General features: G+C 39.6%; 1 protein-coding gene across 3 annotated transcripts; it reads right to left on the bottom strand.

Annotated features, from left to right (window-relative positions):
• Positions 1–40,492: 40,492 nt before the first annotated feature.
• On the bottom strand, positions 40,493–128,426 carry LOC126267327 (uncharacterized). Of its 3 annotated transcripts, none has more exons than XM_049972433.1 (3): positions 128,282–128,426; positions 103,707–103,859; positions 40,493–41,629 (listed from the first exon to the last, which is right to left on the bottom strand). In XM_049972433.1, exons 2-3 carry the CDS (start codon positions 103,729–103,731, stop codon positions 41,202–41,204), a joined length of 453 nt encoding a protein of 150 aa, XP_049828390.1. In that variant the 5' UTR covers positions 103,732–103,859; positions 128,282–128,426; the 3' UTR covers positions 40,493–41,201. The 3 variants fall into 3 exon arrangements, with proteins under 3 accessions (XP_049828390.1, XP_049828388.1, XP_049828387.1); XM_049972431.1 differs by lacking the exon at positions 128,282–128,426 and adding an exon at positions 125,745–125,869; XM_049972430.1 differs by lacking the exon at positions 128,282–128,426 and adding an exon at positions 121,593–121,780.
• Between the last annotated feature and the right edge of the window lie 15,753 nt (positions 128,427–144,179).

Genomic DNA, 144,179 nt, shown 5'->3' with positions numbered 1-144,179 from the left:
TGATACAAACTCTTTGCATCAAAATCTTCAAATGTCTGTGCCAAGCAGTTTAATGTCACTACCCTGATTTGAGCTATTTCTCAGGACTGGTTCTTACTTCATGAAATTTTCAAGACCCCATAGTGATCTATCTGTTACTAAGACATTCTATTATTGCCATTCCACATATGCCATATTTGCATGACCTCTCAGGTGCAATTTGTTCTTGTCCCCATTAATGAAAACGTGACTGAAAAGAAAGCTTCATAAAGATATTGCAGACATCCAATGGACTGTGACAAATGAGCTTATAAGCTCTGCAGTTGAAAATTTCCCCACTTGCTTTCAACACCTCCAGAAATGTTGGCAACTATGACAGATAGGCAACGGCATTTTGAATTACTTCGATAGGAGTTAAGATCATTACCTGATAGGTGCAATTTTCCCTTTTTTTAACCTGTTCTGGAATTTTTCTGACAAAGAGAATATTTGTTTTATATTTATCGCATATGGAAAAGAGAGAAATAAGAAAAAAAATTGAATATGTTCTGGGAATGATACTATAGAAAGTGAAGACTTCCACACTACTGTGTTTCATGACCACTCTATCCATGATACTGGAACAAGCAGCTGACTTAAATTTACCAAGAAAATATAAATGAAGCACTCAAGAGAAACTTTAGTAATAGGAAATCGAACTGTACGATAAAATGCCCAATGAGATTAACAATAAACCTTAAAACAATATATTACAAAAGTGTGATAAATTATTCCTCTTAAAACATAAATTATTGAGATAATAGGAAGTATGACTACTGTTACTAGAAATTTTTTTGTCCAAGATGTGTAATGGGTATTGATAATATCATTTTTATTGTCCTGATAGATGTAAGAATGTGTGTGTGTGTGTGTGTGTGTGTGTGTGTGTGTGTGTGTGTGTGTCATAGATAGAATGACAGAAGTAACATCTAGGTTGTTCTGTTATCATTATTAAAATCAAGATTAGAATTGCACTCATCATACATTTATGCATCAATTTGAGCATTATTACATACATTTTATTAAACATATACAGGCAGAAATTTTCACATTTGGCTCCAATGGGAAACTGCCATATATAACCATGATATTTTGCATAAGAAAGATTTAAATGTCCCCTAACAGCAGCAGGATACCTATTCACACAATAAAAAGTACATCAGCTCATGGTTTAGTTTGCAATGTCATATCAACCACTACTGTTACCTGTGGCAGAAGTATAAACTTCCCCCTTCATCTTCATGTCCTCTTGTCCTATCAAAAAGAGGGTAACTGTAATCCTGGAGTTTGCCTCCAAGAGCTAAAGCTAGGATAGTGTTGTATTATTTTGGCAGTAGAAATTCTGTCTCATTGCTTCATAGTATTTTTAGTTGAAACTTATTTTAAAATAATTTATATTGATCTTATTTAATTCCCATTAATGAGTGTTTTGAATTCTGTTTCTTCATTTTGTTGCTCATTTAAATTTTCTGTGTCTGAGATTAAAATTTCATTCAAGTGCCTTGACTCTCTGTGTATCATCAATTACATGAAAACTGTCATGTTATGTACATGATGCAGATACAATCCACTGACAGTTTGATGTGCTGATGTAAAAATAAAGTCTTATAATTGAGTAGAAGAAATAAAATTTCTCAGTGCTTTTAAATTTAGCAGCTCACCATTTTCCTCCTTTTGGCTACCAGTCTCCTTTGTTTTTGATAATGTTCTAATGTAAGCCAGATAAAGGTCTTCATGTTCTTGCCGAATTAAAAATTCTTTATTTGTAAATGTATACTGCACATCAGTTGGAGGAGAGTAGCGAGGAACACCAGTAAATATTGCCCTGTCAACATACAAGCCCTAAATATGGTTGAACCATTGACAAATGTAATGCACAAAACAAAATTTGGTTTAACAAAGCATGGCACAAAGGAGAAAAGTGGACAGAAAATAAAGTTTTATCTGATGCAGACAGTTTCATATTCTAATAGTATTTTAACATGTCTTCTCTCACTTCATTTGAGGTGCTGAATATCACTTTTTTTCCAATAATTAATTTGTAATGTTTCTTGGATTCTACACTCCTGGAAATTGAAATAAGAACACCGTGAATTCATTGTCCCAGGAAGGGGAAACTTTATTGACACATTCCTTGGGTCAGATACATCACATGATCACACTGACAGAACCACAGGCACATAGACACAGGCAACAGAGCATGCACAATGTCGGCACTACTACAGTGTATATCCACGTTTCGCAGCAATGCAGGCTGCTATTCTCCCATGGAGACGATCGTAGAGATGCTGGATGTAGTCCTGTGGAAAGGCTTGCCATGCCATTTCCACCTGGTGCCTCAGTTGGACCAGCGTTCGTGCTGGACGTCCAGACCGCGTGAGACGACGCTTCATCCAGTCCCAAACATGCTCAATGGGGGACAGATCCGGAGATCTTGCTGGCCAGGGTAGTTGACTTACACCTTCTAGAGCACGTTGGGTGGCACGGGACACATGTGGATGTGCATTGTCCTGTTGGAACAGCAAGTTCCCTTGCCGGTCTAGGAATGGTAGAACGATGGCTTCGATGACGGTTTGGATGTACTGTGCACTATTCAGTGTCCCCTCGACGATCACCAGAGGTGTACGGCCAGTGTAGGAGATCGCTCCCCACACCATGATGCCGGGTGTTGGCCCTGTGTGCCTCGGTCGTATGCAGTCCTGATTGTGGCGCTCACCTGCACGGCACCAAACACGCATACGACCATCATTGGCACCAAGGCAGAAGCGACTCTCATCGCTGAAGACGACACGTCTCCATTCGTCCCTCCATTCACGCCTGTTGCGACACCACTGGAGGCGGGCTGCACGATGTTGGGGCGTGAGCGGAAGACGGCCTAACGGTGTGGGGGACAGTAGCCCAGCTTCATGGAGACGGTTGCGAATTGTCCTCGCCGATACCCCAGGAGCAACAGTGTCCCTAATTTGCTGGGAAGTGGCGGTGCGGTCCCATACGGCACTGCGTAGGATCCTACGGTCGTGGCGTGCATCCGTGTGTCGCTGCGGTCCGGTCCTAGATCGACGGGCACGTGCACCTTCCATGCTGTCGCGGCATGCTACCAGTGTTAAAGACTGCGATGGAGCTCCGTATGCCACGGCAAACTGGCTGACACTGACGGCGGTGGTGCACAAATGCTGCACAGCTAGCGCCATTCGACGGCCAACACCGCGGCTCCTGGTGTGTCCGCTGTGCCGTGCATGTGATCATTGCTTGTACAGCCCTCTCGCAGTGTCCGGAGCAAGTATGGTGGGTCTGATACACCGGTGTCAATGTGTTCTTTTTTCCATTTCCAGGAGTGTATTATCAAGAATAATATTCAGAGATTTAGAAAAGGGCAAGAATACAATTACAAAGGGAATCAACTGTTCTTACTTGTGTTTGCTGTATTAATAATAATACATCACTAAACTATTTTAAACTATTTCTGTTTACACAAGTTAAATGAATGTGATGAAATTATTGAGAAGTTGTTTAAAAAACATTGGTACCTCCTCATTATACTAAATAAATACGTTTGCCAACTCTTTTATTCTTAATAATGTCATTAGACCCTGAATAATTGTCTCATACATCGTTTATTCTCAAATGCAGTTAATCAGCTAATATGTGGAAAGAGTGGCAAATAGGACAGATTCTTAACTTTTCATTGGAATATACAAAGATTTTTGGAGTAGAATATACTGCCTATTAACAGCCTTTGAATTTGATTCAGAATGGCATTTTGAAATGCATACAATGAAAATTAGTGCACATGGAAACTTGTCTTTTGTGGTTTAGTTAGTTTTTTTTATATGAATCTTATCTTTGTTATTGGACAATAATATCACTCTACAGTAAAAGAATTACTAAATGAGTTTAAAACTTCCAAAAAATTTGAAAGGACAAAATTAGCAGCTATCTACTTTATGCAATATTCTTAATGAAGTCATACCTCATTGAATCTGCATAATGTAAGAATTTCCTATACTACTTTTAGCTTTCATTCATGTTGTGCCTTTTACTTTTACAGTATACTGTAATGATACATGTATTAAAATCAATATAAATTAATCATAATCCTTTTTCATTTTACGTGCTTGCAACACATATCAGTGGCACAGACACTCAGTCGTAATTAGGACACCTGTTGTGTGTTACACTACTACATCTAGTGGCAGTCATGAAAATTAAAGAAATGAGAAATGAAGTGCTAATATTGTACTGCAGAATGCTGCTATCTAGTGCCAAACATTTGAATGAATCAACTGCATTCTTTAGGTGTTTAGATAATAGATGTTAATGATTTAAGGTGTTTGATATTTAAATTAGATCATAAATAGAAAGAAACTTCCACATGGGAAAAATATATTAAAAACAAAGATTCCAAGACTTACCAAGCGGGAAAGTGCCGGCAGACAGGCACAATGAACAAAACACACAAACACACAGAATTTGTGTGTTTTGTTCATTGTGCCTGTCTGCCGGCGCTTTCCCGCTTGGTAAGTCTTGGAATCTTTGTTTTTAATATATTTTTCCCATGTGGAAGTTTCTTTCTATTTTACTTACATCATCATTAATTTGAACCCAACAATTACGTTTGTTATTGATTCTGTTGCATTTCGAAATCTTCTCTATCGTCTTACTTTCTCTTTTTGTTTGTACAAGTAGTTTCACTTTGTATTCAAGCTAGTAATTCTGTGTGTGTGTTTGTGTGTTTTGTTCATTGTGCCTGTCTGCTGGTGCTTTCCCACTTGGTAAGTCTTGGAATCTTTGTTTTTAATCTATTAAATGTTATTGTCAAAATGTTTATGCAGTTAACAAGAGAGTAATGACTGTAAAGAATTATCAACTACATCAGTCAAGAGAATTACCATTGGACAAAAGATGCAGTACAGTCCTGTCTTATCATGAATCTTTCTTTGTGAGCCATTCTGAAACTATCATGGTGAAGAGTTGCCTACATGAATATTTGTGGGCATATGAAGTAAGCCTTGGTAAACTGTGTAATTATAACAGCTGTGCATCAATGTGATGGCATACTTCATATAAGTTTCTACAGGTAATTAGAAAAAGTTAGTACTGCAGTGATAGATTGCAGGGCAATAAAATGGCTGGGGTGGATGAAATTAAGTCGGACCTCATCAAATACAGTGGAACGTCAGCTCTTAAATAGCTACACAGGATAACTGAAATGGCCTGGGAGTCTGGACAGATTCCATGAGACTGGATGAAACCAGTAATCACACCAATCTTTAAACATGGAAACAGAAAAGATTGTAACAACTACAGAGGTATCTCTTTAATCAGCATTGTGGGTAAAATCTTCTCAGGTATTGTTGAAAGGAAAGTGCGAGTATTAGTTGAGGACCAATTGGATGAAAATCAGTGTCAGTTTAGGCCTCTTAGAGGTTGTCAGGACCAGATCTTTAGCTTACGGCAAATAATGTAGAAGTGTTATGAGTGGAACAGGGAATTGTACCAATGCTTTATAGATCTAGAAAAGGCATATGACTGGTTTCCTAAGAGGAAGTTATTGTCTGTTCTACGAGATTATGGAATAAGAGGCAAACGTTTGCAAGCTGTTAAAGGTCTTTACATATATAGTCAGGCAGCAGTTATAGTTGATGGTAAATTGAGTTCATGGTTGAGAGTAGTTTCAGGGGTAAGACAAGGCTGCAACCTGTCTCCACTGTGGTTCATATTATTTATGGATCATATGTTGAAAACAATAGACTGGCTGGGTGAGATTAAGATATGTGAACACAAAATAAGCAGTCTTGCATATGCGAATGATTTATTTGTGATGGCAGATTCAATTGAAACTTTGCAAAGTAATATTTCAGAGTTGGGTCAGAAATGTAAGGTCTATGGTATGAAGATTAGCATCTCCAAAACGAAAGTAATGTCAGTGGGAAAGAGATATAAATGGATTCAGTGCCAAATAGGAGGAACAAAGTTAGCACAGGTGGACGGCTTCAAGTACTTAGGATGCATATTCTCACAGGATGCAACATAGTGAAAGAACTGGAAGCGAGGTGTAGCAAAGCTAATGCAGTGAGTGATCAGCTATGATCTACTCCCTTCTGCAAGAAGGAAGTCAGTACCAAGTCTAAGTTATCTGTGCACCATTCAATCTTTTGACCAACTCTGTTGTATGGAAGCGAAAGCTGGTGGATTCAGGTTACCTTATCAATAAGGTTGAGGTTATGGATATGAAAGAAGTTAGGATGATTGCAAGTACTAGTAGATGTAAACAATGGCACGAGGGTGCCCACAATGAGGAAATCAAAGAAAAATTGGGAATGAACTCTATAGATGCAGCAGTCTGGGCTAACAGGCTTAAATGGTGGGATCATGGAGGAATTTTATAAGGGGGCTATGCTCCAGACTATAATCAGTCTTAAATGATGATGATGATGATGATAATGGTTGCAGTGATGAAGTGGACATTGTTACCTATCTTGTGGATGGTGGTTGGCTGTATGTGCAAAATTTAGCACCTTATGTTGATGGGAAGCTTCTGTATGGAGCCAAATATTTAAAAGATACAGCTGTCTGAAATTACACACCACTCACTACAGAGGTAAATTAGCTGCTCACTGAAGAAACTACTGGTTTGAGTATTTTTTATTGTACATGTTATGGTATCAATGAGCATGTTTTCAGAAAGCCATTATACAAAGTTTCACCTTTTGTGAATCAAATTTCTTTCATGTGTGGTGCTTTATTTTGAATAATTGTTGTTTTGTTCACTGGAAATGGTCTTACATGTTTCACTACATAAGTAGTGAGTGCAGCACAGTCCTACATTCCACGTACTGGATGACTAATTAAAGTGTAGCAACTCATGGAGGACCAGTGTGGACAGCAATTATCATATGGCAACAAAACTTGGTAGATGTGGTAATGCATTAATGCAAAACTGATTTATGTTGAAAAACATTTCAGTTCCATCTGTGGCCACCAGGTACAAATCCAGTGCTGTACACTAATTGTATGATGGCATAAACACCCATGCTGTCATTTGACAAGGTATAATGTGAGTGGACAGATGAATGTAAAGAAGAGAGACTGTGTACAGTTAGTGGAACTACACTCCTGGAAATTGAAATAAGAACACCGTGAATTCATTGTCCCAGGAAGGGGAAACTTTATTGACACATTCCTGGGGTCAGATACATCACATGATCACACTGACAGAACCACAGGCACATAGACACAGGCAACAGAACATGCACAATGTCGGCACTAGTACAGTGTATATCCACCTATCGCTGCAATGCAGGCTGCTATTCTCCCATGGAGACGATCGTAGAGATGCTGGATGTAGTCCTGTCGAACGGCTTGCCATGCCATTTCCACCTGGCGCCTTAGTTGGACCAGCGTTCATGCTGGACGTGCAGACCGCGTGAGACGACGCTTCATCCAGTCCCAAACATGCTCAATGGGGGACAGATCCGGAGATATTGCTGGCCAGGGTAGTTGACTTACACCTTCTAGAGCACGTTGGGTGGCACGGGATACATGCGGACGTGCATTGTCCTGTTGGAACAGCAAGTTCCCTTGCCGGTCTAACAATGGTAGAACGATGGGTTCGATGACGGTTTGGATGTACCGTGCACTATTCAGTGTCCCCTCGACGATCACCAGAGGTGTACGGCCAGTGTAGGAGATCGCTCCCCACACCATGATGCCGGGTGTTGGCCCTGTGTGCCTCGGTCGTATGCAGTCCTGATTGTGGCGCTCACCTGCACGGCGCCAAACACGCATACGACCATCATTGGCACCAAGGCAGAAGCGACTCTCATCGCTGAAGACAACACGTCTCCATTCGTCCCTCCATTCACGCTTGTCGCGACTCCACTGGAGGCGGGCTGCACGATGTTGGGGCGTGAGCGTAAGACGGCCTAACGGTGTGGGGGACCGTAGCCCAGCTTCATGGAGATGGTTGCGAATGGTCCTCGCCGATTCCCCAGGAGCAACAGTGTCCCTAATTTGCTGGGAAGTGGCGGTGCGGTCCCCTACGACACTGCGTAGGATCCTACGGTCTTGGCGTGCATCCGTGCGTCGCTGCGGTCCGGTCCCAGGTCGACGGGCACGTGCACCTTCCGCCAACCACTGGCGACAACATCGATGTACTGTGGAGACCTCACGCCCCACGTGTTGAGCAATTCGGCGGTACATCCACCCGGCCTCCCGCATGCCCACTATACGCCCTCGCTCAAAGTCCGTCAACTGCACATACGGTTCACGTCCATGCTGTCGCGGCATGCTACCAGTGTTAAAGACTACGATGGAGCTCCGTATGCCACGGCAAACTGGCTGACGCTGACGGCGGCGGTGCACAAATGCTGCGCAGCTAGCGCCATTCGACGGCCAACACCACGGTTCCTGGTGTGTCCGCTGTGCCGTGCGTGTGATCATTGCTTGTACAGCCCTCTCGCAGTGTCCGGAGCAAGTATGGTGGGTCTGACACACCGGTGTCAATATGTTCTTTTTTCCATTTCCAGGAGTGTATTTTATGTGAATGGCAACAATTACAATGTGCACTGAGAAAGTATAGCCAACTGAAAGGTCTAAAGAGATGCCTGATTTTGTTAAATTAATTAAACAAGATGATAACAAAAACATAATTCAAAAATGCGAGTGAGCTTTGAGTGGCTTCTAAAAGAGGAAGGCATCCTATCCCATTGGAAATTACTGATGACATTGCTGTTGCTGTAACTCTTGATGCAACATATGTCCCATGCAATATTAGTTCTTGTGTAGCGTCATGAGAATTGTCTATGCTATGGTCAACAGTAGGGAAAGATTTGTGGTCTATACCACACTGGTACCTATGCTAGACACACATGATGCAATGACTGAAACCTCATGATCCATAGCAATAATTTGAATGTGCTCTTCAGTTTCTAGCATAAATTGAAGGTGAGGACATGTGGCCATGCAATATTTTGTCGTATGATGAGACATGTTTTCCACAACAGCCCTACTGAATTAGGGGCATGGGTAAACCACATGTTGGGCACAAAGACCCACTGCACTTGCACATGTGACTGTGTGGTGTGGATTCACAGTCATCTTTACTCTTGGTCAATTCTTCTTTGAAGAGAGTACACCCAGAGAGCCCGTCAGGTGTACCACGATGTCTGCACATTATCGAGACCTCCTCCTGCAGCTCGTGATCCCTGTCTCGAAAGAGCGCAACTTTGTGGAAACCACTGTTTTAATTCAAAATGGGGCAACACATCATGTCACTCACCCAGTGAAAGATATGTTTTATGCAACCTTCCATGAATGTGATATCTCCAGAGGTTTTCCAGATACATTGCATGCAAGATCACCTGATCTGAATCCGTGTGATTTTTGGCTCTCGGGATTCTGAAAAGAATGTGTTTACAAGGAACATATTTGTACTCCACATGATCTGAAGACCAGTATACAGGAACACATTGCTCAGATTCCACTGGAACGGCTGTGAGCAACTGTCAGTCGTGTTGTTTTATAGCTACAGCATCTTCTCAATTTCTCCAGTGCTCATACTGAACAAATTTTGTGAGCAGCAGTTAATAATAAAATCAGTATTATGCCTTTCTGACTTGTCTGATATTTTCTCCCAATGTCCTGTTCCTAACCCATAACATATGGAAACATTTCTGTACATCTTTCTTCCATTCACAGTGCCAGATTTGTACCTGATGGCCAAAGCTGGAATTAAAAAAATTAATCCTTTTTTAAACATTTAAATCAGTTCTGCATTATTCCATTAGAATATTTGCCAATTTTCACTGTCATATGATAATTACAGCCCACACCTGACCTCTATGAGTAACTGCAATTTAATTATAACCACCCAGTATCTAAAATCTGTTTACATACTCGACACTTATGAGAAAAAGCTCATATAATTTCAAATGAATATGTTCTAAAATCAACTAATGCAACAGAATCAGCTAAACAGTAACCCAGCTTCCCATAGTAAGTGTACCAACTGGCTATGGAACAGACAAGAAAGCAAACATCAAAAAGCAGAGTGCCAGACCTCTTCTGAAGCAGTATAAGCACTGTAATTACTAAAGTTCAGTGAAAACATTAATTTTCTGATGTGTGAGGAAATTAAAATGATATTCACTACCGTCAATACAGTATTTACATTATGTTCAGTTGAATATTTCCTGTCACATATTTATTATACGGTGAACTTCTGCACACCTTCATGTATAAAAAAGTAATATTTGTTACACTTGTAACTTAAACTCCATGCATCACAAAGCTCACTTTGCAAAGAGTACAATGCATGCCAAGCATACAATCAGTTATCAAATAACTGTTATGTACATATTGTTGAGTCTGAAGTGATTTATAAGTTTATATTTTCATTGACTGTAAGTGCATAATCAAGTATTTCCACTAATGTGTTGCATTTGTTGTGTTTGTGCCCCCCCTCCCCCCCCCCCCCCCCCCCCCATGAATCACCTTAAAGTTTGGAAGTAATTTTCAGCTCAATTATTAACTCTCCTTCTCTTCATCTTAAATTCCTAATTAATTATGTCATGTGTGGTAGCTTGCTTGCATTATAATTTTGTGAAGTGCATTGTGTACAAACTATTATTGAGCAACTACTGAGTGCGGATGGTCCCATTCCATAGTCCAGTATCTCATGGCCAGATAAAGATTACTCCTAATTAGGAAGTGACTAATTAACTGAAACAAGTGGGAGCCATTTCAGTATGATGTAAAAGTATGCAAAATGAAAAATAGTATACTTATTACATGGAAAAGTATACTTTTTTTAGTTTTACAGTTTGTACTGTTTACGTAGATGATAAAATAAAATCTATCCCTACTTATTAATCTAGATAAGCATCCATTGCCTACTTCTGTCTACTTTTATTATTGGTTTATTCATCAAATAACACTGTTTAGATTAATTTTGACATATATGTGCTCATACTGATGGTACATGGTATATTATCCCATATGGAAAGCATTTATATCCTTGAATACATTCCATATTATTATATTTTATATTGGTATATTTTAGCTATACGAAAGTAGCCTATGCTGTACTTGGGTATTAGTAACCAAAACCCAGTCCTATAATAAGCAAGTTAGAAGTGAGAGTCTAAGAGCTTGATCAAACTATATGGAATACTTTCATGAAATCACTCATACCTTTCTGCCATTTTAGTCAGTTCATCAATCTTCAATTGTACCACTTGAACTGCTGTGACAGGCATTGGAATCTTCTCAGTTACTGCTTCAAAGAGCAAATGTTTTATTATTGCATCAGGCCTATTGTCTGATAAGGAATCTACAGTCTGGTTTGACCAGTCTCTGCAGCCCATTAGGATTACATTCTGTCAAAACTTCAGTTTAAAATTGCTTTCTTATCTACCTTTTGTAAGTCTGCATCAATAATACTTCATTATAAATTCCCTAATAACTTTTTGTTCTTCTCTTCAGTCTGTCTTCAATCATATTATATCACAAATGTGAACACACTGAGATTTATGATTTTCAAGTCTCCCTAGTAGAATGTATTTTCTTCCAGTTACCATACATTCTGATAACAGCTATCTGCTAGTGATCATAATTAAATTTTATGTATTAATAAATAAATTTCTTCAACATCTCTGCTGAGCATCATGAATTTTGTACTAATGTAATTTAACATATTCATTTAATATACCACTGTAACATGAATACTGTCATAAGAAAATCTCTTCAAACCCTTTATAGTTATAACACTCAGTTTTCAGTACAAGTATAAAGTTATGAAAGTGATCTAAATATTTTATCACAATAACTTTAGAATGCAGTGCTGAACTGTTTTATGAATGCTAAAATATAAATCAATACCTGAATTGCTAAAACTATAGTATACTAACACAACTTGTAGTTGTCTTCCCAAGCAATCTTGATCCTCCACTTTTTTTCCCTTCACTGACAGTTTTATTTTTAACCTAGTGATGCCGTAACCTGCTACTGCCTCATTGTGTACATGTTCACCCCTGGCACTGCTTTCAGTTATCGCTTCCTGTTGTTCCCTTCTCTTCACGTCCCACACTTAATCATAATCTGTAATTATTCATCTTCCCACTAGCCAACTAGCTGAGAATGTTGATCTCTTGCAGGTGACACTTGGCGGATATGTCTGAATAAGCTCTAAGCATGTTTGTACACTTTCTAGTAAAGAACATTGTTAGAACATTTAGCTGACAGTTGCCCTTTTCTACACATTTCTCTGCTGCCCAACACCTCTTTCTGTTCATTGAACAAGGGTTAAGCATCACATAGATACTTATATTTCACCCCAAATGTTCATGATTTATTTCATGAGTAATATTAGGTACAATTGATAATAAAAGCTACTACAGAGGCTCCTTTACAGTTCTTGAAATTTTTACACCTTCACATCAGTTCATTTAAACTTGCACCATTAGTAGCAGATCATAAAAATTTTGTAATGGAAAAAGATTACTATGCAATGAGGTATAGCAAAATATGTATTTGTTGGAGAAAGAAACTGCATTTTGTGTAACAAACACATTAGTCAATCAAGTTGCCAGAAGAAAACATGTTAGAAAATGTTAGAAGGATTCAGACAGTATAATGTCACAATAAACTTACAAAAGCCCTAAGAAACAACAAAAACAATCAGTTATTGATAAAATTATTTAATTGGATGGATAAAAAAATCTAGATAAAAATCTACACATATAAAAGACTTGTGATTGGCAAGCTTTCAGAGCCAGTGGTTTCTTCTTCAGGCAGAAGGGTTGAAGGGGAAAGAAGAAGAATGAAGGAAAAGGACTGGAGAGGTCTAGGGAAAGGGGTAAATTTTGGGGAAGTCACCCAGAACTGCAGGTCAGGGGAGACTTACCATTTGAAATGAGTGGGAAAGACTTCCCTTCTTTCCCTCTCATCCCATATGTGTGTGTTCTGCCACCGCTTGGTGAATAGATTTTTATCCATCCAGTTAAAAAGTCCTAAGAAAGATCAGTGCAAAATTTTCTGGCACCACAAAATAGAAGACAACTCAAAGCATTCTTATGATTAACATCTTCTTTTCAGAAAGTTCATGTCTATTTTATTACTAAACAGTGATTCTCTATCCATTGAGAAAGAACAATACATTGTCATAGACAGTAAAATGCCAGAAAGATTTTGATGCTTTTAAAGCTGCCCTAATCAATACTAACACGTTATCCACCCTGATATGAGCCAAGTCTTTTATCCAGACACAGATGTATCATTACAACGAGTGGGGGCATGCCCATTTCAAATCAGGAAAAGTAATTGAAAATTTACTGTACGTGTAATTAGTGTTGCTAGTAGAACCTTGTTGGAATGTGAAATATCTTATTTGGTAACAGAACTGGAAGCCTTGGCAAATATTTGTGCATATAGGAAATTCCTATACTATTTATGAGACAAGCAAACAAAGCTGTTTTACAATAATCAAGTCCTGTCCTTTCCACTAACCTGTAAATTGTTGCATGTGTGTATTGCCTGCTGGTGTCTTCTGTTTCAAGAATTCAGTTTTGAGATAGTATACATTGTGGGATTTTGATTGGGTTGTAGCCCAAGGAAACACACATTTCTATAACACTCAGTATATTTCATTACAGATGTCCACATTACACAAAGTCACACAGCCAACTCACTCAAGCAAGATGATGTGGGCAGTGTGCTTAACAGAGTCAAGGAACATGCGATGACAAAGATATGTCATTCATACTGGTTGACACCACGCAGCCCTCCCTCCTCCCCACCCACCTACCCTCACAGTGTGGAATACAGTTTGAGTTCAGTGGAAGGTGAGTGTGTCCTCCAGTGGTGGAGGTCGTGAGGCATATGGCAGTGATGTGACGGGGATTTCCATCGCTGGAGAGGTTGTCGCAGCAGGGAGCACACTGGGAAGTTGATGTGGAACTCCTGTAGCTGGGGTGGGGTGGGTGAGACATCAGCCCACACGTGAAAATGGTGTGGTGTTTGGAAAGACTGTGTCTCCTGCATGATCACCTGGAAACATTTGAACTGTACCCTCCCTAGGGGGGTTACTCTAGCTTGGAGGAGCATGTGGTCAACCCTGTGTGAGGAGGGTGTGAGGACAAGTTGGGTCCCCAGTGAAGTGGGGTGAATGATCTTGCAGCAGGATGAAGCTGTGGTTGTTGTCAATGAGGATGGTGACATCCTCCACATGTTCGGGCGAGACTTTGGTTTGCCAGTGGCGAGCTTGAGGCGGGCACAAGCAGTGTGTGTAGAGGCTGTCTATTGTCCATAGTGCATGAAAAATGTGCGCTCAGTGCTGCTGGCACACTTGGAGCTATGGAGTGAGCCATATGAGAAGGTGCAAGAGAGAGGGAATGTTTATCAACACACTGGGCATGCGCGTGTGGTTAGAGCCCGGGTGGCTGGATTGTCATGAGGCATGTGAGTGTCAGTTTTTGAAACAGGTGAGAAAGACACTGAGCAGACCACACTTGATGGGGTAACACTTTGTGGTTGAGACTGGAGTCACACGAGATAGGTGTGGTGTTGCTAACCTGTGTGCTGTTGTCAGCGGAGCTGTCAGGTGCGGCAAATGAAGGCTTAGGTGTCAGCACTGCCAAGCAGTGTGAACTGATGTGGGCAGTGATCATGGCAAGCTTGTCCTTAGTGCATGCAATGTGATACTGCAAAACAGCATTCTCACAGCGGAGGGCACATGTTTGGTATTTGCTGCCAGGACACGATTCACGGTTGCACAAGTCCTGCTCAGAAGAGCCAAACACCATTCACTAAACAGTTAATGATGTTTATACTCAGAGCTGATGGCAAAGCTTGGTCACATGGGATGTGAGAGTTAGAGGTGTGGTGAAACATAGAACCTTGAATGACATATGTAGACAGGTGGTGGTATAATAAGAATTCGATTCCCAGGATAGGTTCTGTGATGTCCATCACATGGAAGTTCCAGGGCAGGGAGAGGCTGTTAGAGGGGTGCTCAATGATAGTCTGTTTTGTGAAATACTACTTCAAAGTTAGCAGTAGTGTCAGAAGTACATCGCAGATCAGGCCTCTGTGCCTGTGCAGTTGAGTCATGAGGCACAGGAATTTTGAATTGTCATCGGTGACACGGTACAGTTTGTACAAGTTCTCCACCAGTGCAAACAAGTTCTCCACCAGTGCAAACCACATTGCTGGGTTGTCCTCTGATAGCGGGGGCAGGGTCGGTAAGTGGCCTGGTGGTTGTGAGAGCTAGGTCTGTGTCTGAGTCCCTCATATCACTCATATGATGTGGATGCTGGACCGTGCAGTTGATGCACATGATAATGCATAGGGTGCAAGGGAGCAGTCTGTTGGAGGGTATGAGGATGGCACCAGAGCACTAGGAAATGATGCTGTAGAACTGCCCAGTACAACATTTGTGGTATGGAAGTCCAATGTAGAAGGCATGGCTGGTGCAATGTGAAAGGCAAAGCCGAGTGGCAGGGCGAGGGGGCCTGAGCAGCAGATGTCTGATACATAGTTTGTGCACAAAATGCAGAAACCACATCAGCATTATGAAATGCAGGAAGTTTGCTCTCCTTGTTATTCTTTTTGAAGTGCATATGTTGATGCACATGCAGTGGAGAGGGAAAGTCTGAGCCTGCAGTCACATGTTGCACCGTCGAATGGCAAATGTTTTGAGGTGATGAAACTGCAGGAAACACGTTGCAGAATCCAAGTGTGGAGAAGCAATGAAATGCCCATGGTAGGTGCAGGAGCTTTGATATCCATGTGCTGTGCAGCAGTGTACAAGGCTAAATGGAACAAATGAAGGTGTAAACGAAATTGGCATGGTAGACGTAAAAATACTTGCACTACGAGGAAACGGCGTGCGAATCCTTATTCAGGGTCACCACTGTGGGTGGTATATAGCACAAGGTAACACACACATTTCTGTATAATACAGTATATATCATTACAGATGTCCACATTATAACAAGCCGTACAGCCAACTCATTCGAGCAAGACAGGGTGAGCTGTTAGGTTAACAGAGACAAAGAACTTGTGATGGTGGAGGTATGTCTTTCATTCTTGTCATCGTCACAACATAAAAGGAGAGCAGGATATTATGGCAGACATGGTTTCACGCATGCCATGATGTTTACATGAATTCAGTAATTTGATGGAACGAACTTCTGATTTTCACATATTTCGTATGGACAAAAGTGTCTAATGACATACTACATAAAGACTCATCAAAATATGCATACATTTCAGGGAGAAGATGAACACTGCTGTGGTTTAAAGCAGAGACTACAGGAAGATAACAGTGGGTAAGTACTACACTCTACACTAAGGAGTGCTGTTTGGTCATTGTACACCAGAGCTGTCCCAGTAGTGCATATGTATACCTGACATATATATCTGTAACTTTATCTAATACACACCATGCTGGGGGACACTATGGGGTGTCAAAATTCACAGCAAGATCATTTTTTACCATTACTTCCCTTGTGTCTGACACATCCAAGATGGCCGCCGAGTGAGATGACAGGTATTTTCTTCGTCCGCTAAAATAACTTATTTAAGAGGAAATAGTGCCAAGTTTAAATATTCTTTGTTTTTATTACTTGCTGTAGTGTCCGTTCTTGTCACACAACTGAATATTAGCGTCCAAGCAGAGCTTGTTCTTGAAAAAACTTTTTCTTTAGCTGAGGTCCCGATAATCGCGACATAACCCGTAATTTTGCGTGACATAAACACAACAAATTCTATTCAAGTTTTCTTGATAGAACAAAAATCGTTTAAAAAAGACAGCTACTAGTTTCATCAGTGTCTATTGTCGCAATAAAAGTGTAATTAAACATTTCTAAATCGTATTTAACTAACACATTTCGTATTGTTTACTAGTTAGATAGACGCGATCTAGGTCTAAATTTTCCGAGTTATAAACGTTTAAAAACCTGACCAAACACGCCTGATAACTTAAATTCTCTAAAAGCAAAGTAATTACAAATTCATTCTTCTGTTTTTGCATCTCTAAATCAGTAGAAAAACAACAACCACCGCACATAAGATCTTTGTGTCGTTTTTTTTGCTTGCAGACATACAATCTCGCGACCTTGACAAATTTAAAACATTCTTTAAACTTAACTATTCTTTCGAAACTGACCATGAGTGAGAAATGTGGGAGCTGTTATAGGGTAGTGAGTAGAGGGATTTGTTGCCAATCTTGTAGGAAATATTTTCACTGGGGGGGATGCAGTGGGGAGAATGTTGGGAGAACAGAAGAGGCTCTCTCCTGGAACTGCAGAGTATGCAGTAGGAACATTTTGATTGGGGAGCAGGAAAGGAAAATCTGTGCCCTTCAGGCACAGTTGGAGGAAGCAAGGAAGGAACTGATAAGGATCAAGGGAAATAGGGGGGAGGAGGGTGGTTGGGAACTGGCAGCTGGTAGGAGGATAGGAAGAAAGAGAACGCGATCTGATAGTTTTATCATCAACACCAAAAACAGGTATCTGCCACTGCCAGAGTTAAGTGGAGAAGAGCCTCAGGTAGAACGAGGAGCAGGAAATGTGCAGCACACTTCAACCGAGGCCAAGAAGCCTAGGAATGTACAAAGTGTTAGGAAGAAGAAAGTGCTGCTGCTAGGTAGTAGCCATTGGCGAGGTGTAGGCCCTCAGTTACAGGAAAGTTTAGGGGCAGCGTACCAGGCCACCAGTATCTTCAAACCAAATGCAGGGCTAAGTCATGTGATAGAGGACCTAGGGTCTTTATGTAAGGATTTTACAAAAGAGGACCATGTAGTGATAGTGGGTGGGGCGGGAAACAGTTTGGACAGGGATGGGGCATATGAAATAGGTGGTGACCTGGACAAGATAGCTTCCCTGACTCATGGCACCAATGTACACTTTGTTGAGCTGTTCCGGCGTCATGATCAGCCACGCCTTGATGGAGCTGTGAGGCGAATCAATGTGGGGCTGGGGATGGCTCTGAGGATGGCCAACTTTGCTCATGTTTATCTGGTGCCCGTCGGGACTATCAACAGATGGGGTTTCACTAGGCATGGCCTACACCTAAACAGGACTGGGAAGGGAAGATTGGTACAGCTGATTCATGAAAGTATAGGGGGTGGATCTCGGGCCACACATGGTCAAATACCTGTTGTCGTAGGTAGGAAAAGTAGGTCTTTTTTAGGATAAATCCAGACAACAGGTTCCCCTGCCTAAAGAGTATCTCTAGCAGTTCAAAAAATACTGAAACAATCACTCACAATACAGATTATAACACTTCAAAAATCACACATACCAGATGTCACAAAGAAAAACAAACCATCGGAAAGAGTAACATGGGGCATTTCACAGACTTAACAATCCTCCATCAAAACATGCAATCAATAAAAAATAAAATACAAGCATTAGAAGTTGAGCTCCAATCTTTGAACTGCACAGTAGTTTCTATTACTCAGCACTGGTGTAGAGACACAGAAATCCAACATGTAGTATTATCATTGTATGAAAGGGCAAACTCTTACTGCAGAACTACTTCAAGGGGTGGAGGATCATGCATTTATATCAGAAAAGGAACACAGTTCAAATCTAGACATGACCTCAGTACAGTAAGTGAAGACAAACACATTGAAATATCAGCTATTGAATTATCAGGGCTCGATATCACCAAGAAATTAATCATTTTGTGTGTGTATAGATCTCCCAGTGGTAGTGTGGACACTTTTTTCAATTAATTAACAGAAGTTCTAGATAAAGTCTCAAGTACAAAGGTCAACATAATTCTGTGTGGGGACATAAACATCAACACTAATATCATAAATGAATCCAGCAGCACCTTCATAAATATCCTTCAAAGGTTTGGCATGTCCCTATTGGTCAATAGTGCAACAAGGGTTACTACAATGACTGCATCAGTAATTGACCATGTGGCCACAAATATAGACAGGGAAAAATGTGATGTAGCTGTAAAAGATCTCGGACTATCAGACCATCTCTGTCAAATAACAACAGTAAATTCAGGCATCGAATCATTCCCTAAACTACAAGCCTATAAACGACATCTATCAGAAATCAAAATAAAAGATTTTTCAAAAGAACTAGAAAAACAAAGCTGGGATGAAGTGTATAAGGAAACCAATGTGAATATGAAATTCTCCAAATTCTCCACATTGTTTAAATTGAACTTTGAAACAGCATTTCCAAAAGTATGCATGACTGTATCAACATCTCACAAAAACAGATGGATAACAGCAGGTATTAAGAAGTCCTCCCAAACACTTAAACACCTCAGTTCCATGAAAAAGATTCACAATGATCCAGAATTCTTAAATTTCTATCATAGATACAAAAAGATTTATAGGAAGGTGCTGATTGCTGCAAAAAAGTCATTTAATGACAAAATAATATATAATGCAGAGAATAAAAGCAAAGCAGTCTGGGATGTTATAAAAAAGGAAACGGGTAGAGGCAAACAAACGCAGAATAACATACTGCTAAGGGAGGGGGATAAGGTAATAAATGATCCACAACACTTAGCAAACTATGTAAACGAGCATTTTTCAAGTATTGCAGAGAAGTTACAGCAAAAATTCCCCAAAACAAATATAACACCTGCAAAAATTGTTGCACTAGATACAATGATGTTACTTCCAACCACAGAGAATGAAGTCAATAAAACTGTTCAAAAGCTAAAAAATAAAAAGTCAGAAGGCTTAGATGATGTACCAATGTGTGTACTGAAACAATGCATAGGGATTATACAAGGCCCATTAACAAATATAATAAATGAATCCTTCACATCAGGGACATTTCCAGAGCAGCTAAAACAGGCAAGAGTTGTGCCTTTGCTTAATAAAGGTAATGCAGAAGACATAGAAAATTATCGGCCCATTTCCCTGCTGTCAGAATTCTCAAAAATAATAGAAGCAATTATGAAAGACAGATTAATGAATTATCTGAATAAATACAATCTTTTAAGCAAATCACAGTTTGGTTTTCGAAGTGGCAAAAATACGGAGTCAGCCATAGTAGAATTCACAAAAGTTGTACTTAATGCTCTTGATAAAGATGAGTGTGTCACAGGCATATTTTTGGATCTTTCTAAGGCTTTTGATACAGTCGACCACAAGATTCTATTAAATAAATTAGAAGCATTAGGAATAAGAGTGGTAGCTAATGACTGGTTTCGATCATACCTAACAGATAGGGTACATTGTAAATAAAACAGAAAGAAACTTCCACATGGGAAAAATATATTAAAAATAAAGATTCCAAGACTTACCAAGCGGGAAAGCGCCGGCAGACAGGCACATGAACAAAACACACAAACACACACACAGAATTACGAGCTTTCGCAACTGGCAGTTGCTTCGTCAGGAAGGAAGGAAGGAAGGAGAGGGAAGATTGGTACAGCTGATTCATAAAAGTATAGGGGGTGGAAAATGAAAGGGTGTGGGTTTTAAGGGAGAGGGTAAGGAGTCATTCCAATCCCGGGAGCGGAAAGACTTCCCTTAGGGGAAAAAAAGGACAGGTGTACACTCGCGCGCACACACACACACACACACATATCCATCCGCACATACACAGCGGATGGATATGTGTGTGTGTGTGTGTGTGTGTGTGTGTGTGTGCGCGCGAGTGTACACCTGTCCTTTTTTTCCCCTAAGGGAAGTCTTTCCGCTCCCGGGATTGGAATGACTCCTTACCCTCTCCCTTAAAACCCACACCCTTTCATTTTTCCCTCTCCTTCCTTCCTTCCTTCCTGACGAAGCAACTGCCAGTTGCGAAAGCTCGTAATTCTGTGTGTGTGTCTGTGTGTTTTGTTCATGTGCCTGTCTGCCGGCGCTTTCCCGCTTGGTAAGTCTTGGAATCTTTATTTTTAATAGATAGGGTACATTGAGTAGAGATAACACATACTTCAAATAGATCTAAACATTTAGTAAAATACTTATCAGAACCAAAACATATTAATATAGGGGTTCCACAAGGTAGCATATTAGGACCAATACTATTCCTGATATACATCAATGACTTTCCCAGTAGTGTTACTCATGGTGAGAAAATTCTCTTCGCTGATGACAGCAATATTATAGTCACTGAGAGAACAAGAGAACTCCTTACCGAGAAAGCAAATGAAACTCTCAAGGAAGTTTACGATTGGTCAATAAGCAACAAATTGACATTAAACATAAAGAAAACTAATCCCATGAACTTCAGTTTGAAGAGGAAAAATGACAATGTTAAATTAAATGTAGATGGCACCTCTATAGACTGTGTAACAAATGCAAAATTTCTAGGAATGAATATTGACTCTCAGCTGAAGTGGTGCGAACACACAAAGGTACTTGCAAACAGAATGTCATCAGCATGTTATGCCCTTAGAATTCTATCATCTGTGTGTAACATGCAGTGTCTTTTAGTTACATATTATTCATATGTACACTCAATTCTTAGCTATGGCATTCTTTTTTGGGGAACAAATCCACAAAATATGAACACAATTTTCAAACTCCAGAAAAGAGCCATAAGAATAATAACCAGAAATAGTAGTCGAACTCATTGTAAAGATCTGTTCAAAACACTGGGAATTTTAACTGCTCCATGTGAACACATTTACCAGTCAGTTGTACACATCAAAAGTAACATTGGCAATTACTGCACAAACAGCTCTGTCCATGACCATGCAACAAGAGATAGACTCAACTTACATTTACCAAGAAAAAATAAACATAAAACTCAAAACAGCATTTTCTACCAAGGAATAAAACTGTACAATAAATTACCAAAAGAGATTAAAGAAATTTCAAAAATACACTTATTTAAGAAGGCAGCTAAAAAGTACCTGTTATGCAATACATTTTATACATTGAAGGATTACTTAGATAAAGCAGAGTAGGGGTTTGATAAAAAAATGTTATACAAACAAATAATAATAATAATGATGATTATAAAACATCCAATATTCCACATAACACCTTCACTTTATTATTTTTCTTCTTTTTTCCTTTCTAGAGACACTCTCCCCTCAAGCTATGCATAGCACAATACTAACACCTCTTCCTCTTTCTGAGCTCAACATCTCACTCATTATGAAGGGATGCTGACTCAGTTTTTCAGGATAGCAAATGGGAACTTGCAGTACAGAAAATCGCCCAAGGATCACCTGTGTGTGTGTGTGTGTGTGTGTGTGTGTGTGTGTGTGTGTGTAGTGAGTGAAGTGTTATGAAACAATGTGTGTATAGTGTGTGCAGTGACTGATAGTGAAATATGAGTGATTAGTGTGGCATTACATTATTTAATGAGTTATTTGTAAATAAATTATTGTATACCAGGAGTAAAATCTAATGATTGTCTCTAACTAGAAGTCTGTAAATATATGAGTATACGAATTAGCTTATTGTAAATTGATCTAAGCTTGTAAATACTTTGACATGTCCTATATCCTTGTAAAAAGAGATCTACGGATGAATAAAACTACTACTACTACTACTACTACTACTACTACTACACTGAGTCATAAGAAAATGTTTCATTTGTCAAAACGTGAAACCCCCAAATGTAATCTAGTTTAACAGAGCTACATCCAATTATTCCTTGTAAACCATTGTATTTGGTGTCTCTAGATGCAGCTGGCCTCATATCACAAGCCATTGCATTATATGATGTTTTGCTAAGTACCTTTGCATGTATGCAGTTAAGTTACTTCTGTACCTGTTATCAGAAGGATTACAAATGATTATTGACTGATAGTTCGTAAGCCAGTAGCAATATTAACTGACAACACTTCTGGCTTAACAAGTACCAAATGGAAAGATTTTTTGAAAGAACAACCGATAAAACACAATCTAGTTTTACGCTTCCACCCAGAAGCAAGCCTGATAGAAAGAACATTTAATGAATTTAACAGTTTCATTAGGACATATGCTCCTCACAAACAAACTAAGTGTGTAGAATATTTGGCCCCATTTCACCAAATAGCAAATAACCTTCCATACACTTCCATGAGATTCACACCAAGTGAGACGATGTCTGGAAAAAGTGAAATTGACAAGTGGTAGAGGGGCTGGCCAGTACTTACCTCAGCTCAGTACAGCCGATAGAAACACAAAAAACAACCGAAAATTTAAGTTCCTAGCTTTCGGAATAAATGTTCCTTCATCGGGGAGGAGAGAGGGGAAAGAAAGGGAAGAAGGGAAAGTGGATTTAGTTACTCACAACCCAGGTTATGAAGCAACAGAGAAAGGAAAACAGGGAAGGTAGCAAGGATGGAGGCATGGTTGTCAGAGAGAAGAATCCTAATGTCATGTGTGGTGAAACAGGCACCAAGGTCACGGCTGTCATGTTGTAGAGCACACTCTGGAAGTTGATATTAAGTGATTCCAGTATACACCCTCTGTCTGAGTCTGGTCATTTTAACTCATAACTTGGTAGTACTCATACTGATGCAAAAGACCAAATAGCACTTACATGACAGCTGGTATGCAACATATGTCATTTCACAGGTGACCCTCCCTTTAATAGTGTATATTCTGTCAGTTTCAGAGCATGTGTATCTGGTGGTAGGAGGCAGCATAGGACAAGTTTTAAAGTGGGGATGGTTACAGGGGTAGAAGCCAAAAGGAAGGAAATGAATGCAGAACAAGCACAGGACCTGACTGAATACTGCTTAGACTCAGGAGGATGGAGGCAATAAAAAGCTATTCTACGTACAGTGGGTGAAATTTCAGATAGAATGGACCTCATTTCAGGCTATGAATTTGGAAAGACATAGCCTTGTTGACGTAGCTGATTAGTACAATCAAGACAAGGATAATACCAAGTGAGGAGAGGTATACTTCTAAGCTGCTTCTTGGAGAGATCAGCAATACCAGAATTCAATATGATGGCCCACAAAATCTGCTTCCGAACTAGGCTGTTGGGGTTACCCTGATTAGTGAAGGCTGGGATGAGAATGATGGTGTACTGATTTACAGAATCTGCATCTGAACTTACATGTTCACCTTGAAATCCAAGGCTGTATGGGAGGGAATGTTTGATGTGGAAAGGAAAGCAACTGTTAAAATGTAAGCACTGTTGTTTGTTAGTAGGCTTGATTTAAACAAATGTGTAGTTGACCTTCAACAGGCCATCAAGAAAAATGCCTTTGGATTTGAATAGGACAAAGTGAAATTTAATTGGGAGACTTCAGCTTCAACACAACTTCATATGGCAAATATGTCATCACTTTATATAAATCAAACCAGCTTCTGAAGACCTATGGATCCCTTGAAAGCCTCATGAAAAGTTTGGGATCCGAAGAAGTCATCCTGGTAACCATGGCTGTTTGCATGTAGTTGCCACTAAGTAAAAAGTTGATTAAGGTGACCAGAATGAACATCATAGATTTGGAATCAGATAGGCATTGATTTTAACATACTGCTCAGCAGTCAACAGATCAAGTACATGATGGTATTGATATGGACAGAGGTGACATCAGTGGTGACAAGCAAGGTGTGTGATGGGAGAGGAATGAGTACAGATTTCAGACAATCAAGGAAATGGTTGGTGTCTTTAATATGGGAGGAAAATCTTTGTACTGTAGGTCACTGATGCTGATCAACTAAGATAGCTACACATTTAGTTGGTTCTTTACATTGAGCAATTATGGGATGGCCAGGGTGATTGGGTTTGTGGATCTTCGGAAGAAGGTTGTGGCGTCAGTAGCTCCTATCGACCATGAAACCCAATATCTGTGAACACCAACAGCTCTGTCGAGCCTTAATGTTAACTTTAGTTTAGTCAGTTCTTTGTTACACTTCATTCTGTACAGATGCAGTGTCAAGTGTAAATACATTCGAGCTACAACATATATGGGAATTAAGATTTCTATATCCTGATTACCGATCCCGTTCCCATAGTGGTGACCTTGCAGTTCATTCATGTTTCGCATCTGCCACACTGGTGCTTATGCAACAGGTTATATACACTACACAATGACCACGTCAAACAATGCCTTGTTTGAAAATGTGGAACCACAACTCTGATCACCGAGTTTTGTCATTTCTTCGCCAATGGCGTATTCGTCATTTACGCATAGTGATTCACATTCTCAACCAAAACCGTGTGCTAACCTCATTAGTTTTCAATGGTTGACAACTATGCCATTAGAGTGAACAATGGACTCAGGATTTGCGTCACTGGATTATGCCCATCCAACAATGAAATGTGAACTGAACAATATTTCGAATTGTGTCTCTTCAAATCGAGTGTTTCAAGACAAAGTGATCTCCATTTGAACACGTGTTTAGCTATCCACAAGCACGCTACATCAGTTACTGTCAGGTTGTGTACAATGCTGTCATTACTACAAATTGCACTGGATCCGGTCCATGCATGTGGTGTTCCACTTGTGTCCAAATTACAAGTACAATTGAGAGTTTCCACGTGGGAAAAATATATATAAAAACAAAGATGATGTGACTTACCAAACAAAAGCGCTGGCAGGTCAATAGACACACAAACAAATTCATTCATCATCAGCATCATCATCATTTAAGACTGATTATGCCTTTCAGCATTCAGTCTGGAGCATAGCCCCCTTATAAAATTCCTCCATGATCCCCTATTCAGTGCTAACATTGGTGCCTCTTTTGATGTTAAACCTATTACTTCAAAATCATTCTTAACCAAATGCAGGTACTTTCTCCTTGGTCTGCCTCAACTCCTCCTACCCTCTACTGCTGAACCCACGAGTCTCGGGTAACCTTGCTTCTCCCATGCGTGTAACATGACCCCACCATCTAAGCCTGTTCATCCTGACCGCTACATCTATAGTGTTCATTCCCAGTTTCTCTTTGATTTCCTCATTGTGGACACCCTCCTGCCATTGTTCCCATCGACTAGTACCTGCAATCATCCTAGCTACTTTCATATCCGTAACCTCAACATTGTCGATAAAGTAACCTGAATCCGCCCAGCTTTCGCTCCCATACAACAAAGTTGGTCAAAAGATTGAACAGTGCACAGATAGCTTAGTTTGCTACTGACTTCCTTCTTGCAGAAGAGAGTATATCGTAGCTGAGCGCTCACTGCATTAGCTTTGCTACACCTCGCTTCCAGTTCTTTCACTATGTTGCCATCATGTGAGAATATGCATCCTAAGTACTTGAAACCATCCACCTGTTCTAACTTTGTTCCTCCTATTTGGCACTCAACCGGTTTATATTTCTTTCCCACTGACATTACTTTCGTTTTGGAGATGCTAATCTTCATACCATAGTCCTTACATTTCTGATGTAGCTCTGAAATATTACTTTGCAAACTTTCAGTCGAATCTGCCATCACAACTAAATCATCCGCTTATGCAAGACTGCTTACAGGTATTTTGTGTTCACATATCTTAATCTCACCCAGCCAGTCTATTGTTTTCAACATATGATCCATAAATAATATGAACCACAGTGGAGACAGGTTCAGCCTTGTCTTACCCCTGAAACTACTCTCAACCATGAACTCAATTTACCATCAACTCTAACTGCTGCTTGACTATCCATGTAAAGACCTTTTATTGCTTGCAAAAATTTGCCTCCTATTCCATAATCTCGTACAGCAGATAATAACTTCCTCCTAGGAACCTGGTCATATGCCTTTTCTAGATCTATAAAGCATAGATATAATTCCCTGTTCCACTCATAACACTTCTCCATTATTTGCCGTAAGCTAAAGATCTGGTCCTGACAACCTCTAAGAGGCCTAAACCCACACTGATTTTCATCCAATTGGTCCTCAACTAATACTCGCACTTTCCTTTCAGCAATACCTGAGAAGATTTTACCCACAACGCTGATTAAAGAGATACCTCTGTAGTTGTTACAATCTTTTCTGTTTCCATGTTTAAAGATTGGTATGATTACTGCTTTTGTCCATTCTCATGGAACCTGTCCCAACTCCCAGGCCATTTCAATTATCCTGTGTAGCCAATTTAAGACCTGCCATTCCACTGTATTTGATGAGTTCTGACTTAATTTCCTCCACCCTAGCTGCTTTATTGCACTGCAATCTATTGACCATTTTCTCCACTTCCTCAAATGTGATCCTATTTCCATCATCATTCCTATCCTATTCAATCTTTAAATCAGAAACATTACCGATTGCATTTTCACTTACATTGAGCAACTCTTCAAAATATTCCCTCCATCTGCCCAAGGTATCCACAGGATTCACCAGCAGTTTTCAAAAAATAGTTCAAATGGCTCTGAGCACTATGGGACTTAACATCTGTGGTCATCAGTCCCGTAGAACTTAGAACTACTTAAACCTAACTAACCTAAGGACATCACAAACATCCATGCCCAAGGCAGGATTCGAACCTGCAACCATAGCTGTCGTGCGGTTCTGGACTGAGCGCCTAGAACCGCGAGACCACCGTGGCCGGCACAGTTTTCCTGACCTGTCCAAAATACTTGTCATTTCCTTCTTGCCTCCCTTTCGAAGACTGCTAATTACACTCCAGAATGGTTTTCCAGTAGCTTGACCCATAGTCTCCAACCTGTTTCCAAAGTCTTCCCAAGATTTCTTCTTGGATGCTGCAATTATCTGTTTGCCTTGTTTCTTTCTTCAACATAACTTTCTCTTTCTACCTGAGTTCTAGTATGTAGCCATTTTTGATATGCCTTCTTTTTCCTTTTACAGGCTGCCTGGACTGTGTCATTCCACCAAGCTGTTTGCTTCATCCTACTTTTACACACTACTGTTCCAAGACATTCTTTAGCCACTTCTAGTATTGTGTCCCTGTACCCTGTCCATTCCTTTTCCAATGACTGTAATTGACTACATTCAACTAACTGGAACCTTTCTGTTATGTACTCGTGCCTGATTTCCTTATCCTGAAGTTTCTCCACTCTTGTCCTCCTACATATGGACTTGACCTCCTGCACATTCGGCCTCACAATCCCAATTTCACTGCAGATTAAATAATGATCAGTGTCATCAAAGAATCCCCTGAATACACATGTGTTCCTCACAGCCTTCCTGAATTCCTGATCTGTTATTATATAGTAAATGACAGATCTGGTTCCCCTGCCTTCCCAAGTATACTGGTGAATGTTCTTATGTTTAAAAAAGGAGTTTGTGATTACTAAGCCCATACTGGCACAGAAATCCAAGAGTTGTTTCCCTTTCCTGTTGGCCTCCATATCCTCTCCAAATTTACCCATAACCTTTTCATACCCTTCTGTTTGATTTCCAATCCTGGCATTAAAATCACCCATGAGCACAACACTGTCCTTGTCCTTTAACAACTACGTCACTGAGTGCCTCATAAAAACTATCCATCTTGTCTTGATCTGCCCCTTCACAATGCGAATACATTGACACAATCCTAATTTTCTTGCTACACACTGTCAAATCTATCCACATCAATTGATTGTTTACATACCTTATGGCAACTATGCTGGGTTCCATTTCTTTCCTGATGTAAAGCCCTACACCCCATTGAGCTATTCCTGCTTTGACTCCTGACAGGTAGACCTTGTATTCTCCTACTTCCTCTTCTTTCTCACCCCTTACCCAAATGCCACTAACAGCTAAAACGTCCAGTCCCATCTTACTTGCAGCCTCTGCCAGCTCTGCCTTCTTTCCAGAGTAGCCCCCATTGATATTAATAGCTCCCCATCTCATTACCATTTTTTTGCCAAGTCGTATCTTAGGAGTCCCTGGTTTGTCAGTTAGAGGTGGCACTCCGTCACCTCCAAAGGTCCGAGGCATTTTGCTCTGATCGTTGCCAGCATCATATTTAAAGTACCAGGTAAGCAGATCGTTAGCCTTATTTGCCCCGAGTCCCATTGACTTTTACCCCTAACAGTTGAGGGACTAACCGGTGGATTTGGTAGTCTTAGCCGTATCACAAAAGTGACCACGACTCAGAATATGTCCGAGATGCCCTGCCTTATTCCAAAATAACTGGTATCCCGACTGTCGGGACCACTTACTTGGCCACTCATACGTTTCCTGTGGTTCATGAAGTAGGACATGACTACAGGAACCCACACATTGAACCACCAAAATTCATTAGTAAACAGAAATTTAAATGCTAATCCAGGAATTATGTATGATTTTAGATGAAATTTCATTCAGGTATTTGTCTTTAACGCTATACGTGCTAAAGTATATGCAAATAAGTTGTCTTGGTGTCACAATTGTAAACCTCAGAGGGATGTACATTTCTTCATAAATTATGTGCTTGGTGGAGTTTTCTGTACTACAGCTCCTTGTGCTGTCTTTGAACCTATCAGGGTTCTCTTCTACTGTCAATGCTACCTTTTCTTTTTGAAAACACCAATTGTGAATCACACTTATATATTTACCTGGTAAAAGTTTTGATAAGTAATGCAGTGTATTGATTAAACACTACATAATTTACCTACTGTGATACAAACTTCTCATCTATGCTTTGAACTGTGGCACATACCATAATCATGAATTATTCTTTTGCAAAATTAAGTGTTGAGCACTTCTGCACTAGGATGACAAAGTAGCTCCTCTCAGATTGAAATGCTGAGAAACTGTTATTAAATTGATGCTCATGAAATGAATATGTTAATGAAAATCATTATGAATTTATATTGGTTTTCACCATTCAATATCACCATATCAGGTCTCAGATATTGTTGCATGAGCAATCTTACTGGCTAGTGCCACCAAACAAAAAGTTTCAGAAGTGCTCTCTGAGCAAATTCTCTTTTTCAATGTTTACTGACTGGTTTTGCTGGTCTGTACCAGAAGAAACCTTTAAGGTCTGAGAATTACTCTCTGAGCACATATTCTACTTTATGTGAATACAAAAGTCTCAGAACTGAGCTTTGAGGAAGTCTTTATCATTTATACATGTGACCACAAGACAGGTCTACTGTACACTACATGCTTGTAAACCATGTACCTGTATATACATCTACCCATTTGAAGGGACTTCCACTATTTAGTATTTCTATCTCATTTGTGAAGACATTTATTTTTAGCTATATATATTTCTTTTCTCAAGTGTACTGGTAAATAATGATGAATGAATATTTTGAATATCTGAGGAATTTTCAGTGCCATTCATTACTACACTTTTGGTGGGCTATTATCGAAAAGCCATTGCTTTAACATTTATCTTACTATATTGTGTTAATATTTTGATTGAAATCTTTTATTTAACTAACGAAAACTTAATTAGTGTGAAACATGTCCCAAAAAACACATTTAATTTTATTCATAAGTAATGAACACTACATTAATTTACTCATTATGTACAACATAACATGCTTTCAATTTAATACTGTTGCAAATGGCACTCATTCATTTAATGTTGTCAGTAAGACATTTATTACATTGGAAAACTGGAAAATCACAGTAAAAACCAGGCATTTAAAAAGAATATTACTACTACAGAAGAAAGCAATGAGACTTATACATGGGATGGGACATAGAGATTCATGTCGTGAAGTGTTTGTGCAGCACAAATATCTGACAATATATTCTCTGTACATCTTTAAAATAGTTGTATTTTTTATCATTCAACCAACAGAAGCTATCAATGGCAGTGGTGTACACAATCACAACACTAGAACAAAGTGTAACAATTTCCGTAACAGAACAACGTTAAAAATGACTGACAGAAGTCCATATATCAGTGGTTTGATTTGGTATAACAAGCTACCAAACTCTCTAAGAACGTACACGGGAAATGTTTTTAAAACAAACTTAAAATCTTTTCTAATAGAAAAATGTTTATATTCTTTCAATGAATTTTAAGATATTGATTGGAACATGAGGCATTAGCATATCAGTTGTAATGTGATAAATGTAAAAAATAGACATAAGAAGCAACAGTTACAGAATTTAGTATATTTTATAAGCATAAATATAACCATAGTATTAAGTCTGACATTTGCAAAAGCCATCATTACGATGGCTCCACGCAGAGGAAATGTAAATAAATAAATATTATTGTGAGGAATAAATATGAGGAACATCTTGTAATATCCCCCCCCCCCCCCCCCCCTCCTCCACCATTCTTTCTTCCATCTACTGTCCACATTAAACTATTTCCAGTCCAAGTAATTAATAAGCAAAGTCTTTTATGAAAATTTGAGAGGAGCAAAGATTACAATAAACTTTCAAGTTTGCTTAGTTTGTCATGTTGAGACAGTTCCAGTTATTCTTGTCTAGGGGTTTGATTCTTGAAGCTGAAAATCTAACATCATGTTCTCACAGTTGGTCTGAACTAAAGAAGTTTGAAGATTGTTGTTGCAGAATATTTTTTACTTACATATATTTTCCACTGTTGTGCACACATTTTAGTACATCATACAGTATTTTGATTTTTCACATTAACAAAGCTGAAATTACAATGATCACACCTATTATACAAAAATAAGTCTGATCACATCAGAGGTGAGCTTACGACTAACACGCTCTGTGGAAATAACAATATTCCAAAGAATTTACAATTTTTCTTAAAACTGAATTCCTACTAGTTTTTGTTACAATATTAATTTCGATTATTATTTCATATATGAATCCAGAAATAAAAACAGTAAACAGTACAGGATTGTGTAATTTATAACAGAAATTTTAAGTGTACAAATAATTTGCAATTTCAAATGTTCCTAAAAAAATAATTTTACCTGTACATTCAGAGCTTGTACTTTCTTATTATAACACCAAAACTAAAATATTTTATAAAATAATTCCTATTAACAAATTTTAGCTTGAAATATAACATACTGTGTCTACAACTATATGATAGTTTTCAGAAAATCAACTGAGATAATACTGACATATCCAAAATTTGAAAAATAATACTGGTGCGAACGACTACTGTAGGGGAAAAGTAGTGCTAGAGGGGGATCTTCTGTTACAACATCCCCCTCATGTAATATGGAAACAATATATTTACAATATTTTGTGTCCTACTATAAGGTTTGCCAAATAGTGTACAAAATGATGCCAAAAGGTAGAACACAGATAGTCAAAGTTAGAGTCCAAAATTACAAGAAAATTGTAGGTAGTATGATCATCACTTCCCTCCGAACATAATTATAGGTTAGCTTACAAAAAACTGCAAAAGGTATAGAAGAAAATACATAGCATCTGCCAAATTACTGATTACAACACTAAACTATAGAAATAAGTGCAGAGGCAATGTAAAGCACTAGAATTACAAATTGCAAGTTTACATCTATAAAGACACACCTTCAAAATCATCAAAAGAGAAGAAAATTCAGAGCCTATGTGTACGAGTGAGCCAACTTGAAAAACTCACAACAACTGGTACTGACCAGAAGAATATACTCACTCACAAGGAGGAGTATAGCAGAAAATCAATCAGCCACATAAACCAGATTATGTAAGGATATATTGACTCATGAAAAGAGAAAATAATGAAAAAAAAAAAATTAGGGCCTATGCTTACGTTGTGGGGACCAATCCATGAATCCAAACCACACCTGGTATGCACCAGTAGAAATGTTTTGACACAACAAAATCAATAAGTTCATGAGCATATATCAATAACTTCAATTATATGTAAAGAATAATTAGAGGAAGCATCTAGCCTCAATCAATAGTTGCATACTTTCCTTGAGTACACACACACAGTGTTGATAACTATTTGTACCCAAAAAGAGTTAGGCATGAGTTTGCATCCAACTCCATTTCCAATGAGATACAATAATGCAGTGCTCAGGATAAATACAGGCAATCAGATAAATTAATAAATCAGAATAATGACATAATTGAGTAGCAGGAGGACCAAAATCAGTGTGTGAAATCATCTTGTTTCACAATCTATTCACAATTTATGGAGATAAAAAAAATTCATCGAAATGTGTGACTACTAATTTTATCAGATTCTGTTAATTATGTAGAACATAGTTCACAGAAAATACGCCTGAACTTTTTAGGTTTTAAAATATATGTGTTGAACATAACATATAATCAGTCATAGAACATCAACATTCCACAGCATTACACCCAAGTCAAACAAGATATAAAGTTATGTAATGTGTTGGGAAGTTAATCCCCCTGCTTGGGAAAAAAAAAAAAAAAAAAAAAAAAAAAAAAAAAAAAAAAAAAAAAAAAAAAAAAAAACTATATTTTTGTGGAATAACACTGTCCGTAGCACTGACTTCTTTTTTAAGCAAATAGTTCCTTGAAATTTATATAAATACAAGAATTTTGGTTATAGGGTAATTTCTTAGCTAACAATATACAAACTTCAGTCACAAGACTGATGCAGCTGACAGATGTTTGAGAACATTACCCAAAATCTATGATCTCTTGAAAGTAGACTGGGCCAACAAGGGTGTGACCATACAGGATTGTGGGAATGGATCCACCCACATCTTTCAGTTTCCTCCCTAGATTTCTCATCTCATTGTAAAGGATGACCCAGCATTAGGGGATTTTACTTTATTATATGAGCTTTCAAACAGTAACTTCATTTTCCCATTGCAGCCAAGCCACGGCCGAGAGTGTTAGCTTTCTGTAAATTCTTTTGTCCCACGATTTAGCAACAGCAAGTCAGCACCGAGAAAGGGCACCTTGGCCACATGCCTCCCTCACGTGCTGATGAGGTATTGCCACCCCAGGCATCACTTAGCAGGTGACGCTCTGGAAAATTCATGCCACCAGCATTGTTTTCTCAATCCCGACCAATCAGGGTGAAGGAAGCCACGTGGTGTGTCGAATATACCAGGCCCCCTGTTGCAGGGCCCGCTCTCGTCTTCTTGCTCTCTTGGATGTGCGACCTGTAGCAGTGAACATCTCCCACTTCTCCCAGTGCTGTGGCACATGGGACTTAGTTTTTCACAGCTGGCATGCCACTCAGACTGGCCTGATGGGCAGACGCCAACTTTCATTAGCTTCGCAAACTATGTTTCGCCAAACTCTATGCTCTGGCTCACCCACATATCCCTAGGCCTATGTGACCCCTTTTCAACATGCTTTCAACAATAAATGTCCTTTATCTAAAAATTATCCTATTCATTCCATAATGCCCACCACCTGCCCATCATTTACAACACCCTCCAGTGGATAGTCAGCTGCCTGTCTAGCTTTCACAAAAAATCCTGAAACATTGTTTTATGTACTAAGTATGCACATCACACGGCATATGTTTTGCATATCTATATTTAAAAAATAAGTATTCAGGGTTTATGTCAGAATGGATTAAAAATGTTCACACATATGGTACATTAATAAACAGAGCTAAATACAATGAAGAAATGAACTAGTAAGGTAATATATATATATCTTAACTTGCAATTATCAGATTTCTAATTATGTACATAAGCAAGACAGGTTGAACTGCACTGACACAGCATCCAACAGATTCCTAGAAAATGAGGTATGGATCATAGTCCACAATGCACTGACATAGGTATTCAGTGTTTAACGTACACATGTGTTTGGCGTGCACATATGAAATTTCAAGACACTATTCCTAGTATTTATGGCAAACATGAATAAAATGAGTCTTCACTGAAATTATCAGAACACCTGTGAATTTACCCAAAAGAGTTCCTGCAGAGTACACAAGAATAACAATAAAATTTAACACTAATAGCATTCTAAACTAAGAAATCTATTACTAGATATTTAATGGCATTGTCACATTTCTAAATTTTAAAAGTATCTACACATTCAATCACATGGCATATATGTATGAAAATCTACTGCACACAACTATTACATAACAGAATTATATAGCTGAATGAATCTGCAAATATAGTGTGGTATAGACTTAAACTCAGTCAATAGACAAGAGAGAACTTTTAAAAATCACATCATCTTACATACTACATTCCTGACAAAGGAGAAAGAAAAAAAAATTAGACACTTATAGATCATGTCTACAGGCTTTCAGTTCAATGATATTGTGTAATCCAAACAACGTCTTAGGTTTAGGACACATAAGTCTACATGCATTAGGATGCAGATTTTCAAGCATTTCAAATGATAATACATAAATACTGAAGAATTTCATTATCTCAGATGTCAACACTTTAGATTTCCCTTTGACTTTCACCAACACAAGATGTCCTACTTCAAGCTTAGAAAATGTGCCTTTACCATCATGTCTCTGCTTTCTCCTATCCCCCTGCTTTTTTCATCTCCCTGACACATTCTTTCCTCTCTTGCAGTGATAGAATGTTCACACAGTATTGAAAACACCACCATACAAAGATGCAGTATATTTTCTAGAATTAATTTCAAGTGGAATCTGGTGAAATCCAAAGGTCAAGTCTAAGTTACTCATGAATTTTACATAATCAAATTTGTGTAACACCTCGTCCGTGTTCTCAGAATGGTCATTTTCTCTGGTGAGAAACTTATTAAGAGGTCTAGAGTCCAAACCAATCCTCATACCATCATTTCTCCTACTTCCCACAACCAAAGGACTATTGAGGACTATTGTAAGTGAGGAGGATTACCAGGTTGGTTGCACCAATAATCACACCCATTTAGCAATAGTTCATTTATTAACCTTAACACATACAAGGATCACAAAGAACTGAACTGAACATGGCAGAACAGCCAAAGATAATGCTTAGAGTCCAAAGATGAATGTATATCAATGTCGGTGTTCATTTCATTGGCGCAACATAAGTATTCCTATTCTCTCAACTACTCCCCACAGTTCCATTTTCTGAATTTCTTTCTCCACATCTTTCCTTCTTGAAAATGGTATACTATACCACTCACTTGGCCTCTTAGCAACAATAATCCTGAGTTAATAATGAGTATCAAAACAGATACAGGGATTAGTGAACACAGGGTTCTTGTAGTGAGATTGAATATTGTAACCCCCAAATCCTCCAAAAATAAATGAAAAATATACCTATTCAAAAAACAGATAAAAATTCAGTTGACACCTTCCTGAGAGACAATCCCCAGTTCTTCCAAATTAATGATATAACTGTAGACCAGATGTAGCCTGAATTCAGAGAAATAGTATCACCAACAATTGAGAGATACCAAATAAATTAACAAATGATGGAGATCATCCTCCTTGGTACACAAAATGGGTCAGAACACTGTTGCAGAAACAACGAAAAAAACATGCCAAATTCAAACAGATGCAAAATCCCCAAGATTGTTGGTCTCTTACAGAAGCTCAAAATTTAGTGTGGACTTCAATTCGAGATGCTTATAACAGTTTCCACAATGAAACTTTGCCTCAAAACCTGGCAGAGAATCCAAAGAGATTTTGGTCTTACGTGAAGTATGGTAGTGGTACAAAACAATCAATGCCTTCTCTGCATGATAGCAATAGAGATACTATCAAAGACAGTGCTGCCAAGCAGAGTTAGTAAACACAGCCTTCCGAAATGCATTCACAAAAGAAAGTGAAGTAAATATCACAGAATTCGAATCAAGAACAGCTGCCAACATGAGTAATGTAGAAGTAAATATCCTCAAAGAAGTGAAGCAACTTAAATCACTTAACAAAAGCAAGTCTTCTGGTCCAGACTGTATACCAATGAGGTTCCTTTCAGAGTATGCACTAGCTCCTTTCTCGACAATCATATACAAACATTCACTCGACAAAAGATCTGTGCCCAAAGACTGGAAAGTTGCACAGGTCACACCAATATTCAAGAAAGGTAGTAGGAGTAATCCACTTAATTACAGGCCCATATCATTAACTTTGGTATGCAGCAGGATTCAGGAACATATATTATTTTCAAACATTATGAATTACCTCAAAGAAAATAGTGTATTGACACGCAGTCAATATGGGTTCAGAAAACATCATTCTTGTGAAACACAACTAGCTCTTTATTCACATGAAGTGTTGAGTGCTATTGACAAGGGATTTCATAACAATTCCATATTTCTGGAGTTCCAGAAGGCTTTTGACATTGTACCACACAAGTGGCTCTTAGTGAAATTGTGTGCTTATGGAATATTATCTCAGATATGTGACTGGACTTGTGATTTCCTGTCAGAAAGATCACTGTTCATAGTAACTGACAGAAGTGATTCCTGGTCTTCCCCAAGGTAGTGTTATAAGCCCTTTGCTGTTCCTTATCTACACTCCTGGAAATGGAAAAAAGAACATATTGACACCGGTGTGTCAGACCCACCATACTTGCTCCAGACACTGCGAGAGGGCTGTACAACCAATGATCACACGCACGCCACACGGGACACACCAGGAACCATGGTGTTGGCTGTCGAATGGCGCTAGCTGCGCAGCATTTGTGCACCGCCGCCGTCAGTGTCAGCCAGTTTGCCGTGGCATACGGAGCTCCATCGCAGTCTTTAACACTGGTAGCATGCCGCGACAGCATGGACGTGAACCGTATGTGCAGTTGACGGACTTTGAGCGAGGGCGTATAGTGGGCATGCGGGAGGCCGGGTGGATGTACCGCCGAATTGCTCAACACGTGGGGCGTGAGGTCTCCACAGTGCATCGATGTTGTCACCAGTGGTCGGCGGAAGGTGCACGTGCCCGTTGACCTGGGACCGGACAGCAGCGACGCACGGATGCACGCCAAGACCGTAGGATCCTACGCAGTGTCGTAGGGGACCGCACCGCCACTTCCCAGCAAATTAGGGACACTGTTGCTCCTGGGGTATCGGTGAGGACCATTCGCAACCGTCTCCATGAAGCTGGGCTATGGTCCCGCACACTGTTAGGCCGTCTTCCGCTCACGCCCCAACATCGTGCAGCCCGCCTCCAGTGGTGTCGCAACAGGTGTGAATGGAGGGACGAATGGAGACGTGTCGTCTTCAGCGATGAGAGTCGCTTCTGCCTTGGTGCCAATGATGGTCGTATGCGTGTTTGGCGCCGTGCAGGTGAGCGCCACAATCAGGACTGCATACGACCGAGGCACAGAGGGCCAACACCCAGCATCATGGTGTGGGGAGCAATCTCCTACACTGGCCGTACACCTCTGGTGATCGTCGAGGGGACACTGAATAGTGCACGGTACATCCAAACCGTCATCGAAGCCATCGTTCTACCATTCCTAGACCGGCAAGGGAACTTGCTGTTCCAACAGGACAATGCAGCTCTGCATGTGTCCCGTGCCACCCAACGTGCTCTAGAAGGTGTAAGTCAACTACCCTGGCCAGAAAGATCTCCGGATCTGTCCCCCATTGAGCATGTTTGGGACTGGATGAAGTGTCGTCTCATGCGGTCTGCACGTCCAGCACGAATGCTGGTCCAACTGAGGCGCCAGTTGGAAATGACATGGCAAGCCGTTCGACAGGACTACATCCAGCATCTCTACGATCATCTCCATGGGAGAATAGCAGCCTGCATTGCTGCGAAACGTGGATATACACTGTACTGGTGCCGAGATTGTGCATGCTCTGTTGCCTGTGTCTATGTGCCTGTGGTTCTGTCAGTGTGATCATGTGATGTATCTGACCCCAGAAATGTGTCAATAAAGTTTCCCCTTCCTGGGACAATGAATTCACGGTGTTTTTATTTCAATTTCCAGGAGTGTATATAAATGATTTGGGAGACATTCTGAACAGCCATCTTAGGATTTTTGTAGATGGCACTGTCATTTATCAACTAATAAAGTCACCAGAAGATCAAAACGAATTGCAAAATGATTTAGAAAAGATGTCTGAATGGTTCAAAAATTGGCTGTTAACCCTAAATAACGAAAAGTGTGAGGTCATGCACATGAGTGCTAAAAGGAATCCGTTAAACTTTGGTTAACGATAAATCAGTCAAATATAAAGGCCATATATTCGACTAAATACTTAGGAATTATAATTATGAACAACTGAATTGGAAGGAGCACTTAGAAAATTTGCAGGGAAGGCTAACCATAGACTGTGTTTTATTGGCAGTACACTTAGAAAATGTAACTGATCTACTAAGGAGACTGCCTACACTATGCTTGCTGTCCTCATTCAGAATACTGCTGTGCAGTGTGAGATCCTTACCAGATAGGCCTGTTGGAGAACATCAAAAAAGTTCAAAGAAGGGCAGCAAGTTTTGTATTATCATGAAATATGGGAGAGAGTGTCACTGAAATGATACAGGATTTGGGCTGGACGTCATTAAAGGGAAGGCATTTTTGTTGTGATGGAATCTTTTCATGAAATTCCAATTGTCAACTTTCTCCTCTGATTGTGAAAATATTTTGCTATCACTGTCCTACATATGCAGAAATGATCATCACGATAAAACAAGGGAAATCAGAGCTTGTACGGAAAGATATAGGTGTTCATTCCTTTGGCATGTTATACAAGATTGGAATAACAGAGAGTTGTGAAGGTGGTGTTATGAACCCTCTGCCAGGCACTTGAATGTGTTTTGCAGAGCATCCATGTAGGTGTAGATGTAGATGTAGATCTAACTAGTAAATAAAAACTAAATTAAGAGCAGCTATCTGATTCATGAAGCTGAAAATCTAAAATCAGGTCATTGTGGTTGGTTTGGACTAAATAAACTTGAAGATTGTTGTTGCAGAATTTTTTTACATAAAAATATTTTCCACTCAAATTTTAGTATATCATACAGTATTTTGATTTTCCATGATGCTGAGTAGCAAATAGGCACAACAAAAACATTGTCACAAATAAAGCTTTTGGCCTGTAAGGCCTTCACCAATGCAGTCTCAGGCAACTGCAGCCACACTGCAAGCAGCAGCACCAGTGCATAAGGATATCAGCAATTTGGTGGGGGTAAGGAGGAGGCTGGGGCGGGGAGGGATAGTAGGGTAGGGGTGAATGTAGGATATATTGCAGGGAAAGTTCCCACCTGCAAAATTCAGAAAAGCTGGGGTTAGTGGGAAGGATCCATATGGCACAAGTTGTCGAGCATTCATTGAAATGAAGGACGTCATGTTTGGCAGCGTGCTCATCAACAGGGTAGTCCACTTGTTTCTTGGCCACAGTTTGTAAGTGGCCTTTCATGCACACAGACTGCTTGTTGGTTGTCGTGCCCACATAGAATGCAGAACAGTGGTTGCAGCTTAGCTTGTAGATCAGATGACTGATTACACAGTTAGCAGCCCTGTCTTTGATTGGACGGGTGATGTTTGTGACTGGACTGGAGTAGGTGATGGTGGGAGGATGTATGGGACAGGTCTTGTATCTAGGTCTGCTACAGGGGAATGATCCATGAGATAAGGGGTTGGGAGCAGGGGATGTGTAAGGATGGACAAGTATATTGTGTAGGTTTCATGGAGGGTGGAATAGCACTGTGGGAGGGGTGTGAAGGATAGTGGACGGGACATTTCTCATTTCAGGGCAAAATGAGAGGTAGTCAAAACCCAGTCAGAGAATGTAGATCAATTCCTCCAGATGTAAGCTTCAGAAATATAAAAAAACAATGAGGTTGGTGAGAAAAAGTTCATAATCTGTGCAAGAAAATGATCCATATTCTGAGCTAGCAGTACAGTCCCACAGTGGGACATTTGTCTATAATTAGAAATCGAATAAGCAGTTGGCTGCGTTTTGATGCTGTTGTGCTGTTTAATGCTTTGAGTGTTACATTACTATGGGGTTACACAAGTGTGTGACATCAGAGTGATTTTATGGAAGTTTATTTTATTATTATTTAATGATACAGTGATTTAGCCTGTTTAATATAAGCTTATTTTATCATTGTGTAATTAAACTATGATTCTACTCATACATGTTTCCATTCTTGACACAAAAATAGCTGTTCCTTACATGTGTACAAAATAAGTCACAAGCCCGGTTGTGTTACAAAAAATGGTGTGGTCACTTAGGGTTCATTGCCAGTTTCACTACGTCATTTTGAAAAAGTTAATTTACTTATTTCTTTCAAAACATAAAAACCATTTACAAAAAATTAATAAGCCACTTGTATAGAAAACGGCTTCCACTCAAAACATCATTTGATTTTTTTGTGAGTTTTGTGGGGGTGGGGTTGTGACAAATTAAAACTTCACACCCAAATCTGTAGAATGATACAGAAGCTACTTATTAACGTGAGCTATAAAAATTATCAATAGAACTGGAACACTAGTAAGTGAAACTTAGCTTGTGAAATGTGTTGCTGTATACTTCCCACAGCTAGAAATTTAATTCCTGTACATCACCAAAAGCAGAAGCTGGTGTTATATTGTGAATTCTTATGTATTGTACCAATAAAATTGTTACACATAATCAGTACAGAAACCAGTAAATTTCTACTGTTTGCAGAACTGCTCAAAATTAGACAGCTGTATACCTTGTAATTTTATGTTTTGGCCATGGTCGAAGTGAGTTGGGGCGATCATTAGGAAAAGCTATAAGAGAGTCTTCAAGTCTACCATTGGTGTATTCAGTAGTTAGTATTACTTTCTGTTTATAGCATCGTTTTGAATGCTTTAAAGGCACCAATAACTCCATGTTAGTATTTCCTTCATCTGAACTGCTTGCGTAGCTGTCATATAATTCTTCACATTCATTTTGAAGTGATTTTTGTAGCAGGGTCTCAACTACAATTTTTGCTTCTTCTTGGGGAAATCTTGATGTTCCTGGTGGAACCTTTTGCCACAGTACAGGTGTTACTAGAGCTGCTCGTGGCTTTTCAGTTCCAGAAGAGAATGTAATCCTTTCATTTACAAATCCTATTTCATTTGTTATAATTGGTGTAATCCCTGAAATAAAAAAAAAATGCAAAAACGTGTTACCAACATACTGAAAACAATACTTATAACTGCAAGTAATTTTGAAAGCATGTCAAAATTATTACATAATTGCTACAGTTTAAAGTAGATATACTGCATAAGGGAATCAACTGTGGGAACTCGGGTACAGATGGCTGTAGAATATCAAATACACAATCTGTACATTGAGTAACACAATTTTTACTGAAGATGATTACATGAGACATATGCACAGTTCTGCTTACTAGAGAGAGAGACAGAGAGAGAGAGAGAGAGAGAGAGAGAGAGAGAGAGAGACAATAACAACAATTATTTCACTATAAACAATAACCATAATTATTTCACAGATGGGAACCAAATATCAGTAGCCAGAGCCTTAAGTTGTTCATTATGTTCACTGGTAATATTTCTCTTGCCTGATGAAGCTACATCTGTAGAAAAACATGCCTCATGCTCTGTCATCAATTGTTTCCTAAACCACGAAAACAAGTTATCAGGCACCTACTGTCAATAAAGAGGAAGAAAGGCAATGTGAGGCAAAGATAGAACTGAAGCTGCATGTGGGATCACTTGAGCAAGATTCAGTATCAAGGATGCTAATAAAATCTGAACTGGATCCGTCACTCAACTGCCTAACTCACACCCAGATATAACTGGAAACATCAGCTCACTAATACATAAAGGGTGTTTCAAAAAGAATATACATATTACAGAATATTATGTCGTGGAAACTATTGATTGCTATGCCACAGCTTGGTTATTTGAGGAACAAATGCATTATCTAGTTTTATTCATTCTATCTAGATGTCAGTTGTCTTCAGTTTGCTTGGTCACTGTCATGTTACAAAATGACTACTCCACAACAGAAATCATTTTGTGTTCTCAAGTTTGTGAGGTGTAGTTCTATGATTATAATGTAGAGACTTTCCATATTGCGCTACCAGTCAGGAGTTAGAACTGCCTGTTTTGAGATATTGGTTGGTTATGAAGCCATACAAGCTATAACTGTTACAGGTTCTGCTACATGAAAACAACATAAATGCGTGGCATTTTATGACAAGCTTCAGAATGCTATCTGACAATGGTAACAACTTCATACCACTCATCATCATGGTCAGTGATGAAGTGACTTTGCACCTTAGTGAGTGTTCAAATTTGGGGCCTACCGAATGCAAAGGTGCAAACTGAACATGTACAAGATTCAGCCAAAATCAGGTTGTTTTGTGGAATATCTCGCTCTTGTTTATAGCCCCTTCTTCTTTGATAGAAACAAGTTTAACCATCAGCAGTATTTTGCTACATAACAAAACTGCTTGCTTCTGAGACTGAGTGAGGACAACTTTGTTTTTCAATGAGCTGGGGCTCTCTCACCAAAGTCACTAAGTGTGTGAATACATGAATGAAACTCTAACAGTCAGCTGGACTGGTCATGAAACAGCCAGCAATTTAGCACTTCTCAGCTGGCCTCCATGTTCACCAGGACTTGAAGCCCTATGATTTCTTCCTGTGGAGTTTCAGTAAGGAGGAGCATTTTACATTAGAGACTCTCCACATTCAGGAAGACCTTTGAGGTTTTATGAAGATCATTTAAAAGCATTAATTCACAATTATCCACATCACTGTACTCGAGGGTGAAAATGTGATTATTCCACCACCATGCAATGGGAAGGTTTAAAAATTGGTGCATGCATATCACATTATCTAAACTAAAATTACAAAAATCATCTGATGGCCACATGTACATCTCCACTTGCTAATCATCAATTGGCTCATGAACAACCCTGATCATTCTATCCTGTATCATTACTGGATACTAGAAATGGTGTCTTTATTCTAACACAAGGAAAAGAATGGAATGGTTGAGCCCAAACAAAGCAGAAACTTCCTGTACAAAGAACTGTGTGCATCTTCAAAAAATAATCTTATGCATTTGGTGGAACAGCAATGGTGTGGTGTGCTTCTGATTGCTTCCCCAAGGTGTAACGATCATCACTGACATTTATTGCCAACAACTGAGACTTCTTGAATATGCAGTCCACAATCAACAATCAGGAAGAATGCATGAAGTGATGTTTCTCCATAATAATGTCCACCCTCATTGAGCTAGACTGACAAACACCATACAGGAGTTGGGTTGGGAAGTCTTTCAGTTCCCACCTTATTCCCTGGATCTTGCACCCTCAAACTGTCACCATTTCTGCTCTTTATTGAACCACCTTCAAGGAACTTTGTTTCTGGATGAAAATGTGCCAGCCAAGCATAGCTTGACAATCTCTTTACCTAAAAACCACATGATTTCTACAGAAGGAGAATTGAAAAATTACCCCAGCACTGGCAGACTGTTCTAAATAGTAAGGAAGAATATATTATTGATGAATAAAGTCTCTGTGAATTGTATCTGTTGCGTTTATTAAACTTATGGGAAAATGCTATGAATCTATTCACCAACAAAATACAAAATTTTTGATCCAGAAACTTTCCAAAACTAAAATTTATTTAAGATGTAATGTGATGTTTGGGAATGTTACCATATAGAGCAGGACATAACACTTCACACAACATGTTCTAGACTTTTCTTTACAGTTCTCAAACTGTCATTCCCAGTGTTTCTCACCCTTCTGGATGACATGTAGTTTCTAGTCATACTGTATGTCTTGTACATTATTCCTGGTAGATCAGATGAGTTTTGTTAGTATTCCCTTAGCTGACCACATTTCAAGACCTTTTTCAGATATGTTCTGGCAGTCTCTATTTTGAATTTTTTCATTGAAAGAGAAAGTCCTTTATTGCAACTCTTGAAAACCAGGTCTGCATTTACAACAGTCACATCTACCACCCTCGTAAAAAAGCACCAGTACTACTGCTTACCACAAACTGCAATTATAAGTTTCTCCAGTAGCCAATTGTGATTGACACCTCCCGTGAAATTCTCATATGTGTTCAATGTGTATTGTTTTGGAACACTTACCTTTCTTTCTGGGATGAATACCAACATAGGACTTTGGTGGTAAGGAGCACAACGTGAAAATCAGTTGTTAGATAAACACACTTGTTATCATTTCATTTTGTGACCAAAATGTCCCTCACACTAGCAAATCTCTAACTCAAAATACACCTTCCTTTATTTATCATTATATTATCTGGTGATACTGGACACTTCCTTGTTCTGTTTTTTCTTACAGTTCAGCTTGCATGGAATCCTAGTTCTTCAGTTGGATGAGCGGGTCATGACTAGTAAAGTTACTGTCAAAAAATACTTTGTAATTGTTTGGCTCATAAATAATTGGCAATACTTTCAAAAATACTTTGGAACCCAGTAGTTGATCCTCACTGTTATCCTTCTGGTCCTTCCCACAATATAGTAAAAATCTGTAACAGTAGCCTTCAGTACAACTTAAGGCCCACAGTTATACTCAAAGGGTATGGGCTCGAGTCTGATAAACTGCTGTATAGGGTGATGTCCATAGTATCTCACAATCATTAAATCAAATGCTAGATTTTTCTGAACAACTTTTGTACCAGAGCCTCTTGTAATTAGCCTCTGATAGTGGTTTTATTTTGAAAGATTTGACACTTTTATCTTGATTGACAATTTTATCGTCATTTAAATGTAATAAAGATTTCAGTTCAAGACACCTTTTATGGCTCTTTGAATCTTTCACTACTTGAACATGAAGATCATCATCTTCAAACTAATAATCTCTTTCATTGTACAATTTATGATAGCCAGTAAAATCAAGAATCCAACAAACTCACAAATTTCATCAGGGTACAACTGAAGCATGTATTTTACTTTTACACTTCCTGGGTCACCTTTCAGTTTCCTATACAATAATGCTTGCAACTTCTTCTGAAAAGAGTTCTTCAAAAATATGGATGGGAGTGGATTCATGCAACTTTTCTTTTGATTATCTGACTGACAAGAAAATTTCTACCCTAAGTCAGGAAATGAAGATTTTGGAACCTGAGCACACCATTTTACTTCCTTTTTTATGAGCTTTTTTGGAGAAAATATTAGGAAAACCTTCACTGACTCTCTCTCATATAAAATTCCTGTAGCACCTGCAATATTGCTTACATAGGCATTACCTAACAAGTCATCTTCAGTATTTTCTTGGACTGTCTGGTCATCTGCACCTGTAGGCAGAGCTACCATATCTGCTTCTATTTATTCAGGTAATAGAAATTCTACTGCCTCTTCAACAGTTTCAAAAATCTGGCAAGCCATGACAAAGAAATGTGAAAAGATGGAAAAACATAACAAAAAGCATGGAAGTGCCCGATAACCTCAAATAGAGACTGCAGGTTTTCAGGCACAGGAACAAAAAATCCAATGAAGTGTTTTGCCTTCCACTTGTGCCAAGCGCTAATGCAGTACAATGTTACAAAGCAGCCAGAAAATGTAAGTAGTCTTAGATACAGACACACTAATAAAAATAGAAATAACCAGCAGGCTCTGCAAAAACACTGTAGTAAAGAGATAACACCAGTACCCATCATTGGAGAAAACATCACTGTACCACAATAGAAGTCCACTGTTTGTTTGAAGCAGCATACATTGTAACAACAACAGAAAAAACTTGACTTTTCTCAATCGAGAGTATTCACTAATGGGTAAAGCTTTTTCAGTTTCTCCCATTTAAATTTGTTGTTGTTGTCTTCAGTCCTGAGACTGGTTTGATGCAGCTCTCCATGCTACTCTATCCTGTGCAAGCTGCTTCATCTCCCAGTACCTACTGCAACCTACATCCTTCTGAATCTGCTTAGTGTACTCATCTCTCGGTCTCCCTCTACGATTTTTACCCTCCACGCTGCCCTCCAACGCTAAATTTGTGATCCCTTGATGCCTCAAAACATGTCCTACCAACCGATCCCTTCTTCTAGTCAAGTTGTGCCACAAACTTCTCTTCTCCCCAATCCTATTCAATACCTCCTCATTAGTTACGTGATCTATCCACCTTATCTTCAGTATTCTTCTGTAGCACCACATTTCGAAAGCTTCTATTCTCTTCTTGTCCAAACTAGTTATCGTCCATGTTTCACTTCCATACATGGCTACACTCCAAACAAATACTTTCAGAAACGACTTCCTGATACATAAATCTATATTAGATGTTAACAAATTTCTCTTCTTCAGAAACGCTTTCCTTGCCATTGCCAGTCTACATTTTATATCCTCTCTACTTCGACCATCATCAGTTATTTTACTTCCTAAATAGCAAAACTCCTTTACTACTTGAAGTGTCTCATTTCCTAATCTAATTCCCTCAGCATCACCCGATTTAATTTGACTACATTCCATTATCCTCATTTTGCTTTTGTTGATGTTCATCTTATATCCTCTTTTCAAGACACTGTCCATTCCGTTCAACTGCTCTTCCAAGTCCTTTGCCGTCTCTGACAGAATTACAATGTCATCGGCGAACCTCAAAGTTTTTACTTCGTCTCCATGAATTTTAATACCTACTCCAAATTTTTCTTTTGTTTCCTTTACTGCTTGCTCAATATACAGATTGAATAACATCGGGGAGAGGCTACAACCCTGTCTCACTCCTTTCCCAATCACTGCTTCCCTTTCATGCCCCTCGACTCTTATTACTGCCATCTGGTTTCTGTACAAATTATAAATAGCCTTTCGCTCCCTGTATTTTACCCCTGCCACCTTTAGAATTTGAAAAAGAGTATTCCAGTCAACATTGTCAAAAGCTTTCTCTAAGTCTACAAATGCTAGAAACGTAGGTTTGCCTTTTCTTAATCTTTCTTCTAAGATAAGTCATAAGGTCAGTATTGCCTCACGTGTTCCAACATTTCAACGGAATCCAAACTGATCTTCCCCGAGGTCTGCATCTAGCAGTTTTTCCATTCGTCTGTAAAGAATTCGCGTTAGTATTTTGCAGCCGTGGCTTATTAAACTGATAGTTCGGTAATTTTCACATCTGTCAGCACCTGCTTTCTTTGGGATTGGAATTATTATATTCTTCTTGAAGTCTGAGGGTATTTCGCCTGTCTCATACATCTTGCTCACCAGCTGGTAGAGTTTTGTCATGACTGGCTCTCCCAAGGCCGTCAGTAGTTCTAATGGAATGTTGTCTACTCCGGGGGCCTTGTTTCGACTCAGGTCTTTCAGTGCTCTGTCAAACTCTTCACGCAGTATCGTATCTCCCATTTCGTCTTCATCTACATCCTCTTCTATTTCCATAATATTGTCCTCAAGTACATCGCCCTTGTATAAACCTTCTATATACTCCTTCCACCTTTCTGCCTTCCCTTCTTTGCTTAGAACTGGGCTGCCATCTGACCTCTTGATATTCATACACGTGGTTCTCTTCTCTCCAAAGGTCTCTTTAATTTTCCTGTAGGCAGTATCTATCTTACCCCTAGTGAGATAAGCTTCTACATCCTTACATTTGTCCTCTAGCCATCCCTGTTTAGCCATTTTGCACTTCCTGTCGATCTCATTTTTGAGACGTTTGTATTCCTTTTTGCCTGCTTCATTTACTGCATTTTTATATTTTCTCCTTTCATCAATTAAATTCAATATTTCTTCTGTTACCCAAGGATTTCTAGCAGCCCTCGTCTTTGTACCTACTTTATCCTCTGCTGCCTTCACTACTACATCCCTCAGAGCTACCCATTCTTCTTCTACTGTATTTCTTTCCCCTATTCCTGTCAATTGTTCCCTTATGCTCTCTCTGAAACTCTGTACAACCCCTGGTTCTTTCAGTTTATCCAGGTCCCATCTCCTTAATTTCCCACATTTGTGCAGTTTCTTCAGTTTTAATCTACAGGTCATAACCAATAGATTGTGGTCAGAGTCCACATCTGCCCCTGGAAATGTCTTACAACTTAAAACCTGGTTCCTAAATCTCTGTCTTACCATTATATAATCTATCTGATACCTTTTAGTATCTCCAGGGTTCTTCCACGTATACAACCTTCTTTCATGATTCTTAAACCAAGTGTTAGCTATGATTAAGTTGTGCTCTGTGCAAAATTCTACTAGGCGGCTTCCTCTTTCATTTATTAGCCCCAATCCATATTCACCTACTATGTTTCCTTCTCTCCCTTTTCCTACACTCGAATTCCAGTCACCCATTACTATTAAATTTTCGTCTCCCTTCACTATCTGAATAATTTCTTTTATTTCATCGTACATTTCTTCAATTTCTTCATCATCTGCAGAGCTAGTTGGCATATAAACTTGTACTACTGTAGTAGGTGTGGGCTTCGTATCTATCTTGGCCACAATAATGCGTTCACTATGCTGTTTGTAGTAGCTTACCCACATTCCTATTTCCCTATTCATTATTAAACCTACTCCTGCATTACCCCTATTTGATTTTGTGTTTATAACCCTGTAGTCACCTGACCAGAAGTCTTGTTCCTCCTGCCACCGAACTTCACTAATTCCCACTATATCTAACTTTAACCTATCCATTTCCCTTTTTAAATTTTCTAACCTACCTGCCCGATTAAGGGATCTGACATTCCACGCTCCGATCCGTAGAACGCCAGTTTTCTTTCTCCTGATAACGACATCCTCCTGAGTAGTCCCCGCCCGGAGATCCGAATGGGGGACTATTTTACCTCCGGAATATTTTACCCAAGAGGATGCCATCATCATTTAATCATACAGTAAAGCTGCATGTCCTCGGGAAAAATTACGGCTGTAGTTTCCCCTTGCTTTCAGCCGTTCGCAGTACCAGCACAGCAAGGCCGTTTTGGTTAATGTTGCAAGGCCAGATCAGTCAATCATCCAGACTGTTGCCCCTGCAACTACTGAAAAGGCTGCTGCCCCTCTTCAGGAACCACACGTTTGTCTGGCCTCTCAACAGATACCCCTCCGTTGTGGTTGCACCTACGGTACGGCCATCTGTATCGCTGAGGCACGCAAGCCTCCCCACCAACGGCAAGGTCCATGGTTAACTAGGCTGATTCCCTAGAGTAACATTATTTTGGCTATGGATCAAGTTAATTAAAATTCACAGTTAATTAAATTTGGCATTATTGTCTGATATATTAGAAACACTGTCATCTAAATAGCCATAATTCCATATGATGACCTACATCAGGCAAAAGTAAGCAGTATGAATTTTCCAGTAACACATTTCAAATTATCTAAAACTAATTATCTTCCAAAATAAATAAACTTGGGGTTCAGAACCAATGCCATTTTCCACTGCAGATTTTGTCATAACTATTGTTAGATTCCAAACTTTCTAGCCAGCAACAGTTTCTACAAACAAATGACTTTGCCACAGTGGTAACACCAGTTCCTGTCAGATCAGTAAAATTAAGTATTGTTGGACTTGGTTAGCACTTGGATAGGTGACTGTCCAGCCTGCCCAGCTGTGTGGCAAGCAGGGCAAACTCAGCCCTTTTGAGGCCAATTGAGGAGTTACTAGATGGGGTAGCAGTGGCTCCAGTTGCAAAACCTGACAACTGCTGGGAGAGCAGTGTGCTGAGCAAATGCCCCTCCACATCTGCATCCAGTGACGCATGAGATGGCAGTCAGTCAGTACTGTCTGACATTCATGGTCTGTTTAGATGGAGTTTAGTTTAGTTTTACCATTTTCCATAATCCAAAATTCTAATGGTTCTTCTAATACATCAAAAACAGTGAAATTGAGCCTAGTCAATTTGCTAAACATGATGTAGTTTATGGAATCACAGTTTCTTCTTACAGCCATCTATAAGTAGTTGGTACCATGCAAGTTTCACAATTATGTCAATAGTTCCAATTGTAACCACTATTTTATGGCATCAGGGATAACAGCCTAAAACTACTAAAGTCCAATCTCCAAAACTGTAGGCAAGTGGTGTGTATTGGCACAGAAAAGTCTACCGAGAAACAAACTAAGGTGGGAATTCTGCAGGGACCTATGATGGGATCATTTTTGTTTCTGATAATGATCAATGATCTACCCTCCTGTACAAGTTCCAATACAGTGCTATTTGCAGATGACACTACCTTCCTAAAGTATAATAGTGATCTACATAAGTTAAAATATTTGTTGACAGTACACTTGCCCAAGCTTCATATTGTTTTAGGTCAAATGGATTTGTCCTGAATGAGAACAAAACACAAAAAATGGCATTTAGTCTAAAGGACAAAAGACCTTTTAATGATTCCTGTTACACAAAGTTCTTGGTATTATATTTAGATGACAAATTGTTCTGGGAACAACACATAAAATACATTATCATTAAATTATCCAGAATAATTTACTTATTAAGACATCTTATGAGATGTGTAAAAGCAGCTTATGTTAAAACATCTTCTTGTGTATTTTTTAGAAGTATTACATCATATGGACATATTGTCTGGGGAAAAAACTGTTCAAATGGCTCTGAGCACTATGGGACTTAATTTCTAAGGTCATCAGTCCCCTAGAACTTAGAACTATTTAAACCTAACTAACCTAAGGACATCACACATATCCATGCCCGAGGCAGGATTCGAACCTGTGACCGTAGCAATCATGCGGTTCCAGAGTGTAGTGCCTAGAACCACTCGGCCACTCCGGCAGGCTGTCTACGGAAACTCAACCCATGTTCAAAACATATTACTTCTGCAGAAGAAAGCAATCAGAGTCATTACATGTACTGTGCATAAAGCACCTTGTAAGCCCTTATTCTCTGAATGTAAAATAATGACTGTCATAAATCTGTATATATGCTAAGTGTTAAGCTTTACAAAAAAGAATATACGCAATGTAAAATGTTGAAATAGTATTCATGGTCACAACACAAAAAAAAATACCTCCAAACATATATCACACTATAGATTATCAAAGTCATTCAATAGGTATGAGATAGGGGGTGATAAACTATTTAATAAGCTTCTACAGATGGAATTGTAAGCTAACAACTCACATGGCCATACAGTTATATTTGCTAATGTAGGAAATCTGCAAGCAGGAAGCCCACAAGTACGATCAATGTCAGGCGCACACTCAGTGCTGCTCATTTGTCAAACATGCACATTTTGTATGTGAAAATAAATGCATTGACAGCCATAATGCTCATTAATATCAACATTAAAGGAATTTTGAGTGATTACAGTATGCCATTTTAAATGGATGGTTTTGTGATTAGAAAAATTGTGGAATGTTGTTGTCATCAAAACTAAACATTGTTGACACAGTGATGCTCATTATGAACTGAATTTAATGACCTATCAAAGTGGGAGTCTTTTTAATAAATTAATACAGGACTGTGCTAAGTGCAAATTGCAAACATTGTTGTGTAAATGTGAACTATGAACTGTGCCACATTTAAATAATTAACTTTGACACTGGACTGCTGATTGGTAATTGTAGGTCCTGCTCCAGTTCAGTGTGCAAATAAATTTTTGTGATCGACAAACTGGTCACCTTGTTAATATTTCAAACTTCACAAGAAACATATGGAAATTTCTTAATGCAGTGTAAATGGTGGTGCTGTGTACATTCTTAGAGGAGAAGACTTTGTGGTGATTGAGAACAGTGCTTCTGAGGAGAGACTATGAAAACCAAGTCACTGATACTGCAGTGGAAAGTGTGGTTGTATTGTGACCCACCTAGCACTCTTCAATATATATTAATGATATATGTTGTAACAATGACGACTATGTATTATTGTACATATAAGTAATTCTTTTCATCGGATTTTATGATAAACTTGGGTAATTGATGTTCTGATTTCATTTCTTATTGATTCATGCCATCATGTTAAGAAAACTGTAAATAAGTTTCAATGTGAATATTAATGTTTATGTCAAATACCAGTAATATTGTAATAGAATTGAAATGTAACAAATTTTGAAACTGTTGTAAGATGTTTAAAATTGTAACTGTGCATCTGGTCCATACATAGGCAATGTGTTAGGATATGTAGAATGCAAAACCTTGGGTGAATACCTGGTCTGTCAGGGAGCGGTAAAATGTGGATGGCAGGCAAGCACAGGAAAATACGTGCGGGCACTGTACGGCACAACGGGCACAGTAGTAGTTGGAATTTGGCACTGGTTTTAGCAACACCTTCTGGAGCGAGGAGGCTCTTCTGGGAGACGTAGCTTCACTGAGCCTCGGGTATGCCGTTCCAGTGCCCACACAGCATGGCAAAATTCCATAGGCACTAAATGGAAAAGTATTGCAACTCTATGAAGAATTAAAGTGTTGATACATCAAGAGCCATAGCTGTGATTATATGTGTGCTCTGTGCCTCGCCATCTTGCTGCCTGCCAACCACCGCATCGATAATAGCAGGTTGAAACCCTTAGTACTGTATTTGTATGGATCAGAGACTGAACTGAGTTTGTTTTGTGCAATAACAACCTAAATTTTACCAGAACTTTTCCATCATTTAAATATCCTCTCAACTAACCTAGGCAGGGTCCTTTCCAAACGTTGTGCAATCCGAGTGTCCCGAAATGAAAATTAAAAATAGTGTTAATAATAATTATTTGCAGAACTAGTTATATTAGAAATGGTGTTCAAAGATATGTTTTGTTGATGAACCAGTAAATGAATAGCGAAAGTCTATGGAAGACGAAAGATAACTTTAGTATTGATATAGTAATGAAGTTTATTATTTTGAGACAGATTTAAAGGCATTTAAATGAGCAGTAAATAAGATGAAAAGAGTAGTGACTTATGTACTGGAAATCTTGAACGAATAATAAATTCAGCAATCTTTTTTTTTAATACAGTGATCATAACAGTTTGAGGGTCCCCACCCCCTCCTTCATTCATTTGAATACTGAAGTGTTCTAAATTGGTTTGACCAGCAAAAGTTAAAGTCAATATAAAAGACAAAATTTATCAGTGTTTTATTTTCATCAAAATTGACATTTTGCGTGTGGCATGGAAGTAGAATTTCTAGGGTAACCTTTACCCAAATTTAATCAGATTAATATATAGTATAAAGTTTTGCAGTAAACATTGTAGTGTAATATTATGTATTCATGATTTTCCATACCAGTACAGAACATGAAATTATCAGTTCAATAGATTTTCTGGTTTTAAAATTCTACTGTATTATGCAGTGTTACAACTTGTTTTGCATGAATATATACCAACTTGTACAGGAAAGAAACTCAGTTAATGCCTAATTAGGCTGGCAACCATGTTATTGTCACATTGGTAACGTCTTCTGGTTTGCTTTTGATCCATCCTGACGTGTGATTGTATTTCAAACTTACTTGACGTATCATTGTTATTACAGAGTGGATGTAAGTCTGATTTGCCACCATTTAGGTACGCGCAATCGATATCTATGCAAAAATCCTTTCTTATAATGTGAATCCTGCTCACTTACCATAGCACAGGCTTTAACGAGTACTGTACCAGGGATTACAATGTGAGCTGAAGTTCTGCAATGTCGAGAAAAGGCATCAATTCAAAAGAATAGCTTCACCAAAAGACTGTCCAAGACTGTACTATTGATCATTAAAGCACAAATAATTGTACTGTACAACAATGATTGAAAATGGACTGTGCCATCAGCCAAACTTGTCATTAATTGTTTAACTAAGACTGACGGATATAATAATTACTGAATGATAGTATATGCTCACCAGCTTATGCATGAGCAAAAGTCATGGAACCGTATAGATTTGTAATTATTCAACAATATTATGAAAAGTAACACACACATACACTCAAACGCAAATGCAACTTGCACAAACATGAGTTCAGTCACAGGCACCTGAGGCCACACTGCAAGCAGCAGCACCAGTGCATGATGGGAGTGGCAGCAGGGTGAGGGTAAGGAGGAAGCTGGGGTCATGAGGGGGCAGGGATAGTAGATAGTAGGGTAAGGGTAGCACACAGTGAAGTGCTACAGGTTAGACGGAGGACAGGTGAGAGGTGGATGGCGTGGGGTGGAAGGGGGCGAGGGGGGGGGGGGTGGCAGAAAAGGAGACATGTAAAAAGACTGGGTACATTTGTGGTATGAGGACTGTGTAGTGCTGGAGTGGCTAACAGGGAAGGGGATGGATAGTTGAGGATATTTACTAATGAAGGTTAAGGCCAGGAGCGTTATTGGAACATAGGATACTCTGAAGGGAGAGTTCCAATCTGCACAGTTCAGAAGAGCTGTCAGGTTTGGGAGTGTGCTCAACAACAGGGTGGTCCACTTGTTTCTTGCTACAGTTCATCGGTGGCCATTCATGTCGGACAGACAGCTGGAAGCTGTCAAAGTGGAGGCACTGCTGGTGGTTAGTAGGTTTGATATGGATGGCGGTACTGAAGGAGCCATCTTTGAGGTGGAGGTCAACACCGAGGAAGGTGGCTTGTTGGGTTGAGTAGGACCAGGTGAAGCAAGTGGGGGAGAACTTGTTCAGATTATAGAGGAATGTGGATAGAGTGTGTCATGAAGCAAGCTGGGATTTTGCTTCCCCTCGCTCTGGCATCTGCATCCTTAAATTCATTTATTTATTTATTTTTCACTTTTAACCAACTACCATTAATGCACATGAGTATAATCTGCACTTTCACAAAAGATAAAGGTTGGCCCGCAGTCTTAAAGAATATGCCACCAGATCTAATTTTGTGCTTAGTTTTATGTACATAATTGATTTTCTAATTTACTTTAACTATTCCTAGTTAGTATCTTTTGTTATAGATTGAAATCAGTAATTGTTTTATATCCTAATTTCTATTGTTGACTTAAAACAAATATGAATTCTGTGTTAATTATAAACATTTGGAAGGCAAAACATTGGCATTCTTTAAGTATTTATCAGGCTCTATTCGAAAACATGTTAGGAAAGCCAGTCCTTAATTAATTCCAAAGCAATTACCAATTTTATCAAAACTATTGTTTGCATTACTATATCTCTTAATTTCATGATTTAAACAAATATTATGGCTTAACCCTTGTAGCGGAAGAAATTGTTAAAAAGACAGAATTTTTCTATATATGCAATTAATTGAAGGAGTTAAGTTTCAATTGTAGTTTCTGTAAATTAAACATTAAACAATGTATAGTTTCATTACTTATTATTGTGGTGATACACAGGGTGCAGCAGAACTGACTAAGTAGTTTTAAAGAGCAATAAAAAGTAAATATGGATTGATAGAGAAAAAATGTTTTTATTTTCTAAATTAGTACAATATACCATATTAAATTCATTTAGATTTGAAAATAATGTCCTCAAGATGGCGTCTGTTAGCAGCAATACATTGTTGTAGATGATCCCTGAAGTATTGAGCAACTCTTGCACACGTATGGCGGGGTATGGCATTTACTTCATCAATAATCCGCTCCTTTACCTCTGGTAGAGTGTGAGTGTGGCTTTTGAAAACCTTTTGCTTTAGATATGCCCAAAGAAAGTAGTCACAAATGCTCAAATCTGGTGACTACACAGGCCACCCGACATCACCCCTCATAGAGACGAGGCGTCCCGGAAACATTTCTCTCAAAACATTAAGTGACATTTATTTATTTATTTATATTTTGTTCTGCAGATCCAGTTAGTGAGTCAATCACAAGGTTATGGAATGTGTCAAATTGTACAGGTTTCAATTTAAACTCAGAATAAATACAAGGGCAATTCAATGCCAAATTGTTCATAGTTTAAGTTAGACACACTATAAATACAGTAATAGATACATTGTCAGCTAGATAACATAACAACCATTTAACAGAAAAAGGAGTTTCAAATAAAGGTTAAAGATAAGAGCACAAAGTTAAATCAGATATTAGGCCTACAAGAGTAAATACAGGTACAGCCAATTTGCTGTTACAAAAAGTGTGCTAATGCCCAAATGCACAATAAAATCAATTGAACTACTTCTAGACACAATAAGTTTAGTGATGGTATACATTTTCTTTCAGATATTCATCCACAGAATAATAAGATTTCTTTGTGAGGTAATCTTTGAGAACTTGTTTAAATTTTGGCAGTTGTGTATGAACACGTTTGATATGTAGTGGTAGAGCATTGAACAGCTTAATGCTGGAGTAGTAAACTCCTTTTTGTTCCAGAGTGAGACGTTTCATTTCAAAATGTGGATTGTTTTTGTTTCTGGTGTTATAACCATGGAATTTACTGTTGTTTTGGTAGATAGAATAATTTTTGCACACAAAGGTCAGCAAAGAAAAAATATACTGTGAGGCAGTTGTTAGGATACCTATCTTCCAAAACAAGTGCCTGCAAGATTGTCTTTGATGGACCCCACACATTATTCTGATTGCTTTTTTTTTTGGATGGTGAAAACTTTTTTTGCAAGTGGTTGGTTCCCCTAGAATATGATAGCATATGACATCAATGAGTGGAAGTAGCCAAAGTAGGCAACCTTAATGGTGTCAACTTCAGCCACTGAAGAAATTACCCATAACACAAATGTTACCGAGCTAAATTTTATTACGTAGATGAAGAATGTGAACTGACCAATTACATTTACTGTCTATGTAAGCACCCAGGAATTTTGTATCTTCAACTTTCTGTATAGGTTGATCTCTACATTTTATGTTAATTTCATCAGGATTACTTTGTGATGCATGGAACCTCATATAATTAGCCTTATCTGCATTGAGTGAGAGACCATTTGAGGAGAACCAATTTAAGATGTCATTAAAAACAGTATTTGTAGTTTGTTCAAGATCATGATCAATCAAATCGTCAATTAGAATTATGGTATCATCAGCAAACACGGTAAATTTGCTGTTTGTCTCAGAGCAAATAGGAACATCATTAATAAAGATGAGGAAAAGCAGTGGCCCAAAATGGAGACTTGAGGCACACCACACATTATCGTGCATCATTCAGATGAGGCAGGCTGTGTGAGCAGTAGCGCCATCCTGTTGGAACCAGAAGTCCCCCAGTCTTCAACAATCTCATCCAGTCCTGGCTGCAGAAAATTTTTCAACAATGAAAGATAACATGTGGAATTCACTGTCACCATCACTCCTTGCTCAAAAATGAAAGGGCCTACCACGCAAAATTGTGATCTGCAACACCATACAATCACTTTAGGAGAATGTTGCAATCTTTTATGAATAATTCAGGGGTTATTTTCAGAAAAGTAGTAAAAGTTTTGCTTACTCAAACTCCCACTAGGATGAAAATGTGCCTCATCACTACTGAAGAAAGCTGCATACAGATGGATTTGAGCAAGCATTTGCACACACAGGTTTTGATGATTGGCATAGTGTGCTGGGCGTAATTCTTGAGCAATCATTATTTTGAAACAGTGGAACTTCAAATCGCATTGCAGAATCCTTCTCAAACTGTGGCCTGAAATCCCCAATGCAATTGCATGTCTTCAATCAGAACATTGCAGCGAATGTTGAACTGCTGTTCTCACCTGTTGCACATTTTCTGGTGTTTTGATGGATCTGCATCAGCCATGAGTATCTATTCTTCATGTGCTACCAGTTTCCTCCAACTGCTGTCCCAGGACTGAATTGTGTTTACATTAGAAATGGCATTGTTGCATCGAATGTTGAACTGTCATCCAAAAGTTTATTGTGTAGCGATCACAGATCTGTTGTTTTCATAATATGTGCAAATGGGAAAACCACGATGTGCACTAATCCAGACCATGTTGGCTACTGAAATGGAGATTAGATTAGATTAGTTTTTCGTTCCATAGATCTGCGTTGAAGAGATCCTCGTGGATGTGGAATATGTCAACCCCTTTTTTCTTTTCTTTTTTCTTTTTTTTTAACCAAAATAACAATACTAATAGTATGAATATATACACAATTTGTTTCTATTAAAAGATTTGTCAATGGAGTAGAAATTGGCCACTAGTAAGTCTTTCAGGCTCCTTTTAAACTGAACTTTATTTGTAACCTTATCTTTTGTTTGCCGGCATATTCTTGAAGATGAGTGTTCCTGAGTGGTGGACCCCTTTTTGAATTAAAGTAAGTGCTTTTAAGTCCTTGTGCAGATTATTTTTTTCCTGGTATTGTATGTATGAACTGAGCTGTTTGTTGGAAAAAGAGATATATTATTTAGGACATTTTCATGAAGGAGTAAATATACTGAGAGGCAGTAGTTAGTATACCCAGTTCTTTGAAGAGGTTTCTACAAGACGTCAGTGAGTTTACTCAACAAATAATACATATTACACGCTTTTGGACTCTGAAAACTTTTGTTTGACTTGAAAAGTTACCCCAAAATATTATACCATATGACATTATGGAATGAAAGTAGGCAAAGTATGCAAGCTTTTTCACTTTCATGTCGCCTATGTCTGCTAACACTCGAATTGTAAATACAGATTTGTTAAGGTGTTTATGCAGTTCTGTGGTGTGCTCCTCCCAACTGAATTTATTATCGAGTTGTAATCCCAGGAATTTAAGACTGTCAACCTCTTCTATCTGCTCTTCTTCATACTTTATGGATATGCTGGGTGGAAACCTTTTACAGGTTCTGAATTGCACATAGTGAGTGTTTTCAAAGTTTAATGTCAGTGAGTTGGCTTTAAACCATTTACTAGTATCCATGAAAAAATATCATTAGCAGATCTTTCTAGAACTACACTCAACATACTATTTATTGCAATACTTGTGTCATCTGCAAACAAAACGAATTCTGCTTGTGGAAGTGTAATTGATGAGAGATCATTAATGTACACAAGAAAAAGCAATGACCCTAAGATGGATCCTTGTGGGACACCACATGTAATTTCTTCCCATTCTGATGATGACTGATGACTCAATCCACTAGTCCCTTGCACTGACACCCTTTGTTTCCTGTTAGCAAGGTATGATATGAACCATTCTGCAGCACTGCCCGTGACACCATAGAATTCTAATTTATTTAAAAGGATGATGTGGTTCACACAATCGAATGCCTTTGACAAATCACAGAAAATTTCTGCTGCTTGTAACTAGTTATTTAATGAATTAAGTACATTTTAACTGTAGGTGTAAATAGCCTTTTCGATATCAGAACCCTTCAGAAATCCAAACTGTGTTCTTGATAATATGTTATTTGTGGCCAGATGGTTGAGAAGCTGCCTGCACATTACTTTTTCTAAAAATTTTGAGAATGCTGGCAAAAGTGAAATCGGTCTGTAGTTTGATGGCATCTCTTTATCCCTTTTCTTGAATAGAGGCTTAATATCTGCATATTTCAGCCAGTCAGAAAATGTCCCAGTCATAATTGACTGGTTACACAAGTAATTTAGAATTGTACTAAGCTCACAAGAACATGCCTTAATTAACTTTGTTGATATTTCATCATAACCACTAGAATGCTTTGTTTTTAAAGATTTTATTATGGAAGTTATTTCTTTTGGTGATGTGAGTGACATATTCATGTTCCTAAAGCTATTTGTAAAGGCTAGTTTCAGATATTCAAGGTCATTATTTACTGATCCTGACAATCCCATTCTATCAGTAATGGATATAAAGTACTTGTTAAATAGATTTGCCACTCTATGCCCATCGGTTACTAATGTGTCATCTACCCTTAGTGCTATTTGTTCCTGTTCCTTTCTGGTTCTACGAGTCTCCTCTTTCACTATATCCCATATTGTTTTTATTTTGTTCCCTGACATTGCTATGTTCTTCTCATAGTGTATTTGTTTAGATGTCTGAATTACTTTTTTTAATATTTTACAGTATTCCTTGTATTTAGCTAAATCATCAGCATTGGATCTATTCTTGGTCAACAGATACATTTTCCTATTTGTCTTACAGCAAATCTTTATTCCTTGTGTGATCCATGGTTTTATTATAGACTTCTGTTTAATTTGAGAAGTTTTAGAGGAAAACAGTTTTCAAACATGGTACTGACATTGTTCATGAATGTGTTATATTTTTCATTAATGTCATGAGCACTATAAACATCTTTGCAGTTCATATCTTTGAGCAGTTTTCTAAAACACTCAATTTTTGGTTGATTGAACACTCTCCTGTACTCAGATTTAGCAGTCTTGATAATCTGCTTAGAATTTACATCTAAAACAAGGAGCTGCATGTCATGATCTGATAGTCCATTTACTACAGGTTTTATGATATGATTTTGTTCCTTTGATTTGTCAACAAAAATGTTATCAATGACTGTCCTTGAGGATTTAGTGATCCTAGTTGGGAAGTTTACAGTGTGAGTTAGATTGAAAGACAACATTACTAACTGCAGTAAATGTTTACTTGAAGATTGAATTAGGAAATCTGTATTACAGTCACCAGCAATCAAAATTTCTTTGTTTCTTACTGTTAAATAACCCAAAAGAGCTTCTAGATGATTTATGAATAGATTATAATTTCCTGCAGGTGCTCGGTAAACAGTTACTATTATATAGGATCTGTTATGGAACTCTACTTCTGTTGCACATGCTTCTAGATGCTGCTCTAAACAGAATTTATTAATGTCAATGTTCTTGAATTTATGGCAGTTTTTAATAAATGTGGAAACTCCTCCTCCATCCATATCCACTCTGCAGAAGTAGGAAGCTAGCTTAAATCCTGAAATGTCCAACATATCTATACCAGTGGTCACTTGATGTTCAGAGAGGCAGATTATGTTAATTTGGTTAGATGAATTCATTTCATCAATGCAAATGAGTAGTTCATCAACTTTATTTCTGAGTCCCGGAATGTTCTGGTGTAATAAAGATTACTGATACTGCATACTAATGGGATTATAACTGCTTTGGTGAAGATGAACTGGCAGTTTCTGATTATTTTCTGTTAAACATTGTTTAAATGGAGGCTGTATGCTAAAATCTGACTCCTGTTCATCTATTTTCTCCTCAAACTGAGTGTGTCTGCCAATCTCTCTTAAAACTTGTTTTCTATCCCCCTTCCCTATCCTAAAAAAGGCATCCCTCTGACACCTGTGACCACTGGTATTTTACCACTTGTGACAGTGTCCCCCCTTCAGGTTTCTGCAATCAAGCCAGACAGTTTTCCCTTCCCTTTCCTATTGAGGTGAAGGCCATGCCTAGTGTAGTCCCACCTATCAATAGCATCCACAGAAATCAAACCAATATGGGGCCCTATATCCGTCCTAAGCAGCCACTCCAACTCCAAGTTCACCCTCCCTACAGAAGAGTTCAAATAAGGCCGATCATGGCGTCTCAACACAAACACAAATCCCACACTCGTATGCTTCATTGCTAATGTTATCTTCACCAGGTCACTGTCTATGGAATATTCAGAGTCTCTGTCAATGCTGTTTTCCCGACCACCCACTATAACCACAGCATCCTCCTTTGTGAAATCCTTGCATAGAGAACCTATATCCTCTGTTACGTGACCCAGATCTGCACTTGGCTTGAAAAAGTTTGTGACCTGGTACTCTGGACCTAGATTTTCCTGCAGTAGTTGGCCAACACCTCTACCATGGGAACTACCTAACAACAGAACTTTCTTTCTCTTTACAAATTTCCCTACCATTTTCTAGTCCTTGAAAGCTTGTTGTGCCCTTTCTACAGCTTCAGCTACATGAGGCTCATCCGATTCTGACTGAGGCAACAGGTCAAATCTATTTTCAAGATTTATCACAAAGCTGTCTGATGCTCTCCTTTGCCTGTTCCCCCTATTACCTGTTGCCACTTCTCACCTCTGTTCACCCTTCTCCCTCTTTAACCTGTCCAGACCCTCCCTTGCTTTGTTTAGGTCAGTTTGAAGAGCTGCAATTTGCCCTTCCTGTTCCAGTATTTTCCTATCTCTACTGCAGATTCTACAGTACCACTGGTGAGCCTCACTTATGTCCCCATTTCCCACACCACTACATTCGCCCCAATGAAAGAAACTACAACACCCATCACACTATACCCCGGAACTAACGATCCTATGGCATGTCACACACTTCTCACTCTTGGCAAAAACAGAAATCGTATAAACTGATTTAAGTACTGGCTAACACGTAAACAAAGGACCCTTGAAGCTATTCAGGCAGATATAAATAAGTTGAAAGAGTAATGAATAAAAAACACTGGTGATTACATATAAGTTTAAGTCACTGTTCACTTACGATTTGCATGCGTGAAATTAGGCCTAGGTGCGAGAAGAAAAATACGCTTCTTACACCATTTAATCTTATTTTATACTTCACTAACACTTCCACTAATTTAACAACACTTATATTATATTTATAAGACCTGTAGACCTCTAAAAATAGCTTAATAACAATGCTTTTTATAATTATTTAGTGCAGCAAATACTCGAAGAGTACGCGTCGGCGCAGTGTTGCCAACCAGACTCTACCAGACTGAACAAAGGCAGACCATGTGCAACAGCCTACCCCCACCACAGCACCAATGGTAATCAACAGAATCTGCTTAGCCTGATTTTTGGTTCTGAGACAATCAGTCCAAGGACAAGTTTCAGAAGAGGAAACCCTAATGGTAAGGTCAACAACAATGCATCAACTTAACTGTAAAATAAGTGTAACACAAATAGGCTGTGTGTTAAAACAATGACAGTGTCTGTTCAATACATGCAACTGTGCACCTGTCAGCTACATAGGGTACAGTAGTCTCAAAATTCCACCCCCCCCCTCCCCCCTCCACCCGTTTTTCAGCCAGTATCACAACACAGTATGTCAACAATGAAATCAAGCAGGTGAACACCACATATGGTGCCCTTGTGGGTGATGACTATTGTAATTGGGCTTAATAAACTAGGATTCGTGAAGTTTGAACTGTGAACTTAAGAGCGGTTGTACAATCAACAAAGGAGGTTGTCTCAGAAAGTTAGAGAATTGCTTGTACTTGCCCCTAGGGGCAATATTAGTGATTTATTGACGTATGTTGATAAAGTGCAGGGGGTGAAGCCACCAGTGGAAGATCGTAGCAGGAATTTTGATGACAATAATCAACTAGGAAGATAATTCCAGGTAAATAGGATGAGCAGGACTAATTACAGTAGAAATTCAAGGAATGGAAATGGTATGAGAAATTCAAGTAACAGAAATGGAATAGATGATTTTAATTATGGATCAAACCATTTAAACTAGATATTGCTCCAGTTTTGGCTCACACAAGAGCAGGTAGTGATGAAGGCCCCTTTTATATAAATATGCTGTAATCACAGGTAAGAGTAGTGTAAATGATAGTACCTAGTAAGTTGAGTGTAATTTCTAATTTTAGTGAGATGTTGAATGATAGTGTGGGTAGCAATGTTTATCCCATAAAAGGAGAGGAGGAAATTACTGTAATGTGCATTGAACCAGAAGTAAGGCCTACTAGCAAGCAGGGGATTCAACATTGTGTGTTGGAGTCATCATGTGGCGATACTGATTACCCTAACTGTCTCATTTTTTGTGTTTCCTGAGACAGTCAAACTCTTCTCCTATAATATCTGCAGTTTATAAGTGAATTAGACGCATTCTATCTTTGACTTTCATTAGATTTTGTACTACAGAACACTTGAGTATAGGAATATTTTAGAAAAGGTTTCTCCAGTGATTCTGTGTGTATGTAAAATATTATGTTATCTTAGTGATAAGTAATGGAGTGATGAGAGGTTGGAAGAAAGTAAATTGGTCCCATGGTTAAAGAATTTCTGTCAATGGGGTAAGGTAAGGTAAGGACACTGTCTGCCTGTGTCCATTCATGCGAATGGACAGTTTGTTGCTGGTCATTCCCACATAGAAAGCGTCACAGCGCAGGCAGGTCAGTTGGTAAATCACGTGGGTGCTTTCACACATGGCTCTCCCTTTGATCGTGTACACCTTCCGGGTTACAGGACTGGAGTAGGAGGTGGTGGGAGGGTGCATAGGACAGGTTTTACACCGGGGGCGGTTGCAAGGGTAGGAGCCAGAGGGTAGGGAAGGTGGTTTGGGGATTTCATAGGGATGAACCAAGAGGTTACGAAGGTTAGGTGGACGGCGGAAAGACACTCTTGGTGGAGTGGGGAGGAGAGCCACGTGTGAAAGCACCCACGTGATTTACCAACTGACCTGCCTGCACTGTGACGCTTTCTATGTGGGAATGACCAGCAACAAACTGTCCATTCGCATGAATGGACACAGGCAGACAGTGTTTGTTGGTAATGAGGATCACCCTGTGGCTAAACATGCCTTGGTGCACGGCCAGCACATCTTGGCACAGTGTTACACCGTTCGAGTTATCTGGATACTTCTCACCAACACCAACCTATCCGAACTCCGGAGATGGGAACTCGCCCTTCAGTATATCCTCTCTTCTCGATATCCGCCAGGCCTCAACCTCCGCTAATTTCAAGTTGCCGCCGCTCATACTTCACCTGTCTTTCAACAACTTCTTTGCCTCTGTACTTCCGCCTCGACTGACATCTCTGCCCTTACTCTTTGCCTAAATATGTCTGCTTGTGTCTGTGTATGTGTGGATGGATGTGTGTGCGTGTGTGTGTGTGCGCGAGTGTACACCTGTCCTTTTTTTCCCCCTAAGGGAAGTCTTTCCGCTCCCGGGATTGGAATGACTCCTTACCCTCTCCCTTAAAACCCACATCCTTTCGTCTTCCCTCTCCTTCCTGAAGAAGCAACCATCGGTTGCAAAAGCTAGTAATTCTGTGTGTGTGTTTGTGTGTTTTGTTCTTGTGCCTGTCTGCCGGCGTTTTCCCGCTTGGTAAGTCTTGGAATCTTTGTTTTTAATACATTTTTCCCATGTGGAAGTTTCTTTCTATTTTATTTACATCATCATATATATGCAGTTAATTGAATGAGTTAAGTTTCAATTGTAATTTCTGTAAATTAAACATCAAACGATGTGTAATTTCAGTGCCTTTTATTGTGATGATACATAAGGCCCAATTTTTGGTCTCGGGACTGTCAGTCTACAGCCAAGTTTCAGATGAGTAGCCCGTATTGGTTAGAACAGCAAAAAGGAATCAGCTTAACTGTGAAATACGTGTAACACAAATAGGCCGTGTGTTAAAACAATAACAGTGTCTGTTCAATATATACTGTATTATTCTGTAAGAACTGTGAACTGTGATTTTTTTTTCCTGCTCACAGATATTCAATGGCAAACTATTGTAGTAGTATGCGGATGTAAGCCTGCAAACTATGAAGCTTATTGAAAGTTAAACAGTAGTGCACTGCCATATTAACTGTGTATATTGGGGGGATAGTGAACAGTGAAAGTAAAGAACTGCAAAATACAACTGTGCACTTGTCAGCAATATTACTTACAGTAGTCAGTATTGAAATTACACTCCCCCATTTTTCAGCCAGTATCACAATGCAGCACAGTGACACCTAGGACCATCAACGAAGAAATAAAGCAGGCAAACATCACAGGTGTCCTCACCCTCAATCCAGATTGAAAAGACATCATCAGTGAATCTGAACCAGGTGAAGGATTTTTAATTCTGGGTGATTAGGAAGGATTCCTCTAGTTGGCATAGGATGGTGCTATGCACATGACCATAGCCATACCCCAGATTTATATGTAGGTAATACCTTCAAAGGTTAAGTAAGGATGAGGACATAGCCAGTCACAGTGAATAGTAAGGAAGTTGTTGGTTTGGAATCCATCAGGTATTGGGAAAGGTAGTGACAGGCAGGGCACCGTGTGGTAAAGGGACAGGAACTGTGGAGAGCCAGTGGAGGAAATGGTTGGTAACTTTTGTATAGGAAGGTAGGTTCCAGGCAATATGTTGAAGGTGTTGGTCTACAAGAGCTGAGCTTCTCTCAGTGTGGGCACAGTAACCAGCCACAATGGGGTGTCCTGGGTGGTTGGATTTGTGGACTTGCATATAAAAGGTAGGAGTACGGGGAATGGTAGGAGTGAGCAGAGAGATGAACTTCGGGGTGAGGACCTATGAAGGGCCTACAGAATTTGAGATCATGCTGGATTTCTGGAAAGGATTCACTGTGGCTGGAAGTATCTGACAGCTGGCAGAGTCCTTCTACCAGGTAACCCTTCCAGTTCAAAACATCTGTGTTGAAGCCTTTGTCCACAGGTGAGACTATGAGGTTGGGATCAGTTTTTAGATGGTGGGCTGTGGTTCTTTCTGCAGATTTAAGGTTGTTTGCATGTTGAGGGACTTGAGGAATGATGAAGAGGCAAGGTTTGAGGTTAAGAAATACTGGAAAGTTAACAGGGGGTGATATGGGGGATTGGGGGTGGATCGCAGTTGTATGGAGGAGCAAACTCAGTTAGGTAGTGTTCAATATTGATCTTCAGTTGAGTCTGATTAGTAGGGTTGGTTTGGATGGAGGAGTGAACTGAGCAAGGTAGGGTTCAACATTCATCCAATTGGTAGCATAGGTGGTGAAAAAGCTACCTCTCATCGTGACGTTAAATGAGAAATGTCCTGCTCACTATCCTTCCCACCTCTCTCACAGTGCTATTCCACCATCCACCAAACCTACACAACATGCTCGTCCATCAGCACACAACACCTGCTCACAGCCTCTTACCTCATGGCTCATACCTCTGTAACAGACTTAGATGCGAGACCTGTCCATTACATCCTCCCACCATCACTTACTCCAGTCCGGTCATAAACATCACCTGTCCAACCAAAGGCAGGGCTGCTAACTGTGTAACCAGTCATCTGATCTACAAGCTAAGCTGCAACCACTGTTCTACATTCTATATGGGAAACTGTGGCCAAGAAACAAGTGGACCCCCCTGATGCTGAGCATGCTGCTAAACATGATGTTCTTCATTTTAATGAATGCTTCACAGCCTTTGACACTTGGGTCTTTACCACCAACCCCAGCTTTTCTGAATTTCACAGGTGGGAACATTCCCTGTAATATATCCTACATTCCCGTAACCCTCCTGACCTCAAACTTTGTTAAGTTATTGTCCTCACCCATTCAGCTCCTTCCCTGTTCCCATTCCAGCACTACACAACCCTCATTCCACCGTCACACCATGTGCTTTTTATTCCCTCCTAACCGCTGTTCCCTACATCTTGCCTGCACTCCACCTAACCTGCAGTAATTCACCATTTCACTGTCCGCCACCCCTGCCCTACTATCCCTCCACCCCTTCCCAGCCTCCTCCTCACCCTCATCCAGTTGCTACTCACAGTGTGGCCTCAGTTGCCTCAGACTGCAGTCATGTGTGTGTGTGTGTGTGTGTGTGTGTGTGTGTGTGTTTTGCTTTTGTGTGAAGGTGTGTGTGTATATGTGTCATCTATTTTTGACAAAGGCCTTACTAGCCAAAAACTTTATTTGTGACGATCTTTTTCTTGTGCCTATCTGCAGTTCAGCATCTCCACTACATGATGATTAGCAACTTTTTTTTTCATAATACTGTTAAAGTAAATCCCGGATTTTCCATTGTTTGTAATTATTCAGACCTTCCAGAAATCTATTTACATCTTGGAGTGTTGGGTATTCTGCCAGATATCAGTGTCATTCTTGCATGATAATTCAACAATGTGACTAATTATCTTCATCATGTACAACCTCAGAAGAGTATGCCTGAATAGTGCTGATATCTGTCAGGATACCCAACACCTCAAGATGTTATATTTTCAGCTGAAAATGATACAATACGAAACCACAGAACATGTCTTTAGGCAGTATCAGTAAGTGCACACGTAGAAGCTACATTCAAAAATGCCAAGCTAATGTCATAAATCACAGTTAACTATTCTTCTACTGTTAAATTTAAAATTATGGTAAACCAGTACTGATTTGTTAGCAGCAACAAATAATGTGATATAGATTCAGCAGTTCCATTCACAATAATGTGACTGTCATCAGGTTTTGGGAACTAATATCTACACTTAATCAAAATTCTACAAAAGATTTTATGATCATTAAACTCTATATGATTTCACAAAACAGCGACAATTAATTTAGACAATGTCAAATTGCAAGAGCTGCAATTACATAACATATTTACTGCACATATAAAATATAATTGCATTTCTTTAATTATAATAAATCACTTCACTTTGCATGTATTTTGGAGTCACTAATGACATTCACAGTTAATACAGTAGAATGAAATAATGACTTCACTTACTTATTAGTGTTTCTCTTTTCGTGAAGTGGCCAAGTTTTAGTTGTAATGTAAATTGCTTTCAAGATTTTTTACATCAAATAATAAATCAATTGAAAAAATTTCGCTTGGTCATAATAATGATAAGACCCAACTGTAGCTTGATGACTTGGAAAAAACCATTAACACAGTTTACCAGAAAGAATTATAATGTTTGAAAACACTGAATCTACGATACTGAAAAGCATATGACAATAATACATTGCTAAATGATACAGTCCTATTTTGTGATGAACTGCAGATGACATGATGCATGCAATTCGTGGCATCAATAACGGGCAACAAGCTATTCCTTTAGCAGTGAGGAATTTCATGTTAACTTTAACCACACAGTGCACTTGTTCCAATAATCAGTTTCACTAATTCTTCCTGATTAGCCTTGCACTGTGACCCATATAAATTCCTGTTCATCAATTTACAATGCCTTGTCACACTTTGAATACACACTGACAATGCAACTTAACTGTGGATGCTAGCACAGCCACTTTATGTCCATTCTTGACAACTGTAAGCTTGCAACTCTTTTTAATCTCACTCTGTGAATGCTCACATCTCAACAATATTAGTGACATGCTCTTAGCAGTGTCTTTGGATTCTGCATAATGAAAGTTTTTGATATAGCCAGCAGACCCACCACACTCCCTTGTAGTTTTGGTTTTAAACAATTTCTCATAAACAAACTTTACACATTATCAATTAATGATTATTGGCAATAAAACACATACATTTATAATCATAAAATAATACTGAGTCTGTGAAATTTAATGAAATTATAATTATGAGGTACTATGTTGCAGTAGTGGCAACGGCCTTGCGCAGTGGATACACCGGTTCCCATCAGATCACCAAAGTTAAGCGCTGTTGGGTGTGGCCAGCATTTGGACAGGTGACCATCTGGACCGCCATGTGCTCTTGCTATTTTTCAGGGTGCACTCAGCCTCATGACGCCAATTGAGGAGCTACTTGACCGAATAGTAATGGCTCTGGTCACAGAAAACGATCATAACGACGAGGAGAGCAGTGTGCTGACTACATGCCCCTCCTATCCGTATCCTCTGCTGAGGATGATACGGTGGTCAGATGGTCCCTATGGGCCACTTGTGGCCTGAAGACAGAGTGAGAGACAGTGATGTTGCAGTAGTACAGTATGAGTGGACTGCAGGAAACACAGCTGTAAAAAGTAATAGCCAGTTGTCTACAAATTAATAAATACAGAAGATTCGATGAAATAATTTTATTATTTGATATTTAACAGAACTGTAACTTGACAAACCTAGAAACGGTATATTTCATTGCATGGACCAAAGTGTGGAAAAAAGACAATGAATGCTAATTTCAAGACAATTAGCTAAATAAAAAGCAATATTTTAGTAAAGTGAACATTCTCATCAATAATACTTCCTTCAGAATAATGATGAGAGTGAGAAAAGTAAGGACACAGAATTTTGTTGGAATGATATGAGAAGACAAAATGTAAAGGGCATATACAGAGTACGGCTTGTGAGATGAGTCTATAGGGGAAGTCATGTGGGCATCAGCGTCGGTGTGACTAGTGTGAGGTGGTAGTTCCACAACTGGAAGCTCTATCTCAGTCAGGGCAGCACGCAGAGGTGCAGTGACGGGCTGCAGTGCAGGCCCACATTGTAACCAGACAGCCGGCGGGGACAGACGATGTGTAAGCCAGCCCGGAAGTAGAGGTGTGCACAAGCGTCCCTGACCCTAATGCAGACCGAAATACCCAAGGGCATTAACGCATGAACTCTTGATGGATCACACTCTCGGGGGGAGGGACAGGCTATGCCCTATCTTGACATCTAGTTCCTCGCCGAGTGTCGAGTCTGCAGTGTCTGTAAGGAGCACGAGCACACAGCCATCAAAAGCAACATTCGACACGTTGTTAACGCAGTTAGGTGGTATGTAGCAGCACAAGTTGAAAGTCAGTCTCCAGTACATGAAACGTCATCAAAATCTGTGCATGTGTTTGATGACGACACGCTTGCAAAACCCGCAAACTGCGGTGATCAATCATTAGAAGGAGAAGACCCTACCATGGGATAAGCTAACTCAATGTCAGGCTCAGCAATGAAAAATTTGTCTGGATGGTCCAACTGAGACAGCAGAGGGTCGTCGGAGTCCATGAAAGCAGGCTTGAGCCTGTGTAGCGAAACGGTCTGTGGGAGATCTTTAACCACAATGTCGAACGTCGTCTCACCCCTCCGGAGATCTTCCAAGGGGCCGACGTATGGGGTTGCAGGGGTTGTCTAACGAAATCATGCCTGAGCATAACGTGAGAGCACGTGTTGAGTGCGGCTGGTACGTAAGTGTCAGGCACGGAATGACTGACAGGCAGGTGTAGCGGTGCATGTCTAAATTGGGTCCGCATTCTACTAATAAAGTCTGGGGAGGTGGGGAAATCTTTGCGTGCTTGTGGCAGGATATGTTCACGAGGTATAACCGGGTTCTCACTGAAAACAAATTCGGAGTTGGTTCCCTGTAAGTCAGGTGTAAAAGTTGAACGGAGACTGAGTAACACCTAAGGAAGTGCCTCAAACCAGAGGCAGTCACGGCAACTGAGGGCTGTTTTAAGGGTGCGGTGCCTGCATTCCACTAACCCGTTGCTTTTGGGTGGTAGGCTGTTGTACAAATTTTTTTAATACCGCTTAGGTTACATAGAACTGTGAGAAGTGCAGACTCCAGCTATAGACCCTGGTCAGTGGAGATGGTGGACAGGCAACCAAACCTTGCGATCCTCGATGAGACGAATCCCTTGGCAATGGTTTCTGCTGTTGTGTTGGGTAAAGGTACAGCTTTCACCCAATGAACCATGTGGTCGATTGTGGAGAGGATATATCTGTGGACCTCTGATGAAACACACCAATTCAACAATCTTAGCTTCTCGATGTTCTGGTGTTTCCAGTCGGTCACTGCTTTGAAGAGTAGTAGATTGACTTAAAACAAACAGCTAACTACGCAGTGATACAGTGTGAAGACTGCTAAAAATCAGCAGAAACAATGTGAAAGTTCAGCACCCTGTCTTGCTGTATGAGTCTTATACAACTAGCTCATTACAATAAATTCATTGTGTATCACTGAAAATTGCATTTCTACTGGAAAGTAACTCATATCCTTTGCATGTACACGAACACTTAAGTTAGGCTCATACAGAACAAAAGTGTTTGTGTGTAATTAATTACTGATAAGCATATGGGAGGCACTCCATAATATTTGAGCAAATAACCTGTTTTGCTTATATTTATCAAAACTGTATTGTGTTGAATTTAGTCATTTAGACCAAATAGCAAAAAGACAAAAGATGCGTAAAAACATACCTTCCTTAGTACAGACCTTTGCTACTTACAATCTAGGTCATTCATACCTTAATAGTTACCGTCCATTTGATTCAATAGCTAATGTTCTCATAGGTCTAATAGCACCTTCACAGTTTTTCCTTGACTACTTGGCTCAAACTGCCAGAATTTTAACAGATTCTACTGTTCAATAGATCATCACTGTACTCATTTTCTCCTTTAAAACAATACAGTTCATTTTACACTGCTCCAATTACTAATTCTAAAAGCTACAATATATTCCACAGTATAGTGCACTTACATTTGACAAAGTGTTGCAAGTCTCTTCTTTTATAATTTTTAAAAGCATAGTACATTTCTATTGCAATTAAATCTGTCTGTTTGGTACATGTGTATGTACACAATCAAAGTAACAAAGAAGACAGATACTCCAGACTTCATCATAACTTTTCATAAATTATTCCTCACATATTTATAGTCTACTATAAATGTGACAGTGTATTTTCTTTTCTGTTTGCTGAACAAATTTAGTCCTATGATCGTATTTGGCATAGGGATGCCTATTTCTTAAGGTGTAGTGAGGACATTTCTTTATTTTCTTGCAGCAACACCTTTCCTTGGAACAGGGCTAGGTGATACAGCTTGTGGTTGCACAGATGGGTCACAGTATGGCTTAAGCTGGTCAAAATGTACTATCACCGTATGATCAGACAACTGAATCTCTATGTTTACAGGGAATGTCACCCTAAAATGAGGGTAAGGGCCTTCACACTGAGAAGAGAACATCTTCATTCTTCCCTTGCTTACTACTGGATTTCAAAACAGCACAAGTTCACTGGTTTTATACTGCAGAAGTGTAGCCCCTTCATTACTTCATTGCAACTGTGTTTGAATATCTTTAACATTATACTGCTTAACCTGTTTCCAAACTGATTAAAGATGCTAGACCAATCCTTTTACTCCAGTCATATTCACTCCAGGTGGGAGTTTTTCAAACAGGGAGTTCATAGGCCTTCCATAGACTGCCTTGTAGGGCATGTACCCAGTTGATTCATGTATATTACTGTTACTCACTGAAGCAAAGTAAGAGGCATATTCATCCAGCCCATGTAAGTCCTCCTCATGTAATAAGACAGCATCTGAATAATTCTCTTATGGAGATTGTTTAAGGCAGCCGTTAGTCTGCAGATGAAAGGGTGTTGTGTACCAGTTCTTGATACTTGACAGTTTACATACTTATGGAAATAGTGTAGACATGAAGTTGGAACCTTGGTCAGTTAATACAGCATAAGGGCTTCAAAATGGAAGAACCAAATGATTGACAAAGGTGCAAGTGACTGTTTCAGTGGTCATATCTGTGAGTAGGACTAGAATTCAGTACTGAGAAAAATGATCAAGAACAGGCATGGTGTACTTATCATTTCATTATGTGCTTTGTGGATAGAGGCCAACAATGTCTAAATGAGGATTTGAAATGGTTTTGTAGCTTCTGTGAGGGTCTGTAAAAGGATTTTGTTTCTTGGAGGTAAACAGTTTCTTTCCCTATGTCCGTTTGTCTGACTTTCCACCAAGAGTGAGATGCTATGATATATTGATGATTGATTTGATCTGATTTATTTCGTGTTGCATAGGCCCAACTGTGTTGGGTTCACAAGGACATGGAACAAGTCAATTTTTTACAAATAAAATACGATAATCTTATAGCATATACAGACATTTGTGTACATAATTATATAAAAATATATTAAAAACAAAGATTCCAAGACTTACCAAGCAGGAAAGTGCCAGTAGACAGGCACAATAAATAAAACACACAAACACACACACAGAATTTATAGCTTTCACAACCGACGGTTGCTTCTTCAGGAAAGAGGGAAGGAGAGGGAAAGACGAAAGGATGTGGGTTTTAAAGGAGAGGGTAAGGAGTCATTCTAACCCCGGGAGCGGAAAGACTTACCTTAGGGGGAAAATAGGACTGGTGTACACTCGCACACACTCACATATCCATCCGCACATACACAGACACAAGCAGACATTTGTAATGGCAAAGAGTTCGGGCAGAGATGTCAGTCGAGTTGGAAGTACAGAGGCAAAGATGTTGTCAAATGACAGGTGAGGTATGAGCGGCGGCAACTTGAAATTAGCGGAGGTTGAGGCCTGGCAGTTTCGAAAGCTATTTCAACATGAGTCTCTTGGGTGCAATCCACATATAATTCTTAAAGCTTGCTTCTAAGCAATGAACACTTTACTTGCTAATGGCCGGTTGCCCCAAAAAATAATGCCGTGTTCAATGAGTGAGTTAGGTTCAACACACATAGTGACAACCTGTAAAGCATATGTAGCAGAGCTAAGCCTCTTAATGAGATCTACATTATGTGAAGACCAGTTAATTTTCTTGTCAATGTCCACTACAAGAAATATTGTTGTTTTCATTCATTCTATTGGTTGATTACCACATGTCACACTTATCTCTCTCTCTTTCTCTGTTTTTGTACAGAACTGAATAAAGCTTGTCTTACTGGAATTTAATGAGAGACCATTCACCTTGAACTAATTAACCACATCTGAGAGTATGTGATTAATGAGTTCCTCAAGATTACTATCTGTTCTACTGCTCATAAACATTGTGGTATCATCAGCAAATAATGTAAATTTACATGGCAGGCTTGTACATGATGGTAGATCATTTATAAAAATCAGGAATAATAGTGGCCCAAGAATTGATCCTGAGGCACTCCACATGTAATGGAATTCCATTCAGAATGTGTGGAAAAGTCACATACTCCACCTGAGCTATTCAAGACAACTTTTTGTTTTCTGTCTTGGAGGTACAACTGTAGCCAATTGCCTTCAACAACACTTATTCCTACTAATTTTGCTTTTTGCAAGAGAATCTGGTGATCATCACTGTCAAACACTTTGGATAAATCACAGAAGACACCAAGTGCTAGCATTTTTTTTCATTAAGGGTTCATTTGCAAGTGCACAGACTGCGTCTACTGTTGAATGACCCTTTTGAAAGCCAAATTGGCTCTTGCTGATAACTCCATTCTACATGAGATGATCAGCAATTCTTACATGTATTAGCTTTTCTAGAATTTTGGAGAAAGCTGTCAGCAAAGAGATAGGTCAATAGTTAGTTCAGTTTTATCGCCATTTTTGTACAGGGGGATCCACAATGGCATACTTAAGCCTACTGGGAACAACACCTGTCTCGAGGGAAGCATTGAAAATATGATAGAGAATGTCCCTTATCCACACAAAAGAATATTTCAATAAATTATTAGATATATTATCAACCCCTGCAGAGTTCTTACTTTTTAGAGATGTGATGATTTTTTGAATTTCTTCTACAGTGACAGGATTAAGGTGCATTTCTGAAATTGTGTTTGAATATTCTACTTGACAAAGAGTTATAGCTTCATCAACATAGGGCTTGCAACCAAACTATTTAGCTACTGATAGGAAGTGTTTATTAATAATCTCAGCCATGCTTTAGGGGTTATCTACTAGGGTACCTTCATATCTGATTTTATTTACATCTTCTTTGCTTGTTGTATCTCTTCCTGTTTCTTTTTCTTACAGTGCTCAAAATTGTTTTTATTTTATTATTAGAATTATCTATTTTCTTCTCATAATAAAGAGCTTTTGATTTCTGTATTAGTTTCTTTAAGATTTTACAGTATAATCTAGAGTGTTCCCATTTTTCTACATCCTTACATAATCTAATTGCAGCATAAGTTTCCCTTTTGGATTTACGTAACTGTTTTATACCTTTTGTAATCCAAGGCTTACTTACAGAATTGGAAGTACTGTTTCTGACCCATTTCTTGGGAAATATTTCTTCAAAATGAGCAATCATTTATAAAACAGTTAAATTTAGTATCAAAATTGTCATGGCTATATACTAAAGACCAATCCATTTGCTGCAACCTATGGTTGAAAGTTTCTTTTGCCTCTTCATTCATTACTCTTATGAATTTCCATTGAGGAAATTGTTTTTTGAACAGATTAACATCATAAAGAGTGAGAATTTTTCCATCGTGATCTGAAACTATCCTAGCATTTGTGACACATTGCTCATTGCAGCAGGTCCGCAAACAGTCATGACATTGCGCGATAGTATCCTGTTGTAATTCCTTAGGAATTACTAGTCTGTTCCCAAGAGGGTCTTGCCATGTAGAATACCATCTTCAGTGACAAACAATGGATGCGATGCATAATGGTTACATTCTGCATCTCTCCCTTGTGCTTTCTTTAGCCCCTCCATTGGAATATAACCTGTCTGAACAATCTGTCTTTGTGACTTAACAAATCTGCATTCTGATGGAAGTGGCCAGGCTTGTGATGTACTGTGTAAGCCTACTCTGGTAGCTTCAATGCCCATCAAGTTAAGCGTTTACTGGGAGCCCGTAAACTTAACATCCATACAAGTGCACCCTGATCAGTCACTACAGAGAACTTACACCAATATAGGTAGCATTTAAAATAATTAACTCCAAACATAAGGCCTAAAAGGTCTTTCTCAGTAGTCCTATAACATGAACTTCATTTAAATACAGTGCTCCAACTATTAAAAGCAAATGGTGTCATAGTGAACAATGCTAAGTAACAACTCCTCCGCACTAGTCTCACTTTTCTGCCGCCGGCATCCATCCCCTACCCAAATGGGTCGAGGCCATTTGTATGGTGCCTTTTGCTAAAGATTTTCAGGGCCTCTGCCGCTTCCTTGGAAAGGTAAATTACTACCACAAACATATCGCTCACATCGCTGACATATAAGCCCCACTGACAGATGCTCTCACAGAAAAAAACACTTCAGGGTCTCTGGCAGTCACATGGACTCCCAGATATGCGTTGCACATTTGATAACCTAAAGTCAACCTTACAGACAGCCGTTACACTTGCTCACCCCATTCCTGATGGTCCCATGTCACTTACTACAGATGCGAGTGATACAGCTGTGGGGGCAGTACTTCATCAATCCATGGGTTCTGTGATACAGCCACTCAGATTTTTCTCCCACAAACTGTCCATTTCCCAACGTAAATGGTCAACTTTTGACCTGGAACTCTTTGCTATTTACGCCTCTATCAAATATTTCCAGGACGATACCGAAGGTTGCCATCTCATGGTATTTACTGACCACGAGCCATTGGTATATGCTTTTCATAACCTCGACAAGGACTCATTGCCGAGATGTTTTTGTCATATGGACCTCATACATCAGTTTATGAATGACATGCGTTATGTCAGAGGGGCAGACAATGTCATCGCCAATTTTCTATCTCTTGTGTCAATTTTATCTTCACAATTGGATCTCAGTGAACTCCCTAAATTGCAGACAGAGGATACTGAACTCGCTGCATTGTGGTCCGATGTTAAAACAGGACTCAAACTAGAGTTAAGGATGCTTCCTGGGTTCTCATCACCCATATGGTGTGACATTTCAACAGGATGCATACGTCCGTTGATCCTGGCTCCTCTCCACCAAGACATTTTTAATAGTATCCATGACTTGGCACACCCTGGCATTAGCGCCACCACATGTCTGGTATGTGAACATTTCATTTGGCCTGGGGTGCTAAAACAATGTCACAGTTGGGCACGAGCATGTGTGCCTGATTTAGGACTACAGCATACCACCCCCAAAGCAACGGTCTTGTCGAACGCTGACACCAAACACTTAAAGCTCCCCTGATGTGCCATAGAGGGGAGTGGGCTGAAACTTTACCATGGGTAATGTTAGGTGTTCGGTCCACATACAAAGAAGACCTTGGCGCTTCACTGGCAGAAGTACTGTACGGAGAACCCCTCACACACCCAGCAGAGCTAGTCGAGCCTTCGCTCCCTCCAGGTCAAATCTGTGACTCGACATTCATCGGGCATGTTAAGTAGTTAATCACTAACGTTCGCGTGCCTCCACCTCAATCACATTTGCCCCCTCGCGTATTTCTGCATAAGAACTTGCGTCATGCACTCATGTCATTGTGTGTGATGACACTGTCCGACCGGCACTCAGACCTCCATACTCGGGCCTGCACAGCGTCATATCACAGTGTACCAATACATTTGAAGTGCTCATTGATGGCACGCCTCAAATGGTATCTGTCTGCCACCTCAAACTGTCATGCTCTCTGGGAGAACTGCCCGATACCCTACCCAGTCAGCCCCGGCCCCCTGCTACACCCACCTCACACGAGGCATCTACCGGCAGTCCGTGGATGAGTGACGCCCATTCCCGCACTTGTGACGTTACCCACTCCCAGTCGTGTGACAGTGCTACAGGTGTGTGTGACATTCCCATACAGAGTGATGCATGTGATGACTCCCCCTCCTACAGGCAGCCCCCCCCCCCCCACCTCTCCCCTGTTTGGATTCAGTGACGTATCAGGGGCCAGCCTCGGAACAGGTGATGTTGCCCTCGACGACTCGTATGGAGATTCTGTCAACCCATATATGGGAGTGGTAGTGAGTGTCAACACAGATTTTATTTGCAGCTATAAAGTGTTTTTTGTTATGCTGCCGGATAATGTGTGTATCTTCTACTAACGAGCCAGCTCCCCCAATGGCAACTTAACCCACATTCACCTTCTCCAGTCTGTCCCCTTGCCTGTTGGTACTGACACATCCATGGTAGAAATATTATGTACTGCAACAGGCATTCAGGTCAGCTACCCAGGCTCCTCACAACTCACAGTCCCCTCTCTGCATCCCTCGACTGCTGTACAAGGATTCACCCAGTCAGGCAGGACCATCCACCCCTCTCGCTGGCTCAAAGACTTCAATTACTAATGTAATGTATGATTTTGGTTTAAACACACTATCCCTCCCCCCTGGGTGTTTCCTTTACATGTATGCCCCAATATTTATGTTTTGTGCTCCACGCTGTGGGGGAGGGGGGTTGGGGGGGCCAATGTGGCGACTATCGACCAAGTCGCATGTAATATCTTTGATTTGCCAAGCTAAAGAGCAGCAGTCTGAGGCCGTGTGCGAAAGTTTACACATGTGGAGAGAGACTAAGAATGTATCTAACTGTATATGTGTGCTTCCGAGTAATAAAATAGTGTTTATTACGTATGGTATAGTGCGCACCATTGGATCCTGCAGTCCTACAACACTAAAACCCATATGTTATATCCCAAATTTTACATTTTCTGTCATTTTACACAATTTTTTTGAAATCCCTTAAAAAGTGTAAAAGTGGAGTTTCACTGTAATTGCTTTTGTTTTGCGATACAAATAGGGATAGCATATGCTGTGTGATGTGAAGAAGGTATTGAAAAACATCTTTAGTACATAAAACAATTTTTCAGGATTTGATGTGAATGCTAGACTGGAAGTTACCTACCCATTGGAGCATGTGACGAGAACTCCAAGGAGGGAACTGAAAGATGTGGGTGGACGTGCTCCCTGCACTGCTGTATGGCTATACTCTGCTGGACCAGTTGATGTACAAAAGAGATCACAGGCGCTGGGTAATGTACTCAAGCATTTGCCAACTACATCAGTATTGTGGCTGAGATTTGTAAATTGTTAGCCAAGACTGCCAACAACAGTGCTATTCTACATAAATGCATGTTTTTTCAAGTAGGAGTACTGACTTATCAATACATTAAATTGTCGCAGAAAAAGCTGACTAGGACAGTCACTGTAGTGTAGTAGTTGTGATACTAGACTTTTGCATGGAGGGTCATGAGTTCAATTTTAATTTCTGTATTCGATACAAGTACATTCTAGAAGTAACCACAAATGTCAAGAATCAATGTACTGGAATGTTCTGTAGCTGTATATATACCATAAGTGTTCTGTCCAGAGGCAGTTCACTCTGTGCTCTTGTATGTGGAAGTGCTGAATAAACCTTTGTTAAGTGAAGTTAGTGTTCGTCATTCACATAATTACACCTTCTTCTACATGACATTATTCTGGTGGAGGCACTGGGTTATTGGAACTTGTGATAGTGCACATTATCGATGACACAGTGGCTCCCATCAGGCCACAACAAAGCCACCGTTTACGTGGTGAGAAACATGAGTTCGAGCCATATTCTATGGATTGCAATCTATTGGAGACAGAAGAAGAAGAGGATGTTAGGATGACAGCAACTGTGTGCCACCAAATGTGACATACTTCTGGGTTCTATGGTGATGATCACCAAGATCCAAACAAGTGGCTAAAGGTATATGAGTGTATAGCCAAATTTAACAAACGGGATGACACCTTGTGTTTGGCTAAAGTATTTTTCTACTTTTAGAGCACAGCCAAACAATGGTATGAGAACAACGAGGAGAAGTTCACAAACTGGGAAGTATTCCAGGCAGAACTGCACAAGTATTTTGGCGACATATAACAACAGAAGTGCAAGGCTGAAGATAAATTAAAGTGCAGGGCATAGCGTCCAGGAGAGACTACAGCAACCTACATTCAAGATGTCTTGGAACTGTGAAAAATAGTGGAAATTAGAATGAAGGAGGAAGATAAGGTTGCACATCTCATGAAGGGTGTTGCTGGGGACATGTATCAAGCCCTACTTCTGAAGGAGGTTTCCACAGCAGACAACTTCATAAAATGGTACCAGTATATCGAGACATGCATAAAAAAAATTACATGCAAGAAGTTTGAATGGGTTCCAAATGTCATATTGATGTCTGCAAAGGAGGAAGAAACTGATTTCACAAGTGTACTTTGTCAAATAGTGAGAGAGGAAGTTCAGAAGGAACTTGGATTGCACGGTGAGCAAAAAACTGAGATGCTTCAAGAGGTCATAAGGGAGGAATTGGAACAGACATTCAACCCAATCTCTTATTCTTCATTCCTCTTTAAAATGGTAAAAAATATGAGACCCAGATCAAGTTATGTTCCTACAATGCCACATGAGGAACCTGTTTGGGCACCAAGGAAGACCGACGTCTGGGGGACCCAGGATAACTAACCAGTATGTTTCCACTGTGAATGACTGGGACATGTGATGCGCTGTTGTCAAGAAAGGTGGTGGATACTTGATGACTCTCATGCCAGAAGACAGCAGACTTATCTCAGCCAACGCCAACTCTGGGATGACAAAGATGAACAATATGTGGGTGCAGGATGACTTAGGTAACAATCGACGCAAACTAGCCGCTGGAGAGGATGCTCCCCAACACTCCAATCAAAGTCTCCATCACTGTTTAGAAGCTCCAGAAGATCACCTAGCTGCAGAAACCTGGAAAACTAAAGGGTGCACCCTTCCTTGGAGGAGAGGCCACTGAAGGGAAAAATCCTCCACCGTTGAGCACTACAAAAATGATAGGAAACTACATTGATATCCTCATGGATGGCTGACCAACTCCAGCTCTTGTGGACTTTGGAGCATCATATTCAGTCATTTTGGAGGAGTACTGTCGCCAGTTGCAGAAAATCATATTTGTTGACAACAAAACATCTCTGCTGAATGTGGCTAATGGGAAATATGTAAAACCTACAGGAAGATGTGTCATTCATGTGGGTATAAGTTGCCGACTCATACCAATTCCACCAGCATGTTGGGATTGACCTCCTCGGATGATTTCCAACATCTGCCAGTGGCAATAGATGGATTGTTGTTTGCACTAATTATCTGGCATGCTATTCTATTACAAAAGCTGTGAAAACAGCCAAAGCATTTGAGGTAGTCAAATTCATCATAGAAGAGATTGTATTAAAACATGGTGCCCCATCAAGGGAAAGCTTTTCAATCGAATCTTGTGACAGAGATAAACTGTTGGCGCAACATTAGTCATCACATGATGACAGCCTACTATCTGTAAACTAACGGGCTTACTGAATGCCTTAATAAGTCCTTGGGCAACATGCTATCAATGTTTGTCAGTGTTGAGCATAGCAACTGGGATGAGGTTCTACCTTTTGTGACGTTTGCCTACAACACTGCCAAACAAGACACCACAGAATTTACACCATTTTTCCTGGTGCCTGGGCATGAGGCAACTACAATGATGGACACTGTTTTTCTGTTACATCCTGATTACATGGATGATGACTCCATTGACGAGGTGTTAACTGGAGCTGAGGAAGCTTGGCAGCTAGCTCAATTCCGCACGCTACAGGTTCAAGAAAATATTCGCCGAAGGTATGGCACGAGCCACTGCCTTTTTTTTCTACCAGCATGCTGACCTTGTCTGAATCTTCATTCCTGTTCAGAAGGTTGGTCTCTCTGAGAACCTCCTCAGGCGCTACTTTGGACCTTATAAGATTGTAATACAATTGTCTCAGGTTACTTATGAAGTTGAAGATCACAACCCGGACACAAGACAATGAAAGATCAGAGATATGGTCCATGTCCTTTGAATGAAGCCCTATAAGGATCCTGCAACCCAGGGTAAATTTGAAGCTTCACTGACAGGCAACAAGTGGAAAGGTGATGAAGAGCATAGCAGCAAGGGAAGCTCTAAGAAGATCACCACCAGGGTGAACATCAGTCACCGGGATTCGGAGTATGCAAGACCGATGACTTGTTCCCGGACTAGGAGGATGTAATACCAAGACCCTATTCTCTTAAGGAGGGAGCAATGTCACAGAAAAAGCTGAGTAGCACAGTCACTGTAATGTAGTGGTAATGATACTAGACTGTTGCATGCAGGGTTGTGAGTTCAAAACTCACTTGACCTGAAAAGTTTTCCTTTTAAACTGCAAAATTTTAATTTCTATATTCAATTCAAATACATTGTAGAAATATCCAAAAATGTCAAGAATCATTGTACTGGAATGTTCTGTAACTGTATATATACCATATGTGTTCTGGCTGGAGGCAGTTCGCTCTGCGCTCTCGTGTGTGCAAGTGCTGAATAAACCTGCGTTAAGTGAAGTTAGTGTTCATCATTCACCTAATACACCTTCTTTTACATAAGAATATAACTTTAAATCATCAGCTATAAATGAATCTTCTAGGCCTTTGTATATGAAGGTTGGTTTGTATGGGCAGTTAACAAATAGGATGGAAGACATTTACTAGTATAGACAATAGAATGAGATGTATTCGTGTCTGGTTTCATACACTGATTTCAGTTCTCAAGCTACTTGATTATGTCCTCATTCAAAGCTATTTATGTCTGTGTTTACCTGTATTTATCCTGAGTATTGCAACTTTGTATCTCATTGGAACTTGAGTTGTAGGCAAACTCATGCTTAACTTTGTTTTGGGTACCCCTGGTCACGGCGATTGTGTGTGTGTACTCGAGGAGAGTGTTCAACTATTCAACTATTCATTGAGGCTAGATGCTTCTTATAATTACTCTTTACACATGACTGATATGGTTATTAAATTTATTCACTTAGTTGCGTCGAAACATTTTTTGCTGATTTGTATCTGGTGTGGTTTGGATTCATGGTTCAGTCCCCACATCGTAAGCTTAGACCCTAATATTTTTTCATTATGTTGTCCTTTCATTACTAAACATATCCTTCAATACTCTGGTTTATGTGGCCGATTGATTTTGTGTTGTATTCCAACTTATGACTGAGTATATTATTCTGGTCTGTATCCGTCCTTGTGAGTTTTTTGAGTCAGCTCACTCCTCGTACTCTTAGGCTCTGAATATTTTTCTTCTCTTTCGAAGATTTTGAAGTTGTGATGTTATGGATGTACACTTATAATTTGTAATTATAGTAATTTACTTTGTTCTGTATTTATTTCTATAGTTTAGTGTTGCAATGTCATATTTCTGACTTGTATAAACTGTTCCACAGATCTGAAAATCTGAATGACATGTCCTTATATATGTACAAATTGTGACTTGTATAGTAGATATTTTTCTAATGTTTTCTGTAATGTGTTATGTATTGATACTTCTATATATCTGTATTCTATCTTTTGGCATCATTTTGTACTCTGGTGGTAAAGCTTATAGTCTGTCACAAAATATTGTAAACACATTGTTTCCAAATTTTATGACGAGCATATTGTAAATGGACACCCTCCTCTAACATTACCTTTCTTCAGCAGATGTTATTGATACCTTTTAAATCGGTTAATATTATCTCAACTGTTTTTCTAAAAGGATTTCATATGATTTGTACATGATGTGGTATATTTCAGGCTATAAGCCACAAAAAGAAATTATTTTCATTCTCACAATCTTTATGTACTAACTCTGTGTGTACAATTTACACTTGTTTTAGAAATACTTAAAATTTCGAAATATCTGCCACACTTAAAATTCCTGTTAATAATTGTACAATCTGGCAATATTTATTATGTTTATTTCTCGAATCATTGATAAAATAATGTTATAAATTGGTGAAAATTCATCTGTCAAGAAAACTTGTAAACTTGTAAACTCTTTGGAATATTGTTAGTATCAATGAATGGATAAGTAGTGGGCATCCCTCTGATGTGATCGGACATGTTTCCATGTTTGGCAATAACAATGTAATTTTTTATTTTGAAGCGGAAATTGCAAAGACAGTGTGACATACAAAAACGTGAAAGAATAAAAACTACACAAACAGAAATTACTTGTGAGGCAATTCTTTCAAGAGTTATCAAGTCAATTGGAACCATTAGAAACTATAAAGTCGAAAATTTCAGCTTCAAAAATCAGCCCCTGGACTGAGGAAATGGAGCCAACTGCAAGAAAAGAAGATAAGTAAAATGTTTATTGTAAATCTCACTCATCTTGAAGCTTATTAAAAGTGTTAATTATGAAGTGAGTGACAATCAACAAATGATGTGAGGGAGGGGTAGACTACAGCATGCATTTCATAAAGTAGACAACACACTCTTTAATCTTTTTTTATGTTCCTCAATTGTGTTTGAAAAAATTACTGTGTCATCAAGATACATGAGACACATAGCAGGCCTCAAAGTAGGCCTGAGTAGATCTCACAGTGCAATAGGAATTTGGTGGTACCCAGAGTGCATGTCAAGTGTGGTAAAATATGTGCAATTTCCTAATCAGTTTAATGTTTTGTCAATACAGGTAAGTGGGTAAGTTTCAGGGGTAGTGACTTTGTTTACAGCTCTCGTAGAAACACAAAGATGATAGGAGTTCTCTCCATCTAATAATTTTTTTTTGGGCCCCAACTACAGGTGATGGTCATGTGCTTGCAGAGGGTTGAGTTATCCCTGCAGCAAGCTGCAGTTGAATAGTTTCTTCAACAAGATTGCAAGTGAAATGGTAACCTATAAGTTTTCTGAGCGATCCATCTAGTGTATCCCATGGTAATTTCATGCTGTAGGAGGTCATTTGCTGGCAAATACTACCATTTCTCAAATAGCCGCACACATGTTTCTTCAGAACTGGGTACAAAAGATTCTGATATGACTTAGAGGCCTAATTGCATGAACCTTTCTCATTGGCAAATTTTTCCTCTTACTTTGCTTAAACTGTTCTTCACATTGAACTTCTTTTTCTACACACTCTTCTCCACCTGCCAATATCGTTTCACAAGGAATCTCAATATCTCCTCAACTGAAACTGTCAACATAAACTGGTACTCCAAATTTCTTTCTTAAAACTTCTGGTTTACTTATGCTTCTCTTAACATGGATTTGCAACCAGTCGATGACATTGTTCTGGCTGAGCAGATCAACCAGAAATTCAAATCTCAGTAGTATTCAAGTTTTCACATCAGTCCAGAGAATGTTTCACACGCCATCACTAACCCTGACAGGGTGTGGTAGTTTTTAATGCCCATATACTTGGTTCTATTAGAGCTTGTGGAAAGGCCTAATATCACAAGTTCCTCATGACTGAAATGCGCACTTACTGCCGAAACAGTGGGTTGTCTCACCGAACTGAACAGTTCGCACTCTGTAATCTATCACCACCTGAAAATGGTGCAGGAATCATTCCCTAAAATGATATAAAAATCTCATCTGTCCCTCCTCACTATTCCCATGTCAAACTCATATTTTTTCCCCATCAGTTTTCACACCAACAAAACAAGTTCTAGCTGGTATTATCATCTTCTCAACTAAGCCACGTATATTATACTGTGTTGGCATGAGCACATGTCTGTCTTGTTGGGACACAAATAGAATACTAATCTCAACTCTGATATCTACTAACTCAGGGACAGTCTTCCCTCTGAGCATACTCTCTAGTACTAAATTCACCACCTCACTAATCCTTCCCTTCTTGACTGGATTCATACTTCCAGCTGGGGGTAAGAGTGGGTGGCAGGGCCTGCCCCTTTCTCATTTCCCCATTTGTGATGTTCCACTGAGGTTTCCTATTTTTTCTTTTATCATTATGCAGAGGGGCAAAAATTTTGTCTCCAGGGTTGTGGACAAACTTTATAAAGCTGTTTTATAACTCTAATTTCTCAAGTGCCATTTGATTAAGCTGCATTTCTAAGAGTGAGAGTTGATCCACTTCATCATTAGATGCAGCATCTGCTCTGGCAAAGTACACAAAGGCATATCAGACAGGATTACAATAATAGGTCCATGATTTCTGTAGACCAACAATGTTACAAAAGAGGGGTTTCAATAGTAATCTATACTAGACTAAGCAGTGACATGTTCTGTGGCGGATTCTCACTGCACAGTTAGTGAAGAAAAGTAAGGACACATAGCAGTGACTCTTACATTAACATCCCATGTCAAAGGAGGCAGCAGCAAAGGTGGTGGTGTCAATGGACCAGAGGCAGGGTGCCACTGGGGTCAAGATGATGAAGGCAGTGACAGCAGCACCTGCATACAGCAGCATGGCATAGTCCAGAAGAGTGCACACATGCAGCAAAGGGGCTGTCTATGGCCTAGATCATTGACGGTATGTTCCAAACTTGTTGACACACCGTAAGCACACAATATGGACTTCCAAGCACAAAGAAGACATTGAAATTTTTTATCATTGGTGAGGGTACATGGTATCTATCAGTCTAATGGGCTCTGTCAGATTGTACCCATCAAATTAAAGTAGTAACAATCCACAAAGGAAATATGTTGCCAGGACCTAATGGTGAGCTCATCCCATTTCAGCTAACACTACTTTGTACATGCTGCACTTGGTCAGGATGGGAAAATGAGTGGGAGGTTGGGTGTCCAGTGGTGTTAGTAGAATCCCTTCAAAAGAAAAGACTGTTTCCAGTCCAGTGGAGGTTTTATTTATCCAAAAGTCTACATCTAAGAGGTACACTAAATTCAAACTCCCTACAGCAACAGGAGGCTGTTGCAGTTACAATGAAAGGCATTTTGCCTCCAAAAGCAGGAACTAATGGACATGTCTGATCATGAGCTGAGCTGGCAGGCAAGATAACATTCTTAATACCAACATAGTCTTGTCAACACATGTGGCACATCCCACTTGACCATCCCCAGTTCTCCTATTGGTATGCAGAGGGTGTTTCAGTGTGCATTCCTCCATCAGTGGCACTCAACATAGCATCCATATTCAGCGGTACATCCATGGGATGATGTACACATGGTGCTAAGCAAAACATCCACTGCTGTGTCAACCCAGGCACAGCCACTGTCCTACCAAACAGGCAGTACCATATGTCATACGAAAGACAGTTAAAATGTAAAATACAGAATGTTTCTCCTTTGAATAAAACTGCTCGCCACACACAGCACACAGGCATCACTACAGATGGTGAAGGAAAGTTATATATAATGATGAATTTGTGAGGACTACAGGCATATCTTTGCTCATACTACCCCTTATAGATTCCCTGTTCCCAGACTTCAATAGCAGTTTTCACGGTGGTCGTTTCTTCAGCATTATCGATTATGATGAAGCCTTCATGTAGGTTCCAGTGGCCTCTCAGGTGTAACATTAGATAGCTTTGACTATGTCATTCGGCCTTTTTCAACAAAACACAGTGTGTTTTGGCTTTCAAAACACTGCTCAAAAGTGGTAGCAATTCATGGATGAGATCCTGGTATTTCTCACCTGAAAGAGGAACACATCAATCTGCTGCATGCATTACTCAAGACACTGGACAGTTATGGGATGAAGATTAATTGAGACAAAAGTATGTATGTTGTACAAGAGGTTAAATTCCTCAGTTGTATTGCTCAGAGTCTGGCACTTCTATCACTCCTGAGGAAATAGCTAATTTCATGTGTACAGCATTGTCTGTGACTTTTAAATGCCTCTGCTGCTTTCTTGGGATGCTGAATCACTATCACAGGCATTTTCCCAATTTAATTGAGGCAAGGGCCAATGAATGGTTTCCTTAAGGACAAGAACATGTCAGGAAGTAAAAATGTCCAGTGGAATCTTGATGCCACTCAAGCATATGGGGCTCTCAAAATGGCATTTGCAAATGATATCCTGTTAAGCCCTCCTGATCCCAGTGCATTCATTGTCTTAATAGTGTACAAAAGTCAGACAGCAGTGGGTGCAGTGTTGTAGTAAATGATTTTGTCAATGTAGCACACTTTGACATATTTCTTGAAGAGCCTTTCAGAGCAAAAGAGAAACTGCAGTGCCTTTTGATTGGGAGCTACTGTCCATTTTTGTGGTGGTTAAGCATTTTTGGCCATGGTTGGAGGCCAGCTGTTTAAAATTTCTGTGGATCACAAACCACCAGATGCATGACTGAGCTCAGATCTTCCCAGCAAGTGTGCCAAGCTGGTTTTATCACACGGTTTTCTACTGATATAAAGCACACTGCAGGGCAGCTGAATAAAGCAGCCAACTGTTTATGTCACAAATGTGCAGTTATCTCTGCTGTTGATTGGGCAGCAGTGGCTACCAAGCAGGAAGTTGAGTCCCTTCTTTCACACTGCCACATAGAACCTGCTTCAACTGGATTGCATCTGCAATGCATGCCACTATAGGGCTCTGTGCTATAGCTCTGGTGCAGCACAGTAGATAACAGGATCCATCTGTCCATCACAGCGATGTGGTGTCAAGGTGTTTTCAAATGGTTTCCACAGTTTATTGCTCCCAGAGAGCATCTGAAATGTGTCAGAGAAAGTTGTGTGGCAGGGAGTGCAGAGAGATTGTCGTTCGTGGGCTCAGAGCTCCATTCAGTGTCAAAAGTTTAAAGTCTCGCAACACATATCTTCCCTTGTGGAAGCTTTCCCCTGTTAATACTGTCATGGTTCACTACTCCTGTCTGAGAGCTTTCATTTTTATGGTTTCAATGGTGGACAGATTTACTAGATATTGTGAAGCAGTTCCTGTCCCTGACATTTTGGCTATTTCAGTCGTATGTATTATTGTTTCAGTGTCAATTTCCTAATTCGGTAGCCCTCAGGTGATAACATCAGAGACAAATGGGCAGTTTGATTTTGAACATTTGCATTTGTGCAGTCGTAAATATGTCAGGACTACAAGCTAGCACCACACGCTCAAAGCTGCTTTATCCTGCTATGCAGAGTCACGGATGAGCACATTTTGGCTAGTGCTGTCTGGGTTGAGAACTGTTGTTATGAAAGACTTAGGATCTTCCCTTACCTAGCTGATGTATGGTAAAGCTTCAAAAATACTGGACAAGTTCTTCTCAGCTTCCTCCCAGTTTATCGGCTGGGGAGTATAGCATTTTCTTGCAAACATTCCAAATGCAGACACAGTCTCCAACCTGTGCAGTACAATACCTGGCCCTTCTTCTATCACAAATATCTCTTTAAATGATCACAGTTACTCCTCAGTATGCTGGCCCCTTTCAAGTAATTGACAGGAATGACAAAACATTTGTTATCAATGGGACTGGAAGACAGATCATCTTAATCCCACTTATACTGACAATGACCAACCTATCCCACCGCGTGAGCCAAGGTGAGGATCTGTACATGAAAACTGGGGTCATTAGGATTTACGCTTACAGACACCTCCTCCCTTACAGTCACATGTTTTACAGAGGTGATCTGGAGAGTAGTGATGTGCAGGTTTCAATGAGCTTGCAGTGCACCAGCTTGTTTGCAATTGATGAAGATGGTGAACTTCCACGACAATGACCAACGTAAAGGTAACATTTGGCAGGTGTGGCGGAGCTACAGCTCTCCAAAATGGGAGGGGGTTGATATGGTGGACATATTGAGAATAGATAAGATGAAGGAAAGTTGTAAAGGTACAAAAAATCCGTGACTTGAGAATGTGCAAGTGATCTTTTTCTTTTATACTTTTTTTGATGATAATAGTCTATGCCCTCTCTTGTTGTTTTAATCTGTTCTAGGTTTCATGATGCTGTGAGGTGTGGAAATATATAATGAAGTGTTTGTATTAACAAGCTTATGCACTGACGACTGTGATATTGTTATCCCCTAAGAGGTAACTGTCATTCAGTTTTGACAAACAAAATATATTTATATCAACTTAAACTTAAGGGATTTAGTAATAAAATGTAAATAAGAACTTAATACACTGTAAAACATAAAATATATCTAATGCTGTAATCTGGACTATAAATGCAATAAACTGTAGAATACTCTATGTAATTTTCATTTTAGAATCAAAATTTTAATTCCAAATGTAATCATACATCATTATCAATTGAAATATATCAAACACCTGAATAAATAAATAAATTTCCCAGTAGTCTACTTAATTGTGAAAAGCAAAGAAAAAGATACATAACTTTGTGCTACAATCTTACTTAAATGTGTAATGATGATGATGATGACAAGGTCCCATACTCCGAGGAGCGTAGGGAACGATGCTGGAGCCCCGCACCGCTAACTAGGCAATGTCCTAGTGGAGGTGGTTTGCCATTGCCTTCCACCAACTATAATGGGGATGAATGATGATGATGAAGATGACACAAGAACACCCAGTCATCTCGAGGCAGGGAAAATCCCTAACCCCACCGGTAATCGGACCCGGGACCCAATGCATGGGAAGGGAGAACGCTACCGCAAGACTAAGAGCTGTGGACTAAATGTGTAATATGCTTTGTAAATTATCTGAGGCAATGTATAGATTACTGACTTTAAATGCTTACTGTTGGCCATTATGAACAATGTGTCCAACTCTTACATTAACCAAGAGACATGGAAAACCCACAGGAAATACTTTTGTGAGCGCAACATTAAATATATCAAAACCATCAATAAATGAACAATAGCCAAGTAATGGACATTCAATGTGTCTGATGTATCTCTTCTGTGTTCACATTCTCTGCAGTGTTTCTTAAGTTTGGTTCTCTGTCTTTCTATATGAAAGTAAAGTATTTGATATTAAAAGCATGTCCAAGCATACATTGCTGACACCAAAGTGGTGGCCCGCGGGTGTGAGTGAGTTTGTTTATATTCTCAATGGTGTACTTTTATGCTTTTGTGCTGTGGCTAATCTGTTGAACACTGCAAAGACAGAGCAGCAGAGTTTCCCATTATCCAGCTCTACTCCTCAACTTACTGCTGCTGCAGTTCTCAACTGTATTTCTGATGGTGGCAATGGCTAAAGATTGCGTAACATAAATATTCTGACTTTATGGAAAACAAGGCCGTAATTGTGGTTGGCTCAGGTGTAGGCCTCTTTCCAACTTTATAGCATTGTGTCCTCAACACTGACGGATATGCTGTAGTTATATCCCAGCAGGAACTGAATTTCATTGAACAGTTGGACGATATTTTATCACAACATCCTTTTGCTGTTCCTGAAGATACTGTTTTACATCATTTCTTGGTACTACTGGAATTGAACCTGAGTGTAATTATGGGCAGTGGTTTCAGGGCTAGTAGTTCTCTGTAACAAGAGCTGCATTTGCTTCAGGCTTTGGTAGGAGTGACACTTTTATTGGAGGAATCACTGACACTTTTTTGGACTGTGATGATTGCCACAAGGTGAGCATGCAGTACTATCTGGTTTTCCTGAACTTTCATTTATGATTTAGCACAGAAGTGGAAGCTGTAGCAATAACTAGTGCTTATAACAATAATTTATATGCTGCTTTAGACAAGGTTATGGAGGGGCAACTCTACATCACACATCCCAGTGAGAGTGGCCTGGACTCATGTTCTGCATACTTCTGAGCATGACAGAACCACCTACAAAAATAATTTTCAATGAAATGACTAGTCTTAATGCTAAGATAGACAATAGCTGCAGGAAGACAAGTAAGAAAGCAATAGAAACATTCTCCTTGCCAAAATGAATAGTTCTGGTATCAAAGATGTTTTGCATAAAGTGCAAAACATTGTACAATGCCTTGCAATTTCCCAAACACCACCGACTGGTGCATATAGGTGTGCAAGCCCACGTAAACATGCTATGCTTTCAGTGGTGAGTGATTCAGCAAAACTTTTCACCACTGACAAGACATCAGGATTATATTTTGGTTGATTCAGGTTCTGAGATGAGTATGATTATAAAGATTGTTGATGACATGTCTCATTTTTATGGTTTTCCGATATTAATGGCAGTGAGTAATGCCCACATTCAGCATTTGGGAGGAAGACACTGACATCAGATATGCAACAAGATTTTTCTCCAACAAGGTCTTTCTGGGTGACAGACATTTTGAGGCCTATACTAGGTGCCAATTTTTTGTCTTATTTCTCCTTAGCACCAACTTCTTAACAGTCAATTGATAACTATTACACATGCAGCATAACTCATGACTGAGTCAGAACATGTTATGTGCAATATCTCCATCACTGTATAGACAAAGATATCTGTGATTTCTATGCTTTCTATGAAGTGGAATAATGTCACCTTTAGACTTTCTTCACTCTGTGGAATGGACTAGCATGTGTCATAAAGAAGTGTTTGGCATCTGTTTCCCATCAGCTAGTTGCATTAGCTGTGGAATGTGAGGTTTTGGAACAAAAGGTTGAACTAATTGAGATTTTGTACAACCTTGGAGAAATGCAATGGAGTTCTCAGACAATGTATTGTTGCTACAGAAAGGGTGCTTCAAAATGTATGGAGAGAGATGCATTGCCAGTACATAACTGCTATGCCTCAGCCAGCAGACCTCTCTCTTCCTCCTCCTCCCTCTTCCAAGGCCATGCAGTGAAGGGACAATGTGAACACTCTATGACTCATCCCATTTGCATCACACCTGATCAGTCTGTTGCAAGTTAGCCAAGAAGCTTGCCTCAGACAAGTTGAAATGTGCTTAACCCATGTTTGATTGTGTTAATGGATAGGACAATTTCACACCCACACAGTGCGTAGGTTGCACCATTGGAAATGGTTAAGAAAAACAATGGATTCTGGCATTTATGTGAGGATTATAGGGGGCTGAATGCAAACACAATCCCTGAGAGATACCCTGTTCTGAATGTCTTATACTTTACATGTAACCTGAATGGTGCTACTGTTTTCATTGTGTTAGACTGTGCCAAAGCACTTGCAAAAGAACCCATGACTGAGATGGATCAGCACACGACTTCTATTACAGCTCCATTCAGCTTATTTTAGCACAGCATGATGCCTTTTGGATTTTGAAATGCTGCCCAGGTATGGAAGCAGTTCATGGATGAGTGCTGCACTGTGTGGACTGTATTTCACTATGGTGACAAAGTTGTGGTTTTCTCAAGGAATATGGAAGTGTACGTCTCCCATTTTCAAGAGGTAAAACAATGGTTAGGTTACTATGGGCATGTGGTTGAGAAGGACAAATGCATGTTCAGTGAAGGTAAAGTGCATGTCTTAGGGTATGCAGTTTCCCAAAGTTGCACATTTCCTAACCTCAAAAATGTCTAAGATATTTTTAATATGTCTCTGCTTTTTGTGAACAATGACCTTTGTAGATAGGTAGGCATGATAAATTATTATGGCTGACATTTACATCATCTGGCTAAGACTAATGGTCCAATCAATGATGCGTTGAATGGAAAAAACACACTGGAAAGCTGGATGTCTCCTGGAACACTGATGCTAAAGAAGTTTTGAGGCTATTAAGACTGTTTTGGAGTCAGTTACACTTTTAGCACACCCTCTCCCTGGACCTCTAGTGGCATTATTTGTGGACATGAGTCAGTCAGCAATAGGATTTGTATAGCAGCAATGGGTGATGGCAATGTGGCATCCATTAGCATTTTTTTCCAAGAATATCTCTCCACTAAAGATGAGATGGAGTGCTTTTGAAAGGGAATTGCCAGATATTTACCAGTGTCTGGGCAGGAGTTAAAGATTTTTACAGATCATAAACTTTAACTTTGATTTTTCAAAGAACGTCTGAGCTAAATTCACATCGCCAATACAGTATATATTGCTCAGCTTTCCAGTGATCTAAACTACGTTGCTGGCTTGTAAAATGGTGTTGCTGGCTGCTTGTCACATAGCTGCTTGTCCATTGTGACAATTAAACTGGGAGGCAGTGGCCACAGAACAGGAATCAGTTCTACTCTTCTGAAGTGTCACACAGACCCTGCTTCTACTGTGTTTTGACAACATCAGGTGCAGCTTCATGGATCTCCAATTTTTGTCTGGTGTGACATGTCAAATAGTGAGATGAAACTGTTCATCCCAGTCTGTCAATGACAATGATGCTCAATGCCCTCCATGAATTGGTGCATTCTGGAATCAAGCATTCAACAAACTAGTTTCAGGTAAAGTTGTGTAGCTGGAGGAGGGAGTTGGCAACACTGCACCGCCGCGGACTCTTCGAGTATTTTGCTGCACTAAATAATTACAAAAAGCGTTCTTATTAAACTATTTTTGAACATCTACAGGTGTTATAAATATAATATAAGTGTTGTTGAATTAGTGGAAGTGTTAGTGAAGTATAAAATAAGATTAAATGGTGTAAGAAGCATATTTTTCTCCTCGCGCCTGTAGCATGAATCCTAGGTCTAATTTCATGCGCATGAATCATAAGTAAGCAGTGAATAAAACTTATAGGTAAACGTTTCCAGTTGGTATAAATATATTATAAGTGTTGTTACATTAGTGGAAGTGTTGGTGAAGTGTTAAATATGATTAAACGGGGTAAGAAGTTTATTTTCCTTCTCGCGCCTTCAGCACAGACTTTAAGATTAATTTCACGTGCGCCTATCATAAGTAAACAGTGACTTAAACTTATATATAATCACCAGTGTTTTTTATTCATTACGCTTTCAACTTATTTATATCTGCCTGAATAGTTTCTAGGGTTCTTTGTTTACGTATCAGCCAGTACTTAAATCAGTTTATACGATTCCTGTTTTTGCCATGAGTGAGAAGTGTGTGACATGCCACAGGATCGTTAGTTCCGGGGTATGGTGTGATGGGTGTTGTAGTTTCTTTCATTGGGGCGAATGTAGTGGCGTGGGAAATGGGGACATAAATGAGGCACACCAGTGGTATTGTAGAATCTGCAGTAGAGATAGGAAAATACTGGAACAGGAAGGGAAAATTGCAGCTCTTCAAGCTGACCTAGATAAGGCAAGGGAGGATCTGGACAGGTTAAAGAGGGAGAAGGGTGAACAGAGGTGGGAAGTGGCAACAGGTAATAGGGGGAACAGGCAAAGGAGGGCATCAGACAGCTTTGTGATAAATCTTGAAAATAGATTTGACCTGTTGCCTCAGTCAGAATCGGATGAGCCTCATGTAGCTGAAGCTGTAGAAAGGGCACAACAAGCTTTCAAGGACTTGAAAAAGGTAGGGAAATTTGTAAAGAGAAAGAAAGTTCTGTTGTTAGGTAGTTCCCATGGTAGAGGTATTGGCCAACTACTGCAGGAAAATCTAGGTCCAGAGTACCAGGTCACAAACTTTTTCAAGCCTAGTGCAGATCTGGATCAGGTAACAGAGGATATAGGTTCTCTATGCAAGGATTTCACAAAGGAGGATGCTGTGGTTATAGTGGGTGGTCGGGAAAACAGCATTGACAGAGACTCTGAATATTCCATAGACAGTGACCTGGTGAAGACAGCATCAGCAAAGAAGCATACGAGTGTGGGATTTGTGTCTGTGTTGAGATGCCATGATCGGCCTTATTTGAACTCTTCTGTAGGGAGGGTGAACTTGGAGTTGGAGTGGCTGCTTAGGACGGATATAGGGTCCCATATTCGGTTTGATTCCTGTGGATGCTATTGATAGGAGGGACTACACTAGGCATGGCCTTCACCTCAATAGGAAAGGGAAGAGAAAACTGTCTGGCTTGATTGCAGAAACCTTAAGGGGGGACACTGTCACAAGTGGTAAAATACCAGTGGTCACAGGTGTCAGAGGGATGCCTTTTTTAGGATAGGGAAGGGGGATAGAAAACAAGTTTTAAGAGAGATTGGCAGACACACTCAGTTTGAGGAGAAAATAGATGAACAGGAGTCAGATTTTAGCATACAGCAGCCTCAATTTAAACAATGTTTAACAGAAAATAATCAGAAACTGCCAGTTCATCTTCACCAAAGCAGTTATAATCCCATTAGTATGCAGTATCAGATATCTTTATTACACCAGAACATTCCGGGGCTCAGAAATAAAGTTGATGAACTACTCATTTGTATCGATGAAATGAATTCATCTAACGAAATTGACATAATCTGCCTCTCTGAACATCAAGTGACCACTGGTATAGATATGTTAGACATTTCAGGATTTAAGCTAGCTTCCTACTTCTGCAGAGTAGATACGGAGGGAGGAGGAGTTGCCACATTTATTAAAAACTGCCATTAATTCAAGAACATTGACATTAATAAATTCTGTTTAGAGCAGCATCTAGAAGCATGTGTAACAGAAGTAGAGTTCCATAACAGATCCTATATAATAGTAACTATTTACCGAGCACCTGCAGGAAATTATAATCTATTCATAAATCATCTAGAAGCTCTTTTGGGTTATTTAACAGTAAGAAACAAAGAAATTTTGATTGCTGGTGACTTTAATACAGATTTTCTAATTCAATCTTCCAGTAAACATTTACTGCAGTTAGTAATGTTGTCTTTCAATTTAACTCACACTGTAAATTTCCCAACTAGGATCACTAAATCCTCAAGGACAGCCATTGATAACATTTTTATAGACAAATCAAAGGAACAAAATCATATCATAAAACCTGTAATAAATAGACTATCAGAACATGACATGCAGCTCCTTGTTTTAGATGTAAATTCTAAGCAGATTATCAAGACTGCTAAATCTGAGTACAGGATAGTATTCAATCAACCAAAAATTGAGTGTTTTAGTAAACTGCTCAAAGATATGAACTGCAAAGATGTTTATAGTGCTCATGACATGAATGAAAAATATGACACATTCATGAACAATGTCAGTACCATGTTTGAAAACTGTTTTCCTCCAAAAGTTACTCAAATTAAACAGAAGTCTATAATAAAACCATGGATCATACAAGGAATAAAGTTTTACTGTAAGACTAAAAGGAAAATGTATCTGTTGACCAAGAATAGATCCAATGCTGATGATTTAGCTAAATACAAGGAATACTGTAAAATATTAAAAAAAGTAATTCAGACATCTAAACAAATACACTATGAGAAGAACATAGCAATGTCAGGGAACAAAATAAAAACAATATGGGATATAGTGAAATAGGAGACTCGTAGAACCAGAAAGGAACAGGAGCAAATAGCACTAAGAGTAGATGACACATTAGTTACTAATGGGCATAGAGTGGCAAATCTATTTAACAAGTACTTTATATCCATTACTGATAGAATGGGATTGTCAGGATCAGTAAATAATGGCTTTGAATATCTGAAACTAGCCTTTACAAATAACTTTAGGAACATGAATAAGTCACTCACATCACCAAAAGAAATAACTTCCATAATAAAATCTTTAAAAACAAAGCATTCTAGTGGTTGCAATGAAATATCAACAAAGTTAATTAAGGCATGTACTTGTGAGCTTAGTACAATTCTAAGTTACTTGTGTAACCAGTCATTTCCTGACTGGCTGAAATATGCAGATGTTAAGCCTCTACTCAAGAAAGCGGATGCCATCAAACTACAGACCGATTTCACTTTTGCCAGCATTCTCAAAAATTTTAGAAAAAGTAATGTGCAGGCAGCTTCTCAACCATCTGACCACAAATAACATATTATCAAGAACACAGTTCGGATTTCTGAAGGGTTCTGATATCGAAAAGGCTATTTACACCTACAGTGAAAATGTACTTAATTCATTAAATAACTAGTTACAAGCAGCAGGTATTTTCTGTGATTTGTCAAAAGCATTCGATTGTGTAAACCACAACATCCTTTTAAATAAATTAGAATTCTATGGTGTCACGGGCAGTGCTGCAAAATGGTTCAAGTCATACCTCGCTAACAGGAAACAAAGGGTGTCAGTGCAAGGGACTAGTGAATTGAGTCATCAGTCATCATCAGAATGGGAAGAAATTACATGTGGTGTCCCACAAGGATCCATCTTAGGGCCATTGCGTTTTCTTGTGTACATTAATGATCTCTCATCAGTTACACTTCCACAAGCAGAATTCGTTTTGTTTGCAGATGACACAAGTATTGCAATAAATAGTATGTTGAGTGTAGTTCTAGAAAGATCTGCTAATGATATTTTTTCATGGATACTAGTAAATGGTTTAAAGCCAACTCACTGACATTAAACTTCGAAAACACTCACTATATGCAATTCAGAACATGTAAGAGCTTTCCATCCAACATATGCATAAAGTACGAAGAAGAGCAGATAGAAGAGGTTGACAGTCTTAAATTCCTGGGATTACAACTTGATAATAAATTCAGTTGGGAGGAGCACACCACAGAACTGCAGAAACGCCTTAACAAATCTGTATTTGCAATTCGAGTGTTAGCAGACATAGGCGACATAAAAGTGAAGAAGCTTGCATACTTTGCCTACTTTCATTCCAGAATGTCATATGGTATAATATGTTGGAGTAACTTTTCAAGTCAAACAAAAGTTTTCAGAGTCCAAAAGCGTGTAATATGTATTATTTGTTGATTAAACTCACGGACGTCTTGTAGAAACCTCTTCAAAAAACTGGGTATACTAACTACTGTCTCTCAGTATATTTAATCCTTAATGAAATTTGTCCTAAATAGTATATCTCTTTTTCCAACAAACAGCTCAGTTCATACATACAATACCAGGACCAAAAATAATCTGCACAAGGACTTAAAAGCACTTACTTTAATTCAAAAAGGGGTCCACTACTCAGGAACACTCATCTTCAATAATTTGCCAGGAAACATAAAAAATTTAGTTACAAATAGAGATCAGTTTAAAAGTAGCCTGAAAGACTTACTAGTGGCCAACTCCTTCTACTCCATTGACGAATTTTTTAATAGAAACAAATGATGTGTTGTATATATTTATACTATTAGATTTGTTATTTCAGCTTAAAAAAAAATTTTAAAAAATGTGATTTTTTTCCACATCCACGAGGATCTCCTCAACATGGATCTATGGAATGAAAACTAATTTAATCTAAGCTAATGTAATCTGGGAAACAAACAGGATTGTTAATGCTTTGTCAATTATTGTTTGCAATGCCAAAAGTGCAAAATCTGTTAGCATACATCATCCACCGTGGATGAGTTTCCCTCTCTATCCCATAGATTTGCACTTATGCATGTAGACAGAGGGGTCACCTTTCTGTTGATAGTTTCTCCTTTGTCATGACCGTGATCAACAGATTTACATAGTGGCCAGAAGCAGTTCCAGTTCAAGACATTTCTGTGATTTCAGTTTCTCAGAAAGTCACATCTGCTTATTTTTCAAGATTTGGTAATCCCAAAGTCATAATATCTGACAGAGGCAAACAATTTGACAGCTAGCAGTTCGACATTATTATGGCTCTCTAGATGTAAGCATGTGAATACTACTAAGCTATTATCCGTGCAATAATTCATGGTGGAATGTTTGCACCGTACAGTGAATATTGATTTTTCATGTCATGTTGGGCTGTGAATAGCTGCTTCACCTTTTGTTTTCTTGGGATTAAGGACAATGGTGAAGGAGGACCTCAATTGTCACAGGGCTCATTTGTTTGTGGACAAGGAGTAAAAGTACCTATGAAGTTTTTCTCATCTGATTCTGCTCTATGTGTTGGGGTAGAAATTATAGACAGCTTTCATAAAACTTTCAAGCCCAAATGCGATTGCCCAAACTGACCCCTCAGGTGCGGCATGGCATTTGACCATTTTTCTATTCAAAAGAACTGTTAGCCAGTCATTTTCTTTGGGTAAGGGATGATGCTGTCAAACTACCTCTCTGGTCACTGTACAATGGTCCATTTTTTGTCACTATCAGAAATGATAGGACATTTGTTGTTGGCAGAAATGGAAAGAGGAACACTGTTTCAGTAGACTGAAACCGGCATTCACCGATGATGGTGTTCCCCCACCACAGACACATCATACTGTGTTGTTCCTGAATAGCCTTTACCAGATTCCTTCCCCTCCTTCCATTCTCCCTGCAACACAAATGCGCTCTGGTAAACATGTGAAGTGGTTTTTTCATTGGCTAGTGATGCCACTATATTCTCTTTTAATGGGAATTGAGTTTTATTCTAGTTAGCTCCCTGAAAAATGGGAGGGCGGGGGAGGCTGATGTGGCAAGTGCAACTTGTGATATATGTCTGGTGTGTGTTCATATTCTTTGTAGCCTGTTCTAGGGCATTTTGCTTAAGTTGTGGTTCTCTGTCTTACTGTATGAAAATAAAGTGTTTTAAATTAAAAGTGTGTCCAAGCATATATCACCAACCCAAAAATATCGGTGGTGAACTTTTTTGCATTAATTAGAACAAATAGACCTTTGATGTCAAGAAGTATTTAAGAAAACGTAATGAGAGGGTTTGAAAAAGCTGGTGATTGTAAACTGTCAAAACTGTCAACTTGTGTACTGTCACCTCCCAGATGAAACAACTGTGCAATGATAATGTAAATAACAGTTAATAATTCCATATTTTTCAGTGATATATTTGTTTTATTGGGTTTACCTCACTGTCTTCATTTGCATTGTAAAAACTCATTTCAAGCATGAGATAGTGAAGTTCACCTTTACCATAAAGTCTAAGTCGTGGTTATGAATATGAAGGAGGTACTGTACAGATATCATTGGTGATCTTGCAGCTTGAGAATAATGAAATTATTGTGAAATCTAGACCTTTAGCTGATTACAGGCACTGATAAATATCAGTGGGGACAGTTTAAAAATCTGTGCCCCAACTGGGACTCAAAGCCAGGACCTCCTACCTCCTGCTTACATGGCAGACACTCTATCCGACTGAGCCGCCGAGGTCACAGACAATAGTGCGACTGCAGGGACTTATCTCTGGCACACTCCTCATGAGATCCACACTTTATGACTTACTGTTCACACATTACATTTGTAGTGCCCCTGCCCACTATACTTATAACTCGTGGCACTCAATCTGTAACACCATAATCGATTGTGAGTAGTTTATACAGTGTAATTTATTATGTGAAGTATAAAGTGTTTACTCTTTACTGCTTAATGTCTTTGCATTACTGTAAGGATATGTAGTTTAGCAAAATATGTTTTGTAGAATTATAATAGTGTGCTTAAATAATGGAATTTTATTAATTATGTTTATGTATGAGAAACTGTAATATAAAAACTGTTTCATAATTAGGGATTTTGTATTGCATAATATAAAAGCTATATTGATTCTCCTCCACTATGGAAGTGGTTTGGCATGCAAAGAAAAGGTGGAAGTGGCAGTCAGGCTGAGTGGGAAGTGAGAGAGCACAATAGGCAGTCAGTGGCCAGCAGTTGTGGAGTCAACAATGCAGACGCCGAGTGAGGCGTTCGGTATCCTCATCTATGATGGAACGACCTCGGATGTGGTTACTGCTAAAAAAGGTTGCTCTCACATTGGGAATGGCTCTAAAGTAATATTTACATTGCCAAGAAGAAATGAAATAGAGCAATAATCCACCAGTGGAGAGACCAGGTAGCCGCCACGTGCTAGCCACCGCTATTGTGCCACTGATCCAACAAATTCAGGAGGTTAGTAACTGTATATGAGTATGAACCATTTTGTTTTTGTGTGTTTAATTTTGCAATAATAATGCTAGTGTTGCAAAAACTGGTATTTGAACCATGAAATTTCCCCTTCAATCAACCAAGCAGGGTCCTTTCCTCAAAGTATTTAAGTCCGAGTATCCTATTTGTGAAACACTAATATTAATCTATTTTATTTTATTCTGAATTTATGAAAAGCTCCAATTTACTTTGAATAGCTTCTAATTTATAAGTGTCATTGTTTAATGTGTAGTGAAAACTACTCACTTCGCAAGTAATATAAGGGGTACATAACATTTATCAGATGAAATTTTTTTAAATTTTCTATGAAATATTTCAGTAGGAAAGTGCCAAATAGTTAGTACTAACACATTTAAATGTGATTGGTTAAAATAAATTGCTTCACAAGTGATGAAAGAGACAGAAAAACATGAAACTTTTGAATATTTGCTTTAATTTGAACATTCTTACCAACCTAGATAAAAATATTGCTAGTGTATATTTTTTTCAAGCTTTGAGGGCTAAATGAACTTAAGTGAGGTTGTAGTTCAACATTTATTATAATGCAAGGATTTTATGTGAAGTGTGCTTATTTGGGGATAAATGGGTGTTCAGTTTGTAGGAGTCCACTATAATATTTAATAACAAAATACGTCAAACTGAGAGAAGGTTTCTGTTAAGGAACATGAAACACTGACAAAGTGGAATGCATACTAAATGTGAGTATTGTGAATTTCATTGCATTTGTGATATAAGTGTGTTAACCTAAATTGAACCATGGTCAGATGCTATTTAGTCTCGTTTTAGCCTTTGAGAACATTTTTTGTACTGAACTGTTGTAACTGGTCTGTGATATCCTGGAGGCTGGAAATGGGTTGCAGTTGACATCCAACCTGGTCACACTCATCTACTATTAGGGGCAGATCAGGGGATCCAGCTGGCCATGGGAATACCTCAACATCATGAAGATAGTTTGCAGACACATGTTCCATGTGTAGACAGGCATTGTCCTATTGAAAAATGGCACCATATACTGACACGTAATAGGTAACACATGAAGATGCAGGATGTGTGTGAAGTACAATTGTGCCATGAGAGTTCCTTCCATGACTACCAACCTTGACCTGAAGTCATCCCCAAAGACTATCCTCATGCATCTAGAGCAACATTGCTGTGCTTCTCCAAAACTTTGGAAGTACATGACCTCTGCCCAGATCACTGCCATATTTGTCAACAAAGGTAAACTGTGGTGATCCAGATCCTTGATTCACTGCTAAACACAATGAAGCAATATTCATCTGCAGTTTATGCCTCTTGGTTTCAACCCTACCACAAACACAGCCATTTCTGTTGAAGTGTTACCAGCATGCTCCACATGGGACAGATTATCCTAGTTTGGCTGCTGCTGATCTCAAGCCAATGGTGTGGAATAACACAGAGCATTGTAGGGAGTCTGTTACTTGTCCTCAGGTGACACATACAAGTATAAAGGCATTGTCATGTGCTTGGTGCACAATACAGTCATCTTCCCTTACGATGGCCAGATGCAATCGACAAGAACTTTGAGAACAAGTATGCCTGTCCTCACATTCCCATGCAGTCCAACATCAGGCCACCTTTACATCTGAGTGCTACTAAACTCTGGATATTGGATAATTTGACCATCTAACCAAATGGGGTCTCACAATAAGGGCTATTTCAGAATTTGTAAGTTACTTATACCAACATCTCAGACAGGTACACAGAATCTCTGTATTGTTAAAGTGTTCACTTTGCATCTAACACTGTAAACAACAGTTCCCAAATAAATAAACAGGAAGGACACTAATGCACTTTGGTAGCAACTGTATCTGCAACAAATAATAGCAATTCTAATCATTTACATGCTTCTCAATGGTGTGATCATTTAGAAAGTTACATAGAAATCTGACCGTGGCTACTGGGTGCTTCACTTTCTTTGTCAAGTAGTGTAGTGTATTTGCAAATCTTTTAGGATTCCAGTAATAGCTATTTTAGCATTTTGGCATTAAAAGAGCTTAAATCATGTAGATAGTGACTGCAGTAACTGAATACCTACCCATAGCGAAGACTGTTTTTGGCATAGTAGTTACAGCTGGACAATCGTAGGTAATAGGCAAACACACAGATCCCACTTTGGCCAAGATTGGGTTGCCAATTGGTGGCCATGTTTTTGCCAAGAGTGTAAACCATAATTTTTGCTGGGTGTGTCCTATATAAAGAAAAGAAGAAACACATATGTACGTAGGTGACAATTAGAATTCGCAGGTAAAAATTAACAGATCATCTCCATACATTTTTAAATTATATATCTCCCTTGAAATTATAATAATAAACAAAATATCCATTACCTATCAATATTAAGATAGATTTAATTGACATTTATCATGGGTGTAAACCTATTTATGCATTCTGATATTCACCACATTTTGCAAACCAGTGGAGCTATCAGGTTCTAGAATAAGATGGGACAGCAAAAAGTAAGTTGCACATTATTGCAGCAGGCCAAGTAACTTTTTGTTGCAACAGGTGAAGACCAGACTTCACAACCCATGAAATGAGCCACCATTGAAATCTTGCTGCCACATGCTAGAATATTGCTAGTACAGCATGCTGCAATACTGCAGTCTGCCGCAGCAGTGGGCATTTTTGTCCACATGGTGTGACACAGAGCTGTGCTTCTGTAGTTACCTACAAGACTGGAGGTGGGCTTCTGTTATTATATATCTGGCAACAGAAATTACAAATACTCATCACTCAGCCTTTAGCTCTACTTGCATCTATATTACAGTTGATGCTGGGACTTCAGAATGCAGCCGGTACCAAGACAGTCCAATAGAATCAGGTCACTAGCAGCCAACTGAAGACCTCTACTAGAGTGTCTTTGTCTGGAACTCTGAGAGAATCTGAGGACCTTGGATTCACCACAGGGTGTCTCTGTACCTGACACTCTGTTCCAGGTCACCAGCATGTAGGCTTGCTGGCTTCTGGGGATGCCTTCCTTGTATCAGCATGGTCATCTGCTGACTACAGCACTTTTAGTGAGACAGAACCCTCTACTTAGCAATATGTGCACTGCCACAGTGCTGGTATTGCTGTTGGTAGTTACGCTGAGGTAGCAAACTACTTTTTGGATAACCCCCCCCCCACTGAGACTCTGACAATAACTTCTGTACAGACGTTTTGTAGCATAAGCAATGTTAATACTGAACGAGATGCCTTATTCTTTGCTTACTGTGGTACAAGAAGAACATAATCCACAGTTCCCATACAAACCATTCTGGGGCAGAGTCAACCATCCTGGTTGACAGTTGTGTCCATATTGTCAATATCATTACATTTTTTATCAAAAGGAACCTAGTAACAATGAGAAACCTCATAAGGCAGCAATAAGCAGCATCATTTCAACATGACTTTACTTACAATGTTTAATCACTTGGTTGAAGTGTTGAGTGGAAGGTTCGAGTGGTGAAAGTGAACTCAGTCAGTGATTTAAGTGACTTTAGGGGGCATTCTAAAGAAACATATCATAGTTTATGCCCAGTTAGGTGCAGTCTGTGTCATGTTTTGGGACACAGTGCTCTATGTGACCACTCATCTACAGTGATTTGTTTCAAATGTTGGAAGCCAGGAAGTTATGCAGGTGAATATAGAGAATGGCCATGGCTGGCATTCAGACGTAATGATTATAAGTGCCTTTAATACGAAGAATAACAGTGATATTTGTATTATGCCCTTCTTCATCATATCTTCCCTTTCGTTGTGGATACAGGCTTTGCAGTCAGTAAACTGGAGTAGAGGGAGTTATTATTACGGAGGCAATAAAACTGTGCTGAATCAGATGGCACAAATGCAGGAAGACAATATGGACTTGCATAAGCAGTTGGATGCACTGAGCATTGGTAGATCTTCATCCACCATGTGAGTATCTGTCTTAGATGCTCATACCAAAACACTAGTTTCTCCTTGTATGGGTAAAAAGGATATATTAGCATTAATAAACAATTTATGGACAGCCACAAAGCTGGGACGTTGGTTGGAAGAGCAAATATTGCATATGGCCAAGCTACAATTGGTGAGAGTTGCCAAAATATATGTGATGTATTATGAGGAGTCAAAGAGTGCTCAGACATTTGAAATTCTTGGGACAGGTTTTGTACAGTGATATAGGAGGAAGAATAGTTGCTGATCTTACCAGAAGCAATACAACAAGGTGAGAATTCTGTGGACAGGCTTAGAAAACATGCTCTCAATATGGAAATCAATGATACCAGTAAGATCCTACTAAAAGAGATAGAACAATGAACATTGGACAAATTATTGCTGTAGGGGTTGCCACCCAGTATACCAAGAATAGTACTGCCAGAGTTTCCCACCTAGATCCATGGGAATGGCAACAGTGTTGGAAGAAACAGACATGGTGATATGGCTCCAGTGCAAAAGGAGAGTTTTTCTGCAGAAGTCAAGTGTTGTTGTTGTGGACGGTGAGATCAAATACGGTAAGAGTGCCTTCAGCCACACTGTAGGATATGTTGGCAAGTATGACATCGGCAATGAGATTGTAACATGATGGGAGGGGCATGACAGAGGGACACTGTGACATGACAGACAGAAAAGACATCTTAGGTGGTTTGTCAGGTTATTTAAGTGTGGCCACTCATCTGTGGTCCACACTGACATTTGACAGGTGGACAGCCTGAGCCAAGGACCAGCACAAGGACTAGCCAGCGCATGTGGATACATGGAATATAAACCACTAAACTTATAAGAGCATGGTACATTGAATTCAAGAGCTTTGCAAGACAGTTCTTCTGATTTACAGACTCACTGTGGAAATGATGCACTTACTTAGTAATTACACAAAGAAGGAATCTAGAATGAATTTTTACACTGCCTTTAACAACATTCATACTGTCTAATCGAAAGCAAATATTACCTACCAAACGAAACTGCTCATCGAGACAAACTGAGTGAGCTATTCATGTATTACTGAATTAACTGAAAAGAGGCATCTGAATCAACTGATTATCATTAGCATATCTAATTCCACAACAGAGCAACACAAATACCACTGCAACATGTGTTGTATAACATAAACAAATATCATAAACAACATTTACATTACAATTTTTTCTATGTTAAATTGCTGGTTTTCATTAATTAATTATATTTTTCTTAGTTTCAACAATTATTTAAATCCTGTTACAGACACCTAAATTTTAATAGCACCAGTGGAAAGAGCTGCTCATTTCCTACAAGATTGATGTGCCACTTTCATGTTTACTGTAAAGCACACAGCTAATGAAAACTAAATCTTGTTCTCTTTATGTGAACTGTACAATGACTAATTAAGACTGTGAACAAACTATTCAACCAAATATTTATTATCATATGAAATTATAATTTAGAAGTCCGTTGCACATCTTGTGGTACTTCTAGTTCCAAGATACCATGAATAATCAGAAGTTTTATTTCAGAATAGTGAAATTTCCTATAAACTGTTAGCCAGAATCCACAGAAAACATGGTTATAAAAGGGAATAGTCATCCTGGCATTTGGTCAGTTATCTGTATAGACTGGAAGATGCAGGGTCTATCTCTCTCTCTCTCTCTCTCTCTCTCTCTCTCTTTCTCTCTCTCTCTCTCTCTCTCTCTCTCTCTCTCTTTTAGTGGACCTGATGTGGACTCTGAATTATTCTGCTGTGAGTTGGAACTCTCTTAGGTTAGTACTAACATAGAATATTTAATGTCTGTGGATACTTAGCATTATTCCTGATGAATAGGGTGGATTTATGTTTTCAAGCAAATAGCCAGTCTAGACATAGAATTACTTAGTCCTCAGTGAGGGTAGTGAGGACTTACAATGTTATGCTACTGTGAAAACCTGCACTTTGAATAATATAGGAGTTCTCCAGATTTAATCAAATTTATAGTAATTTTCAAACCACTATATGTGAACTTAAGTCACATTACAGTCTACTCAGTGATAGCAATTAGCTTTTCAACAGCCCATTATTTAATACTTGGATTTATTGAATAAATAGTAAATATTTCAGAAATTTTAATCCCATTGTTTGGTACCAACATGCCTTTTGTTGAGAGAATATATAAGGTTACAGATCAATACTAAACTGAGGCACCAAAGAAATTGGTATAGGCATGCGTATTCAAATACAGAGATTTGTAAACAGGCAGTATACACTCTGTGGTCAGCAAAACCTACATAACACAACAAGTGTCTGGTGCAGTTATTAGATTGGTTACTGTTGCTACAATGGCAGCTTATCAAGATTTAAGTGATGTTATAGTTGATGCACAAACAGTGGGAGACAGCATCTCCGAGGTAGCGATGAAGTGGGGATTTTCCCATACAACTATTTTACAAGTGTACCATGAATATCAGGAATGCGGCAAAACTTCAGATCTCCAACATCACTGTGGCTGGGAAAATATCCTGCAAGAGCAGGAACAATACAACTGAAGAGAATCATTCAGCATGACAGAAGAGCAACCTTCTGCAAACTGCTGCAGATTTCAGTCCTGGGCCATCAACAATTGTCAGCATGCAAACCATTCAATGAAACATTTTCGATATGGGCTTTTGGAGCTAAAGGCCTACTCATGTATTACACAAAGACTTATGCCTCATCTGGGCCTGTCAACACCGATGTTGGACTGTTGATGACTGAAAACATGTTGCCTGGTCAGAGAAGTGTCATTTCAAATTGTATTGAGCAGATGGATTTGTATGGGTATGGAGACAACCTCATGAGTCCACGGACCCTTCATGTCTCCGGGGGTTGTTCAAGCTGGGGGAGACTCTGTAATTGTGTGTGGGATGTGTACTTGTAGCAATGTGGAACCCTTGATAAGTATAGATACAACTCTGACAACTGACACATCCTGTCTAATCACTGAATCCATTCATCTCCATTGTGCATGCCAATGGACTTTGGCAATTCTAGCAGGACAATGCGATACATCACACATCCATAATTGCTACATAGTGGCTCCAGGAACACTCTTCTGAGTTTAAACACTTCCATTGACCACTACAACTCCCCAGACATGAACATTATTGAACATATCTGGGATGCCTTGCAACGTGCTGTTCAGAAGAGATCTCAACCTCCTCATATTCTTATGGATTTATGGACAGCCCTACACAATATTAGGCAGGTGTACCAGTTTCTTTGGCTCTTCAGTGTATATAATCCTTGAAACTCAACTATTATAGAAAATTTCATGCAGCCCAGTGCCAGTGAAACACTGTGCAGCCACATTGATCTGACTACTGCCTATGTCTGATTTCAACATCCAATAACTCTTATAGGCAGCAGGTGGCAGCACTAGTGATGGAGGGTATATAAGACATGATAGGAGAATGAGGAAAACAGTGAAGCAATTGTCGTAATGTGGAAACAATGTGTTTACTTGATGTCCAGAGGAGCATGATTTTGGCTTTTGGAACAAGGGTGTAAGCATTACCGAAATGGTTATGACTGTAAACTGTTCACATGCCATCATCATTAAACTATAGTGTGCATGGCAAAATGGTGCTATCCAAAACCAACACCAAGGGAACTGTGGTGTATCACAGGCCATAGATGATAAGAGTGAACAATGGGTGCGGGGATGTGTACAGGTAAACTGACATGCATCTGTTGAGAAACTGAACACGCAGACGAAAAAAGGGGCCACCACAGCAGACACCTGGTTTATGCACCCATGCTGACTGCTGTTCATCTGTGACAAAGGCTAGAATTTGCATGCTAATACCACAACTGTAAGCTGTGTCTGTAAACTGTCCACTGAGTGCTGACACATGGCCCTTACAGATTAATCATGTTTTATACTCACCCAGACAGACAATCACTTTTGTAAACAGCATAAAATGTCTGGAAGCAGACATCCTGCAAGATTCACGGAAAAAGTCCATCCCAGGTGAGTGGGCATTATAAGCTGGGGAATATTTTGTGGCATTCCCTGGCTGATTTCATTATTCTTGAAGGCACAATAGATCAACACAAGTAGGTGCCCAACCTTTCAGTTCATGTCCAACCTTACATGCAGTTTCTTCTTCATCAGCACAGGGACTTCTAAAAGGACAACAATGCAATGTGTCATATAGCTCACAGTGTAGGTGCATGGTTCAAAGGAGACCAGGATGAGTTTACTATACTCTTCAAGGCACCAAACTCCCCAGATTTAAAACCAATCATGAGTTCTGTTGGACCATTTCGATAGGGCAATTTGTACCATGGATCATCAACTGTGAGATGTAGCACAAATGATCATGGCATTGGTGTCAGTATGACTACACATCCTCTCACAATACCTTCCAGAACTAATCATGGACTCTTTTCCTTCACATCTTGCAGTGGTCCGGGCTGCAAAATCTGGTTATTTAGGCTTTTGACAGGCGATCATGTTAGTGTGACTGGAGACAGTGTATGAATAAAATTTAAAATTTTATCAGTTCTCAGTCTGGATTATTTTGAACAAAACACTCGAGCTTTCAATGGATATTTCGACCATTATCATCATAAAGAGTAAAAAACCATTAACTACCACAGCTGTCAGTTTTTCTGCTAGTATAGGCAGGTGGCAGGTTTTCAACATCTGGCACCAATCACAAAGGGCCAAAATGATGCATGTGAGAAGGGCAAGTTGCACAGTTCACAGCAGCTCCAGTCTTCCATGGAACTGATGACATCATGTGGCATGAGAAGCTGGTGTCACATCTGAAACTGCCACTCCTGCCTCCCTACAAACAGCAAGCATTGACTTTTCTTTCTTTTGATTTCCGAAGCACACCTGTACGCCCTACTAAGTGTGTACCACTGGTCTCTGTCAAGGTTGTTGCAATTTATTCTAAACTCAGCCATCTCCTTTGTAACAGAATCCCAATACGTTGATGCATGAGTAAGGAGTCTCACCTTTTAGAATCATATTTTGTGTCCTTTCTCAGTGTTCATCTAGGGCTGAATTGTCGAGCTATCTTTCTTCAATATGTTGCTTGTGCTAAGTATAACACTCCACAGCTGTGAATTGGCTGACCCATATAGATTCAGTCGCATTTGCAAGGGTACTATACACACTGGACACACAAAGGTATGTCTTCTTTAACAGGGTGCAGCATTCTCATATCTTGGGAGTGGACCTGAACGCTGGCCTCACTCCATGTCTCCAAAGCACATGTTCTAACTTTCTACTCATTGCCCCATAGCATTGTAGGAAAGATGCCAGTTTGGCCTCTTGTGCCAATTAGCAAGATGGCATCCATCAGTGGCACCTGAACATTTTCAGTGTCTTCCTTGCTCTAATCATTCTCTCTGACACATGATTTTCAAATGATGCAATTCACATTCTATTTTTTCTGTGTGTACTGACTTGTTCAGGTGTGCTTTCTTGTATATGTGAAAACTATTGGTGTTAAAGTATCAATCAGTGAGCATTCCTTTCCTGTACATTGAATAACCAAGCTCACATCCTATCTTCCACACAATTAAACATCCAAAAATGGAAGCTTGCCAGCCCTCTTCATTTCAATATTTAATTTAATGTTGGCACGGACGGCTGTGACATGGTCATCAAACTGGTACAGCACATTTTCACCAAGAAGCCATATCAAGAAGATGTCATTAACGTGCCATACAAACCAAGATGGACTTAATATTTGCAGAGTTAAGAGTCTGCTCTTCATAGTGCACCAAGATGAAATTTGTAATTGCTGGAGACAGTGGTAATCCCATCATTATGCCATCTGGCATCTCACAATACTTGACATGATACAGGAAGTATGGTTCCACATCAAAACTGTTAGGCCAAAAGATCCAGTGAGTCTTGTACTGGGACTCTCGTAAAAAGTGATACAACATCCAGACTAACCATTACATCGTTTCAGTCTGTTTTCATTTTCTGGAGTGCCTTGACAAATATCTGTGAGTTTACAACATGATGTTGGCAGCATTCCAGTTTTGGTGCTAATAATTTGGTCAGACATTTCTCCAATTTGTAGGTGTGTGAAATGATTGCAGTAATAATGGGCTTAAGAGGGAAATTTTTCTTATAGATATTCAGCAATCCATAAAGCCTAGTAGGTCTGGTAGCAAGAGGCTTTAATTTCTTCACCATTTCATCTGGTTAACCAGTCCTTTAATAATTTCCCTGTCTTTGTCGTGGAGGTCTGTGTCAGACTGCAACTAAGCTTCTTCAGGTATTTGTCATCTTCCAATAAATGTAGCACCTTCAGGTGGTAGTCTTCAGACTTCAGAAACCATGGTGACATTTCCTTCGTCAGCTGGCAAGGAAACAAAGTACTCATTCTCATGTAAATAGCATGAGCCACATTGCTCTTCCTGGCTAATATTAGATTTCTGTGGCTTAGCTTTAGCGAGTATACAGCTGGTCATTAGCCTGATGTACAAAGCTGCATCTTGTGAGTGATGCTGAATGCACTGCACTATTCTTCTAACAGTACTAAATATTCACAGACATTGCAGTACTGGAGAAGAACTAAGGCCATTATTCAGCATTGTCATAGAGCCATTGTCCAGTTTTTGGTTGGAGAGGTTAACAACTCTTCTATGGGTTTTAATCAGTTCCTCCATCAGTAAGTGGTCAATTTTGTTACATTGCTTTTGTGGAAGAACTGACATGAAAAATGACAAGTCCAATAGAGCAGTTGATAATCTTTTCAATCAAGAACTGGATGACATCTCTATGGCAGTCTCTGAGTAATGGTATTAATTTTTCTCCGGTCCTGTGATGTCTGCCAATATCAGATACTGTTACTGAAATAGATCATCCATTCAGCATCTCTCACAGGATGCACCTGAGTACATCTAGTTAACTGCGAGCAATATATTGGCAAGACCTAAGCCACTGAAATCCAGATTCAGGCAGGAGGGTCAATGTGGCTTATGCTAGTTATGTGAGAATCAGGATTTGGATGCCTTGCCAGCTGGCAAAGGAAATGCCACCATCGTTCTGAACACCAAAGACTACCACCTGAAGGTGCTACATTTATTAGAAGATGACATGTACCTGAAGCTTAGTTGCAGTCTGACACAGGCTTTCAAAAGAAGGACAGGGAAGTTATTGAAGGACTCTGGTTTACCAGATGAAATTGTGAAGAAATTAATGCTTCCTGTCACCAGACTTTGTGGATTGCCGAATACCAATAAGAAAATTCCTCTTAAGCTCATTGTTAGTGCAATCATTTCATGCACCTATAGGTTGGAGAAACTTCTGGCAGACTGGAGAAACATCTTGCACAATTATTAGTACTCAAATTGGGAGCTGCTAACATCATGTTGTAAACTCAAAAGACATTTCTTGAGACATTCCAGAAAATGAAAATAGGCTGAAATGATATAATCATTAGTCTGGATGTTATACCACATTTAGTGAGAGTGCCGGTTCAAGACACACTGGATCTTTTGGCCTAACTGTTTTGACCAGGAACCATCTAATTGTTCTATCATGTTGTCATGACAATGTACTTCTTGCACCACAGAAAACGTTATGAGATGAAAGCAGTGAGGGAATTATCACTGTCTCCAGCAATTATGAATTTCTTCATGATGCACTATGAAGAGCAGGCTCTGAACTCTATAATATTAAGTCTATCTTTCTTCCTATGGTGTCCTTTCAAGAAAAGAGAACCACTTGCATGAATATCAAGAGCTCAGAATGGAACCCAGTTCTAAGCAAAGAAGGGAAAGCAGAAAGGTGAAAGGAGTATATAGAGGGTCGGTACAAGAGCGATGTTCTGGAGGACAATACTATGCAAATGGAAGAGGATGTAGATGAAGATGAAATGGGAGATACAATACTGCATGAAGATTTTGACAGAGCACTGAAAGACCTGAGTCAAAACAAGGCACAGGGAATAGACAACATTCCATTAGAACTACTGATAGTCTTGGAAGAGCCAGTCCTGACAAAACTCTACCATCTTGTGAGTAAAGTGTATGAGGCAGGTGAAATATCAGACTTCAAGAAGAATATAATAATTCAAATCCTAAAGAAAGCAGGTGTTGTCAAATGTGAAAATTACCGAACTATCAGTTTAATAAGTCACAGCTGCAAAATACTAACATGAATTCCTTACAGACGAATGGAAAAACTGGTAGAAGATGACATCAGGGAAGGTCAGTTTGGATTCTGTACGAATATTGGAACACGTGAGGCAATACTGACCTTACGACTTATCTTAGAAGAAAGATTAAGGAAAGGCAAACCTACATTCCTAGCATTTGTAGACTTAGAGAAAGATTTTGACAGTGATGACTGGAGTACTCTCTTTCAAATTCTAAAGGTGGCAGGGGTAAAATACAGGGAGCGAAAGGCTATTTACAATTTGTACAGAAACCAGATGGCAGTTGTAAGAGTAGAGAGGCATGAAAGGGAAAGGAGTCAGACAGGGTTGTAGCCTCTCCCCAACATTATTCAATCTGTACATTGAGCAAGCAGTGAAGGAAACAAAAGAAAAATTTGGAGTAGTTATTAAAATCCATGGAGAAGAAATAAAAACTTTGAGGTTCGTCAATGACATTGTAATTGTGTCAGAGACAGCAAAGGACTTGGAAGAGCAGATGAATGGAATGGAGAGTGTCTTGAAAGGAGGATATAAGATGAACATCAAAAACCAAGGATAATGGACTGTAGTCGAATTATGCCAGGTGATGCTGAGGGAGTTAGATTAGGAAATGACACGCTTAAAGTAGTAAAAGAGTTTTGCTATTTGGGGAGCAAAATAACTGATGATGGTCGAAGTAGAGAGGATATAAAAAGTAGACTGGCAATGGCAAGGAAAGTGTTCTGAAGAAGAGAAATTTGTTAACACCGAGTATAGATTTAAGTGTGAGGAAGTCATTTCTGAAAGTAATTGTATGGAGTGTAGCCATGTATGGAAGTGAAACATGGATGATAAATAGTCTGGACAAGAAGAGAATAGAAACTTTCAAAATGAGGTGCTACAGAAGAATGCTGAACATTAGATGGGTAGATCACATAACTAATGAGGAGGTATTGAATAGAATCAGAGTGAAGAGATGTTTGTAGCACAACTTGACAAGAAGAAGGGACCAGTTGGTAGGACATGTTCTGGGGCACCAAGGGATCACAAATTTAGCATTGGAGGGCAGCGTGGAGGATAAAAATCATAGAGGGAGACCAAGAGATGACTACACTAAGCAGATTCAGAAGGATGTAGGTTGCAGTAGGTACTGGGAGATGAAGAAGCTTGCACAGGATAGAGTAGCATGGAGAGCTGCATCAAACCGGTCTCAGGACTGAAGACCACAACAACAACAACAAATTTCCTATGGTACAATGATGACATCTTCTTGATATGGCTTCATGGCAAAAATGTACTGGAACAGTCTGATGATCACATCAATGGTGCCCATCCCAACATTAAATTGATTACTGAATTAGACAATGAGGCAAGCTTCCATTCTTGGATGTTTTAGTTGAGTGGAAGGCAGGAGGCCAACTTGCTTATTCAGTGTACAGCACAGCACGCTGATTGATATTTGAATGCCAGTAGTTCTTTAGATAAGAAAGTGTTTCTGGAACGTAAGTACACAGAGTGAAGATTATTTTTGGTGACAAACATCTAGATACTAAATTGCAGCACTTGAGACATTCTAAACATTTTCAGGTGCCACCACAGAAAGCTGCCTTGTGAGTTAGCAGAAGATCCCAAACTGGCTGCTTTCCTAATACACTGTGAAGCAATGAGTGGGAAATGAGGATGTGTGCTGCAGGGGCAAGGAGTTATGAGAGACAACATAGCTTTTTGTGGGCCTGGTGTGTGTAGTGTCCTTTGTGAATGTGGCAGCATCTATATAGGTCAAACAATTAGCACAGCTGTGGAGCATTGTACTGAGTACAAGTGACAAGAAATGAAAGAGGAAACCATCTGGTAGAATTTTGCACAGAGCATAATTTAAGCATTATAAAAACTTGGTTTCAGAATCATGAAAGAAAGTTGTATACATAGAAGAGACCTGGAGATGCAAGAAGGTTTCAGACTCAATAAATAATGGTAAGACAGAGATACCTGAACCAGGTTTTACATTGAAAGATGTTTTTAGGGCAGATATGGACTCTGACCACAATTTATTGGTTATGAACTGTAGATTGAAACTAAAGAAATTACAGAAAGGTAAGAAATTAAGGAGATAGGACCTGGGTAAGTTGAAAGAACCAAAGGTTGCTGAAGAGGTTCAGAGGGAATATTAGGCAACGGATGACTAAAGCAGGGGAATGTGATACAGTGGAAGATGAATCATTAGCTTTAAGAGATCAAATAGTGAAGGCAGCGTAACATCAAATATGTAGAAAGGCAAGGTCCAATAGAAAGCCTTGGATAACACAAGAGATACTGAATTTAACCGATGAAAGGAGAAAATATGAAAATGCAGCAAATGAAGCTGATAAAAGGGAATACAAATATCCAAAAAATGAGGTTAACAGGATGTGCAAAATGGCTGAACAGCAGTGGTTACAGAGTAAATGTAAGAGTTTAGAAGCATATTTTCCTAGGGAAAAGATAGATACCACCTACAGGAAAATCAGATATCTTTGGAAAAAAGAGAAGCAGCTGTATGAATATCAGGAGCTCATATGGAAACCAAGCCCAAAGTACAGAAGGGGAAGCTAAAAGCTGGAAGCATTATATAGAGGGTCTTTATTAGGGAGATGAACTTGTAGGCAATACAGGTGGCAGTGTAGTGGGGTGAAGGATGATAAGATCACTCATGGGAAAATTAATGAAGTAGTTCCTGTTACAGATGCAACATTTTAATTGAAGTCAGCTGATAGGTATCCAAGCTTAAAAGATGTCTCCCTAAAAAGGGAACCACCTTCAAAGGAGGTCATGTATTAAAGTAATGAAGGATTTTGCAGATTTCACCATTTTGCATTATAGAAGTGGATGAGGATGAGGATGAAGCTGAGATGGAAGATATGATACAATAAGAAGAATTTGACAGAGCACTCAAAACATCAGTCCCCAGGAGTAGATGACATTCTGTCAAAACGTATGATTTGGGAGAGACAGCCATGACAAACTCGTCCATCTAGTGTTTGAGATGAATGAGGAAGGCAAAATATCATCAGACTTCAAGAAGAATTCCAAGGAAAGCAGATGCTGAAAGATGTGAAAGTTACCACACTATCAATTTAATAAGTCATGGTTGCAAAAGACTAATACAAATTCTTTACAAAAGCATGGAAAAACTTGTAGAAACTGGACTTGGGGATCAGAGAAATAGAGGAACATGTGAGGCAATACTGACCCTATGACTAACCTTAGAAGATAGGTTAAGGAAGTGAAAATCTATGTTTATAGCATTTGTAGGCTTAGGTAAAGTTTTTAAAACTTGAATGGGACACTTTCTTTGAAATTCTGAAGGTACTAGGGGTAAAATACAGGGAGAAAAAGTCTGCTTAGAACATCTGTTGAAACCAGATGGCAGTTATAAGAGTTTAGGGGCATGAAATGGAAGCAGTGTTTGAGAAGGGTTTGAGACAAGGTTATGGACTACCCCCAATGTTATTTAATCTGTACGTTGAAGAAGCAGTAAAGGAAATCAAAGAAAAATTTGAAGTAGGTATTCATATCCAGGAAGAAGAAATAAAAAAAATTAAGGTTTGCCAATGACATTGTAATTCCATAAGAGACAGAAAAGAACTTGGAAGAGCAGTTAAACGGAATAGACAGTGTCTTGAAAGCAGGACATAAGATGAACATCAACAAAAGCAAAACAAGGACAAAGGAGTGTAGTGGAATTAAATCAGATAATGCTGATGGGATTTTTGCTATTTTTGAATCAAAATAACTGATGATTGAAGTAATGAGGATATTAAATGACAATGGCAAGAAAAGCTTTTTCTGAAGAAGAGGAATTTGTTACCATTGAGTATAAATTTAAATGTCAGGAAATCCTTCCTGAAAGTATTTGTATGAAGTGTAGCTATGTATGGAAGTGAAACATGAACAATATGCAGTTTAGACAAGAAGAGAACAGAAGCTTTTGAAATGTGGTGCTACAGAAGAATGCTGAACATCAGATGGGTAGATCACATAACTAATGAAGAGGACTGAAGAGAATCAGGGAAAAGAGAAATTTGTGGTACAACCTAACTAAAAGAAGGTATCGGTTGGTAGAACACACCTGGAAAACTAAGTACCAGTACACGGAAAAAACATACACAAACAGACAATGAGATAAAAGGCGCCATTCTCCAAGTGAAACTGTCACCCATGAAAAAACAGTTATGGACCAGTATACAACAAAAATAAAGCTCAAAGAAAGTCACAACAACACACCCCCTAGGTTAAATGCAGCAACAAGCAGTCAGCAATGGACAGATGGTTGAAAATGACAAAATATTGTGTAATTCGAAGAATAAAACTAAAGCAACCTGGCAAATTACATGGGAAAAAATGTGCACCGGGTCAGTTAATCACAGTAATATAGAGCTGATTGTGAATAAAAATAAACTAACTGACCACTAACATCTGTGTAGTGCTTTCAACAATTATTTCTTTACTATAGCACAGCAGTAAATAAATATACTTCTTGACAAATGAGCCAGCCAGTAACTCAGATCACAAATTTCATCCAAACACATGATTCATGTATCCAGCAACTCCTGAGGAACTGTCAAGAATCCTAAAAAAATTACCTAATAAATATTCAGTGGGTGTTGATGAGATAGCAAATGCTATCATCAAAGCTAGCACAACATTTATTGTGGAACCAATAACAGACATAGTAAATTCACCTTTTGAGAGGGTGTGTTTCCAAATAATCTAGAAACTGCAACACTTACACTTTTGCATAAGAAGTGTTCAGAAATGGATATTGCTAATTATATGCCACTTTCAGTATTGTCAGGCTTCAGTAAAATTATGGAAAAAATGTCCCTTAAGTTTTCGTAAATGAAGAGAGGCTGTTAAGTGACTCCCAGCATGGGTTCAGAGCTGGAAAGTCAACTCAGGCAGCAAATTTTGCCTTCTTAAATGAAGTATTAAAAGCAGTGGATGACAAGCAACATGTATCTGCAGTATTCCTGGTTCTAAGTAAAGATTTCAGTATTGTTGATCATGTCATTCTCTTGCGTAAATTAAGTGATTATGGAATTAGAGGCCAGTCTGAAAGGTAGCTTCAGTCCTACCTTAGTAATCATGCATGCATATCTTAATACACTGATCCAGCACCAGCAGGCTAATCACAATTTCTGAAAAAACTGTGGCAGTTAACTTCCACACCACACAAAACCTCCATCCTGCAAACCCTGTTCTCACTATCAAAGGAAAAAATGTGTCAAAGGTTAGTCGTACAAAATTTCTAGACATTAATGTTCAGGCAGATCTGAAGTGGGACGTGCATCTACACAATTTAAATAAGAGATTGGGTTCACTAGCATATGCTGTTAGGATCCTCACTCTGAATGCAAGCTGCTCATCAGTGCTGACAATGTACCATTGTAGTGTACAGTTGGTAACTATGTACAGAATGATATTTTTGGGAATTCCACAAATTCTGCAAAAAGATTTAAAATACATAAAAAGTTTATCAGGGTGATTAAAAAACAGCTAAATAAGAGGGTTCCTGTAGACCCATTTCTAAAACTTTCAGAATATTTACGCTGTCTTGCTTATATATATATATATATATATATATATATATATATATATATATATATATATATATATATAAAGATTCCAGGACTTACCAAGTGGGAAAGCGCCGGCAGACAGGCACATGAACAAAACACACAAACACACACACAGAATTACAAGCTTTCGCAACTGGCAGTTGCTTCGTCAGGAAGGAAGGAAGGAGAGGGAAAAATGAAAGGGTGTGGGTTTTAAGGGAGAGGGTAAGGAGTCATTCCAATCCCGGGAGCGGAAAGACTTCCCTTAGGGGAAAAAAAGGACAGGTGTACACTCGCACACACACACACACACATATCCATCCGCACATACACAGACACAAGCAGACATATTTAAAGGCAAAGAGTTAAGGGCAGAGATGTCAGTCAAGGCGGAAGTACAGAGGCAAAGAAGTTGTTGAAAGACAGGTGAGGTATGAGCGGCGGCAACTTGAAATTAGCGGAGGTTGAGGCCTGGCGGATATCGAGAAGAGAGGATATACTGAAGGGCGAGTTCCCATCTTCGGAGTTCGGATAGGTTGGTGTTGGTGGGAAGTATCCAGATAACTCGGACGGTGTAACACTGTGCCAAGATGTGCTGGCCGTGCATCAAGGCATGTTTAGCCACAGGGTGATCCTCATTACCAACAAACACTGTCTGCCTGTGTCCATTCATGCGAATGGACAGTTTGTTGCTGGTCATTCCCACATAGAAAGCATCACAGTGCAGGCAGGTCAGTTGGTAAATCACGTGGGTGCTTTCACATGTGGCTCTCCCTTTGATTGTGTACACCTTCCGGGTTACAGGACTGGAGTAGGTGGTGGTGGGAGGGTGCATAGGACAGGTTTTACACCGGGGGCGGTTGCAAGGGTAGGAGCCAGAGGGTAGGGGAGGTGGTTTGGGGATTTCATAGGGATGAACCAAGAGGTTACGAAGGTTAGGTGGACGGCGGAAAGACACTCTTGGTGGAGTGGGGAGGATTTCATGAAGGATGGATCTCATTTCGGGGCAGGATTTTAGGAAGCAGATAACCAGAGCCACTTCCTCATCCCCTCAAACCCAGAACCTCTCACAGAAGAATCCCAAAAGTGCCCCACTTGTAACAGAATACTTCCCAGGACTGGATCAGACCTTGAATGTGGCTCTCCAGCAGGGATACGACTTCCTAAAATCCTGCCCCGAAATGAGATCCATCCTTCATGAAATCCTCCCCACTCCACCAAGGGTGTCTTTCCGCCGTCCACCTAACCTTCGTAACCTCTTGGTTCATCCCTATGAAATCCCCAAACCACCTTTCCTATCCTCTGGCTCCTACCCTTGTAACGGCCCCCAGTGTAAAACCTGTCCTATGCACCCTCCCACCACCACCTACTCCAGTCCTGTAACCTGGAAGGTGTACACGATCAAAGGCAGAGCCACGTGTGAAAGCATTCATGTGATTTACCGACTGACCTGCCTACACTGTGACGCTTTGTATGTGGGAATGACCAGCAACAAACTGTCCATTCGCATGAATGGACACAGGCAGACAGTGTTTGTTGGTAATGAGGATCACCCTGTGGCTAAACATGCCTTGATGCACGGCCAGCACATCTTGGCACAGTGTTACACCGTCCGAGTTATCTGGATACTTCCCACCAACACCAACCTATCCGAACTCCGGAGATGGGAACTCGCCCTTCAGTATATCCTCTCTTCTCGATATCCGCCAGGCCTCAACCTCCGCTAATTTCAAGTTGCCGCCGCTCATACCTCACCTGTCTTTCAACAACTTCTTTGCCTCTGTACTTCCGCCTCGACTGACATCTCTGCCCTTAACTCTTTGCCTTTAAATATGTCTGCTTGTGTCTGTGTATGTGCGGATGGATATGTGTGTGTGTGTGTGTGTGCGAGTGTACACCTGTCCTTTTTTTCCCCTAAGGGAAGTCTTTCCGCTCCCGGGATTGGAATGACTCCTTACCCTCTCCCTTAAAACCCACACCCTTTCATTTTTCCCTCTCCTTCCTTCCTTCCTGACGAAGCAACTGCCAGTTGCGAAAGCTTGTAATTCTGTGTGTGTGTTTGTGTGTTTTGTTCATGTGCCTGTCTGCCGGCGCTTTCCCGCTTGGTAAGTCTTGGAATCTTTATTTTTAATATATTTTTCCCATGTGGAAGTTTCTTTCTGTTTTATTTATATATATATATATATATATATATATATATATATATATATATATATATATATATATATATATATATATATATACACAAAGATTCCAAGACTTACCAAGCGGGAAAACGCCGGCAGACAGGCACAAGAACAAAACACACAAACACATACACAGAATTACTAGCTTTCGCAACCGATGGTTGCTTCTTCAGGAAGGAGAGGGAAAGACGAAAGGATGTGGGTTTTAAGGGAGAGGGTAAGGAGTCATTCCAATCCTGGGAGCGGAAAGACTTCCCTTAGGGGGAAAAAAAGGACAGGTGTACACTCGCACACACACACACACGCACACATATCCATCCGCACATACACAGACACAAGCAGACATATTTAGGCAAAGAGTAAGGGCAGAGATGTCAGTCGAGGCGGAAGTACAGAGGCAAAGAAGTTGTTGAAAGACAGGTGAAGTATGAGCGGCAGCAACTTGAAATTAGCGGAGGTTGAGGCCTGGCGGATATCGAGAAGAGAGGATATACTGAAGGGCGAGTTCCCATCTCCGGAGTTCGGATAGGGTGGTGTTGGTGGGAAGTATCCAGATAACTCGGACGGTGTAACACTGTGCCAAGATGTGCTGGCCATGCACCAAGGAATGTTTAGCCACAGGGTGATCCTCATTACCAACAAACACTGTCTGCCTGTGTCCATTCATGCGAATGGACAGTTTGTTGCTGGTCATTCCCACATAGAAAGCGTCACAGTGCAGGCAGGTCAGTTGGTAAATCACGTGGGTGCTTTCACACGTGGCTCTCCCTTTGATCGTGTACACCTTCCGGGTTACAGGACTGGAGTAGGTGGTGGTGGGAGGGTGCATAGGACAGGTTTTACACCGGGGGCGGTTGCAAGGGTAGGAGCCAGAGGGTAGGGAAGGTGGTTTGGGGATTTCATAGGGATGAACCAAGAGGTTACGAAGGTTAGGTGGATGGCGGAAAGACACTCTTGGTGGAGTGGGGAGGATTTCATGAAGAATGGATCTCATTTTGGGGCAGGACTTTAGGAAGTCGTATCCCTGCTGGAGAGCCACATTCAAGGTCTGATCCAGTCCCGGGAAGTATTCTGTCACAAGTGGGGCACTTTTGGGGTTCTTCTGTGAGAGGTTCTGGGTTTGAGGGGATGAGGAAGTGGCTCTGGTTATCTGCTTCTGTACCAGGTCGGGAGGGTAGTTGCGGGATGCGAAAGCTGTTTTCAGGTTGTTGGTGTAATGGTCGAGGGATTCAGGACTGGAGCAGATTCGTTTGCCACGAAGGCCTAGGCTGTAGGGAAGGGACCGTTTGATATGGAATGGGTGGCAGCTGTCATAATGGAGGTACTGTTACTTTTTGGTGGGTTTGATGTGGACGGATGTGTGAAGCTGGCCATTGGACAGATGGAGGTCAACGTCTAGGAAAGTGGCATGGGATTTGGAGTAGGACCAGGTGAATCTGATGGAACCAAAGGAGTTGAGGTTGGAGAGGAAATTCTGGAGTTGTTCTTCACTGTGAGTCCAGATCATGAAGATGTCATCAATAAATCTGTACCAAACTTTGGGTTGGCAGGCTTGGGTAACCAAGAAGGCTTCCTCTAAGCGACCCATAAATAGGTTGGCATACGAGGGGGCCATCCTGGTACCCATGGCTGTTCCCTTTAATTGTTGGTATGTCTGGCCTTCAAAAGTGAAGAAGTTGTGGGTGAGGATGAAGCTGGCTAAGGTGACGAGGAAAGAGGTTTTGTGTAGGGTGACATGTGATCGGCGTGAAAGGAAGTGCTCCATTGCAGCGAGGCCCTGGACGTGCGGGATATTCGTGTATAGGGAAGTGGCATCAATGGTTACAAGGATGGTTTCCGGGGATAACAGACTGGGTACAGATTCCAGGCGTTCGAGAAAGTGGTTGGTGACTTTGATGAAGGATGGGAGACTGCATGTAATGGGTTGAAGGTGTTGATCTACGTAGGCAGAGATACGTTCTGTGGGGGCTTGGTAACCAGCTACAATGGGACGGCCAAGATGTTTGGGTTTGTGAATTTTAGGAAGTAGGTAGAAGGTAGGAGTGCGAGGTGTCGGTGGGGTCAGGAGTTTGATGGAGTCAGGTGAAAGGTTTTGTAGGGGGCCTAAGGTTCTGAGGATTCCTTGAAGCTCTGCCTGGACATCAGGAATGGGATTACCTTGGCAAACTTTGTATGTAGAGTTGTCTGAAAGCTGACGCAGTCCCTCAGCCACATACTCCCGATGATCAAGTACCACGGTCGTGGAACCCTTGTCAGCCGGAAGAATGATGATGGATTGGTCAGCTTTCAGATCACGGATAGCCTGGGCTTCGACTGTGGTGATGTTGGGAGTAGGATTAAGGTTTCAAGAAAGACTGAGAGGCAAGACTGGAAGTGAGAAATTCCTGGAAGGTTTGGAGAGGGTGATTTTGAGGAAGAGGAGGTGGGTCCCGCTGTGATGGAGGATGGAACTGTTGCAGGCAGGGTTCAATTTGGATAGTGTCCTGGGGAGTTGGATCATTAGGAGTGGGATCAGGATTATTTTTCTTCGTGGCAAAGTGATATTTCCAGCAAAGACTACGAGTGTAGGACAGTAAATGTTTGACAAGGGCAGTTTGGTGGAATCTGGGAGTGGGGCTGAAGGTGAGGCCTTTGGATAGCACAGAGGATTCGGATTGGGTGAGAGGTTTGGAGGAAAGGTTAACTACTGAATTGGGGTGTTGTGGTTCCAGATTGTGTTGACTAGAATTTTGAGGTGTTGGGGGGAGTGGAGCTGGAAGTGGGAGATTGAGTAGATGGGAGAGACTGGGTCTGTGTGCAATGAGAGGAGGTTGAGGTTTGTTGGAAAGGTTGTGGAGGGTGAGTGAGTTGCCTTTCCGGAGGTGGGAAACCAGGAGATTGGATAGTTTTTTGAGGTGGATGGTGGCATGCTGTTCTAATTTGCGGTTGGCCTGTAGGAGGATGCTATGTACAGCCGGTGTGGATGTGGGAGAGGAAAGATTGAGGACTTTGATTTGGGATAGGAGTTGACGGGTGTGTTCATTGGCCGAGTCGATGTATAGGTGAAGGATTAGGCGGGTGAGGGCTATGGATTGTGCTGTTTGGAACTGGTATAAGGACTGATGGAAAGAAGGATTGCAGCCAGAGATGGGAGCTTTAAGTGTGAGGCCTTTGGGAGTAATGCCAAACGTCAGACAAGCCTGAGTAAATAAAATATGGGAGCGTAATATGGCTAGGGTGAAGGCATTTTTTCGGAGGGAATGTAAATAAAATTTAATGGGGTCGTTGTAGGGATGTTGTGATGTGGACATGGTATTAGAAGATGGAAAGGGTAATATGAGGTTAAAGTGAAAGTAAATAGAAATTTATATAGGGAGAGATAAAGGTGTGAAAAAAGTCGAAAAAGTGTTGGTTTGAGATGAGCTATGTTGATCCTGTGCTGAACTTAGGTTGGTGAACAACAATGGGTGCAAAGGTTAGGTAGTTATGTTGTCTCCAGATACGTTAAAGGGTGGGAAAATTCAAGAAAAATTCGAAAAACATTTTTCGAAAAAAGTTTCGAAAGAAAAAAAAGTTTCGAAAGAAAAAAGGTTTCGAAAGAAAAAAAAGTTTCGAAAAAATAATTTCCGAAAAAATAAAATTCTAAAAAATTTTCCGAGTAAAATCTCGACAAATATGTGTGTAAATGTATACAAAGGACTGGTTGTGGACTGGCAGGTTATGAGAATGAGGCTAACAACTGTTTGATGAAGAAATAATAACGTGTAAACCTGTGGGAAGCTGCTAAAAAATGATCGGTTATGTGGGAAAAACGGGAATGGAAATAAAACGAAAGTTGTTGGAAATAACTGAGATGGTTGTTTAATGGGTGAAAGCAACTGAAGCTGTGAAATAGTATTCACGAGTTTACACGAAATGTTTGTAAACTTGGAACAGTGGATTTTATAGCAGCGGTTATGTTGAAAGCGTTAAAAAAATTTTAGGTTATGGTTTGGAAGTAAATTACGTATTATTGAGTATAATTAGGCAGGATAAAATGTAGGGTAGATTCGGAAAAAGGGAAGATGAATACAAAATGAAACTACTTGTACAAACGAGAAGACAAAAGTAAGATGACAGAGAGGATTTCGAAATGCAACAGAGACAATAACAAACGTAATTGTTGGGTTCAAATTAATGATGATGTAAATAAAATAGAAAGAAACTTCCACATGGGAAAAATATATTAAAAACAAAGATTCCAAGACTTACCAAGCGGGAAAACGCCGGCAGACAGGCACAAGAACAAAACACACAAACAGACACACAGAATTACTAGCTTTCGCAACCGATGGTTGCTTCTTCAGGAAGGAGAGGGAAAGACGAAAGGATGTGGGTTTTAAGGGAGAGGGTAAGGAGTCATACCAATCCCAGGAGCGGAAAGACTTCCCTTAGGGGAAAAAAAGGACAGGTGTACACTCGCGCACACACACACACACACACACACATATCCCTCCCCACATACACAGACACAAGCAGACATATTTAGGCAAAGAGTAAGGGCAGAGATGTCAGTCGAGGCGGAAGTACAGAGGCAAAGAAGTTGTTGAAAGACAGGTGAGGTATGAGCGGCGGCAACTTGAAATTAGCGGAGGTTGAGGCCTGGCGGATATCGAGAAGAGAGGATATACTGAAGGGCGAGTTCCCATCTCCGGAGTTCGGATAGGTTGGTCTTGGTGGGAAGTATCCAGATAACTCGGACGGTGTAACACTGTGCCAAGATGTGCTGGCCGTGGACCAAGGCATGTTTAGCTTTGCCACGAAGAAAAATAATCCTGATAACACTCCTAATGATCCAACTCCCCAAGACACTATCCAAATTGAACCCTGCCTGCAACAGTTCCATCCTCCATCACAGCGGGACCCACCTCCTCTTCCTCAAAATCACCCTCTCCAAACCTTCCAGGAATTTCTCACTTCCAGTCTTGCCTCTCAGTCTTTCTTGAAAAACCTTAATCCTACTCCCAACATCACCACAGTCGAAGCCCAGGCAATCCGTGATCTGAAAGCTGACCGATCCATCATCATTCTTCCGGCTGACAAGGGTTCCATGACCGTGGTACTTGATCGTCAGGAGTATGTGGCTGAGGGACCGCGTCAGCTTTCAGACAACTCTACATACAAAGTTTGCCAAGGTAATCCCATTCCTGATGTCCAGGCAGAGCTTCAAGGAATCCTCAGAACCTTAGGCCCCCTACAAAACCTTTCACCTGACTCCATCAAACTCCTCACCCCACCGACACCTCGCACTCCTACCTTCTACCTACTTCCTAAAATCCACAAACCCAAACATCCTGGCCGCCCCATTGTAGCTGGTTACCAAGCCCCCACAGAACGTATCTCTGCCTACGTAGATCAACACCTTCAACCTATTACATGCAGTCTCCCATCATTCATCAAAGACACCAACCACTTTCTCGAATGCCTGGAATCCGTACCCAGTCTGTTACCCCTGGAAACCATACTTGTAACCATTGATGCCACTTCCCTATACACGAATATCCCGCACGTCCAGGTCGTCGCTGCAATGGAGCACTTCCTTTCATGCCTATCACCTGCCACCCTACCTAAAACCTCTTTCTTCGTCACCTTAGCCAGCTTCATCCTCACCCACAACTTCTTCACTTTTGAAGGCCAGACATACCAACAATTAAAGGGAACAGCCATGGGTACCAGGATGGCCCCCTCGTATGCCAACCTATTTATGGGTCGCTTAGAGGAAGCCTTCTTGGTTACCCAAGCCTGCCAACCCAAAGTTTGGTACAGATTTATTGATGACATCTTCATGATCTGGACTCACAGTGAAGAACAACTCCAGAATTTCCTCTCCAACCTCAACTCCTTTGGTTCCATCAGATTCACCTGGTCCTACTCCAAATCCCATGCCACTTTCCTAGACGTTGAACTCCATCTGTCCAATGGCCAGCTTCACACATCCATCCACATCAAACCCACCAACAAGCAACAGTACCTCCATTATGACAGCTGCCACCCATTCCATATCAAACGGTCCCTTCCCTACAGCCTAGGCCTTCGTGGCAAACGAATCTGCTCCAGTCCTGAATCCCTCGACCATTACACCAACAACCTGAAAACAGCTTTCGCATCCCGCAACTACCCTCCCGACCTGGTACAGAAGCAGATAACCAGAGCCACTTCCTCATCCCCTCAAACCCAGAACCTCTCACAGAAGAACCCCAAAAGTGCCCCACTTGTGACAGAATACTTCCCGGGACTGGATCAGACCTTGAATGTAGCTCTCCAGCAGGGATACGACTCCCTAAAATCCTGCCTCGAAATTAGATCCATTCTTCATGAAATCCTCCCCACTCCACCAAGAGTGTCTTTCCGCCATCCACCTAACCTTCGTAACCTCTTGGTTCATCCCTATGAAATCCCCAAACCACCTTCCCTACCCTCTGGCTCCTACCCTTGCAACCGCCCCCGGTGTAAAACCTGTCCTATGCACCCTCCCACCACCACCTACTCCAGTCCTGTAACCCGGAAGGTGTACACGATCAAAGGGAGAGCCACGTGTGAAAGCACCCACGTGATTTACCAACTGACCTGCCTGCACTGTGACGCTTTCTATGTGGGAATGACCAGCAACAAACTGTCCATTCGCATGAATGGACACAGGTAGACAGTGTTTGGTGGTAATGAGGATCACCCTGTGGCTAAACATTCCTTGGTGCATGGCCAGCACATCTTGGGAAAAATATATTAAAAACAAAGATTCCAAGACTTACCAAGCGGGAAAACGCCGGCAGACAGGCACAAGAACAAAACACACAAACAGACACACAGAATTACTAGCTTTCGCAACCGATGGTTGCTTCTTCAGGAAGGAGAGGGAAAGACGAAAGGATGTGGGTTTTAAGGGAGAGGGTAAGGAGTCATACCAATCCCAGGAGCGGAAAGACTTCCCTTAGGGGGAAAAAAAGGACAGGTATACACTCGCGCACACACACACACGCACACATATCCATCCGCACATACACAGACAAAAGCAGACATATTTAGGCAAAGAGTAAGGGCAGAGATGTCAGTCGAGGCGGAAGTACAGAGGCAAAGAAGTTGTTGAAAGACAGGTGAGGTATGAGCGGTGGCAACTTGAAATTAGCAGAGGTTGAGGCATGGCGGATATCGAGAAGAGAGGATATACTGAAGGGCGAGTTCCCATCTCCGGAGTTCGGATAGGTTGGTGTTGGTGGGAAGTATCCAGATAACTCGGACGGTGTAACACTGTGCCATTTTCATGAAAGGGAGCTTCTTACAAAAGGAAAATCTCTTTAGACACAGGTATGATATAAACACACAAGAAACGTGTAAGAAGATGGACCTACACATGAACACAGTAAACACAGACTTATGCGACAGAGGAGTGTATCATACTGGAGGGATGTTATATAACCATTTGCCTTCTTACCTAAAAAGCAAACCAACATTATGTGCATTTAGAATAAAGTCAAAACGGTTCTTGCTTGGCCACTGCTTCTATTCTTTGTCTGAATTTATGAAGCATCATAGTAAGTAAACCTCATTTACCAAATTTTACTAATTGTGCTTTCATAATATGGTTTACATTGTGCTTATCACGTCATCTCACTTAATAACTGCTATTATCACATGCAGAAGCAACACAGTACACCAACCTATATAATTATGCATTTTGATTATGTCAAAAATGTAGTCAACATGACTACTGTATTGTAAATTAATTAGGTTTACCACTGTCCTGTATCACCTGTACAAACAATGTACTAAAATGATCAGCTGAACAAATAAACAATTAAATACATTCTGAGGCAACAAGAGATTACCAATATAGTACTGGAGGAAAGCATGGGAGTTATGGGTGGGGCTGGGGAGGGGAGGGGGGGGGGGGGGCAGTTGATGTAAATGGTAGGTATAGACTTAAGAGATTAATATGGTAAGCAGATTTAGAGGGATGTAGGTTGCAGTAGTTGTTTGGAGATGAAGAGCCTTGCACAGGATAGAGTAGCAGGGAGAGATGCATCAAACCAGTCTTTGGACTATAGACCACAACAACAACAGTAGTATCCTGATCAGAAGCTGATAACCAATAAATACAACTTTTTTGTTTGCTAACAAATTTTACTATTATATGTTTTTATACACATTTCATTATTACACATATTAAAATACATTGTCTATAAACATTTATAAAAGAGACACGTAAAAATTTGAAGGAAATTGGTCAAGTACTACGTGTGGTCTTTGGTGACAATGTTCCACATTTATATATTATATATACAGGGTGAATTATCTAAAATGTGCACTGCAGGTACTGTGGAAACGGGAAGTTTTATTGATGTAAAGAATGGATTATAGTCAGGGGTTCATCCTGTTAGCCAGTGGACAGCCTACTGTAATACCTAGAAAGTGTATTCTCTGTACATATCAACACATCTCAAATGTAACAATCCCAACTGAAATTAACAAAGTAAAAGTACTGTAAGTGAGAATGTCATTAGTATTTGTTGCAGGATTCTCATGCAAGTCATTTACAAGATATATTTTGTAAAGTTTCCACACCAACACTTGTTTGTACCATGGAACCTGTGTAGTTGCTATGTATGACACTGTTATGTCTTCTTACAATGTACTTCTGTGCTCCTTGAATGCACTGTGATTTGCTAGTCAGATAATGTGTGATGGCCCAAGCAGAGGTCATGAGTGGGCAATGGGATTTACCAGTGCAAAAAAAGGTGACATGCTCATGGTGTATGGCATGTGAAGGAAGAATGCTGTTCATTCTAGTACAGTGTATGTGGCAAAATACCCCAACATACATCAATCACCTCAGCAATTTTTTATCAACCTCTTCAACTGGTTATGTAAAAGTTGTAGTCTAACCTCTATACTACATAACAGAAGGAAACAAGTGACAACATAAGAGGGGGAAATTAACATTCTCACTGCTAATATAGTCACTGCAAACATTAGCTCCTGTGCAATTGTACAAGGATGTGGCATCAGTCAGGCAAGTGTCCTGCACATTCTCCAAGAAAGTAGGTTCCATCCCCATCACATCTTGTAGCTGTTTCACCTGCTTTCTATTTCTTCATTTGTTGTCCTCGGTGTGGACATAATGCATCGCTACACTTGCTGAAAATTGGTGGTTGTAATTTGGACACTGGCTAAAGTAAATAACGTAACTCACTGATGCACAGTTGCATTTTACAATACTTTAATTTGTCTTTTCACAACCCCTAATAATACATAGTTATACGTGTATGCCCAATGCATTATTTAAACTTTCAATAAGCCTCATTAATGGTTTGCAGGTGAACTTCCACATACTGCTACAATAGTTTTCTGTTGAACATATATGAGCAGTGAAAACATAACCACACAGTTCACAGTCCTTCAAATAAATTGAACAGTCACTGTCATTGCTTTAACACATGACATATTGGTGTAACACTCATTTCACTGTTAAGTTGATACATTGTTGTTGTTCTAAGAAACACAGGTTCCACATCTGAAACTCGGCTGCAGTCTGACTGTCTTGTAACCAAAGTTCAGGCCCTTATATATCGTCACAATAATAGGTGCTAAAACTATACATTGTTTAAAGTTTAATTTAAAGAAATTACAATTAAAACTTAACTCATGAAATTAACTGACTACAGTGAAACATTGGTTCTTTTTAACAGTTGCTCCTACTACAATAGTTAGGCCGAATTATTTGTTAAATCATGAAATTAACGTATATAGTTACACAAACAATACTTTTGATAAAACTGTTAATTGCTTTGGAATTAACTAAGGTCTGGCTTTGCTAACAAGTTTTCAAATAGAACCAAATAGATACTTCAAGAACACAATTAGTTCTTTCTCCATTATGTTTATAATTAGTACAGAATTTATATTTGTTCATACATCAACAATAGAATTTAAGTTATGAAACAATTACTGATTTTTACCTTGTAACAAAAGATACTAGCAAGTAATAGTTAAAATAAACTAGATAATCAATTACATATGTAAATCTAAGCAAAAAATTAGATCTGGTGTTATATTCTTTAAAACTGAGGACCAACCTTTCTCTTTTATGAAAATGCAGATAAAATTCAAGTATGCTAATGGTACATAGTTAAACAAAAAAAAAAAATGAATTTGAGGAGGCAGATGGCAAAACAAGGTGCGAATTAAAACTCTTCCAGTTTGTTTCATAACAATCTCTCTCCATCAAGAGTTAGTCAGAAATGATTATTATAATTGTGTTAAATTCTGTTTTTAGGAATAAGACAGGATACTCCAAATGTATTCCATATCTTGTTTAGTGATGAAGCCACATTTATCAATCATGACCAGTTACACCACAAAAACATGTACTATTGGTCTGTTGACAATCCCTACTGACATAATCAGACGGAATTTCAGCATCCATGCAGTGTAAATGTGTGGTGCAGAATAGTGAACCATCATCTCATAGGTCCACTTTCCATAGACAGAACACTGAGTGGGTACAAGTGCCACAGCATCCTAACAGACTATCTTCCACAGATTCTAGAAGACTTACCTCTCCAGACTAGGAGGAATCTGTGATACCAACATGATGACTGAACAGCTTGAAGTACCACCGCATGTCTTTATGATTTCTTTCCAAATCATTTTATTTAACACAGACGACCTATACCTTGGCTGCCCATTCCCTGGATTTGAAACCTGTAGAATTTTTTCTGAGACGAAAGCTGAAAGACAATGTCTACAATGACATATCAGCTACATCTGAAGATATCCAACAATGTCTCATTGCAGCCTGCTCGGACATTTCTGCTGGAATGTGATGTTCTACAGTCATTTCATACCAGATGGAAGCGTCTGTTGCTGCTTCCAGTGGTCATTTTCAACACAACCTGTGATGGTCAATTGTGCATGCTACCACAGTTACTGTACACATGTCGGTGGGAATTTTCAAAAATACAATATTTCATAAATGACTTGCACTAGAATCAGGTAACAAACACCATTGACATTCTAATTTACCCTATCTTAAGACTGTTAATGTCAATAGGTATAATTCCATTACAAATACACTTCCTAAGCGTTATTTCAATTTGTTTATTGGCTAAAAATATAAACCCCTGACTACCAATCCTTTCCGTGAAAACCACCCATCAATAGCATCTTTCATTTTCGGAATATTTGCAGTACAAGCTTTAGGTGATTCACTCTGTATCTTACTACATCAAAAAATATACAGCATGCAGTTCTTGTTGACGTCTTCAATCCACATACTGGTCTGATGCAGTTCTCCATGCTACTCTATCCTGTGCAATCTTCTTCATCTCCAGCTAACTACTGCACCCTACATCCTCATGAATCTGCTTAGTGTATTTATCTCTCGGTCACCCTCTATGATATTTACCCTCGATACTGCCCTCAAATACCAACCTGGTGATCCCTTGATACTTCAGAACATGTCCTACTAACCAATCCCTTCATCTAATCAAGTTGTGCTACAAATTCCTCTCCTCCCCAATTCTGTTCAGTACCTCTTCATTAGTTACGTGATGTACACATCTGATCTTCAGCATTCTTCAGTAGCACCATGTTTTTAAAGCTTCTGTTCTCTTCTTGTATACACTATTTATCATCCACAGATGGCTACACTCCATACAAATACTTTAGAAAAGACTTCATGCCACTTAAATCTTTACTTGACATTTATAAATTTCTCTTCTTCAAAAACACTTTCCTTGCCATTGCCAGGTTACATTTTATATCCTCTCCACTTTGACCATCATCAGTTATTTTCCTCCCCAAATAGCAAAACTCATCCACTACTTTAAGTGTCTCATTTCCTAATCTCATTCCCTCAGCGTCATCCGATTTAAGTAGGCTACAGTCCATTATCCTCATTTAGCTTTTGTTCATATTCTTCTTACGTCCTCCTCTGAAGGCACTGACCATTCTGTTCAACTGCTCTTCCAGGTCCTTTACTGTCTCAGACACAATTACAATGTCATTGGCAAACCTCAAAGTTTTTGTTCTTCTCCATGGATTTTAATACCTACTCCAGTTTTTTTCTTTTGTTTCCTTTACTGATTGCTCAATACATAAAGTGAATAACATTGGGGAGAGGCTACAACCCTGTCTCACTCCCTTCCCAACCACAACTTCCCCTTCATGCCCCTTAAGTTGTATAACTGCAATCTGGTTTCTGTACATATTGTAAATAGACTTTTGTTCCCTGTATTTTACCCCTGCCACCTTCAGAATTTGAAAGAGAATATTCCAGTCAACATTGTAAAATGTTTCTCTAATTTGCTAGAAACATAGGTTTGCCTTTTCTTAATCTATCTTCTACGATGAGTCATAGGGTCAGTATTGACTCACATGTTTGAACATTTCTACAGAACCCAAACTACTCTTCCCCTAGGTCGGCTTCATCAGTTTTACCAATCGTCCGTAAAGAATTAGGTAATTTTCACATCTGCAACACCTGCTTTCTTTGGGATTGGAATTATTATATTCTTCTTGAAGTCTGAGGATATTTCACCTGTCTCATACATCTTGCTCACCAGATGGTATAGTTTTGTCAGGACTGGCTCTCCCAAGGCCATCAGTAGTTCTAATGGAATGTTGTCTACTCCCGGGGCCTTGCTTCAACTCACGTCTTTCAGTGCTCTGTCAAACTCTTCATGCAGTATCGTATCTCCCATTTCATCTTCATCTACATCCTCTTCCATTTCCATAATATTTTCCTCAAGTACATCGCCCTTGTATAGACCCTCTATATACTCCTTCCACCTTCCTGCTTTCCATTCTTTGCTCAGAACTGGGTTTCCATCTGAGCTCTTGATATTCATGCAAGTGGTTCTCTTTTCTCCAAAGATCTCTTTAACTTTCCCGTAGGCACTATCTATCTTACCCCTAGTGAGATAAGCCTCTACATCCTGACATTTGTCCTCTAGCCATGCCTACTTAGCCATTTTATTTTGCACTTCCTGTCGATCTCATTTTTTAGACGTTTGTATTCTTTTTTGCCTGCTTAGTTTGCTGCATTTTTATATTTTCTGCCTTCATCAATTAAATTCATTATCTCTTCTGTTAGCCAAGGATTTCTACTAGCCCTCGTCTTTTTTCCTACTTGATCCTCTGCTGCCTTCACTATTTCATCTCTCAAAGCTACCCATTCTTCTTCTACTGTATTTCTTTCCCCAATTCCTGTCCATTGTTCCCTTATGCTCTCCCTGAAATTCTGTACACCTCTGGTTCTTTCAGTTTATCCAAGTTCCATCTCCTTAAATTCCCACCTTTTTGCAGTTTTTTCAGTTTTAATCAACAGTTCATAACCAACAGATTGTGGTCAGAGTCCACATCTGCCCATGGAACTGTCTTACAATTTAAAACCTGATTCCTAAATCTCTGTCTTACCATTATACAATCTATCTTAAACCTGTCAGTATGTCCAGGGGTCTGCCATGTATACAACTTTCTTTAATGATTCTTGAACCAAGTGCTAGCTATGATTAAGTTATGCTCTATGCAAAACTCTACCAGGCGGCTTCCTCTTTCATTTCTTAGCCCCAATCAATATTCACCTACTATGTTTCCTTCTCTCCCTTTTCCTACTCTCAAATTCCAGTCACCCATAACTATTAAATTTTCATCTCTCTTCACTACCTGAATAATTTCTTTCATCTCATCATACATTTCATCAATTTCTTCATCATCTGCATAGCTAGTTGGCATATAAACTTGTACTACAGTAGTAGGCATGGGCTTCATGTCTATCTTGGCCACAATAATGCATTCACTATGCTGTTTGTAGTAGGTTACCCGCATTCCTATTTTCCTATTCATTATTAAACCTACTCCTGCATTACCCCTATTTGATTTTGTATTTGTAACCCTGTATTCACCTGACCAAAACTCTTGTTCCTCCTGCCACCGAACTTCACTAATTCCCACTATATCTAACTTTAACCTATCCATTTCCCTTTTTAAAGTTTCTAACCTACCTGCATGATTAAGGGATCCGACATTCCAAGCTCTGATCCATTGAACGCCAGTTTTCTTTCTCTCGATAATGACATCCTCTTGAGTACTCCCTGCCCGGAGATCCGAATTTGGGACTATTTTACCTCCGGAATATTTTACCCAACAGGATGCCATTATCATTTAACCGCATGTTCATAATACTTGAAATAATAGAAACATAGACCTACCATACACAAGGTTGGCATCAACACAAAAGAGCCATAAAAACCTTAGCTTGAAATTTTATAACAACCTATAAAAGGCTGTGAGAGAACTACCGATGAGTAACTTTAAGCAAACAATAGAAGTGTGGTTCAAATGTATGCCATATTACTCACTTGATGAGTTTCTAAACAGGGACACAAAAGAGATATGCTATACAAACAAAAATCTGCCATATGAATTATACCTATTTGTTTGTGACAGTAATGTACCAACAAAGACTTTTTACATGGATACATAAGATGTAGTATAAGTATATCTTGATACTATTGTATATTTAACTGTTTTGATATATTATTATTATTATTATATTCCTTTCTCAGACATTATGACTGGTTAAAAATGGAAAGTGACATGGACCTTCATCAAGTGTGACTTCCTTTTAACTGTGTGGTATATGTTATATTGCATTTAGGAACCTTTGGGTAATTGAACATGTATCAATAAATATGGATTTCTGTAGTTGTATATATGCATTTGGATGTAGCTGTATTGCATTGACGTACTGTTGGATATTGGGTGGTATGTCTCCTGTAGTTAATAGTATAATTGGTTCAATGACAACTTTACCCTGATGCCACATGTCCTTGACTTCCTCAGCCAGTTGGACGTATTTTTCAATTTTTTCTCCTGTTTTCTTCTGTATATTTATTTTATTGGGTATGGATATTTCGATTAGTTGCGTTAATTTCTTCTTTTTATTGGTGAGTATGATGTCAGGTTTGTTATGTGGTGTTGTTTTATATGTTATAATGGTTCTGTTCCAGCATAATTTGTATTCATCATTCTTCAGTACATTTTGTGGTGCATACTTGTATGTGAGAGCATGTTGTTTTATTAGTTTGTGATGTATGGCAAGTTGTTAATGTATTATTTTTGCTACATTGTTGTGTCTTCTGGGGTATTCTGTATTTGCTAGTATTGTACATCTGCTTGTGATGTGATCTACTGTTTCTATTTGTTGTTTGCAAAGTCTGCACTTATCTGTTGTGGTATTGGGATCTTTAATAATATGCTTGCTGTAATATCTGGTGTTTATTGTTTGATCCTGTATTGCAAAAATGAATCCTTCCGTCTCACTGTATATATTGCCTTTTCTTAGCCATGTGTTGGATGCGTCTTGATCGATGTGTGGCTGTGTTAGATGATACAGGTGCTTGCCATGTAATGTTTTCTTTTTCCAATTTACTTTCTTTGTATCTGTTGATTTTATGTGATCTAACTGGTTGTAGAAGTGGTTATGAAATTGCAGTGGTGTAGCCGATGTATTTATATAAGTGACTGCTTTGTGTAGTTTGCTAGTTTCTGCTCATTCTATGAAGAATTTTCGTGAATTGTCTACCTGTCCATAATGTAGGTTTTTTATGTCAATAAATCCCCTTCCTCCTTCCTTTCTGCTTAATGTGAATCTTTCGGTTGCTGAATGTATGTGATGTATTCTATATTAGTGGCATTGTGATCGTGTAAGTGTATTGAGTGCTTCTAGGTCTGTGTTACTCCATTTCACTACTCCAAATGAGTAGGTCAGTATTGGTATAGCGTAAGTATTTATTACTTTTGTCTTATTTCTTGCTGTCAATTCTGTTTTCAGTATTTTTGTTAGTCTTTGTCTATATTTTTCTTTTAGTTCTTCTTTAATATTTGTGTTATCTATTCCTATATTTTGTCTGTATCCTAGATATTTATAGGCATCTGTTTTTTCCATCACTTCTATGCAGTCGCTGTGGTTATCCAATATGTAATCTTCTTGTTTAGTGTGTTTTCCCTTGACTATGCTATTTTTCTTACATTTGTCTGTTCCAAAAGAAATATTTATATCATTGCTGAATACTTCTGTTATCTTTAGTAATTGGTTGAGTTGTTGATTTGTTGCTGCCAGTAGTTTTAGATCATCCATGTATAGCAAATGTGTCATTTTGTGTGGGTATGTTCCAGTAATATTGTATCTGTAATTTGTATTATTTAGCATGTTCGATAGTTGGTTCAGAGCAAGGCAGAATCAGAAAGGACTCAATGAGTCTCCTTCGTATATTCCACGCTTAATCTGTATTAGCTGTGATGTGATATTATTTGAATTTGTTTGGATATTAAGTGTGGTTTTCCAATTTTTCATTACTATGTTTAGGAACTTTATCAATTTAAGATCTACTTTGTATATATCCAATATTTGTAGTAACCATGAGTGGTATGAGTGTGCAATGTAAGTGTTAAATAATTTAGTTAGATGTGAATGTGTAGAGGCGAACTTCTTTAGCCAGAAATTTGCCATTTTATCTTTTCCAGGGGCTTTTCAACTGTGATTAGAATTAATTGCTTAGGTGACTTCATGTTGCAAAATTACCACTTCAGGCATTTGTGGAATCATCTTGTATGTGTCTGTTTCTGCTTGTATCCACCATGTATGCCTGTTATGTTGTACCAGGTTTGACCATATGTTGCTCCAGAAGTGTTCCATGTCTGTTATGTTTGGTGGATTGCCTATTTTAATGTGTGTGTTATCTATTGTCTGGTAAAATTTCTTTTGGTTTGTGTTGAATGTTTGGTTTTGTTTCATTCTATTTTTACTTTGTTTGTATCTTCTAAGTCGTTTGGCCAATGCTTGTAATTTCTGCATCTTTTCATCTAATTGCTCTATCGCTTCTTGTTGCGAGATTTTACCTAACCTTTTTTGTTTGTTTTTTTTTCCGACATTTAATTTCTTATAAATTATGTTAGCTGTCCGATGTCTTTTCTCCGTTTTTCTATTCTGATCTGTAGCCTGTGTTGCCATGCTGGTTTTGTGGGTTTCTTCTGTGAGTTGGTTGGTTCTGACCTCTGCCTAGTGTGTATATTTAGTGTAGCGAGTGCTGCTATATAAACTAGTAGTTGTAACTTTTCCACTGTTGTGTTTTCATTTACTTTGTTGTGTATGATTGTGCTGATAGTTTTTATTGTTGTTTTGACTTGTGGGTTATTTGGCGGTCTATGCAAGAATGGTCTAATGTCTGTATTTGTGTCTTTGTATTCTATATTATTATTATTATTATTATTATTATTATTATTATTATTATTGTGAATGAATTATTGTTGTACTATCAATATTACTTTAGCATGTGTATCTGCTTGCCCTGCACAGGCACAATTATGTACAATAATAATTATTGTAATTTTTAAAAAAAATGTATTGAACACACTGTGATGCCAATTGTATGGAAAACATACTGAAAGGCAAATAAAGATTTTATTCTATTCAATGTACAGAGCACCTTAAGGAAACTTTAACTTCTTCATAAAAAGTCTGGAAGCTCTGTTGTCCATATGGCAGTAAAAAGCAAGGAAATAGTGGCTGATTGTGATTTTAATGTAGATTTTTGATAACTACTGTCAGTGAATAATTGGTGCAATCAGTAACACTGTCATTCAATTTAATTCCGACTATGAACTTTGCAAGTAGGGTGTGTAAATTCTCTGAGATTGCTATTGATAATATCTTTGAAGACAAATCTAGGGAAAAAGAGTCATACCACAAAACTTATAGTAAATCAGCTATCTGATCATGATATGTAGGATCTTATATTAAATGTTGAAATTTGTCAGGATATGAAATCTATTAAATCTAAGTACAGGAGGGTAATAAACCAGTCAAAAAATTCAGAATTTTAGGAGGTTGCTCAGACGCATGAACTGGATAGATGTTTAAAATACTTCTGACTCAAATGGAAAATACAAAGCATTCATTAATAAAGTTAAATAAAGTTACTTCAAAAACTGTTTTCTCCTAAAGGTAACTGTAATGAAAACAGAAGCCAAAAATAAACCATGGACTAACCAAGGAATAAGTATATCATGTGGGGCTAAAAGGAGACTAACAACTATCTAGAAACAGTTCTGATGTTAGCACTGTAATGCTTTACAAAAATTACTGCTAAATATTAAAGAAAGTAATCCAAAAATCTAAGCAACTTTATTATGAGAAAAAGATAATTACCACGTACAGAAGTATGAAACATGTATTTTTTGTCTAAAAACACTTGTTGAATTCAGAAGAATGATAAAATAGTGCTTTATTCAATGTATGCCCCATTATTTATTTTACATTTCTCCCACCTTTTGGCTAATTTTTGAATACCACACCAGTAAAAATTTTCTCTTTTACTCACCTTGGTCAAAAATGGAGTTCAATAGTCAGGAATACATATTTACAACAAATTGCCAACATCCATTAAAAACTTGGTTTTAGATAAAGCACAGTTTAAACAGTGTTTGAAAGACTTTTTGGCAGGCAACTCCTACTGCTCTATAAATGAATATCTTAACAGGGAATGTTAGACCAGCTTAAGTAAAATGTCTGTCAGATTTCAGTTTTGACAGAACTTGGTCAGAACATTTAAGATCAGACGTTTTGAGTAAGACACATTTATTAAAACTGCATAACTATGCTTCATTCAGGCAGTGTATTAATTCTGTAAATATTAGCAATTCCAGATTACTGTAGTTTATTCAGATATTTTGACAATATCCTGACAAATGTTGTTCGGGCAATATGTTTCATGATTTCTTTATTATTATTTAATTGGATAGATAAAAAATCTAACCACGAAGTGGCAGTGGAACACATACATAAAAGACTGTCGTGATTAGCAAGCTTTTGGAGCAGAAGGTTTGAAGAGGAAGGAAGAAGGTTGAAGGGTGAGGACTGTAAAGGTCTAGAAAAAGAGGTAGCTTTTGGGAAAGCCACCCAGAACCGCAGTGGAGGGAAGACTTACTGTCTACATCTACATCTACATTTATACTCTGCAAGCCACCCAAAGGTGTGTGGCGGAGGGCACTTTACGTGCCACTGTCATTACCTCCATTTCCTGTTCCAGTCGCGTATGGTTCATGGGAAGAACAACTGTCTGAAAGCCTCCATGCGCACTCTAATCTCTCTAATTTTACATTCGTGATCTCCTTCAGAGGTATAAGTAGGGGGAAGCAATATATTCGATACCTCACCCAGAAACGCACCCTCTCGCAACCTGGCGAGCGAGCTACATCGCGATGCCTCTCTTGCACAGTCTGCCACTTGAGTTTGTTAAACATCTTATCACGGTTACCAAATAATGCTGTGACGAAATGCGCCACTCTTCTTTGGATCTTCTCTATCTCTTCTGTCAACCCGATCTGGTATGGATCCCACACTGATGAGCAATACTCAAGTATAGGTCAAACGAGTGTTTTGTAAGCCACCTCCTTTGTTGATGGACTACATTTTCTAAGGACTCTCCCAATGAATCTCAACCTGGTACCTGCCTTATCAACAATTAATTTTATATGATCATTCCACTTCAAATCGTTCCACACGCATACTCCCAGACATTTTAAAGAAGTAACTGCTACCAGTGTTTGTTCCGCTATCATATAATCATACAATAAAGGATCCTTCTTTCTATGTATTCACAACACATTACATTTGTCTATGTTAAGGGTCAGTTCCCACTCCCTGCACCAAGTGCCTATCCACTACAGATCTTCCTGCATTTCGCAACAATTTTCTAATGCTCCAACTTCTCTGTATACTACAGCATCATCCGTGAAAAGCCGCATGTCATAACACTCCCCTGTGGCAAGCCAGAGGTTACTTTAACATCTGTAGACGTCTCTCCATTGATAACAACATTCTGTGTTCTGTTTGCTAAAATCTCTTCAATCCAGCCACACAGCTGGTCTGATATTCTGTAGGCTCATACTTTGTTTATCAGGCGACAGTGTGGAACTGTATCGAATGCCTTCCAGAAGTCAAGAAAAATAGCGTCTACCTGGGAGCCTGTATCTAATATTTTCTGGGTCTCATGAACAAATAAAGTGAGTTGTGTCTCACATGATCGCTGTTTCCGGAATACATGTTGATTCCTACAGAGTAGATTCTGGGTTCCCAAAAACGACATTATAATCGAGCAACAAACATGTTCTATAATTCTACAACAGATCAACATCAGAGATATAGGTCTATAGTTTTTCACATCTGCTCGACGACCCTTCTTGAAGACTGGGACGACCTGTGCTCTTTTCTAATCAGTTGGAAGCTTCCGTTCCTCTAGAGACTTGCGGTACACGGCTGTTAGAAGGGAGGCTAGTTCTTTCACGTACTCTGTGTAGAATCGAACTGGTATCCCGTGAGGTCCAGTGGACTTTCCTCTGTTGAGTGATTCCAGTTGCTTTTCTGTTCCTTGGACACTTATTTCGATGTCAGCCATTTTTTCGTTTGTGTGAGGATTTAGAGAAGGAACTGCAGTGCGGTCTTCCTCCGTGAAATAGCTTTGGAAAAAGGTGTTTAGTATTTCAGCTTTACTCGTGTCATCCTCTGTTTCAGTGCCATCATCATCCCGGAGTGTCTGTATTTTCTGTTTCGAGCCACGTACTGATTTAACGTAAGACCAGAACTTCCTAGGATTTTCTGTCAAGTCGGTACATGGAATTTTACTTTCGACTTCACTGAATGCTTCACGCAGAGCCCTCCTTATGCTAACTTTGACATCGTTTAGCTTCTGTTTGTCTGAGAGGTTTTGGCTGTGATTAAACTTGTAGTGAAGCTGTCTTTGCTTCTGCAGTAGTTTCCTAACTTTGTTGTTGTACCACGGTGGGTTTTTCCCGTCCCTCACAGTTTTACTCAGTACGCACCTGTCTAAAATGCATTTTACGATTGCCTTGAACTTTTTCCATAAACAATCAACATTGTCAGTGTCAGAACAGAAATTTTCGTTTTGATCTGTTAGGTAGTCTGAAATGTGCCTTCTATTACTCTTGCTAAACAGATAAACCTTCCTCCCTTTTTTTATATTCCTATTAACTACCATATTCAGGGATGCTGCAATGGCCTTATGATCACTGATTCCCTGTTCTGCACTTACAGAGTCAAAAAGTTTAGGTCTGTTTGTTATCAGTAGGTCCAAGATGTTATCTCCATGAGTCGGTTCTCTGTTCAATTGCTCAAGGTAATTTGAGGTAATTTTCGGATAGTGCACTCAGTATAATGTCACTCGATGCTCTGTCCCTACCACCTGTCCTAAACATCTGAGTGTCCCAGTCTATATCTGGTAAATTGAAATCTCCACCTAAGACTATAACATGCTGAGAAAATGTATGTGAAATGTATTCCAAATTTACTCTCAGTTGTTCTGCCACTAATGCTGCTGAGTCGGGAGGTCGGTAAAAGGAGCCAATTATTAACCTAGCTCGGTTGTTGAGTGTAACCTCCACCCATAATAATTCACAGGAATGATCCACTTCTACTTCACTACAGGATAAACTACTACTAACAGTGACAAACACTCCCCCACCGGTTGCATGCAATCTATCCTTTCTAAACACCATCCGTACCTTTGTAAAAATTTCAGCAGAATTTATCTCTGGCTTCAGCCAGCTTTCTGTACCTATAACGATTTCAGATTTGGTACTTTCTATCATCGCTTGAAGTTCTGGTACTTTACCAACACAGCTTCGACAGTTTACAATTACACCAATTGCTGCTTGGTCCTCACATGTCCTGACTTTGCCCCGCACCCGTTGAGGCTGTTGCCATTTCTGTACTTGCCCAAGGCCATCTATCCTAAAAAACCACCCAGCCGATGCCACACAACCCCTGCTACCCATGTAGCCGCTTGTTGCATGTAGTGGACTCCTGACCTATCCAGCGGAATCCGAAACCCCACCACCCTATGGCGCAAGTCAAGGAATCTGCAGCCCACATAGTCGTAGAACCATCTCAGCCTCTGATTCAGACCCTCCACTCGGCTCTGTACCAAAGGTCCACAGTCAGTCCTGTCCACAGTGCTGCAGATGGTGAGCTCTGCTTTAATCCCGCTAGCGAGACTGGCAGTCTTCACCAAATCAGATAGCCGCCGGAAGCCAGAGAGGATTTCCTCCGATCCATAGCAACACACAACATTGGTGCCGACATGAGAGACCACCTGCAGATGGGTGCACCCTGTACCCTTAATGGCATCCGGAAAGACCCTTTTCACATCTGGAATGACTGCCCCCGATATGCACACGGATTGAACATTGGTTTTCTTCGCCTCTCTTGCTGCCATATCCCTAAGGGGCCCCATTACACTGCCTGACGTTGGAGCTCCCAACTACCAGTAAGCCCACCCTCTGCAACTGCCTGGACCTTGCAGACTGAGGGGCAACCTCTGGAACAGGACATGCAGCCATGTCAGGCCGAAGATCAGTATCAGCCGCAGACAGAGCCTGAAACCGGTACGTCAGACAAACTAGAGAGGCCTTCCGTTCAGCCCTCCAGAATGTCTTTCACCCCCTGCCACACCTGGAGATGACCTCCCACTCTTCCACAGGTGAGGGATCAGCCTCAATGCGGGCAGTATCCCAGGCAACCACAATCGTAGTCTGATCGGGGGATGTGTAGGACGAGCTGGCCGTAGTGCT

The sequence above is a fragment of the Schistocerca gregaria genome, chromosome 4, assembly GCF_023897955.1.
Source record: "Schistocerca gregaria isolate iqSchGreg1 chromosome 4, iqSchGreg1.2, whole genome shotgun sequence".
Taxonomy (NCBI): Eukaryota; Metazoa; Arthropoda; class Insecta; order Orthoptera; family Acrididae; genus Schistocerca; species Schistocerca gregaria.
This window is presented reverse-complemented; position numbering and strand designations above follow the sequence as displayed.

Excerpts from the sequence above, each read along its gene's own strand:
- LOC126267327 (XM_049972430.1), bottom strand. The coding sequence starts at position 121,644 with ATGTGTTTGTGTGTTTTGTTCTTGTGCCTGTCTGCCGGCGTTTTCCCG. Across the intron at positions 103,860-121,592 it reads TGCCGGCGTTTTCCCGCTTG|GACACACCCAGCAAAAATTA; the intron begins GTAAGTCTTGGA and ends TTCTTTATATAG. Across the intron at positions 41,630-103,706 it reads AAAAACAGTCTTCGCTATGG|GGATTACACCAATTATAACA; the intron begins GTAGGTATTCAG and ends TTTTTATTTCAG.